General features: G+C 48.5%; 1 protein-coding gene across 7 annotated transcripts; it reads left to right on the forward strand.

Annotated features, from left to right (window-relative positions):
* Positions 1-27,621: 27,621 nt before the first annotated feature.
* On the forward strand, positions 27,622-89,839 carry LOC122363594 (GRB2-associated-binding protein 1-like). Of its 7 annotated transcripts, XM_043333056.1 has the most exons (10): positions 27,690-27,938; positions 29,951-30,131; positions 33,095-33,237; positions 58,208-58,336; positions 59,013-59,193; positions 62,841-63,589; positions 74,247-74,330; positions 76,734-76,872; positions 77,967-78,121; positions 88,941-89,839. In XM_043333056.1, exons 3-10 carry the CDS (start codon positions 33,106-33,108, stop codon positions 89,226-89,228), a joined length of 1,857 nt encoding a protein of 618 aa, XP_043188991.1. In that variant the 5' UTR covers positions 27,690-27,938; positions 29,951-30,131; positions 33,095-33,105; the 3' UTR covers positions 89,229-89,839. The 7 variants fall into 7 exon arrangements, with proteins under 7 accessions (XP_043188994.1, XP_043188997.1, XP_043188990.1 ...); XM_043333062.1 differs by lacking the exon at positions 74,247-74,330 and having other exon boundaries at positions 27,682-27,938; XM_043333055.1 differs by lacking the exon at positions 29,951-30,131 and having other exon boundaries at positions 27,685-27,938.
* Positions 89,840-144,179: the final 54,340 nt, after the last annotated feature.

Here is a 144,179-nt window from a genome sequence, read left to right on the forward strand (position 1 = left end):
GTGGAAACGATGTGGGCGCGGTTAGGACGCGGCGCAAACACATTTAAACTAAACATGTAATCAAATTTTAGCATACAAAAAAAGGTCAAGCTAAAAGAAGGTCGTAAAAAAGTCGTAAAAAAGTCGCACGGAGCCTGCGACAGCACATGGATAATATCGATATGTCGGAAAAAACACACCTGCGAACTATACCTAAGTTGTGGGCACAAAAATATTCACAGCAAAAGTTACAGGCAACAAGAAAGAGGCAAGGATGTTCGTGTTATCAAATTACGTTAGAAATTGTAAACGTCATTGATGGCTGGCAGATAAATGTGCGCCAGTGAAGACTGCTGGGTATGTTTACATCTATATCCACAAGTGATGTCTTCAACGAACAATATTACAGTGACGAATAAATGCACTTTTATTGAAAGCAAACTTAACATGTAATAGCAAACTTAACTCTAAAACACAAACATAAGTTATGCGCAAGGCAGCAGCTTCACGAACTCCCTCCCCCTCCCTCCCCCGCTTCAGTCCTGTCATCAGATGACAAAGTGGTTCGCAAAGCTGAACCAGAAAGCAGGCCCTTCAGTTCGATCATTGTTCAGCGCTCGAGCACCGCGACCCCCAGCTCCCGCAGACCCGACACAGAGTTGACTCGCTTACCCACGCCGTACTGTTTGTCCTTGTAGTAGACGTGACCGCCTCGCGAGTAGACAGTGTAGATTTTCTTGTCCCGCTTGGCGGCCAGGAGCGATCGGAAAATCAGGCTGCGAAGCTTAGTCAGCGACTCGCTGACGAAGAGCTCTTTGCCGCGCAGTTCCAGTCGTCGGGACATCACTCGGTCTCGCACGCTACCCTCACCAGAGCGCACAAACCGAACAATCACGCGATTGTTAGGACCTGGAAGGCGGTGGGCACGGTCTATGTCGCTCTCCGCTAGGTTAAGTCCGGGCATGTTCTTGTTCAGTGTGTTGACCACGAGAGCCGTGACGTCCTCGCGCTCCTCCCTGTCACGGTGGTCAGCTGGCGCCGCCGGTTCGGTCTGTCCTTGACCCGCGCCAGCTGGCGCAGCGGTCGCGGACGGCTGAGACTGGTCTATCGCCGCGGGCGCCGGCTGACCGCGCAGCGGCGGCGCCAGGCGGGGCGCATGGCGGGGCGCCATGGCCGAACCCGACAAAACCAAGCATGGAAGTCGGGAGTTCATCTCGGCGTCTTCAACGCGCGTCTGAAGGGCGGCGACTTCGGTCCTGGACTGGTGTAGCTCATCGGTCAGGTCCGAAATGACGCCGTCCCGCTCCTCGACGTGGCGCTCCAAGTCTCGGACTCGATCGTTCAGCCGGGCTATCTCAGCGGAAAGGGTCTCGCGGAACTCATGTAGATCTCGGGAAAGAGACGCCATGATGCGGTTCTCTAGTCCGTCGATGGCGGCGTCGAGGTGCTCTCGCAGGTTTTTGTTGCCGGTCGCTGACGGGCTGCGGCCGAGCCCGCCGCTGGGCTCGCCTCTGGCGCCACGCTTGCCGGCTGGGGCGAGATCGCCAGACTCGGATCGGCCGCGTTTCTGACTCTCGCCGAGTGGTTCACCGTACTTGGAAACCAAGTCACTGACGGAATGTCTTTCCTCGGATGTGGCCGTAAGCTGCTGGTTGTTTGTGGCCCCACCCTCACTGTCCTCGGCGCCCGGCGCGCACCGGCGCGCGGTCTCGTCACCCAGCATGGCCGCTATACACACAAATCGCACGAAGCGGTTTCGTTGCACGAAACGTACGGTAAGTTCCGCTGTCACAGGCTCCGCGCACGGAAAAGGCCTCACACGATCATCGCTGGCTGATCGGAGGTCCTAAAGTCACGTCGCCGATCAGACACTGTCCGGGTCACCGCTGCGCTCACTAAGCTGCGTGCGGAGCGGAGCGCGCACGACCGACCTCGCTCGCGGTCACCGGCCGACTGCCATACAATAACTCAGGAACTACTGGGCTGATCGCGACGAAAACACCACCAGTCGAATCGGCGTATGCGATTTCATCAGCCGTTTCGAATATGGTGACCTCAGGTGACCTCGGTGACCTCAAAAGGTCAACTTTACTGTGGTAAACACCGATGTTCGGCTCAGACCATGGGCGTAGGAACGGCTGGAACATTGTGGGTGCATGGGTGCAGAAATCCAGCCATGGCCGGTGAAGCGGGGGGGGGGGGGGCGACACCCGAGCGAAGGCTCGTTACGAGCTTTGAGGGTGTACCATGTCGAAAAGGTACCAACCGATAAGTGCATTTGGAAGCATTGACCCTCGCATGTGTACGGGGGTCGGATGAACACCCCCCCCCCCATGGTTGTTCGCAAATAACTCGCGCAAAAAGCGGCCGATCGCGACGGAACTTTTAGTACCCTCGAGTTGATCAGTTTTACACCTACTCTTAAAATTTCATGACCCTGACCCAAAAGACCTTTGACCTGTGACCTGATTCTCGAGACCATGTTCGGCCGGAATCGCGATTTGGCGTATGTCAGCTCCCATTATCCGCGCGTTTCCAGTCTTTTTGTGATTGTAGACGTCCAAACATGTGAAATGATGTTCTTCCCATGCATCACGGTGGGTGTGAAGATAACCTGAAGGTCAGGTCAGGTCATTGACCTTTGATGACCTCGGTTCACTTCTTCGAGTTTTACATACATGTTTCTAGGGTAGTTTATAGGGCTGATTTCGAATTTAGCATCCATTTGAACGTTTACGAAGTAGTTTTAGTGCTTTCGTGACATGCTACGACGCCGTCAGTGGTAGTTGACACCTACTATGGATAGCCGGTAGGACGCCTAATGGTTGACCTGACCTGACCTGACCCGATCTGGCTTAAATGCATGAAGAAATCATCTCTGATCAAAACTAACATCAGATATTTGTGGTCAGCACCCCGAAAAAAACCGATAACAGCTTCACTTTACGCAGTTCTAGCAGGTCCCGATTTTCCCGACTTTTGGAATATTGACCTGACCTGGAAGGTCAACCAATGAAGTAGGACCTTAAAATTGGGTATCATCGGCTTCCTCTCGTCACGGGCAACACCCTCGTTTTTTCCGCGAAGCTTTAGCTCGATCAGGGGCCGAACGGCAAGGGGTCCGACCGACCCCCCTCCCCCTCCCCCTTACACATTAGAAGCTGGAAAACGCTGCACACATTCGAGGGCTAATATTGTCAATATTGACTACCGCAAAAAGTAAAAGCGGCCAACTTAGCCATTTTCGAAGATATCGCGCTAAAATTTTAACCAGTGGGTCATCGGTTCGGTATGTGTTCAATCACATGCTCCATTTCCCTTTTTTCAGCACAAATGTAAGTTTTGAAGACCATCATTGATCACAGTAGCAAATGCTTCAAAAGATGGATAGTAGGCAACATATCCTGAATTTGCCGTGCTGCACGGGAAGTAGTGTTGATGAAAAAGGGGTTTTTGGTTCAGATTATTGTGGGTGCAGAATACATTGTCTGCACCCACTGGATAAATATTGTGGGTGCAGCTGCACCCTTGCACCCATGGTTCCTACGCTTATGGCTCAGACTGACTGTATTTGCTCGCACTGACCCGACCCGGCGAAGCCGCGTACCGCTCCGGGCGGTCACGCCACCATGACGTCACAGCACGAGGTGCAAACCAGTGAGAGATGCAAACCACTACACTCCTCCACCGCGGTTAACAACCAGCACCACTAGTGATTAAAGGTAGTGTGCCAGCTTTCCTGGACCGTTTGGAGTTAATGGCCCAGATAAGGAGAATCGGATTTTTAGAACTTATCCATACCTTCAAAACTCATGGAAACGTCTTAAATTCTTCAAATTTTGAGTACCCCAGTGCGAAATTCGCCCCGACGGGTTGTCGGTCGTACCCCAACCACATTTCACACCACTATGAACAATAAATGCACACACTGAAATCGCTATTACCGATATGCTCATCCAATCAAGTTTCGATAAACCCGTTCATCATCATCTCCTGCGGTTTCGAACGCGCCTGTTAGGTGGTGCGGTAGACCGCGCCCAAAGCCAGGGCCCCGGTAACGTGAGGTAGCCGAGTCGGGGCAGCGTGCGCTGACCCAAGCCCGGGCCGCGCGTCCTCCCGGTGTCATGTGATAGCCCGGGGCTGCCCGCGGGGATGCGGTAGACCGCGCCCAAAGCTGCGGCCCCGGCTTGGGTCAGCGCACGCTGCCCCGACTCGGCTACCTCACGTTACCGGGGCCCTGGCATTGGGCGCAGCTTCTGCTCATACTTTGTGGTGCGGTGGTGGTGCGTCGGGCCGCGCGCTCTGACTTCGGCCAAGAAAAATGCGTCAGCTGATCATTGTCATTTCTGACTTGCGTGTGGTGAAATGGGGTCATAACTTAAGAGACGGCTTTTTCATATCACTTATTTTACATAAAATCATATTTCAAACCATAAATAATGTTCGACAGCCAAATAAACGAAACAATACCAATACAGGCTTACAGTTTAACCCTCGCCCGCACATGCCATTTTCCCATCCTAGAACGCACATGGGGGGGGGGTGGTTATTATTATTATTATTATTATTATGTCAAACATCCACCAACCACAGAACAGTGGGCATTACGGTGGCATAGCACAAACAGACGCACACATGCATACAATTTCACACATATTCATATATGAACACATAATCGACTAACACAATATTCGGCGCAGTGTGAAGCAATCCATTATACGCGGAGATATAAATAACCATGTGTCCCATGTATGACAATTAAACTGTGTGCTCCTTTGTTTGAAGATATTTAATCAATTCCTTTTTAGATGCACTTCTTATCTGTGTCGGCAAACTGTTCCACAATTTTGAACCCTGGTATGATAAGGAGCGTTTTAAGAAGTCAGTTTTAGGAGCAATAAGATCAAGGTTACAAGCCTGTCTCGTATTACGTTCCGATTTCCTGGTCCTAAAGAGGGATGAAAGTAACGGCGACATGGTTTCTGGATAGAGTAGGCACTGGCGAACAACGGTGAGGACAGCAATGTTGCTTGCATTCCAACTCGAGGTCACCGCGCCATGCAATATTTTGATGTTCTCTACCTGCGATGCGCCGCGCAAATTTGACAATTTTTGATATTCTCTTCCTCTGAGCCAGACCACATGTGCCCCAAAGAGACACACAGAAGCGAAGATGAGGAAGAACTAGAGCATTTATCAATAATACGATGGTTTTGGGAGGTAACACATGACGAAGGTGACTTAGGCGGATTAACATGCCTATACATCGGCCTACGACGCTGCCAATATGACTGCTCCAGGTGAAACAACTGTCTATTGTCACGCCTAGACTCACCAATGTACTTTTGACGGGTATCACAGCATCAAAGATAGTAATGCTCCGCAAGTTGATTCGCCTCAAAATAGTTTTAGAGCCAAAAACAGCTACTTGTGATTTACTGACATTGATCGTCAGGCGATTTCGAGAGAACCATACACGAAGCCTGTTCAGCAATGTTTGAAGACGATTTATAATGTCATCAATGTCTTGAGGTTTACCTGAAACAATTATCTGAGTATCATCTGCGTATTGGACTAGGGAGCCCAAGTTATTGGCAACAGAAGTCATATCATTGACAAACAAATTGAACAACGTTGGGCCCAAGACACTGCCTTGCGGAACACCTGATGAGACCTTGCCTCTAAAATCATCACAGCCTCGAACATACTGACATCTCTCAGCAAGGTAGCTCTCAAACCAGGGGTGTTCAATTCCGTAATGAGAAAGTTTTTGAAGCAATATACTGTGATCAACAGAATCAAAGGCTCTGCTCAGATCTAATGACACCAAGATACATATTTTGCCGCTATCGATGGTGGACCGAATTGACTCTGTCAACGCAATGAGAGCATGGTTTACGGAATGACCAGGTCGGAATCCAAACTGCTCGTCCGATAACAGACAACAGTCTTCTAAATATGTCTTAAGCTGAAGTGAAACAACTCTTGCCACTCCCCCCGCGCCATTTCGTTCCTGTTGGAGATAGAGCTTAGCAGTAAGGACCAAAAAGATTCTTTGGGAAGAGACGAATCCAATGATACCCAGTTTTACCTTCTCAGGTCAGTCATTGACCTTCCAGGTCAGGTCAAACTAAAAAATGTTGCTGTTTTGAGTCACCGTTGGATATCAAGTGCGCTGCTTATCAAATACCGATGACGATGCTGTTTTCTGGTGCCAAGCCAAGCTAGAACCTCTTTGTCACACTATCCGACCAGAATTTTGCTGCTGAGGTCATTTCAGGTCAAGTTAGGTCAAGGTCAATTATATGTGTTTGTATGTCTGTGTGTGTCTGTGCGTACACTGATGTGTGCACCGATAGTTTTTGATTCCATATCACATGAAATCATGATCTGAGAAGCTTTTACCAAAAATGCAGTCAAAAAACTTCACAAAAAGTAAATTCAGCTTGCCTAAAACGCAATTATCTTAGATGACCTAGGTTGACCTTGACCCTGACCTTGACCCCTGTACATCGTCGAACAACATGTTCCATGATAGGTGGGAGGTAAGACTGGCAAAAAAGGCCGAAATCAGGGTGTCAAAAGCTCACAAGGCCCATGGCAAACGCAAGATGTTGAGAATTGGCCATTTGGGTCATGACATGACCTGAAAAACAAGGTCATATCTCCGAAACCAAAAATCACAGAAACTTGAAATTTGCAGTGGACATCAAGAAAGGATAGACAAGCAGCTATACGAAAAATCAGCCTTCTGGCTCTAAAAATGTTGAGTGCAGAGCAGAAAGACTGCCTAGGGGGGTGGCAACCACCCCCCCCCCCCCCATGTGCGGGCGAGGGTTAAGGCTCGACATTGTGTTGTCTACGATTAGACAGCTGATAACTCATTCCCGTTCGTCGTAACTCTATAATGACCTTTGCTTATTGTCACATGTGCGCCGCATTTGCGATTGTTGCCGACGCCTGTTTGCAGGTCAGCCCACTACAGTTGTTATACATATCGAAAAACCGATAAACTTTTAGGCGAAAAAGGCACTATTCCAGGCCCATTTTTGACTTTTTCTGCGATATTAGGTAAAAACAGAAGCTTCTTATCCTAGGAAAAATAAAATGGGAAATCTTTCAAAGGTGGCACACTACCTTTAACAAAAGCAGCTTGTACCATCAACATAAGCTATACCTCAGCTGATTGGGCTCATTAAACAAAATCACTACTGCTCATCGATACATCAGCCGATCAGGCCGCTTCAAACCACCCCTGTCACGTAAGCTATATCGGGGCGACACAGCTGCGTTCACCGGACCCTGGCTCGCCGCCTCACTCCGACCCCGACCGTTACTGGCATCACTGCCGACTGGCTGAGTGATCTGTCAGGAATCCTGCAGCGGAGACTTAACGTCAGACACGGGGACACGCACATCACGAGCAGCAAGCGCATCACAATATCTTCTACGGACTCGATCGGCATGCCTCACAATAATTCTACCGTCTGTCAGCTGAACACAGTGAACAGTGATTACCGTCAATACCCAGCACATGGCCCGGTGCCCACCTACTTTTCTCCCATCCCCGGAGATTAGCTACAGCCGACACAAACACTCTGTCACCCACTGACACCCTTCTCTCTTGGCTTCCCCGATCTTTGTACCTCTTTTGACGCTCTTGTTTCTCCCGCACTCTATCTATCCTCTCTACCTGGCAGTAGCGCGTCTAGATGCGTCCGAGGAACCCGACCTAAAAATAGCTCGGCCGGAGTACACTGGGTCGTGCTCTGAGGTATCGGAACAAGAACCGAGACACTCTGGTCTGAACCGGTTCGCTGCTTGAAAAGCCCCTCTTAAAGATATCTACTGCCTTCTCAGCCGCGCCATTGGACTTGGGTGACTTGACAAGCAGGGCGGATGCCGTTTACCTTGCAAAATGCTACAAAATCAGCTGACACAAAAGCCTGAGCGTTGTCCGAGACCAAAATCTCGGGCACTCCCCAGGCTGCGAATGAGATGCGCAGCTTCCCTATGGTGGTGCTAGTGTCAGCTGATGGAGCTGGAAAAACGTCCATCCATTTCGAGTGAGCACACACTAGCACCAGAAACTGGGTACCGTTGGCCGAACAATAGTCTACGTGAACGCGCTGCCGGGGACGCGTGGGCCACATCCAGGGATGTAGCGGGACCTCAGCGGTGCGGCTCTGAAACTCTTGACATTTCTCGCATGACCTAACTAACTCTAATGTCCTCATCTCGCGGCCACTACATATACATGCGAGCTAACATCTTACTTCTAGTCTCCCCCGGATGCCCTTCATGCAGCAGACGCAGCACACTCGCTCGACCTTGGGGCGGCACTACTAGGTGCACGTGCCCTCCACTGAACGCACCCGTCTTCAATGCTGAGCTCGCCAATCCTAAATTTATAGGGTTGGAAATCCGGACCGAGATTCTCCTCTGACGGTGGCCAACCATCACGCACAAACCGATACACACGAGACAAGACGAGATCGACACTGGTCCATCGCCGAATCTGAGCTACGTTGACCGGAGACGAGTCCAGAAACTCCATTAAATGAAGCGCTTCACCTAGCAGTGGCACAGTGTCAGGCGCGGCTGCCCCAACTGGGAGCCGGCTCAATGCGTCACAGTGTACCTGTTTGGACCCCGGTCGGTACTCTAATCGGTAATCATAGGCACCGAGCAGAAGAGCCCATCTAACCATTCTGGCGAAGCCATAGTAGGTAAAGCTTTTTGTTCTCCAATGATGCCGAGAAGCGGCTTGTAATCGGTTTGAATTGTAAAGGGGCGGCCCGCCAGGTAATAATGCCATTTTTTAACGGCCGTGACTACTGCTAACGCCTTACGGTCAGTCTGAGAGTAGCGAGCCTCTGTTTCGTTGAGGGTGCGCGAATAAAAAGCCACTGGCCGCTCTCTCTCTCGAGTCCTCTGGCTGAGAACACAGCCCACAGCTACGGGGCCGGCATCGCAAGCCACGACGACGGGCAGATCCGGGTCGAAATGGCTCAGCACTGGCGGGTTCACAATCAGCTCCCTAGCTTTTCGAAAAGCTGTGCTCTCCGCCTCCGTCCATCTCCACGGCTGATTCCCACGAAGCAGCTGATACAAGGGAGCCAGATCGGAAGCCAGGTTCCTCAGGAACCGGCCGTAGTAATTGATCAGTCCCAACCACATGCGTAGCTCTTTGACGTTCGTCGGCTCGGGTGCTTTTAGAATAGTGTCTACTTTCTCGGACGTGGTCTCTGAGCCGCGGCTACTGACCTTAAAACCAAGGTAAGTGATCTCGCCTACCGAAAACCTGCACTTTGCACGGTTCACTCTGAACCCCGCCACCTGCAGCTTGTGCAGCACCTGGCGAATTGTCGCGTCGTGCGCCTGTTGGTCTCGCCCCGCACACACGATATCATCTAAGAACACACCCACCCCGGGGATACCAGCCAACACAGACTCGAGGGTCCGCTGAAACACAGCCACCGCGCTGGCATAGCCGAAACTCAGACGACAGGGACATAGCAGACCCTTGGGGGTATTGACAGTGAGATATTCTCGGGCAGGGGGCGTCGAAGTCTAGTAGGAAAATCTGGCAATCCCCGGCGTGACGTAACGTCGGGGATGACCGACGGCACCTTGCACTGAAAGATACGGCAAAACGGCTATTTTTGAAAAATGATTAAAAATACTTATGTGCTGTTATGACACATAAAACGCTTATTAGCATGTTCCTCATCATGTGATAAAGCCATATCCGTGGTCGAAAATAGCTGAGCCCCTCTCAATTTCCAACCACCGACCTCATAAGCAAAGGATGTAAGCGTAATCCTTAAGGGCGACTTTCCAATACCATAGACCACTATATATCTGGACTGTGCACGGAAATTAGGGCCCTGCCATTAGGGCCCTAACTTTCGAAGGTCGTCACAGCCAACTTATTCGCCATATGATGATGTGCTTTGGGAAACATCACCACTAGTCAATTTGTAATCTGAGTTATATCTTACATTGAGCAAAAAATATATAATATTAGCGCAATCATCGAAAAAAGAAGGGCATTTTCTGCCCATTTCTTCCATGATTTAACATGGTGTGGATGATGGTTCCCAGCTAATTTTCACGAGAATTAGCAAATTTTCACAGACATGTAGCGAAGATTTTTGCAAGATTATTGTTGTTTGTTGTTTATCATTGACATGCGGGATAGTTCTCTTTTGTCTTTAAATAAAATGAAACCTTTTAATGCATACATGCCACTGAAATACAGTAAAATGTGCCGCTAGTGATAATCACTTCAGAATATCCTATGAACAGAACAGGGAGTGAGCATATTCAAAGAGCCAAGACAGTGCATGCAACAATGTCAGTTTTCCGGTTCCTGGCTAAGGCATCAATATGAAGTCAATTTCTATATGCCCTAAAGCTGAAAATGTCTTGGAATTCTGACCACTGGGCTCCCTGTGAGTTTTATTACATGCTGTGACGCTGGCCGAGACCGAAAAATTGAGCAGAAGACAACTGTAAGGAGAGGTGGCGGATCCGTTTCCAGACTGGCGGCTCCTATAATATCAGTCACAAGTGAAGCCCAAAACTAGCTAAAGTCTTGCAATTTGGTCAAGTGATGGTCACATATGTTATGGCTTGCGGAGAGCTGGCGTGCTCACATCAGCAATCTGTGTTCCGCTCCTGCATGCAAGCAATGGGTCCTGCTCTGGTAACAGCTGCCGAGTCGCTCTCTCTTCGGCACACGTATAGCTTCAAACGTGTGTTTCAAGACAGCGCGACTACCATTGTAAAGGAAAACGATAACTTTCTTCACATTGCTCGCTGAGGGAGTCACACTGTCGAGAAGCACCTCAAGTTACAACGCTACGACCTGCATTCCTTCAACACATTGATGTGTATAGTTGAGCGAAAAACAAACATTGCAATTCATGGAGTCAATATGGACAGTATACCGTCACTCAACACCAGCGATGCGCGAACAGAGCTTCATGAAATAAGAAAGCTTCATGAAAATGAGAAAGGTTGAGCCGCAGGACGTAAACACAATGCAACATTCCTGGGATCAGTTTGTCTATGCAATCAATAACTACGATCCTATTCGTCGATGTGTAAGATACCTACATGGCTGAGAATTTCAGATGTGGATTTACAATTCGAATAGTAACTAAAGGCAAATGTAGCACAATAACTATAAGAAAGTGCATTCCTAAGTGCGAAGCTCTGCTGCAGTGTCCAGTGAACCGAGATCTCGTGACTCCGTCTAAAGGCCGCCCCACACTGGAACTCGCATGCGGGTTGCGAGTTTTTTGGGTTCTCGGGTTTCTTCATGTTCAAATCATACAATCTAAGCTGAGTGACCCACACTACCATGTAACAAGCGAGTCTGCATGTTTTTAGCTTGCGAGCGACTTTGCATCGCATTCCAATAGTTGATTTTGAGTCAACTTTTGATTTTCCTCGCTGCGAGGTCTGCGAGTTCTGCGAGGTTTGCGGGTTTTTCGTTGGAGTCGAATTTTGGTTCGTTGCGCTGGTATTGCGACTTTGTGTAATTTTCTGAAGGTATACCGGCTTCATTGCATTCATGAAGTTACCATAAAGGAACGGTATAATCACTCTATGAATTAGTATTATGCCCGCAAACTCAAAACCCGCAAACTCGCAACCCGCATGCGAGATCCAGTGTGGGGCGGCCATAAATCTCGAATCTCGATCGCCAAACAGTTCGTCAATGTCTACTTATCCCTGAATGTATGCCGCCACTAATTGTGTCTCTCTTTAAAGAGAGACAGTCAGACCGACAAACAAGGCAATCAGGCAACCTTGACCTAGTTATACCTAGGACTGAAATGAAGAAAGCGTCCTTCTCTTACAGTGGTGCAAAACTATGGAATAGCTTGCCCATTCATGTCCGAAACTATTCGAAAGCTGATTTTGTGAAATATATTTGGGAAAATCATGCGGTAAAATGATGCATATGTATGTGGTGTTGTTCCGGTGATGTCACATTGTTCGTTGTAATGATTGCCGATTACTTATGAGGCTTCGCTGTCTCATCAAACTTTCTGTTATAGAAAATCGCTTTTGTTCTGCATTTTGATTTCGTTATACGTGCTTATGAATGACAGGGCCTGCGCTGCCTGTATTGTATGTATATGGTTTATGTGTGTCAATGTGTTTCCCTCTGTAATGCCCACCGAATGGTGGTTAGTGGGAATATGAAATAATAATAATAATAATAATCACCCGCTGCAAAATGCGGCCACCGTCACTGACAACGGTGTTCAAAAGTCCCCTTCTCTCGAGAGGGACAGATGACAGAACCCGTCTGTCCCTATGCTGAGCATGAAATCGGCCTCAGTGGAAGCAGGGAACAGTTGTGGCCCAGCAGGTCACCTCGGACGGTCTCGCTAAAAACGCAGCACCGGCAGCTTTGTTATTTACCCATAGGAATCTTCGTAATTCCGTGGCGCAGATCGTGTGGGCTTTCAAAGCATTGAACCGGGTGCGTGTCTGATTTAGACAGGCAAATTAATCTGCAGTGTGTCCAATATGTCATCAGACTGTCTCTTGTCAAAAACGACCGATCACGGATTGTTCCTGTCTATTGATGCTTTGAACTTAATACAGTGTGATATACCTGTCTATAAGTGCTTTTATTTATTTATCGTGTTAAAATCATGCTATAAATTATACATTTATTAAAATATACATCACATTTAAGAAGTTACTTTCATTTAAATGGGCTTACTAGAGCGTCAATACACAACTCCGCGTGCTACGTCGAATTTTCCCAGCAGGGCCCTAATAGCAGTCGACAAAATCCGTGCACAGTCCAGATATATAGTGGTCTATGCCAATACATATCCGTACATATGCGTCCTTATGGAAATCGGTAGTGTGGCGATTGGCGACGCGCGCGACATCTGTGTGGCGACCAAGTGGAGACTGTGGCGACACCTGGTGGCTGCCTTTCTGCTGTATGTAGGCATTGGGGTTTTGCCAGATATGGTTCCTACTGCTACACAACTATGTTGACCCAATACTAGAAAGTTATTTTGCCAGTAAAAGGCAAGCAAATTGAAAGTCAATTTATAAAATTGCTTATAAATGATAACGAGAAAATAATAAAGAAGTTTTGATTGAATAGTTATTAAGATACCCAACCGTGAAACTATATTCTGGTAGATTTAGTAGAAATTAGTCCGTGCAACCTTGTATTTAGGGCCTTGTTCTCGGGAACGTTCATCTAGCACCAGCTGATTATAGGCACTTTTCAAGTCTATTTTCGAAAACACTGTGCATCCCGCCATCTTAGAACATAACTCTTCCATGCAAGGCAGTGGGTACTGTTCGACCCGAGCTGCCTTGTTCACTGTCAGGCGATAGTCCCCACAGATCCTAACAGAGATCCCCCCATCCTTTGGTATCACCACCAGGGGTGCCGCCCACTTACTATGTCGTACTGGTTCCCACAGGCCGTCCTTGATCCCCTTCTCCAGCTGGGCGTCGACTTCCTCTCGGTAGGCCAGAGGAACGGTGCGGGGCTTGACAAATCAAGGCTGCACGTCGGTATCCACCTCGGTGCCGACCTCACCGCCCGTGTAACAGCCCAGCTCGTCCTTGAAGACGTCCGGAAACTCCTGCAGAAGGGCGTCCACCTCACGGCTCCGAGGCTGGTCACGAGTCTGCTGACTGACCGAGCAGATGGCAGGCCAGTCCAGACGAATGTGCTCCAACCAGTTCCTCCCGAACAGCCAAGGGCCGGATCCATCTACCACGACCAGTGGCAAACGGGCCGACTGGCCCGCGTAGTCGATGTGGACCTCCGTAGTCGATTAGTCGATTGGAGGGATCCGCCTTCTCGGGGTGGACGGTGTGGGCGGCGTCAGCTGCCCAGTCCGGCCGTGGAGAGCGGCCGGATTCACCAAACGGATCCCGCATGCCCCCTTCGGGCGGGACGCCGGATGGCCGACGTGCCACCCTCGGCGCCCCGCAGCCGCGACACCACCGAACACACCGAACCATCTGCTGCGGGCTGGGGAGCCGCGTCGCCGCGGCCACCGGTCCGCTGAGTAACTGAACACCGACGGCCCCGCCACGAGCGCCAGTGACGGGGCGCGCGGCCGCGGCCCATCGGGCCCCCGAGGAGGGTACAGCCGACGTGCCAAGAATCGCCGGTATCGCCACAACTGCCGCACCAGAAGCCAACTACTGCTCGTCAGTTGGAACGCGGAGGGACTGCGGAAGAAGGTTCCCGAGGTCTCCCGCTGGCTCTCTGACAGGAAGGTGGACGTGCTGGCGGTACAGGAGGCTCAGCTGCCGTCTGGCCGGAACATCGCCATCCCGGGGTACGGGGACCCGCAGTTGCTACCGTACACGAACCCCAAGTCTAACCGTCTGTCCTGTCCAGTAACAACCGATAACATTGATATCGACTGCTGGTCCCTGTACAAGAGCAGCTGAGGTTTCCTGTGAGTACCCTCTGACAGCTTATCGTTGTTCCCTGTGAGGGTGCTGGGACAATTTACTCAGGGTCGCTGTACAGTAGCAACTGCGGGTCCCTGTACCAGGCGGCTGCGGTCGCAAGACGGGCGCAGGGCAGGAGACGGGACGGACCGGTCAAGGGTGGGGACGTCGTCATCTACGTCCGGGACGGCCTGTCCTACTCAACCATCGAGGCGTCCCCGCTCCTGCCCCAAGACACTACGACGGAATGGTGCGCCATCAAGATCATCCCGCACCAAATGCGAGGCCAGCCCTCAAGAGAGTCATCATCACTCGACATATACAACCTGTACCGCCCCCCGTCCCTACTGTCAGCTGAGGACGAGCGGGAAGACCACTTCTCTCTGGACATGTTCCCATCGCTACCCAACGTCATAGCCGTGGGAGACATCAACGGCCACCACCCCGTCTGGGATGTTAATTGTTCCGAACCGGACGCGGTGGGGAACCGGGTGAACGACTGGCTTGAGCTCCATCACTGGGTGACTCTTAACTCCGGCGCGGCCACCTGTGTCGGCTACGGGAACCGCACTCGACAGACCGCCCCGGACGTCGCGATGTGCCACCGAGACATGGCGGGCCGCTGCACGTGGGCGGTCGGTGAGGACCTGGGGAGCGACCACCTTCCTCAGCTGATCCACACCTCGATTGGCGGCGCGCGACCGAAGAGGATCCGCAAGAGCCGATGGGCCTTTCACAAGGCGGACTGGACTGGGTTCGCGGCTGACTGTGACGCGGCCCTCGCTGACCTGCGCCCGGACTCGCTGTCGGTGGAGGGCCTCAGCGAGCGGCTGGTGGCCGCGATCCTGTCCGCCAGCACCGCCCACATCCCGCGGGGTGCGCGCGCCGACCCCAAGCCATGGGCGCTCGATCCGGACCTCGTGGCCGCGGTGGCGGAGCGCCGGGAGGCGAGGGACTCCCTCAAGGAGCACGACTCGGAGGAGGCGAGATCCAGATGGAAGACAGCCAAGAAGTCAGTTGCGACCATGGAGGCCAAAGGACAGAAAAGGAGCTTCCGCGAACTGGCGACCGGAGAACTGAACAAGCCGGCAGCCATAGGGAAGGTCACCAAGATCCTGCGAAAGATGGAGGGTGCTGCACCGGACGTCTGCCCCGGCCGGGCCATCAACGGGGACTGCGGGCAACTGCTCGCGGAGGACCGGGCCAAGGCCGAGGCGTTCGTCCGCACGTACGCCCACGTCAGTAGAAACGTGCGCCACCCCAAGCGCGACCGGATCGTCAAGACGGAGCTCCGTGGCCTCAAGGCTGCCCCGTGCTGCTGCAGGGGACAGCGCACCGATCAGTGTCAACCCTTCACCGAACAGGAAATGCACGACCAAATCCGACACCTCGGGACGAAGAAGGCGCCAGGACCGGACCGGGTATGCACCGAACACCTGCGGCACCTCGGACCGACGGCCTACCGGACCCTTCTGGCACTCAACAGATCGTGGTCCAACTTCGAGACGCCCGCCTCAAAGCGACGGGCGACCATCATTCCCATCTTGAAGGCCGGCAAAGACCCCAAACAAGTGGGCAGCTACCGCCCGATCGCGCTCACGAGTCACATCGCCAAGCTAGCGGAGCGGATGATCGCGGCCCGGACGACCTACCTCATCGAGCGAGACCGACTGGTGCCCCCCGAACAGGTCGGTTTCCGCCGCGGGAGGTCGGCGGAGGACAGTCTGGCCCGCTTGGTCCAAACGGTTCAAGATGGCTGGAATCGCCCCAAGCCGAGACGAGGCCCGGAGGATGGCGTGACGGCGGACCGCTTTGTCCTCTTGGCGTTCGACTTCTCCCGTGCCTATGACACGATCGATCACCCCGAATGTTGCACCTGAAGCTCCTCAAGCTCCTCCCCAGATGTCTCGCGACCTGGATATTCCGGTTCCTCCGCGACAGGCGGGCCCGCGTAGAGGTCAACGGCGCGCACAGCAGCGAGCGCGTGTTCCGCGCGGGCCTGCCGCAGGGCTCGGTCCTGGCACCGACTGTCTACACGCTCTGGGCGGCGGACCTTATCGAGACCCTGCGGAACGCCTCGGACCGCACGGACGTCCTGATGTATGCGGACGACACGGCCACACTGAGCGCTGGAGCCACCAAGTTCAAGTTCGGTGTATTGAGGACATTTCCACATAGTGGCTTAATATTTAGTCCGAGTCAGAGTACATAGAACCTCACACCTCCCCCCAGGTCGGTCCGTATGTCTTCAGCCTCGGATCGACCTGGAGTCTCTCTGGGGGCTGACGTCGTCGGCCGCTCCTCCGTCGTGGGGAGAGCTCAGACTCGCCCAGAGAAAACCGCACCGTCTTGCGGCTTACCGGAGCTGGAGTCCGTGGTGCCGTCTCGCCTCTTCTCTGGCTCGGATCTGCTCGGCTTGGATCTGGATCTGCTTGCTGGGTCGCGACGATCCCACGGAGTGGTCGAACGTGCCTGCGGTTACGCCATCGGGTACGGCCACTAGGCGTCTTGATCAAGTAGCTTCTGTGGCTTCCGATCCCCACTACCTCACCGGTCCTGTCCCATAGGCCTGTGTCCGGATCCTGCAACGATACGTACGCTCCTATACGTAGAGGTCTCAGCGGCTTGGCGCTGGCGTTGTACGATTCTCTGGCTGCTGCTTCCATCTCCTCCCCCTTTCGGTCGCAGTCTTCCGCTGACCTCTGCCATCTCTGATCGAAGGCACGATAGTGCATGGGAACTGCCGACCGAACTGGATGCCCATACAACACCTGGGCGGGAGAGCGTCCGTCTCCTCGGGGCGTGTTTCGGATTTCCAGGAGTCCCCTGGCGAATTCGTCACAGTCTGTGTTTCCTGCGACAGACGGCTTCTGGAGCAGTCGCTTTACGAGTTTGACGGCTGACTCGGCGTGGCCATTCGCCTGGGGATAGTGTGGACTGGACAATACATGTTTGACTCCCCAGCGTTTCAGAAACTCCTTCGTGTGGTGCGCTGAGAACTGTGGGCCTCCGTCACTCCTCAAGACGTTCGGTACGCCTGTGGAGGAGAAGATCTCACGCAGAGAGCAGACGAGTGTCCGAGCAGTCGCTTCTCTCTTACAGGACGCGACGATGGGCCAGCCAGATAGCCTGTCTGCGTACACGAGAAACGTCTTTCCAGCGTGATGAAAGAAGTCTACCGACACGGACTGGAAGACTCTCGTTGGACGGGGATCTGTCAAGAGGGGTTCCTTTGGCAGGCTGGGAAGTCTCGCATGGCAGGCTGCACACGCCGACACGACGTTACTGATGTCTTGGTCGATGTTGGGCCAGTACACTGACTGTCTGGCGCGTCGCTTAGTTCGGTCTACGCCCTGGTGACTGTCATGTAGACGTTCCAGTACTTCACGTCGTAGACTGTGTGGGATGACGAGACGTACTCCACAGACGAGCAGGCCGTCGTCGATCGATAGCCGCTCGCGAACGCACCAGTAGGGGCGGACCAGGCTAGGGAGGCCCGCCTTGTGTTCAGGGAATCCGTTCATAACTGTTTCTGCCACCTTCTGGTACGTCTCGTCTGTTCTGCTGGCTTCCCTCACTTTCTCCAGGATGATGTCTTGCATCGGGGAAGCTGTCGTCTCGTCACCGTCCTCTTCATTTCTTATTCGAGCCAAGAGCGTGCTTCTTGTCTGGTGCACGACCTCTCGCTCTGCTTCCTCGTCTTCAGGGCTCGGTTGCTCCACCGGCGCCCGAGATAGGGCATCTGGGAGGTAATGCTTCTGTAGTCGGTCCATTTATTTGCGTCGTTTAATTTCGTACCGGCTCCTCTTCTGTTTCTTATTGTTTCCTGCGTTGTCTCTTGTCCGATTTTATATCTTCACGTCACTTAAGTGAAAAAAAATTCCTTGGCAAAATGTCAACTGGTTAATGAGTTATCGCATTTTGGCCACTTCCGAACTCAAATAGCGGCTGTGTGCAATGGGGCAGTGTACGGACTAAGGGCGCCGTTCTAGCAACAATGATGACAAGGTATTGGCCAGAGGAGTGCTTCTCTTTCGCATGTAGCCGCCTTAGGGCTATCAGAGGCCTTACAGGCGCCCCTAATTCCCATTGAGGCACTCCTTTGGGATTCACAGGAGCTCCTCTTTTAATGGGCCCCAGAGGCGCCCCTTTTGGCATGCAGTCTCCCCTCTTTCGTATTGAGGCGCCATTATGGCCTTTATGGGCGCCCATTTTGCATGTGGGCGCCCCTGTACTTTAGGCCTCAGAGGCACCCCGAAGCAGGGCCTCGTCTAAGGAATTTTCACTGGGGGGGGGGGCAGAGCCTGCAGGAGCCAAACCTAGGGTACCTCCAAATCCTGTTTTCTCACCGGATTTAGACCACTTATTTTTCATCACAGCCCTGACACCATGATTTTTTTTTTGGGGGGGGGGGGGGAACTAAAGAAAAAATAATAGGCCATCCGACCCATGCTTTTATATTAGTTTGTAGCCTCCTCACATTGCCCCATCAGACAGTAATAATCACACTTATCGGTGTTGAGCGTTTTTGAGCGGCAGTGCCTTGTCTAAGGAATTTACATGCCGAGCCTTAGGTATGTCGGGGGCCCACACGCATAGACTGAGCGCTTGACTCTGAGCTCTGCCGAGTTCTGAGGGCCCACTAGGGCCCTCAGAACTAGGGCCCCTCAGACTAGTGTAATGCCTACGTATCAACTTGGAGACTGATAGCTTCTCAGGTGGATTCTCCGTAAGTCGTAATCGCCGTGGATCTCCGACTTGTCAGAGGCTATAAACTAAACAAAAAATGAAGATTTCCCGTGTAGTAGTGCAATTTGAGGCCCGTTAGGACCCTATGACAGGCTGGCATTTGGCTGGCATTTGCCCACCGTGACTCCACGCCGACTTCTTAAGATAATCCAGCTGTCAGTTCCCGTCCCCACAGACAGACCACCAATCTGCGCCTTACGTACGACCACCATGGAATCCTGCTTCATTACGATCAGGAGCTACTCTAGCCGCACACCGGTGACCGTCCAGCCAGAAGTTGGACGCCGCATAGTGAGGACGACGATAGGCAAAAACAAGAGATTGACGCCCCGAGGACAGAAACAACAGATTGATATGTATAGGAGATTTTTTTTTGTCGGTATAGAGCGTTGGACTCCGCGTGATGAGGGCACGCGTCCCGGTTATAACAATCCGGGTTCGAAGCGCGACAGAGTCGCTTGATGTTTATGAGCCTCCTGGCGAGTATGGTTGCGGTTGGTGGCAGGCCGTAACCAGTCGAAGTCAGTGAGGGGACCGGCCGTGCGCGGCTATGTGCATACGTAAAACTTTGGGCTCTAAATTCTGACATAGATCAGGAATTGCGCGATCGGAGCGTAGAGGGCAGGGCCAACGCAACAAGCTCTGCTTAGCGGGGGCTCTTTCCTTGTGAATCCTTCCATTCAAAAGGTTCGGACTAAATTTATAAAAAAAGAATATCAGAGACACGGAGTTGGGCGCCTGAAAAGACGACATGTAACGTATTGCTGAGCGACAAAAAAATGGTTAAGGTCAGGTAAACAAAATAAACACTTGATAACAGGTCTAAGTAATCGGGTAGGTATCAATGTGCTCACATTGCATCCATGTTTCGTTTACACATTTGCTTTTATGTGCACTGACGCCTCAAACTAAAAATTCGTTTGCCTTTTGGATATTGCCGGCCCCCCCCCCAGTAGTGAATTTTTGCCCTGACTGGGGGGGGGGGCAGGCCGATGACTGCGGGGGTTTGCCCCCCCCCCCCAGTTAACATGTTAGACGAGGCCTTGCCCCGAAGGGCCTCAGAGACCAATAGAGTGCCCCTCTTTCGCATGCAGGCGCCTATGGCCATCTCAGGCGCCCCTGTTTTGCATTGAGGCGCCCCTCTTTCGCATGCAGGCGCACCTGTGGCACGGCTGTGAGAAGCCGGTCACCACTTGAACCGCTAGCAGTGCGTACCGCTAGTAGTTCTCCTCTCGTTGTGAGAGGGAGTGTAAGAATTGTCAAGGCAGAGAATACCATCCGCCACCGTCGGCACCACACAACTCCAAGGGAGGAGGAGACTCCCGAAGTGGTCCCGTGTCGGTAACTCTGAGCTTGGTTAGGATGAAACGAGTAACCGATCGTGGATCGTACTCATTTATTAAACAAAAATTGGCACACTATATTTCTAGCAAGGCTAACTTGCATAGGTAGTTTCAGCGTCTAAATGGTAACATTAGAAATTACAGTGACAGTTGGACAAAGAAAAATTACTCCACACTTGCGCTCCTAGATTACCCTCTTAACCCGGCAGTTGCTGGGGTATTTCGCCACCCACCGTTTGCTGGGGGGGGGGGGGGGCGTTAAACGCCCCCAGCCGATAACTCGAGAACCAATAGGCGCAGCGAAACGCACGAGGCGGCAAACGAAAGAGCGCGACGAGACGCTTCAGATGAGTACTTTAATGTTGAATTTTGAGGTCACAGGTCGGGTCAAGGTCAGGTCAAACACCTGAAATCGGGCTTTCAGTAGCATGGACTTCAGGACTTCGCAATGGGCGCCTCTCGCCATAAACTCTGTCAAAACGGTGCACAATCCACCCTATTAGGCCTACAAGAGTGTCAGCTCCATATAGGGGTCAGTCAAGCATAGGTCAGGGTCAAGGTCAGGTCAACCGGGTAGGCACATATCCCTGAAAATCAAAACTGATATTCGCAGCCTGTGACACATGTTTTATAGGTAATTTGGGGCGTAGAACACGATGGTGACATTCATTTTATCATATGTGCACGTGTTTGGCTCAAAAACTTCAATTTAAGAAATTCATGTATCATGGTCGTGAAGTAGTCACGAAAAATTGCCAAGATTCAGTTCAAGATTTTGGAAAATGCGGAACGATAATCAATAATCGAAGATAGCCATTTGATTGATCATGGTATTGGCAGTCTAATGGCGATTACGGCATGTCTGTATGTCTATTCTGTGATTTTATATGATTTTTCGAACATATGCCGTTTTTGGTCGAAAACTCAGAAATCATGACGTCACTAAAACCTCGATATCTCAAAAATTTTCCGACCGATTTTTTTGAAACTTTGTCACAATAAACTTCAATCAATTCCCTACAGGTACCCAAAATTTGGCGCGCCTGCGGCGCGCCGTTTTTATGCTATGGCCCGGCGAAAAAAGTGGGGGCGTTTAACGCCCCCCCCAGCAACTCGCGGGTTAAGGCATACATACATACATACATACATAAAGGTTTATTTGACCACGTGACAGTCAACGACTGGTAAAAAGGCCGTACATGAGCTGTGCAATGGTGGCACCACATGAAGAAGTGAAAAGCATCACAACAATTAAAAACACAGTGCATTTCAAAAGAGCTCCGAACATATCTACGTGGGGATCACATCCTGTTCATTAGATCTATGAGTACAGGCACAGTGGACTTTTTATACCACTCAGTTTTGGCCCGCGGTACGACAAACTTTCGCTGCCGGCGCGGAGGGCGCCTCACATTTGCCAGCTGCTCGCCCGGGTACAGTGGGTGGGCGGGGTTGGCGAGGATGTCGGCCGCCAGCTTGCAGAGGACAGCATCGCGACGCTCGCTCAGAGTCTCGAGGTTGAGGAGCTGGCAGGCAGAGGCGTAGTCGGTGTAGTTTTCGTATCCTATCATGATTTTGCAAGCTCTTTTCTGAACTTGCTCGATTGCTTGTGCTTGTTGCTGTGTCAGTCCCGTGTGCCACAGTTGAGAGCAGTATTCCAGACATGGACGAATGAAGCTGATGTAGACGGCGCGGATATCGCTCAGATCTGCATGGAACTGACGGAGGACTGTGAGCATGAACAGCCTGCGAGAGGCGTTTTTTGTGATATGATTTGTATTTGCCGTCCACTTTAAGTCAGAAGTAATATGGACTCCGAGAAGTTTCATGGTAGAGACGACAGGTACTGGCTCGTTGTTAATGATTACTGCGCCGTCCATATCCGTGTTGTGAGAGAAGTTGCAGATGAGTATATGACACTTTTTTCCGTTGATCTTCATGAGATTGTTCTCTGACCATGTTTCCAGAGTGGATGCGGCCGTCTGGGCTTTCTGAAGGACAATGTTTGCATCTCTTGCAGGAGACAGTATGCCGATACTGAGGTCGTCCACATACTTCCATCGATGATCTTCGGTAACTGCGCAGTCATTTATATGAGCCAAAAATGCAATCGGGGCGATTTTTGTCCCTTGGGGCGTTCCACACGTGGTAGTGAGCTCTGATGAGACAGGATTCGAGCCACCAAGTCGAACGACCTGTTTCCGCTCGTTGAGGAAGCTGGCTACTGTAGGCACGATGGAGGGACGAACTTGCTGGTCCAGTAGTTTCCTGAGCACGACATCATGGCTAACCAGGTCGAAGGCCTTGGAAAAATCGATCGCCAGGATGGCCGCAGCGTTTGAAGAGCTGTCTGTGTTCTTAGCCAGGAAGTCATATAGCGAGATCAGGTAATGTACTGTAGAGTAGCCTGGCCTGTTTCCGAACTGGTGTGGGTCAAGTGATGGGGTAATGTCAGCCATGATCCAGGTTGTCAAAAATCCTTCAAAGATTTTGGAGAAGAGCGGGGTGAGTGAAATGGGTCTAAGATCGTTGAAAGAGGTTGGAGGGTTGACCTTGGGAATGGGGGTGATGAAGGATAGCTTCCAAGCAGACGGAAATTTTCCGGAGGATAGCGAGGAGTTGAAGATGTGAGTGAGTGGCTGCTATAATTCGAAGGCAAACTCCTTGACCAGCCGTGCTGGTAGCTCATTCGGTGTGGTGGAGATGTTGGAGCGGATGCTGCTCAGTTCCCTCTGGACGTCAGCTCGTCGGATGACCGGTGGGGGTGCGTCCGCCGGTAGGTAGGCAGGGAATTCCTCCAGGTTGAGTGCCGGCAGCTGGGATGAGATAGATGCGAAGTGCTGGTTGACCGCTTCCGCCAGCGCCCCACCAGTCTCATACTCAGCGAAGTTTAGCTGTTCGTTCTTTACTCGGCCGGTCAGACTCTTGATTTGACGGTACCAAGTAGCCGGCTTTGCTGTCCTCATTCCTCGTATTTTCCTGTCGTAGAATTCCGCCTTGGCTTTGCGGCACAGATGAGTGGCCTTATTTCGTAGATGTCGCCACCGGTCGGACATGCCCTCGAGTCGGAAAACTCTGTGCTTCTGGGCAATGGCGTGTCGGACGGTGGCGGTGATGTGAGGCTTCCCTCGATGTCGCACTGGCAATGTCTTGGTAGGCAGAAACCGGTCTAGAGCAGTGGAGAGCGTTGACTGCAGCACCGCCACCTGTTCATCGGGGGAAGACGCCTCATATACGGGGGTCCAGTCATGTGCTGTGATCCACCTGCCGAATGCTCTAACTCCCGAGTCCGGCAGCATTCGCACGGTCGTTCGTTCCCTCGGTGTCGGCTGGATGGTGCGCGGTCGAGCGTGCACGATGACGTGCTTGGAGCGCCCGAGGGGCGACAGCATCACAGGCTCGTGATAATAGTCACCCAGATCGGTCAGGATGAGGTCCAGAACTGAGTCCCCGTGCGTGGGGGCTGTTACAATTTGATGCAAACCATTGAGCCGGCAGAGGGACTCAACTGGAAAGCTGTTGAAATCACCGCAGATGATAAATCGAGGGCAATCATACAGGGTACGGAGCTCATCAATGGCGAACTGAAGGTGCTCCTCGTATTTCACTCGCAGCTCTGCACACGAGCCTGGTGGGAAGTAGACTGTGGCGATGCAGATATTAGATGAACCTGCCGGAAGGTGCTTAGGCCGTAATTGAAGCCATATCACTTCAACGTCTTCCTCAGAGGGTTGGAGGCTATTCAGTAGCTTCACTGGAATAGACTGTCTGACGTAGCAGCCGACGCCACATCCCCGACGATGCAGTCTGGGTCGCTGAAAGAAGCTGAAGCCGGGGAAATTTGCCTTGTCCTGATCGACCTGCCAGACTTCCGAGATGCAGACAACGTCAGGGGCATACTCCAGTATGTTCGCGTATAGCTCGTCCAATTTATTGTTGAGTGACGTGGGGTTGGTCAGGAAGATGGCAGGTGCTAGCTGTTTCCCTGATCCCAGTACCCTGCGAGTCTCCGCGATGCTGAGTCGGGCTGGGACCGTGATCGTTCGCTGTTGGTATCCTGCATCTCTAATGGCGATGGGACGGGGCCGCCGGTTAGATCCACAAATGGCACGGATTGGCTGATGTGAGCGGCGGACCAAATGTGTCAGGCGCGCTGGGAGACTGCTTCGGATGGTCTGGGCGATTTTGCTATTCGCACCACCCCTCACCCTCTCACGCACCGCTAGAAGGTAAGCCCGGTCGTACGTGTTGTCAGCTGGCTTTCCACTGATGTATGAATGACCGATGCTCAGAGTGTGCCGGGGCAGACATCGGTTGGTTTCACCACGTGAAGGGTGGCGCTCTACACGGCGGGACCCACTGGCCCCAACGCCTTCCTGCCGGCTGCTGTCCGCTGGCAGGCCCGGCCCATCCCGGGGTTCAGCCGTCCGGTCTCGTCCTGCATGGGCGGGTCCGGGGCTGCCTGTTAGGGGGATCAGGACACGGCCGCGGCTCGGGCGCCGCTCGTACTCTATGGCACGTCTGCGGCGCGCCTGGACGTGGCGGCCGGCCCGTCTCCCCCTGCAGTGCCGCCTTACTCCGCCGCTGGGCGGGAAATTAATGGGTCTGTCCATGAGGGTTTCGCCCCTGGTCCGAGTGTCCGACGACCGTCGGAGTCGACGACGGTGAAACGTGCGGCGCGTGAGGCGGTAGATGACGACCGAGCCGTGTGATTGGCTGGTGGAGCTCTTCTAAAACCGGTAGAATTTTGGTCGAACGAAACGCGGGCCATGGCATAGGCCTTCGGTGGCCTTGAAGAGTAAAAACAAACTTGAATATTATTCGCAAGCCCACTAGATGAGGGACGAACGAAAATCACCACGCATTGCCGAAGCTAGCACTGTTCGACACCGCTGATACGTGACAATACAACAGCTACAGTTACAAGAGATAACATATAAGGCAGCAAACGATCACAAGACATATGTGTCAATCAATCACTGACATCTGCGTGCATCAAAAGGATTTACTAGTTTACGACGCCGCCGCTGGGTTGCACACGCTACGGTGCCGCCGCTAGCAACGGAGCGCTGTTGCACACGCTACACACCCACGGCCTGCAGAGGTTCCCCTCTCACGCATCCCATTTTTATAGGCGATGGCGCCCCCTTGAAAGATGACGCTCCTATGACGCTGCTGGCCCGTGAGGGCGCCTTTCTAGCTTGCACTTGGGCTAAAGACACAAAGGGGCGCCCACCAAAGTTGAGGGGGCAAACGGGATGTTGGGGTGGCAGAATTTCCAGTTGGGGGGCACTTCCCCCCAAAAGTAGGCATACAAAGCTACGCCCCTGCGTCTGCAACAGATTTTAGGGGGTTTGGACCGAGTTGGACCACTTAGGGTAGACCAATCAAAAAATTACCTAATTGGCAACATTTCAGACTACGGCGCGTCTAATGGTGTGAACCAGTGACAACTGAACCAGTAGGGACAACTGAACCAGTGGACAACTGAACCAGTGACAACTGAACCAGTGACAACTGACTGAACCAGTGACAACTGAACCACTAACCAGTAGCCCAGCAAGCAATTTTACTCCGGGCCCAAGCAGGCTGAAGTGCGGCTTGCCCGAGATTTTTAGTCGGGCTAAAGTCGGCTAGCGCTTGGACTAAAGTCGGCTAGCGCTTGGGCTAAAGACTAAAGTCGGCGTATGACACAAAAACACCGTCTAAAGCCCATGCTCTGCCGGAGGTATGACCTCTGGGCCTCTCGGCGAGCTCAGGACAGCCGTTGTTTAGCCCTAGTTGTGCGACGTTTGGCGTAAGCCCGATGTAAGCCTGAGCAGTGAATCCATTTACATACCGGGGATTCCTCTGGGCCCAGGCGGGCTGAACTCTGCCAAGCCCACGTTGCGTGCCCTGTCTGTCCCGAGTTAGGCCATTTTTTGTTTTGTTGGGTTAGGCCCTTTCGGTCGATAAGACCATTGCAGAGCCGGAAGGATGATAGGAATTAGGGGGAGACATTGGTCTGGGCAGGCACCCTAGTGAGTCGCCGGGGCTGAGCCCGTCCTGAGGACAGGCCACCCAGCCCCAAGGCACTCACTGCACCCGGCTACGGGGTGCGCTCCCTCGGGAGCAGCGGTGCCGCTCCAAGGGAGCAGCCCGCATGAGATAAAGTTGCCTGTCCAGCCCGGAGGGGGTTGCGGCGTGGAGGAGAAGGATTTCAGTATCCTGAGGATAGAAGCACGGAACGGTGGAGTTAGGCCATCAAAGTGAATATTATTTATACGTTGCTAACTATTCGGGCGTCCCAGGTGGGCGGAACGGTTACCACACCAGTTCGCGACCACCAGGCTCTGTCAGCCTGTCAGCCGTCGACGTCGTACGGCTCTCGGCTCAACTTATGTCGGACGGTGCTCTCGGCTCAACTAACTAATGCTCTCGGACGGACACTCTAATAGATCGGACACAGATCAATTGGCAGACCGGCAGATTGGCACAGACCGTCCGTCCAGCCACGCGCTACCTTATACCTGTACAGCGCAGTACGACATTAGTTGTCCACTGTTTCAATTGTCCGCTGGTTCAGTTGTCCGCTGGTTCAGTTGTCCACTGGTTCAGTCGTCCACTGGTTCAGTTGCCATACTGGTTCAGTTGTCACTGGTTCAGTTGTCACTGGTTCAGTTGTCACTGGTTCAGTTGTCATACTGGTTCAGTTGTCACTGGTTCAGTTGTCATTGGTTCAGATGTCACTGGTTCAGTTGTCACTAGCTCAGTTGTCACTGGTTCAGTTGTCTACTGGTTCAGTTGTCTACTGGTTCAGTTGTCCACTGGTTCAGTTGTCCACTGGTTCAGTTGGCATTGGTTCAGTTGTCCCTGGTTCAGTTGTCGCTGGTTCAGTTGTCGCTGGTTCAGTTGTCACTGGCTCAGTTGTCACTGGTTCAGTTGTCCCTGGTTCAGTTTTACCGGTTCAGTTGTCCCTGGTTCAGTTGTCACTGGTTCAGTTGTCTGCCTACCGAGGGTTTCATCGGAATCAGTCCAGGGTCTAACCAAGGCGGTCTAACCAAGGGTCTAACGAATAGACCACTTGAATTCGACCAATGAGGAGCCAAGAAGTAGCAGCATGCTCGCAGCCTGCTGATAAATAAACGGGGGCGAACAGAGAATCCTTTGCGCATCCTTTGAGTGCTATGTGCGCAAATATTGTCATCAAAGATCTTGTTTAGGTATATTGTGTGGGTTTATTGATATACTGCATTGCTTGTGGCGCCCTAACTCTTCAACAACAACAACAACAGCATTGATTGTGTGAATCCCTGGCAGCTACGCGTCCAAGAGGCCCTATATACCCGCGCCCAGTTCAAGTTCGCCCGCGCCCTAATTCAACAAGAACTGGAACAAGCTATAGATGTAAAGATATAGGTAAGCGATGATGGATGCGTGTGTCTATATTTTAAACCAGATGGAGTCTTGAATGAATCTGTATAATTTTGCATTTACTGTCAAAATCTCTGTGCCAGTCCATCTATAGATGTCCTTGGTGCAGTCTGTACTTGAGCCACAATATTTCCAGCATATAGATAGATAAATATTTACTTTAGGTCCGCAATATTATTTTAACAAGAAAAAATGCACATTCTTACACTATTTGATGTCCTGAATTCAGATATGATGCTTAAATGCATCAAAAATGTAAAATAAGATACTTAAACCCCAGCACATTACACCACACTGCTGCACAATACACACTGAAGAAAGCACGCCTCCGCGACAAAAACGAAACATACAACGCTGCCCTATAAAAGAAAAAAATGATGCAGATATTCATTAGTTTTCGATGTTATGAAAATGACGTCATAATACCAAAGTACAGGAAAAACGGTGAATAAAAAGAGAAAAAATTTAGCAAAGGTAATAGAGCATAAGAAAATGATCAGAACATAACCAAACCTTACCTAACCTGACCTACTGATGTTTGCCTACTGGGGGGAAAACGAAAAAGTGACTTGCATGAATAGATTGCAAGCAATGGTAAGGCATTGCCTTCGGCACTGCACCGCTCCGCCACGATTATTTTGACGTCACTTTCCTTACAATTTATTATCATCCGTAATTTCGCTCAGCCTTGGCTGGACCATTTGTAGCGGGTGCGCCGCGCAGACGGTCTTTTGACACGTGCAGTTCCGGTCGGAGGTGGGGCCGTTGGTGGTGATACTGGTGATACTAGTGTACTGGTGCTTTTAAATTGGTTTCTAGAAGGAATAAGTATCAGAAATGAAATCAGGAGGTCTTAGAGTATCATGTTAACCTCTGGAACAGCCTCCCTGAATCTGTTGTTACTGCTCCGGACATCCAGTCCTTCAAGAGGGGTCTAGAGCAGCATATCCCAGACAAACTCGTAGAATATTTGTAAAATCACTCGTTATATTGGTATTCTCTGTATGTATTATCGCTAACATGAAATGTATCTATTGCCTGTCATACTGCAGACACACATTTCCAGTTCTCATTCTTGTGACCTACGTTGCCAAACTGGAACAACTGTATAGCATGTTTTGAACTGGCGTGTCTTGTGAGACAGGGTTCCTATCATTCCTTACCAGCCCTTTTTCCTAAGACTACCAAGCGAAGGGAACCCAACCAGGTAAGTAAACCAGGTAAGTGAATGACTTTTATTTACCACTCTGTTTTGCGGACCTAAAGTAAATAAATACCGATAGATAGATAGATAGATAGATAGATAAGCTGTATTTCAGACTCTGGGTCCATACTCTTAAATACTGATGATTTCAGACAGTGCAGTGGCAAGACAACCAAATATCACACAAACAATCATTCGGGCCTGATTCAGCACTCGCGCAGAGCTATGTGTAGCTATCTGCATCAACATTCAAGGGTGAATCGTGTAAAACGCCCAGGGTAGGTAAAATGCCCAGTATTAGTAGAGCAGAATTCACACGAAGGTTTTCCAACCAAGGAGAGGCGCTATGCCTGGAGGTACTTCTTTCTAACAAAACCTAACCAAACCTATCCTAACCTGGGCCCTGTTTCACCGGTGATAGCAGCATGCTGCTCTTACACGTGTCAAATTGGGTTTCAATGGAAACATCAACAGGCCCATTGCTCCAACACTACCACAAGTGTGACGTCAGCTCGCGCAATTTGATAGCAGCGTGGTAGCAGCGTCCCGTGAAACACCGCCCTGACCTAACCTAACCTACAACCTACAACCTACAAACCTACAACCTAAAAACCTACAACCTACAACCTACAAACCTACAAACCTACAAACCTACCCTACAACCTACAAACCAAAACCTACAGCGCCTCTCCTTGGTTGGAAAACCTTCATGTGATGTCTGCTCTATTAATGCCAAATGCCCCATGCCCTTATTTATGACACCATTGTTTCCTTCCTTATCTCGTAATTACAGGTGAAACAGGTGCTGTGGAAGCAAAATGCTGATGAAGTTTGGTGGGCGCCACTATCATTTGGCTGATTTTATAGCCCCAAAACATGATTTTATCATTTTATGAGATTTCTTTAAATTAATATCCATCATAACAACAAAATTAATTCTCTGTTCAGCTGTCACTTTGATCTGAGATGCTTCGGTAAGCAAGACTAGTTCATCGTCTACCAAAAGCAGTCTGAAATGACTGTTCCATGTTTGCTGATTTATCAGATATATCACCAAACAGAGGCTTGTAAAATTTGTGAACACCCTGGCACCTAATTTCATAAATGCCCATAGGTACCTACCATTTTTACATGTAAAGATGTCTTACATTCTAAAAGTGGTTTGATTGTGGTGCATTGTTGCTGTTGGGGAAAGAGATGACAAAAATATTGGAAACAGTGGTTTCGTTCACATTTGCCCTCTGATCCTCTGCCCGAACGGTCCCTCCTCTCAGTTGCTCCTTGATCCGACCTTACTGGTTGTGCGCCAGATTGTGTTAGCGGTCAAGGCCAAGGTCACGTTTGGATCAAATAGTGTGGAGGAAGGCCTCAGAGTGCCTTTGAGCGAAGAATCTCGCATTATCAAAAGTGGAACGGCAAAATGTCAATTTAAGAATGTGCTGAAAAAAACTGAACATTAGAAGAGGAGTAAAAAATGAAATGGGAACAACAAGAGTCACCTAAGAGCAGCAAAGACACTTCAAAAGATGTGGCGAGTTTGTCTCAGAAAGGTGAAAATGGTGGAAACAGTGATAAAAAACAAAAAGATGTAAAATCCCGTGTTGGATCAGTGAGTTGGGGGGGGGGGGCATACCTATGCTACCACCCACCTCTAACTAAAAAACTAAGAGGGCTGGAAAGACGAGGTAAAAAGCAGTCGATAGCTCTCAATGCGTACGTTTGAAAGTATTTCAATCATTTTTCATCTTAGAGCAATATTTGGGTCACTGGAGGTCATCAAAGGTCAAAATTTGCCAAAGGTCATTATATTTTTTCAGAAAACATGCATTTACCTATCCCAGGAACTATAGCTAGAAAAATGGATGAAAATTGAAAAAGCAATCGATAGCTTTTGAACTCTTCTTTTGTTAAGGTCATCATCAAAGTTGACCTCAGGTCAACGGTTTAGCCTCCAGAGGGCAAAAACTCCAAAGATAGCTGTTTTTACGAGGTGTTTTTCGATAATAACTTTTGACTTAAAAAAAGCCACGACATTTCTATTGCCAGAATCGTATTCCTCTCGCCGAGACACGTCGAATGAACTACCTATAATTTGACCTTGGAAGGTCAACTTGAAAATTTGACCTCAGGTCAAGGTCATGACCTGACCGGAAAAGGTCATGTTGCATATCATTCGATGCGTCTCAACAAGACAAACACAATGGGGCCATCCCCAGCGTCCTATCTCTTTCCGATCGAGAGTTATTGGCAAAAATCTGTTTGTAGCCTCAAATGACCTCGGATGGCCTTTCTAGAGGCTATCAGCAAAAAAGACACCTTGGCCGTTGGCCGTCCAAATCATTGTGATTCTGAAATATTTGGACTGTTCCTATGCGTACACACGGATCTATAGGCATTTTCTCCATTGACTTATAATGGTAAGGTCACGCCACTGGCCTGACCTTAGGTCACGGATATAAAAAATCCGAGATATACAAATTATAGGCGCCCATAACATCATGCAATCCACCAAGTTTAACCCTCGCCCGCACATGCCATTTTCCCATCCTAGACCGCACATGGGGGGGGGGGGTGGTTGTCACCCCCGCGCCATTTCGTTCCTGTTGGAGATAGAGCTTCGCAGTAAAACCAAAAAGATTCTTTGGGAAGAGACGAATCAAATGATACCCAGTTTTACCTTCTCAGGTCAGTCATTGACCTTCCAGGTCAGGTCAAACTAAAAAATGTTGCTGTTTTGGGTCACCATTGGATATCAAGTGCGCTGCTTATCATATACCGATAACGATGCCGTTTTCTGGTGCCAAGCCAGCTAGAACCTCTTTGTCACACTACCCGACCAGGTTTTTGCTGCTGAGGTCATTTCAGGTCAAGTTAGGTCAAGGTCAATGATATATGTTTGTATGTCTGTGTGTGTCTGTGTGTATACTGATGTGTGCACCGATTGTTTATGTGTCCATATTACATGAAATCATGGTCTGAGAAGCTTTTACGCAAAAATGCAGTCAAAAAACTCCACGAAAAGTAAATTCAGCTTGCCTAAAACGCAATTATTTTAGATGACCTAGGTTTACCTTGACCCTGACCTTGACATCTGTACATCGTCGAACAACATGTTCCATTATAGGTGGGATGTAAGACTGGCAAAAAAGGCCGAAATCAAGGTGTCAAAAGCTCACAAGGCCCTATAGCCAACGCAGAATTGGTAATTTGGGTCATGACATGACCTGAAAAACAAGGTCATATCTCCGAAACCAAAAACCACAGGTACTTGAAATTTTCAGTGGACATCAAAAAAGGATAGAGGAGCAGCCATACGAAACATCAGGCTTCTAGCTCTAAAAATGTCGAGTGCAGAGCAGAAAGACTACCTGGGGGGGCGGGGGGGGGGGTGGTGGCAACCCCCCATGTGCGGGTGAGGGTTAAAACCTTTCTGACAAACACGGCAGGCTGGACATGATTGCAAACTTTTTGGGGGGCTTGGTCAGTTAACTTGACCTGTTGACCTGACCTGACATGACCTGGGGTCAAAAATTTCACACAATGTCAAAAATTGATGTACAAAAATTCACTCCAAGCGGCGCGGCGCGGTTTTTTATTCACACGCAAAAAACGCGACAGGGTGGTAACATATGCCCCCCCCCCCCCACTGGGGCGAAGGTTAACGTACGTAACATGCCAGAACAGGAAGAAAAGATATCAGAGAGAATGGAAAAGGACCTTCACCTCTTCAAAGAGGTAATCAAAGAAGGCATGAGCCTTATCATGAGGCCCACAAAGGCATTGGTGATAGAACTACGGCGTCCAACAGCGCGGACTCCGTAGAGTGTCCAGTGTCCACGGCGAAATCCATGCTGCTGGTTACTGAGAATGCTGTGATTTAAAAGATATCCTGCATCAGCTGATTTTACAGCACTCTTTGGTGCCGTGTGCCCGCCAGAGCTGGCGGGGATGCACCTGGAGGCGTCGCCGCCGGACACGGGGCCGCCGCCACTGAGGCTCGCCAACGGCATGGACGACGGCGAGGTGGTCCACGAGGGCTGGCTCATCAAGTCGCCGCCGCAGAAGCGCTTCCCCAGAGCGGTCAGTGTCTGTCTGTCAGCGCCTCTCATTGATAGCCATTAGCATTGATAGAGCATTTGTGAATACTGAATAGTAAATTGAGAGGTTGATGTTCCTATATCTGTTGCCGAACATTTACTCCTATTTATCTATTCCGTGACTGTGTGTTACAATTAACCCGCGCATGACTGGGGGTGCTCTACAGAGCGGATCGTTTGACGTTTGACGGATCAACACGAAACTTTCTAAATCCCCACTCAGCGGCATTCATTTGACACTTTGTGTTAACATTTCAACTGTTTAGCTACCATAGTTTGGCCGGAAATGACGTCAGAGTGACGTCACGTCGGCTGATTTTGATGCAAAGTATTGAATTACGGCAAACGCTCTCAAGAGCTTAGTTTTAAAGCTAGATCCAATTTCTTTGCATCAGTGGACTACAAATACACGTAGCTATGAAACTGCAATCTCGAATTTGCGAAATTTTGAGAATTTTGAAAAATATGTTTTTACAATTACAAAAAAATGTATTTTTTTAAACAGTTTTTGATTTTTCGCAAAAACAGGAATAGATGTGATAAAACACACATTGATTACCTATTCTAGCAAGTTTTAGCCCAATATCTTAAAAAATAGCCAAGTTTTTAGCATTATGGTCAAAATTGTACAATTATATGCTTTGCAAAAAAAAAAAAACAGTATGTTTTTGACATCGTACAGCAATATGGCACCATCGTGTTCCTCAGCTCAAACTGCATCTGATAGGTAGGTACTAGGTACCCTTTATGTTGAAAAAATTCATTTTCAAAATTTGACCTTTTCTGACCTGAAGGTGACCTGACCTCCGGTAAATTCAGCTGAAATGACCTCAAATGACACAAACGACACTATTTTCGAAATCTACGAGTAAAATGGACCTTAAAACATGCGTCACGTGACCGATACATGATATACAATTTTCGTGACCTAGGATGACCTGACCTTGACCTGAAAAATTCGAAGTAACAGTTCGGTACCCTCAGGGTATCTAAGGCATATATCAAGGAGTGCGTAAACCGAAAATGAGCCTTTTTTTAAATTCAAATCGCTTTATTGTCTCACACACGATTAACCGAAAATGAGCCTGATCGAACTTGTCAGCCGGCGTCCAGAGCCTTAATTGTGAACAAGCAAAAATGCCGATAATTTTTACTTTGACATGACCTGTGACGTCATCGGTGACCTCGAGGTCAATGAAAATAGGTTTCGTTCGACAGTTTTTCCAGGGCTATCAGACGCCGTTTGAATTTTGACGATCGGCCCAGTACACGCTGGGCCGGCGGGCCGGAAAAGCGCTAGAAATACCCCCGAGAGTGACTTTCCACAATATGAACAAAATATGTATCATTCAATCCCAAATTGATCAAAGCATACGATTCTGATGCCATTTTTGCCCTAAGGTCGAAATTGAGGTGGTCAGTTGTCACCAAACACAAGACTATTTAGACTCGCTAGTGGCCACCACATTTACCGATTTTAATGCTAATCTTTAGTTGATATTTATTAGTTGACCAGTTGTCGTTTTGAACGCAATTTTCTGTCAGACTAGTTCAGGGCACTGTTGTTCACTGTACCAACAACATTCTTACATAGGTTGCATCGCTTTTCTGCAAGATAAGCTAGCTTTTTGCAAGCAGCTGCAAGACCTAAATAAAAATCGTATCTAAATTTTAAATAGACTTTTATAAAAACGTTATTTCGAGCGGCTAGAAATGAACATCTTATAGCCTCGGATTACTCATCTTTCGTTCCATATAGGTGCTTTGCTGCTTTTCCCTGCTACTTTTCGAGATATGCGCCAGTAAACCACATGATGTAGGGGCAATTGTCACCCTCGCCGCTCTACTGACGGCCCGGCGCTCTTTAAAGCGCTGAAATTTATGAAAACCAATGCTTATAATCTGAATAAAATATATGTCCCTGAGCTCAGAATTGATCAACGCACACAATGCTGTCAAAATTTTTGGGCCAAAGTCAATAATTAAGTCATTATGAACCCCAAACACAAGTAAGTGATAATCAACAACAACTTGCTCTTTAGTTAGACTTTTTGAGAAATGTTATTTCGAGCCGCTAAAGATGGCATGTCATGCAAACAACTAGTCAATTGCCTGCCATGCCCCATTGACGATTATTGCCTATTACTGCTACTTTTTGAGATATCGTCTGCTAAGTCACCTGATATAGCTGCTATGCCACCCTACCGCGGTAGGGTGACTTAGCAGATGACTTATCAGGTGACTTAGCAGACGATATCTCGAAAAGTAGCAGTAATAGGCAATAATCGTCAATAGCGCATGGCAGACAATTGACTAGTTGTTTGCATGACATGCTCATCTATAGCGTCTCGAAATAACATTTCTCAAAAAGTCTAACTAAAGAACAAGTTGTTGTTGATTATCACTGACTTGTGTTTGGGGGTTCATAATGACTTAATTATAGACTTTGGCCCAAAAAATTTGACAGCATTGTGTGCGTTGATCGATTCTGAGCTCAGGGACATATATTTTATTCACATTACACTTTTGATCATAAAATATATCGCACACGCACATGCAATAGTTCGAGTTCAGCTTCGAATTAGAAAACTGCCTAATGCAATTAAAAGTACAATGACGTACATAACGAAACAGCTACATAAAAGTACACAGTTAAGCAGTGATACGTAGTGGATACGCCGAGGACATGTCGTTGATTTGCGGCCTCAGACGATGAATATACAACGATTCCAGAATTCTTAAATCAGGGAATGTACTGCTTCTACTCAAAATTTGAAAGTCGTCTATCCCTAGTGATGATTGACATGACAAGGCATGGTCTCTGATGGATGATGCTGAGGGAGATGACAGTAGTTGACCTGTACGATGTGACTTGCCTAAGTGCTGAGCTACTCTGGTGTACAGGCGTTGGTAAGTGGAGCCAACGTATGACGCCTGGCATGAGGCGCAACTATATTTGTAAACCACACCAGAGATGCTCGACTTGGGCAGTCTATCCTTGTAGCGAAACATAGATCCTATGGTTAATCTGTTACGTAATACTATTTTTGGGTTCAAATATGGGTAAAACTTGCTGAGAACTTCTAGAACTTCTTTTTGCATTTTAATGGACTGTTCCCCAAAGTATGGGAGCACTAAGTATTTCTCGAGTTTGTTGACAGTGACAGAGCTTTTTATTTCCTCAAAGCGCTTCTTCAGGAAGTCGCCGACAGTTCGTTCTACAAGTTGTTTTGGAAAACCATTGTTGCAGAAAAAGGACGTTAAAAACTTTACTTCACTGTCGAAGAGTAGGTAGTTTGAACTTATTTTGAAGGCACGGTAAATCGCTGAATTCACTATGGCTCTCTTCACAATCATGGGGATGAAGCTAAAGAAATTGGTCCCGAGGCCAGTGAAAGACTGCTTTCTGTACACTGATGTCTTTCACTGGCCTCGGGACCAGTTTCTTTAGCTTCATCCCCATGATTGTGAAGAGAGCCATAGTGAATTCAGCGATTTACCGTGCCTTCAAAATAAGTTCAAACTACCTACTCTTCGACAGTGAAGTAAAGTTTTTAACGTCCTTTTTCTGCAACAATGGTTTTCCAAAACAACTTGTAGAACGAACTGTCGGCGACTTCCTGAAGAAGCGCTTTGAGGAAATAAAAAGCTCTGTCACTGTCAAACAAACTCGAGAAATACTTAGTGCTCCCATACTTTGGGGAACAGTCCATTAAAATGCAAAAAGAAGTTCTAGAAGTTCTCAGCAAGTTTTACCCACATTTGAACCCAAAAATAGTATTACGTAACAGATTAACCATAGGATCTATGTTTCGCTACAAGGATAGACTGCCCAAGTCGAGCATCTCTGGTGTGGTTTACAAATATAGTTGCGCCTCATGCCAGGCGTCATACGTTGGCTCCACTTACCAACGCCTGTACACCAGAGTAGCTCAGCACTTAGGCAAGTCACATCGTACAGGTCAACTACTGTCATCTCCCTCAGCATCATCCATCAGAGACCATGCCTTGTCATGTCAATCATCACTAGGGATAGACGACTTTCAAATTTTGAGTAGAAGCAGTACATTCCCTGATTTAAGAATTCTGGAATCGTTGTATATTCATCGTCTGAGGCCGCAAATCAACGACATGTCCTCGGCGTATCCACTACGTATCACTGCTTAACTGTGTACTTTTATGTAGCTGTTTCGTTATGTACGTCATTGTACTTTTAATTGCATTAGGCAGTTTTCTAATTCGAAGCTGAACTCGAACTATTGCATGTGCGTGTGCGATATATTTTATTCAGATTATAAGCATCCGTTTTTCATACATTTCAGCGCTTTAAAGAGCGCCGGGCCGTCAGTAGCGCGGCGAGGTGACAATTGGCCCTACATTATTTGGTTTACTGGCGCATATCTCGAAAAGTAGCAGGGAAAAGCAGCAAAGCACCTATATGGAACGAAAGATGAGTAATCAGAGGCTAGTATAAGATGTTCATTTTTAGCTGCTCGAAATAACGTTTTTATAAAAGTCTATTTAAAAATTTAGATATGATTTTTATTTAGGTCTTGCAGCTGCTTGCAAAAAGCTAGCTTATCTTGCAGCAAAGCGATGCAACCTATGTAAGAATGTTGTTGGTGCAGTGAACAACAGTGCCCTGAACTAGTCTGACAGAAAATTGCGTTCAAAACGACAACTGGTCAACTAAAAAATATCAACTAAAGATTAGCATTAAAATCGGCAAATGTGGTGGCCACTAGCGAGTCTAAATAGTCTTGTGTTTGGTGACAACTGACCACCTCAATTTCGACCTCAGGGCAAAAATGGCATCAGAATCGTATGCTTTGATCAATTTGGTATTGAATGATACATATTTTGTTCATATTGTGGAAAGTCACTCTCGGGGGTATTTCTAGCGCTTTTCCGGCCCGCCGGCCCAGCGTGCAGTAGTCTCGGAGATAGGAGGGAGGGGGGCTCTCCACCCCCCCAGTCACTCGCGCATGAAAAAAAAACAGTCATGCGCGGGTTAACCCGCGCCGTGCTGGTGGTCTGAGTTTTCTGTGTCGTGCTGAGGGGGGTGGGGGGCGTGAAGAACACGCCTCCCCCCGTCTAACACGGCTCCTGGGCCACGTTGCGACATGCGGTAAGCGGCATTCGAAAGAGCGTAAAATAGTGAAAAAAATATTTCTGTTATTTTTAGGTCAGGTCGCCAGAGGTCATCAAAGGTCATTTTTTGCCTCTTAAAACAATTTTCGAAATCGGGCGCATAACTCGGCTCTTACAGCGCCGCGGAAGAGCGCATTCGATAACCCTTTTACCGCTCATTCTGGATTGTGCCCTTAGATTTTACCTGAGGTCAATAGTTTTTTAGGCTTGCTGTCCGCCGTCGCGCTGCTGTCGTGGTCCAGGCCGTGGGCCGCCCACGGCGGTGCTCGTTGTCGGCCGCTGATTGGCTGCCCCGGGGCGGCCCCGACCCGGCGTTGGAAGGGGGGACCGGCGTAGAATCGTAGCAGCATTCAAGGACCCGTTTGACATTCGACGGGCCTGCTGCAATTGAACACGCCACCGCGTATAGCCGCTCCAGATGTAGCCCGGGACGGGCCTTTTGTCGGAGCGACCCCGCATGCGTGCAATGGGTGACCATCAGCACGGAACAACGAAGCATCATAAGGATTCAGATGGATAAGGATGCAGATGGAGTACGGATGAATTAACCGCCCGTGCTGTAGGCATTTTTTTTTTTTTTACATATGTTTCTGAACAGTATGATTGGGAGCGACTGGGACGACCAGCATCCAACAGTTTTTTCTTTATTTCTAAAAAAAACTGCTTAATCAACGATATTCAAATAAGCAGTGTCTAAATGAAATGACTTATGTCGATTTTAATTGTAAAATGACGAGATTGAAGGTCCCGTGTCTAAATCCATGTCTAACGTCGAAATACGTAAGGCCTTGTCGAAATTGAATGCCCCTTGCCGAAATGATGACTGATATCATTTTCTCATTTTTCATTTTATTCAGTATATCATCAACGGGCAACCGTGGCCCTATTACAGACGAAGTCAGTTGCATAAAATTAGGTAAAATTAGCAAATAAACACACAAACACCAAACATATTGACATACAAGTGACTTCTACACAGAAGTGACAACATAAAGCAAACAAACACACAAACACTAAACATATAGACATACAAACATACGTTTGGCCCGCGCTGCCTTCAGAGCGGACAAGCGGCGCCATATCGGACACCGCGTGTCTCAGCAGGGACGTGGGTCTGTCTGGCGCTGCGCGGCTGACATCTTGGGCAGTAAAAAGACAGCGTGCATGATACCACCTACCATCTCCGCCGAACAGATGAACGAATTTTTTGTCCATGTCGGCCCACGCGTTGCCGCCGAGCTCGCCGCGCAGGGTCCGCCCCCCTCACTTCCCCCGCGACTGCCCAGGGTGGGAGTCTGCGCCTTCCGGCTACTTCCGATCACGCTCAGCACCCTACATGCCATCATCAGCTCCATGAGCAACTCCCCGTCCCGCGGATCTGACGGACTTTGCATTCGGACCATCAAGCTATCCTTCAACACCATCAGTCACGTCCTCCTCCATATCGTCAACCTCTCCCTCATCTCCAATATCTTCCCGGAATCCTGGAAGCATTCCCTCGTCCATCCCATCCACAAGTCCGGTGATCCTGCTGATCCTTCCAATTGCCGTCCTATTTCTATCATCCCAGTCCTTGCCAAAATAGTGGAGCGGGCAGTTCAGCGCCAACTCTACTACTACCTTTCCTCCAACCATCTCCTCTCCCCAACCCAACACGGCTTCCGTCCGCAGCACTCTACCGAGACCGCCCTCACGTGCGTCACCGACAGCATCCTTGCTGCTACAGATTCTGGCCTTCTCTCCATTCTTTGTCTCATTGACCTTAGCAAGTGTTTCGATGTTATCAGTCATGCTAAATTGCTCGAAAAACTCCAGCTGCTGGAGTTTTTCGAAAACATAACATATATGTTGCAGGCACTTTAGAAAATCAGTCATTTTGTAAAATGCCTGGGCATTTTGCAAAATGCCTGATTTTCCAGGCTTTTTACAAAAAGCCTAGGCATTTTACAAAATGACTGACTCTCCAGTCATTTTGCAAAATGCCTAGGCATTTTACAAAATACCTAGCCATTTCACAAAATGACTGAGCAGCGTGTTGTAGATACGAGTACCTAATTATATACGTTTTGGTAGCGTGTAGGTGGACCGAGGAGTCCAGCATTATGACCAGAGGAGTCCAGCAGTGGGAAGTCCATACCTACCTCTATTTTGAGAAGTGCAGGCCCGCGACATTTCCAACCCCCACGTCAGCGACGCTGCTGGATTTAAGATGATCGATCTGGAGCGTCAACAAACGACTGGCCCTATGCCGGCCTGTATCTGTAAAACTATTAGAGGTCGCGAGGATTCGATCCCACACACTTAGGCGTTAGTGTCGTTTGAAACCAACGCTCTCGTCCTACGCCAAGCGACCTGATGATTCTTCCGATGTGGAGCTTGATATTTTTAACTGGGACCGTGCAAGTAGGTACTCAAAGCTGTTGCCACAGAACAAAATTAATCGTGTTTTGTTAATTATTGCTTTAATATTCATTGTGATCAGAGAGCTTTTTTATTCCAAAGAAAAGTTAGGAAGAAAACCTAAACAATAATACTGTAAACAATTGCGTGGACTAGGCCTAGGGTAGACTTTTTTTCACTTTATTTTCAATACAACATAACATTTTCATGTGCACACTTTGGTTTTACACTTAGCATACCTTACATTACACATTAGGTAATACATTGCATACTTCCATTACACACACATTTTTTCCTGCCCCGCCCCGCATCGCCCCGCGAAATTACACATATTCCCGTTCTCGCTGGGGCGATGCCCCAGGCCGCCGGCCGGGCCCGCGACCCGTCAACCCGATAGGTTGGCGAGCCGCGCGCCCGGCCGGCCGGCCGACCCTTGATAGTGTCGGCCTCCGGTTAGCCGGGTTGGGTTAGGGGCGGGCAGGACGCGTGAACTACTTTTTCCCGCGGCTCCATCGTCCTCAGCTATAGGGACAACACTACGGAAACAAACACCATCGTGCGTGCACAAACACCGGTCGTGGTGGCTGTTGCCACCCCGACCTCTGCCCCCGCCCGCGCCGCCCCGCACCTCGGTGCGTCTACTCACGCGAGGCGTAGGCCTAGGGTAGACTTGTTGAAGTTCCTTAGAGCCAATGAGCGCTGTCCAGTCAACTGAGGAGGGGAGGGGTGGTCCACACTGGGCTTCTTTGTTGATGCGTGGGCTGTGAGTGAGCGTCCGTGCGTCAACCTGGTCGTTACTCAGCATTGTCGTCATCACAGAGCTTCAAATCGATCAGCTACAGGCTGAACACGTACCTATAGGGTATAGGAAGACGTCCAAAAACTGTTGGCCATAGTATCTGTAGTGGGATCTACGTTCCATGCTGGTCAGGCATTTTGCAAAATGCCTAGTCATTTTGTAAAATGGCTAGCCATTTTGAAAAAAGCCTGGTTGCGTTCAGTCATTTTTCAAACAGCCGTCTTTTTGTAAAATGCCTAGGCATTTTACAAAATGACTGATTTTCTAAAGTGCCTGCAACATATACATTCCAAAAACATAACATATACAACAAAAAAGTATATTGAAGCACACATTGTGGTCTAACGAAGGTATTCTGTCATTTGAAGCGCCCGAAAAAGGCGTGTGTGAACGTCAGATGGCTACAACGCCCCAACAGCACCCGTCGAAAATCAAATTGTGAGACATTTTGAGCCACCGTGCACTCATTCGGCTTGATATGATGGCCCAAAGACAACCTTTAGCACGGAGTACTACTGCGTTAATATTCTACCAGTACAAAAACTGGATGTCGTGAACCAAATGGCCATGAACGGGTTTGTTTTGGAAACCAAATCTGTTGGAAGGCAAAGGTCGCGCCATGTTCAGATATGGAGCTTCTCCACTTTAGATGTAAACTAGAGGTACAGGTTTACGCGATAACTGTATGTTTTGATATGTATGATAAACGGATGCATTAGTTTGGGTGTAGAAACTTGCATTTTTATTGGTATTATTTGTGTAGAACTGGGTAACTGCTTTTAATTGAACTATAAAGTATGATGGTGATGCATGCGAGTTGTTCGAGCCATTAACCCGCGCCCCGTTGGGCTCTGCCGAGCAACGCGCCCGGTTGGGGGGGGGCCATTTTGGCCCCCCCCCTAAGATCTCGAGAACCACGCAACATAGCGACAAGCGGTAAACGGCGTTGGATAGCCCCAACGGGGAACTACCTTGTGACCCAATTTTATTGACCTAGGTCAAACCGATGACGTCACAGGTCAGGTCAAAGGTCCAATTTTCACCGTTTACAGGCACTTCAAGAAATGCGTTGTAAAATCGAGTAAAATGCATTTCATTGAAAATCATCGATGGGGAAATGTTCTTCAAACACATATTTTGCTATTTGAGGTCACTGATACCAGGTCAGGTCACAGAGGTCAGGTCACGGGGGGGTCACAATATGAAAGTGTCGTGTGATACATGTTTTATGGTCCATTTTACATGACAAATGCGATTATATGGGTCAGGCAGCCTTTGGGGCCAGCTTAGATCACGTTTTGGTCAAGGTCAGGTCAAGGTCAGGTCAAGGTCAGGTCAAATTAGGTCAAATTTCAAAGTTAATATTTTTGCATAAAATGGGTATCGAATCGATGCAGCTCGTCACGGGGAGTTCAATGGTGGTCTTTGTTTTGCCGTGCGAGGTCTAGAATTGCTAAAAATTGAGTTCAAAAATTTGACGTCATCATTTTTGAACAGTTTTTTCGCTATAACTTGGCCAAAAAACGAGATATCGATCTGAAATTTGGTATGTATATAGAAGAGCGCTGGAGCTATCACATATATTCCGGTTTTTTCGAAATTCGGAAAAATTTTGGATTTTTTCAAAGTTTTTCTAAAAAATCAATTTTTTGATTTTTTTTGGGTCAAAAACCAAAAATTTTGAAAATCCGAGATAGCAGTTTTGTAGCACCGCCTTTTGCCTACTAGACCATATAAAGAACTTTGAAATTGCTTGATAACTGTAGATTTGGTGAGCGTTTCAAGATTGCATGTTTTTTGCTCATTTTTGCTCGAACATGACCTCAGTTTGACCTCAATAACTCCTGACCTAAGGTGACCTAAGACTTGAAATTTGGTGTGAAGGTGTCAAATTGATGCCCGGGAAGGTACTGAAAATTTGGCGGCGCTGCGCGCCGCCGTTTTCTTGCTATTCAGGAAAAACCACAGGGGGGGGGCCAAAATGGCCCCCCCCCCAACGGGGCGAGGGTTAATAAGTTAGGATGTTACTCAATTCAACCCTACCCTACCCTACCCTACCCTACCCTACCCCTACCCCTAACCTACCCTACCCTACCCTACCCTACCCCTACCCTACCCTACCCTACCCCTACCCTACCCTGCCCCTACCTCTACCCCTACACTACCCTACCTTACCAAACCCTACCCTACCCTACCCTACCCCTACCCCTACCCTACTGTACCCTACCCTACCCTACCCTACCCCTACACTACCCTACCCTACCCTACCCTACCCTACCCTACCCTACCCTACCCTACCATACCCTACCCTACCCTACCCTACCCTACCCTACCCTACCATACCCTACCCTACCCCCTTACACTACCCTACCTTACCCTACTCTACCTACCCCTACCCTACCTACCCCTACTCATACCCTACCCTACCCTACTCCTAACTTACCCTACCCTACCCTACCCTACCCTACCATACCCTACCTTACCCTACCCTACCCTACCCTACCCTAACCTACCCTACCATACCCTACCCTACCCTTACCCTACCCTACCCTACCCTTACCCTACCCTACCCTACCCTACCCCTACCCTACACTACCCTAACCTACCCTACCCTACCCTACCCCACCCTACCTCTACACTACCCTACCCTACCCTACCCTACCCTACCCCTACCCTACAATTCCCTACCCTACCCTACCCTACCCTACCCTACAATCCCCTACCCAACCCTACCCTACCCTACTCCTAACTTACCCTACCCTACCCTACCCTACCTTACCGTACCTACCCTACCCTACCCTAACCTACCATACCCTACCCTACCCTACCCTTACCCTACCCTACCCTTACCCTACCCTACCCCTACCCTACACTACCCTAACCTACCCTACCCTACCCTACCCCACCCTACCTCTACACTACCCTACCCTACCCTACCCTACCCTACCCCTACCCTACAATTCCCTACCCTACCCTACCCTACCCTACAATCCCCTACCCAACCCTACCCTACCCTACCCTACCCTACCCTACCCTACACTACCCTACACTACCACCGACAGTCCAAGTTTCAGCTAAATCGGCCCAGAAACGGCTGAGATATTGCAAAAACAAATTAATTGTATTTACTGGCGAATCCTCTTGGCGAGCGGTGCCTTGTGTCGGCCTTCGTTGTCAAAGGTCAATGACCTGCCGGCCCACTCAGTTTTTTAAGCGAACAACTGAGCCTAAAGCACGTGCCCTCTGCTCGGCGCCGGTCGCGACCCCACCACGTGCACACCGCTAAACCAACCCCCTCGAAAATTTAATACGACAAATGAGTGCACGCGTCCGACTTGCAGTGAAAATTTCACCCCCGTAGCCCTTACCGTTCCCGAGCAATAGCGTGTTTTTGCCGATTCTAATGTTAACCCTAAGGGCACGCGAGCACGCGCCGCGGGCGCACCCCCGGCCGCATCATGTCCAAAATTTAATACGACCTACGTGTAAAGGTGGCCCACATCGCTGTAAAATTTCACGGCCGTAGGTCAACAGAGGCCGCCGCAATAAGCGCTACAAAGTGACTACGTCGCACACGGCGTGGGCGGCGGGGTACTTTTTAGGATTTATAATATAGACTAGAGGTACAGGTTTACGCGATAACTGTATGTTTTGATTTATGTTATGTTACGGGCGCATTAGTTTGGGTGATGGACTTGTATTTTTAGGTGTATTATTTGGGTAGATTTGGGTAGCTGTTTTTAATTGAACTGTAAGGGATGGTGATAGTTGCGACTTGCGGGGTGTTCAAGTGTTTTGTATGTTGGGCCCTTTTTGAACTCAACCCTACCCCCAGTGCCGGCGGATTGCATTTCTGAAAGGGTGGGCAAGATATCGTGGGGGCCTCCTGGCGAAAAGGGGCCTTTTGTGTATAGGGGCCTCCTAGATCTGGTGAGTGAACGAACGGAGGGGTAAACGTGTATCACCGAAGTAAACCAACTAGCATAATCTGCTCTACAAGCATATTTTTTCCGCCAGCCAATTCAACGAAAACAAAATTCAAAATTGTAGTCAGCGGCGTGATTAGAATATCGCGGGGAGCAAAGGTTAGGAGGGCGCCACCTCACCCAAGGAGGGCGCCGTATGTACGGTAGCGATATAAAAAAAAATCCTTAGCGATCGCTCAGGAGGGGGGGGGGGGGGGCGTTTTTACCACGCCACCAGCTTTTTTTTGCGTATGTAAGGAAAGCGGCGACGCGCAGTGCTGCGAAACTTGGTATCGGGTTAATATTACACGCGACAAAAAGGCTGCAAGCGATTGGCCTGTGGGTACCAAATTTCTTTCGACCATACGTTCTTTATTAACCCGGCGGCCGCTGGGCCTCCGCGCCACCCGCCGGCCGCTGGGGGGGGCATATAGTTGCCCCCCCTTTACTTCCGCGGCGATATCGTCGCAACGCGAAGAGATAGAGAAGCGAAACTTTGCACACATCTTCCTGAATACCTAGCCCAGATTTTGTCCAAATTTGGTGTCGATCCCATTTGAAATGACGTCACAGTGACGTCATAAGTCAAATTATAGATTTGCGACTCTCAGTTTCCTCACGATACATCAGGTATATGGGACCGAATATAAAGGGACGATTATTGGTTAGGAACTAGATGGAAGTGTATTTAAATGTTTTAGGATGACAGCAGGTGCTGTCTAGTTCATTTACAGTTGAGTTTCATGCTCAGCGTCATCAGAAACGGTCCATATCGGAAAACGACAAAACTTTATGACTGTGACGTCATCTTAGATGCTACAACCACCAAACTTTTTTCAAACATTGCCTAGGTATTCATTTGAAGCTATGCCAAGTTTCACGTTCGTAGCTCATCAGGTTTCGGAGATATTCCACAAAACGTAAAGGGGGGGGGGGCAACTTTATGCCCCCCCCAGCGGCTCGTGGGTTAAATGCCGCGCCGAAGTCCCGTAGAATTGTCAAAAAACAACCTTTTTCTGCTTTTTAGGCACACCTGTTATGCATTCACCATTCGAAGCTTTTCTTGTCCCTTTAGCAAAGTTAGTGGGACAAAAATAAAGGTTGGTGGAGACGTTCTGCCCATGGGTGACGGTGTAGAAAAAGTTTATTGGTGACGGCATCCACACCAAATCACCGTATCGATTCGACACCGGAGCAAGAGATGCGAAAGCATGCAAGCTCACAGCGAGAATGCAGCAGCATAGCAGCAACAATCTTCAGAAACACCAGTCATGGTTGTAAAATCAATCAGTTAAGACCAAGACGGGTTTCATCCATGTTAGAGCGTAAATAGCTTTGGTAGGTATATATAGGAGTCGGCATTAATTCAAAGTGTGTCAACCATAAGGGGCTTTTACACCTTAGGAGGGGTGATTTGCGGTCTGGGTGTGTACTTGTGATGAGTTGTGAACTTTTGTACCATTTTGATTTTGTATTAGGTATAGGAAGCTAGCACTGACGAAGATATATTCGAAACGCGTTTGCAAATGCTTTCTTTAATACAGTACCTTTATATTTAAAAAAGTTTCACTTATCTACTCATACATTTGGTAGGTATACTTCATTCATTGTGCTGAATACACGTTCCATTGTATCAGTTTTCCCAGGCAATGCATCACATTGTGCAAGAGAACGGCTATGCTGGGACACATACTTAAGCGCTTAAGCTTACGAGTAGATAAATGATAGGAGGGCAGCGATCAACGGAGGTCGCCAATAGGTAGATGGGCTGTGATCGGCAGGATAGTGCCAATGGTTGAGAGGGCGGAGATCATCAGGAGAGCGCTAAATAGGTAGTAGGGCCCCCGATCAACATTAAACAGGAGGTCGCCAAAAGGTAGGAGAGCCCCGATCAACATTCGACAGGAAGGCACCAATAGGTAGGCTTGGGTTGCGAACATCGGGAGGGCGCCAATGGGTAGAAGGGCGGCGAATGACAGGAAAACAGAAACACCAATAGTTAGAGGGCGTTTTTCCCAAGACGGTGATATTGAATAGGACGTCGTCTGTGAGGAGGAAGGACGCCGATCAACAGGAGGGCGCTTGTGCTCAGAAGGGCGGTGATCAACAAGACGGCGCCAATAGGTAGGAGGATGGCTATCAAGAAAAGGACGCCAATGTGTGGAAGGACGGCAATCAACATGAAGGCGCCAAAGGGTAGGAGAGCCCCGATCAACATTCGCTAGGATAGCACTAACCCGCGCCCTGATGGGGGGCCATTTTGCCCCCCCCCCCTGTGGTTTTTCTTAAATAGCGAGAAAACGGCGGCGCGCAGCGCCGCCAAATTTTGGGTACCTTACCGGGCATCAATTTGACACCTTCACACAAAATTTCAAGTCACAGGTCACCTCAGGTCAGGAGTTATTGAGGTCAAACTGAGGTCATGTTCGAGTAAAAATGAGCAAAAAACATGACATCTTGAAACGCTCACCAATTCTACAGTTAACAAGCAATTTTAAAGTTCTTTATGTGGTTGTATAGAGAAAAGACGGCGCTACAAAACTGCCATCTCGGATTTTCAAAATGTTGGGATTTTGACCCCCAAAAATAAAAAAATGATTTCTTTTAGAAAAATTCAAAAAATTTCCAATTTTTTTCGAATTTCGAAAAACCGGAATATATGTGATAGTCCCTGCGCTGTTCGATATACATACCAAATTTTAGATCGATACCTCTTTTTTTGGCCAAGTTATAGCGAAAAAACTGTTAAAATTGATGACGTCAAATTTTTGAACTTCATTTTTAGCAATTCTAGACCTCGTAGCGCAAAACCAAGACCACCATTGAACTCGCCGTGACGAGCTGCATCGAATCGATACCCATTTTATGCAAATATATCAACTTTGAAATTTGACCTCATTTGACCTGACCTTGACCTGACCTTGACCTGACCTTGACTAAAACGTGACCTAAGCTGGCCCTAAAGTCTGTCTGACCCACATAATCGCATTTGTCATGTAAAATGGACCATAAAACATGTATCACACGACACTTTCATATTGTGACCCCCCCCCCCCCCCCCCAGTGACCTGACCTCTGTGACCGGACCTGGTATCAGTGACCTCAAATAGCAAAATACGTGTTTGAAGAACATTTCCCCATCGATGATTTTCAATGAAATCCATTTTACTCGATTTTACAACGCATTTCTTGAAATGCCTGTAAACGGTAAAAATTCAACCTTTGACCTGACCTGTGACGTCATCGGTTTGACCGAGGTCAATGAAATTGGGTCACAAGGTAGTTCCCCGTTGGGGCTATCCAACACCGTTTACCGCTTGTCGCTATGTTGCGTGGTTCTCGAGATCTAAGGGGGGGCCAAAATGCCCCCCCCCCCCCATCAGACCGCGTTGCTCGGCAGACCCCCATCTGGGCGCGGGCTAATAGTAGTAGGTTGGCGAGCAGCAGGAGGGCGCCAATATATGTAGGAGGCCGTTTATTAAGAAGTGGGCGCCAATAGGTAGGATGACCACGTCATCAACATTCAACAGGGCGCCAGTATGAAGGAGGGCCCCGAAAAACGTGAGGGCGTCAATGATCAGAAGGGCGATGACCAGCAAGAGGACGCCAATAGATACGAGGATGGCAGAAGGTCGCGACACCGATACCAAACCAAATACCAACAATGATCATGTGAAAATACCGAAACCGAACCGATTTGGGAATGTGAGGAAAATACCAACTTTTTACCAAATTCACAACCTCTTTTTCATTAGTGAGGATTCATGGTACCAACAAAATACCAAATAAATTAGCCTTGAAATATCAAATACCAAGATGGTATCGGTTTGGTATCGGTATACCAAAAAGTTGGTATCCGATTGACATATCTAACATGGAGGGCCTCCCATGTGCACGGGGGCCTCCTGCATACGTTTAGTTCCTCATCCCGGTATACCAAAAAGTTGGTATCCGATTGACATATCTAACATGGAGGGCCTCCCATGTGCACGGGGGCCTCCTGCATACGTTTAGTTCCTCATCCTTTCAGGAGACCTCCTCTGTACTCGGAAGGGCCTCCTCTGTACACTACGCGCCTCCCGTGTACGTGGAGGGCCTCCTATGTGCAAGGGGCCTCCTTTGTATCCGTCACGCCTCCGCTTTAGATGGAGGGCCTCCCTGTGCACGTGGGCCTCCTGCGTACCTACGTTTCGTTTCTCCTCCGTTCAAGGGACCTCCTCTGTACTCGGAAGGGCCTCCTCTGTATACTACGCGTTTTCTATATGCATGGAGGGTCTCCCATGTGCACGGGGGCCTCCTGCGTATGTTTCGTTTCTCCTCCGTTCAGGGGCCTCCTCTGTACTCGGAAGCGCCTCCTCTATATACTACGCGCCTTGAAGCCTTCTCTGTGCGTGGAGGGCCTCCCATGTGGACTTTTTTGTCCTCCCAGCTAGCCGTGAGGCTATAGCCGAGGTCCCATGTGGACGTGAGCCTCTTCTGTATCCGACACGCTTCCGCTTTAGATAGAGGGCCTCCCATGTGCACGGGGCCTCCTGCGTACGTTTAGTTCCTCATCCGTTCAGGGGGCCTCCTCTGTACTCGGAAGGGCCTCCTCTGTATACTACGCGTCTCCTCTGTACAAGGAGGGCCTCCCATGTGCAAGGGGCCTCCTTTGTATCCGACACTCCTCCGCTTTAGATGGAGGGCCTCCCTGTGCACGTGGGCCTCCTGCGTACCTACGTTTCGTTTCTCCTCCGTTCAGACTTCAGGGGGTCTCCTTCGTACTCGGAAGGGCCTCCTCTGTATACTACGGTTTGTCTATGTGTATGGAGGGCCTCCCATGTGCACGGGGGCCTCCTGCGCACGATTAGTTCCTCATCTGTTCAGGGGGCCTCCTCTGTGCTAGGAAGGGCCTCCTCTGTACACGGAGGACCTCCCATTTGCGCAGGGGCCTCCTACGTACACATAGTTCCTCCTCCGTTTCTGGGAGGGCCTCTCTTTGCAGGGACTGGGAAGTGGGAGGGTCTTCTGTCACGACAGAGCCTCATCTTAACATTGCAAAGTGACCCTGAGGCAACCTTCTTTTGCATGAAAGTGCCATTTTTTTGCACGGAAGCCTTTAGCCTCTTTCAAGCATGGCTGGCCCTAAAAAAACGGAATAGAGGGCCTGCGGCCCTCTATTCCGAGCAAAGGGCCTCCACCCAGAACAGGGTGGGCAAAAAGATAGTTTTGCCCACCCTGAGATTTTTCAGGGTGGGCAGCTGCCCACCCTGCCCCCCGGAATCCGCCGCCCCTGCCTACCCCTACCCTACCCCTACCCTATCCTACCCTACTCCCTACCCTACCCTACCCTACCCTACCCTACTACCCTACCATACCCTACCCTACCCTACCCTACCCTACTACCCTACCCTACTCTACCCTGCCCTACCCTACCCTACCCTACCATACCATAGCCTACCCTACTACCCTAACCTACCCTACTATACCCTACCCTACCTAATTCTACCCTACCCTACGCTACCCTACCCTACCCTACGCTACCCTACCCTACCCTACCCTACCCTAGTCCCTACCCTACCCTACCCTACTACCCTACCCTACCCTACCCTACCCTACCCTACCCTACCCTACCCTACCCTACCCTACCCTACCCTACCCTACCCTACACTAACCTACCATACCCTACCCTACCCTACCCTACCCTACCCTACCCATACCCTACCCTACCCTAACCTACCATACCCTACCCTACCCCTATACCCTACCCTAACCTACCCCTACCCTACCCTACCCTACCCTACCCTACCCCTACCCCTACACTACCCTACACTACACTACCCTACACTACCACCGACAGTCCAAGTTTCAGCTAAATCGGCCCAGAAACGGCTGAGATATTGCAAAAACAAATTACCTAATTGTATTTACTGGCGAATCCCCTTGGCGAGCGGTGCCTTGTGTCGGCCTTCGTTGGCTCTGATGCTTTTCACTCAGTTTTTTAAGCGAACAACTGAGCCTAAAGCACGTGCCCTCTGCTCGGCGCCGGTCGCGGCCCCACCACGTGCACACCGCTGAACCCACCCCCTCGAAAATTTAATACGACAAATGAGTGCACGCGTCCGACTTGCAGTGAAAATTTCACCCCCGTAGCCCTTACCGTTCCCGAGCAATAACGTGTTTTTCCCAATTCTAATGTTAACCCTATGGGCACGCGAGCACGCGCCGCGGGCGCACCCCCGGCCGCATCATGTCCAAAATTTAATACGACCTACGTGTAAAGGTGGCCCACATTGCTGTAAAATTTCACGGCCATAGGTCAACAGACGCCGCCGCAATAAGCGCTACAAAGTGACTACGTCGCACACGGCGGCGGCGGCGGCGGATTATTTAGGATTTATAATATAGATAACTCGGCAAAAGTGGTGTAGGGAGATTTTTTTTGGGGGGGGGGGATAATGCCTTATGGCCTGGGAACACTTTGATGTTAAGTTTATCTTATATGATCGTATTATCCTCCGGCAAGAGGTCAAAGAAAACAGGCCTACACCCAGTTTCGGGAGACCCGTAAAACAACTGAGACCAGCAATGGCTGGCATTTTCCAGTATTGTCGGCTGATCTTGTAACAAGCGTATCTATTGCATGCGCTATTTCACAGCCACCCTAGTTGACTATATAAGACGATAAAAAGAAAAAAGCGCAATCATGTTTGCCTTATTTTGTACGCTAATTAGCAATGTTCGGGTAATTCTGGGACACCCTGTATAGGTACCATACTTAATTAATTTTACCGAGAATGCTGTTGATATTTAAGAAATGTATATTTCATAGGAATGATAGCAGTTTTTGAATGAACAACTGTCATTCACCGACATTGTCCGGTCTCCGGTTCCGGAGACCCTTTGTTTTCTTCTCGCGACACATGAAAATGTAACTGGCACGTGTCGTGGGGGTCGTGCCGTCAGCTGATTACGCCCCAGGGTACAGCAGGTCGCACACAGGTCGGCGACCTTCCATATAGGCCACCAACTCGTCACAACAGACGAGAGAATGAACGAGGAGTACTAGCATCTTTCCTTGACGCACGCCTGGACCCGTCCCATGGCTCAGCAGGAGCAGACGTGACTCGTTAAAAAAACTGTTCACCCCCAACACCGGCGCACTCAGGCGCAGATGAAATTTTTAGGGCTTGTAGACAACTTCTTGACCGACAGTGTGGTGGTAGTCCGAGACCGTACACTAGCGTACAATTTTTTGTAGCCCTATTAGAACATGGACATTTTTCGAAAAAGTGTGCCAATGCAAGGACTGACGGTAATCAATAAAAGTAACACCTATATGCATTATAATTATATAAATAATGACTCATTACAAAGCCAAAAGTTCGCGCTATCATTTGGTACCCAAATTATATAGTCTGGTCAATACAGAGCTCGAAGATATTGACGTGAAGCAGGGCGACTGGGGCATTCCACGTCAAATCAAACACCGAAATCCGTCATCCCCTTCGATTTTTCTGAAAATTTGTAGGCAGACTGGGCATGGTTCAAAACTGAGTTACGTATAATATTTTCGAAATTTGATAAAGTATCGCTGAGATATAGGTCATCGAATATAGCCAAAAATGCCACACATCAATTTTTTAAATGTCTATAACTCTGGTTCCTTTTCTGGTATCGAAATGATATTAACAGGGTCTTGTAGGCAATTGATAAGGCTTTGATTTTTAATTATAAAATTAAATTGAAGTGACCTTGAAATGCATTTGACCTTGAATTAAAACAGAAAAATTTAAATAGCAAAAAACACGTCACCTTCGATTCGGGTAATTTTTACATATTATGTCCGTCACAATGTTCCTAACCATCTGTGAAAAAAATTGGAGTGGGCCATTCATAACTCTCGCGGCAAAAGCCGTTTTCATGCATCAACATCACGCAACCGCGCGTGACCTTGAAAGACAGAGTCAAGACATGCTTGCTTGTGTACACTTTCTGAAATGAATGATTGCTGATTAGTGATATCCCAAACTCTGCGAGAATGGAAATACATAGTCATCGTAGTCAAGCATTCAAGTTCCATAGTAAAAGTGTCTCAGGCAAACGGTATTTTGCGGTGAATTTTGAGCCGTGTGGAAATGCACCATGAAGCCAAAAATTCAACGAAAACATTATCACGCAACGATATCTTCACGTCTTTTTATCTTCACTGTACGAAAGAATATACATTTTTGAGTATGTATAGGGAATTTCTAGTTAATCCAATAATAAATATGACAGTTAGAGACCTGCTAAGAGTAACATGTCGCCGGCTGAGGCGGGATCGGCCGACGCGGGAAACGCAGCAATCACAATTTTGTGTTTACACGTTCATATTTCAATTGTTAACAACCGATTTTCAAAATTCTTACACCATAAGATTGCCTGTACATTTCTTAGTCTTCTCACAAAATTTGACGCGAATCGAACGTAATCAGCGGTAAGGAGCGCGATGTAAAGACGGAACCGTTCCGTTCCGTCCCGGCACAGTCTATGTACAATTCAGGCGGCGGCTAGCGGTCGGCGCCGGCTGCCGAGTCGCCGCGTCGCCGCGGCGACAGGATGTTCACTTTACACCGCTATTACTAGAACAGTTGTGAACCGATTTTCTTCTTGCTTGCACGGTGAGATGTGCAATTCAATTTTGGACATGTAGCTATAATTAATTTCGCATTAATACTATGAGATATTGGCGAAAAACAGGAGGGGTGGGGCGAAATTCACTCTTCCCCCTCCACTGCGCGTGCTAACATACGTTTGCATATGTGCCATTTTCTTCAAAACTTATGAATGGCCCACGCTAATTGTTTCACAGGTTGTTAAGAATATGGTAGGCTATAAAATATATTAAAATTAGCCAAATCGAAGGTGACGTGTTTTTTGCTATTTCAATTTTTGTGCTTAAGAACAGAGTTAAGCAAATTTCAAGGTCATATATTTAAGTAGGTGCAATTATAAACAAATGCTTATAAAATTACCTAAACAGTAAGGTTTATTTCATTCAAATCAAACAAGTACAACCAAAGTTATGGTCGTTCAAAAATATAAAGATGCAACATTTTGTAAAAATTCGATGCCCTATATTTAGAAGACCTGTGGTCAGAATGTGCAAAAAACATCAATGTAATGTTCGGGGCGACACAGGAACTCGCTCACAAATTTATAATGAAATCGCTGATGGTAAGGTGCAAAACAGCCGATTTTTGTTCGATTTGACGTGGAATGCCCCGACTGTTTCTGCGTTTGATTGCCGAAGTTTAGCTTTTGAGAGTTGTCTGACTTTGTTGTACATTTTCAACATTTTCAAAAGTAAAGAGAAAAAAGTTTCCGTCGTTGAAGATGCTCTGATCTTTTTTGAACACGACAGTTGCCAAAGGAAAACGTTTAAAAATAGTCGATATTTCGCGTCCTGGCCAGTTTTTGGTCCGAGTTAAAACACGGTGCTACGGGGAGTGGGAGGGTGGGGGGTGGATATCCGCCCCCCTGAGGTTTTTCGAAATTTGTTACGACTATTCTCTCATCAATTTTACACATGGTGTGCAAGTTTGAACCTACTAACTTTAAAGGTCAGGTCACCAGGTCATTTTGAATGACCCACTGACCCAACCTCAAGTTACTTTTTTGCAACTTTGTCACCGTGCCAGAGCTACAGTAGATGTCGGAGGCCTTTGAAAATCGCAGGATGTTATAAGGTCATTAGTAGCTACAATTTGTATCTTTCGGGATTTTGATATCGATGACCGATAAGGTCAGGTCAATTTCTCGACCTCCCCATTATACCTAAGTCAATGAGGGAAAAATCAACTCCCTGTTTTTACCACTAAAACGAGTCGGAATGGCCCCATAAACCATACATGACTTCATATACGATCAACCTTCACTACCTTGAGGTCTGTTTTGCTGTTGGGCAGCTGTAAGGTCATGTGACGTCATCAAAGGTCACCAAATGTTTTTTGCCAATAACTCCGTACAGGAACAAGATACAGCCGCGCGGATGGTCTCATTGTGTTCAGCTCGTCAAGGCGCATCGAATGATAAACATGATGACCTCGAGGTCACGTGACCTGAGGTCTACCTTTGACCTTGACCTTTCGAGGTCAACATAATATGGTTCGATGCGGATTTACGAGAGGATCACGATGACGCCCTTAGTTTGCTCCTATCTTGACTAGTTCGAAAGTTATTCGAGAAAACCTCTTTCCATATCTAGCGCCGCCATTTTGACTTTTTACCCCTGTAACGTCATCTTTGACCTGACCTGAAAATGACCTTAGTAAAAATTGTAGACCTTGTCCGTGCGTATCCCATGCCGTTTACCGCTTGTCGCTATCTTGCTTCGTTATCGAGATGTCAGGCCCCCCCCCCCCGTCGGTTCTAAGTTGGCGCAGACCCCCTTCGCACCGTAGGGATTATCCCGATCTAGCCTGTCTTAAAGGGACTATCCCACCTTTAACATGGGGTTTGAGTTGAGATAGCCAAGTTTGCGGCGAGGTTCAGAAACCACTATCTATCTAGGTTGCAACCCCCGCGGCCTCTTGGTGTTGAAGAAATTCGTTCCCTTCATTTGAAAATGGGCCTTGTGCAAGGCCCTATCTTCAACATGGAGCGACCGTTAGTGTGACGTCACCTCGTTTAGTCATTCTGATTTAAATGGGTTTGTTCGTTGAAAAATCGCTTGAAACTTGGTCTGAACTTTGTTGTGGTGCCTACAGAGTAAAAAGAATCAGCTTTATGTCAGTAATGTGGCCTGGGGAAGGAGGTAATTTTGGGCTGTGACGTCACACATTTGAAAGTTTGTGTTTGGAATATGGGAAGCCTAAGATGTTTAATGAAAAATAAATGCCAGAACCGTGTTCCTGGTCATCCAATCTATAAAGTCGGGCACAATTTAACTGGTTTTAACAACATTTTAGAAGGTGGGATAGTCCCTTTAAGTCTGAGAACCGACTTCTCATTTTAATCAATATTTTGACCTCATTATGCGCAAAATTGTCTGAACTTTCATGTTGAATGTCTCATTTTGCCTATTATAATATGTTTGAGCACAAAAAAATGAGCCCAAAGTCAGGCATTACTCACTTGATACACCTTGCGCAAATGAATGCTGAAAACTTGCACTCGGTTGTGTGGCTTATAACTCGAATCCAACGATTTTCAGCATCACAAATCGCATATCGTCTAATAGCTTTATCCTTTTGGAGCATGACGGTGCATTGCAATAACATATTTGTCAAATTTTTGGACTCGCAGCGCCAAATTCAAAATATACTGTAAACGGTAGTTTAGTTAGCAGAGTGATTTGGAAAAACATAGAAAATCAACAACTTTCGACAAAAGTTGACACTTTGCTTTTCATACCATTCGATTCGTCGCATAATTCTAGTCTGGGGACTTGCTCAAACTTTTGCCACCTTTTGCCTCTCTCGGAATAAAACGGTCTGGCATCGAGAACGTCGACTAGCGGATAATGACATTATCGCGGTTTCCAGTCTTTTTGTGGTTTTATACGTTCAAATATGTGAAATGATGTTGGTGCCATGCATTATGGTGGGTGTCAAGGTCACGTGAAGGTCAAGTCAAGGTCATTGACCTTTGATGACCTTGGCTCACTTTTTCGATTTTTACTTGTTACTAGGGTAGTTTTTGGTGCTGATTTCGAATTTAGCAACCATTTGAATATTTACGAAGTAGTTCTGGTGCCTTCGTACCAAGTTACGAAGCTGTCAGTAGTAGGTGACACCTACTACTCGTATGGATGGCCGGCGGGACGCCTACTGGTTGATCTGACCTGACCTGACCCGACCTGGTCTAAATGCATAAAGACATCGTCTGTGATCAAAACTAACATGCAATTCGTGATCAGCACCCCAAAATACCCCGTAACACCCTAACTTTACGAAGTTTCAAGAGGTCTCGATTTCCCAACCTTAGTTGGGTCATTAAACTGACTTGGAAAGTCAACTAATGACCTTAGACTTTGAAATTTGATATATTCGGCCTCATCTTGTCATAGGCAGCACGCTTGATTTTTCCGCGAAGCTCTAGCTTCATCAGGGCCAAACGGCTGAGTCGGGGGTCCAATGGAACCCCCTATACTATGTTGATTATGGGCATTTACAAGTAACATTCTCACCAGAACACACCAGCCAACATCTGTGCACAATCTGGCTACAATGCTACCTATGGTTTGCCCTCTACGAATAAAGACGTGCTTGATCGGAAGAATCCCCACTGTGCGTCGGTGCGCGGGTTAAGGAAGTCTTATAAAAGTATGATTGTTGTATATCATTAGAATTGAGCTCAATCGTACTTTTAGCCAGAAAATAAATGTTGGGATAATTATTGAACTGAACATCCCGTATATCGGCGATGTGCAATTGAAATAGGAGAAGCTATTGTAAATTTCAGGTCAATCACGTAATTACATATTTATTGAGCTATCGTGAAAAGGCGACGGGGCGACGTACGTTAAATGCCCCCCTCAGTCACCGATGGGTTGAGAAGCCAGAGAACCACTTTCAGTGTATGAGAGCGGTGCTGGGATTAGATTCGCGCTAGACTGGTGTTGGGGCCTACCATGCGGCCGTGAGTCCGGTGACCGACACCTCTGACCGTTGCAGAAGTGGCGGAAGCGGTTCTTCCTGTTGCGCCGCTCCGGCTCCCTGCCGTCACAGTACGTGCTCGAGTACTTCAGCGACGAGTCCAAGCGGAAGCTCAAAGGCAAGATCGAGCTCGACCAGTGTGAGCAGGTGAGCTATGTACCCCGACCAGTGTGAGCAGGTGAGCTATGTACCTCGACCAGTGTGAGCAGGTGAGCTATGTACCTCGACCAGTGTGAGCAGGTGAGCTATGTACCTCGACCAGTGTGAGCAGGTGAGCTATGTACCTCGACCAGTGTGAGCAGGTGAGCTATGTACCCCGACCAGTGTGAGCAGGTGAGCTATGTACCTCGACCAGTGTGAGCAGGTGAGCTTTCCAAAGTGTGTTACCGTCTGCTGGGGCAATGTGGGGACCAATAAGTGACGTTGTCATTTGTCAATATGGTGACTCTTTGGCATGTAACTATTACCAACTCTGATCTGGCGGTCGATGAAAGAGTTTGGTCGTCTTATCCTACCCACATGGCCGTTTTACACCCATGGGGTAAGACGGTTTTTTGCAACGGCTTGCGGAGGTAGCTGCAATGCATTTGCTCATGATGCATCAGCTCCATGTCTCATCTTCTGGATTCCGGAAATCCGGAGCGGAAAAGGTTAAAAGAACATTTTCACTCGGTTTTACGTCTTAGTGTTATTTCTAAGCAGCCGGAAGGGGGTGCAACGATGGCCGTCTTACTCTACTTTGTCTTACTGCCGTCACAAGCCCCCCCCCCCCCCGACATCCATCGGGGCCGGTGTGGCTCTGACGAACCCACTGTGAACGCAGGTGGACGCTGGCCTGACGCTGGACTCGCGTAAGCATCAGTACGACTTCATGTTCGACATTCGCACGCCGAAGCGAACGTTCTACCTGGCGGCCGAGTCGCGGGCGCTAATGGAGCGGTGGGTGGACTGCATCTGCCGCGTCTGCGGCCTCAAGGTGTACCCGCGCGACGGCGACGAGCACGGTGAGCGCCCCACCGCCAGACCGGAAAACCAGCTGCTGCAGCATCATCAACTGCCCCACTTTCAGGGTGCCCCATACTGAACCTCACATGCGGGTTGCGAGCTCGCGGTTTTGCGAGTTTCTTCAAACTTAAAGAATACACTACGTTGAGTGACCCACACTGCCAACTAGCGAGCTAGTCTGCGAGTTTTTGACCTGCGAGTCACCTCGCATCACATCCCAAAAGTTGACTGAGTCAACTTTCGGTTTTCCTCGCCTGCCCTCGCTGCGAGTTTTGATGTGTTTTGTTGAAGTCGATTGTTGGTTCGGTGTGCTGTTGTTGAGTTACTTTGTAATTTTCTGAAGGTGTATCGGCTTCACAGGATTCATGGAGTGAGTGAGTTATAAGAGAATGATGGTCTCACTCTATGAATGAGTATAACCGCAGACTCGCGCAACCCGCATGCGAGGTCCAGTGTGTGGCGGCCTTTACTCCCCAACGATCACCCTAGCCATATATCGATTTTAGTTGTGTGTTTTTTTTTTTAATCAATTTTGTCCGAACCTTTTGAATGGAAGGATTCGCAGGGACAGCGCCCCCGCTAAGCGAAGCTTGTTGCGTTGATCCTGCCCTCTACCCTCCGATCGCGCTACTACATTCCGGTTCTATGGCAGAATTTGGAGTCCAAAGTTTAACGTGCGCACTGCGCACATAGCCGCACACGGCTGGTCCCCTCACTAGCCGCGTTTACATAAGGATTGCTGCAAGCATATAGTTCCGCCTGTTTGGTTGCAAAAGATGCTAATAGTGCTTTACAATTTACAAAATGATCCCCTCTAAATATACAAAGATTACTGGATCGAAATCACCGCAAAGTATATGAGCTAGGGCCTCGTCAAAAATGCTATGTAAACGCGACTAATGACTTCGCCTGGCTGCGGCCTGCCACCAACCACAACGGTACAGTCACCGCCACCAGCACTTGCTACCCATCACCCCCGGACGGCGAGGGAGCAAGCTACCACCGCCCCTGCGAGACTAGCGCCGCCATGCGCCAAAAAGTGGAAACACCACGTGACTGAGGCCACGTGATGGAGGGGCGGAGCATAGTAGCTTTTGCGCCCGACACAAACTGAAATGCGGCGCTGTGATTGGGCGTTAGCATGAATGAAACCCCGGCGCCAAAATCAGCTATTCGCGTTATATGGAAAGTGAGCCTGTGCGTCTCACTGTTCTCTGTTGGTTTGAGAGCCACGGCACCATACGAGTTGTGAGCCCCTTTGAACGGGTCACCGCCCGAGGCACTGAGGCGACGGCTGTGCCGGGCAAAGTCTAGTCTGGACAAGGAAAAGTGCGATCGAGCAGCCACTGGGACGTGGATTGGTATTATCTAACCGCGACAAACGATGTCAGCAGCCTCTTATCGTGTCATAGACAGACAACGTGGGCAGTGCCCAATCAAAAGCTACTAAAAGAATCAGTTAAGAAGTTGGTGAGGCTACCAGACCTCATTAAAAGTTTTTTAATTCACGTTTTAATGGCAAATGACATGCAAGCCCTTTGTGATGGACCAAAAATGGGCTGAACAGGTCATACAACTTCTAAAAAGTTCAGCGTTTTAAAAAATATAAAACTTAAATGTTAAAATTCAGCCTGAATGTTTAAACTCTGGTCCAGCGTTGGCAGAATGCATATGTTACCACCCAGTTAGTGCCCTTACTTCTGTGACCTGACTTGGCATCGGTGACCTCTTGAAGCAACATTTGTATTAGGCAACTATCGCTCTGTCGATGATTTTCGATAACATGCCTTTTATTTGATGTTATAACGCATTCCCGTCGCTCAGTTGGTAGAGCACCGGACTCCCGGTAGTGAGAGCCCGGGTTCGAGTCGCTCCGGCGCTCGATATTTGAGACTCCTGACGGGCATGGTCTGCGGTTGGTGGGAGCAGTCGCAGCCAGTCGGAGTCAGTTGAGTCGGACAGGACGTGTCCGGCTTTGAAGGGCATGTCAAACTTTCGCATTTAAATTCTCCCGTTACCAGGAATTGCGCGATCGGACGATAGGGGTCGGGGGTCTACGCAACAAGCTCTGCTTAACGTGGGCTCCGGTTCTGTCAATCCGTCCATTCAAACATTCGAGCTAAATTTATTTTTCAAAAATCCTTAGAAAAGGCCCTTTATCGGTGAAAAAAAAATCGGCATTTGACCTGGGCTGTGACGTCATCGGTTGCACCTAGGTCAAGGAAACTCGGTTACAAGGCAGTTCGCTGGTGAGGCTATCTAACGCTCTTACCGTGTAAAAGTCAGTTTGAACCCCCGTTTGCACGTGCGCACGTGCAGAATACCGCTTCCAGATCTCAGGAACGGCTGGGCCGATTGCGTTCAAATTTGGCACACCGCTAGCGACCGGTTAGAAGGGTGCTTTGCACAAGCCCCGTTGGAAGTACCCTCTCGCCCTTCAGCACGTGCAGGGCTCACTATCTCGCTCGCTCGTTCTTCGCCCAAAAGGCGTTTTACTGGTTGTATACATATATGTTTTCCTAGTTTGGGGGAAAGTGGGGGGAGGCGGGCTAAATTTGAACTTGAAATGTGGAACGTGAGAGATAGGACCAGGGCTGCGGAGTCGGAGTCGGAGTCGGAGTCGGAGTCGGAGTCGGTCGGAGTCGACAGTTGTGACCGGAGTCGGAGTCGGAGTCGGAGTCGATTTTAGAAACCCGAGCCGGAGTCGGAGTCGGAGTCACCGAAAATCTGTCGACTCCGCAGCCCTGCTAGGTCTGCGGAGTCGGAGTCGGGAGTTGGAGTCGGTCGGAGTCGACAATTCTGCCCGGAGTCGGAGTCGGAGTCGGAGCTGGTTTTTGAAAGCTTGAGTCGGAGTCGGAGTCGGAGTCACCGAAAATCCATCGACTCCGCAGCCCTGGATAGGACGACGGAAGGAATGCCAACGATCAATAATGAGCTGGACGGGTGGCATAGAGGAATCCAGGCAATACTACTGGAACTGGGACCTCTCGTGGAATACTCACTTCGAGTATTGCCCCCACGCAGTGAGAGGAGGGGTGTTCGGCCGTCCAGCAAAAGAGTGGTTGGTTAGCCTATGTGCTTTTGGTGAAATAACTTTGAATGACAGAGACACTCCTGTAAAATGACTCAATAGAAATGAGAAGATGGTTCGTGCACACATTTCGGCAGTGGTTTTCAACAGCCATTAGACGTATTCATTAATGCAGATCAATTATTGTGATATTAGCAACCAACCACTTATTACTGTATGCCTGGTCTATTCAAATACATTAGCCAGAGGGGTGTGGTAATAACTGGTGTAAGCAAATTGACCACGGTCAAAAATGCATTACCAGAATGCACTTAAGCCAACATTTTGGGATGTTCTCGTTCCTAAGTCGGCTAAGAGCTTCGGTCCAGAAAATAAATTTATCGTTGGCATCGTTGGCATACAGTAAAATACATACCAAACTCGGCCGGTGATAAATTTTCAAGACCTCAGTCCTTACTGATTTTTGAACTCGGCCTTCGGCCTCGTTCAAAAATCCAGTAAGGACCTCGGTCTTGAAAATTTATTTACACCGGCCTCGTTCAGTATTATATAATACCTGTACACCAGTTGGTGTGGTGTCTGTGAGCGCTTCTAACGCCGCCCGGCGCTCTGCAGGCCCGGCGCTGGTGGCGTCGGCGACTCCGGACGCCAGTCCGCGGCCGGCCAGTGAGCCGCTCAGCGACGCCGACGACTCGGACTCGCCGCCCGGCTCGCCGAGCAGCGTGTCAGCGTCGGGCCCCTACATCCCCATCAGTGAGTGCATCAGCGGCGTGCCGCGGCTGGCCGGCTCGCCGCCGTCGCCGGCCGCGCCCACGCCCGCCAAGGCGGCCGTCTCGGCGCGGCCGTTCTCCAGCCGGCGCCGACCCGTGGTGCGGCGCGGCACGGACGTGGCTGATCTGGAGACGCTGCGCGCCGGCGACGGGCCAGCGCCGGCCGGCGCCACCGCGTCGCCGCCGCCCCAGGTCAACTGGGAGACGTTCCCGGGGCCGACGCTGCACTCGCGCAGCAACAGCATGCCAGAGACGGTCAAAGGTGGCGTCAACAAGGCCGAGCAGCTGAAGCAGGGCCCGCCGCGGCCGCCCAAGCCGCGCCACCTGCAAGGCCACGAGCCGGCCGGCGGACCCAACTACCAGAACTGTGAGGAGCTCCGCTCGCCGCGCCTCTCGGACACCGAGTCGGCCACGCCTCGCACGCCCACCACCGTGCCGGCAGACGACATGTTCGACTTTCGGCGCGCGCAGCAGGAGCGGGCCAGCGGCCGTCAGCGTGGCGCCCACCCTAGCGCCGCACCGGGGCAGATCTTCAACTACGACTTTCCCGTGCGCTCGGCGCCCGTCGTCAACCGCACGCTGAAACCGCGCAAGGTGAGTCGGACAGGCCGCCGGCCGCACCGCGGAGCTGGTGAGACTACCGGTCACAATCTGTCTGTCTGTCTGTGTCTGTGTCTGTCAATATGTCTGTCTGTGTCTGTCTACAATGTCTGTCTGTGTCTGTCTATATATCTGTCTGTGTCTGTCTATATGTCTGTCTGTGTCTGTCTACAATGTCTGTCTGTGTCTGTCTATATGTCTGTCTGTATCTGTCTATATGTCTGTCTGTGTCTGTCAATATGTCTGTCGGTGTCTGTCCATATGTCTGTCTGTGTCTGTCTATATGTCTGTCTGTGTCTGTCTATATGTCTGTCTGTGTCTGTCTATATGTCTGTCTGTGTCTGTCTATATGTCTGTCTGTGTCTGTCTATATGTCTGTCTGTGTCTGTCTATATGTCTGTCTGTGCCTGTCTATATGTCTGTCTGTGTCTGTCTATATATCTGTATGTGTCTGTCTATATGTCTGTCTGTGTCTGTCTACAATGTCTGTCTGTGTCTGTCTACAATGTCTGTCTGTGTCTGTCTATATGTCTGTCTGTGTCTGTCTATATGTCTGTCTGTATCTGTCTATATGTCTGTCTGTGTCTGTCCATATGTCTGTCTGTGTCTGTCCATATGTCTGTCTGTGTCTGTCTATATGTCTGTCTGTGTCTGTCTATATGTCTGTCTGTGTCTGTCTATATGTCTGTCTGTGTCTGTCTATATGTCTGTCTGTGTCTGTCTATATGTCTGTCTGTGCCTGTCTATATGTCTGTCTGTGCCTGTCTATATGTCTGTCTGTGTCTGTCTATATGTCTGTCTGTGTCTGTCTATATGTCTGTCTGTGTCTGTCTATATGTCTGTCTGTGTCTGTCTATATGTCTGTCTGTGTCTGTCTATATGTCTGTCTGTGTCTGTCTATATGTCTGTCTGTGTCTGTCTATATGTCTGTCTGTGTCTGTCTATATGTCTGTCTGTGTCTGTCTGTGTCTGTCTAGGTATATGTCTGTCTGTGCCTGTCTATACGCCCGTAAACCCCAATGAACGAACGAACGAATGTCTATATGTCTGTCTGTCTCTAACCCGTCGGCGGCTGTGTGTTACTGTTTGTTGACTCGTCTGGTGGCTCCGGTCCTGTCCACTAGGGTGTATCATATCAACACTTTCTCTCAGATTAAGCGATCCCACCCATTTTCCTTGCCCCTATGCAAGTCCTATAATGCCTTTGTTTGTTTTTCTCTCTGCACGAAAAATTCGAGCGCGCCGGCCGAATGAAATTCTAGTTTTTCAGCGGCGTCCGGCGTTGCAGTTTCCACGCTTAATACAATGCGCGCGGTGACACTAACACCAGCCGTGGGACGAATCGTCGGCTGTTAGGACCAACCCTGTTCGGCGGCTGAAATTCGGCCGTGGTACATTGTTTCTACGCATCCTGAACTCTACCGACGGTAATTTGTATGAGTGGCTTGTATGTATGATTTTTATGATCACATACGGTGAACTGAATCAGTGACCGCTGCCAATAGAGATCAGCTTGGTTGCATATGACCTGAAATATAACAACACCAGTAAAACGCCTTTTGGGGCGACCAACGGAGCGAGCGAGAGGGTGGGCCTTGCACGTGCGAAATTGCGAGTGGGTAGCTCCAACTAACTTGTGCACTGCACCCTACTAAACGGTCCCTAGCGATGTGCCAAATTTGAGTGCAATCAGCCTAGCCGTTCTCGAGATCTGGAAGCGTCTCCCTCCACGTGCGCACGTGCAAAATGGGTCTCAATTTACTTTTGCACGGCACCCTACTATCCGGTCCCTAACCATATACCAAATTTCAGCGCAATCGGTTCAGCCGTTCTTGAGATCTGGAATCGACCCCTGCACTACGGTTCGTCGGAAAGTTATTTCATCCACAAAAGAAACGAAATATAACAGTATAACGCCTTTTGGGGCGACCAACGGAGCGAGCGAGAGGGTGGGCCTTGCACGTGCGAAATTGCGAGGGGGTACTTCCAACTAACTTGTGCAGTGCACCCTACTAACCGGTCCTTAGCGATGTGCCAAATTTGTGCACAATCGGCCCAGCCGTTCTCGAGATCTGGAGGCGGCACCCTGCACGTGCGCACGTGCAAAATGGGTCCCAAATCCCAACTGACTTGCACGGCACCGTACTAACCGGTCCCTAACCGCGTACCAAATTTGAACGCAATTGGTCCAGCCGTTCTCGAGATCTGGAATTGACCCCTGCACATGCGCACGTGCAGCAGCACCCCACACTGGCGGATCCAGACTTGCGTTTTGGGGGGGGCCAACTCGTGCAAGGAGCCAAACCTAGGGTACCCCCAAATCCTGTTTTCTCATCGGATTTAGGCCACTTATTTTTCGTCACAGCCCTGAAACGATAATTTTTTTTTTAACTAAAAAAAAATAGAGAGAGAAATGGTAGCCCACTCAACCCGTGCCTTAATATTACTTTGAAAACACTTCAAATTGCTTTTGTCGACCACCGCTCCGGGTCGGTGCTTGGCGCAGCCTTCGCGGGCTGGGAGGTGTCGGTTGAACCTCTCTGCCGTTCGGCCCCTGATCAAGCTAGAGCTCGCGGAAAAAACGAGTGTGTTGCTTGTGAGTGACGAGAGGAAGCCGATGATACCCGATTTTAAGGTCCTTGGTCATTGGTTGACCTTCCAGGGCGGTGTTTCACGGTCGCGCTGCCAGCCGCTGCCAGCGCATTCCGCGAGCTAAGGTCAACCTTCGGTAGTGTTGTAGGTATAGGCTAGTTGATGTCTCCATGGAAACCAAAAGTGCCAACAGCGCTGGCAGCGTGCCGTGAAACACCGCCCAGGTCAGGTCACAGACCCAAAAGACGGGAAAATCAGGGCCTGTCAGAACCTCCTAAAGTAAGGCTGTAATAGATTTTTTTTGTGCTGATCACGAATTTCATGTTAGTTTGGATCATAGATGATGTCTTCATGCCTTTAGGCCATGTCGGGGCAGGCCAGGTCAGGTCAACCAGTACTTATGGGCGTCCGTGTAGCAGGTGTCCGACTACCACTGGCAGCTACGTAACATGATACGAAGGCATCAAAACTACTTCGTAAATGTTCAAATGGTTGCTAAACGCTAAATTCAAAATCAGCTAAACGAAACTATCCTAGAAACATGTTAAACTCGGAAAAGTGGGCCGAGGTCATCAAAGGTCAATGACCTGACTTGACCCTAAGGTGACATTGACACCTACCACAATGGTTGGGACCAACATCATTTCACATGTTTGAGCGTTTTAAACCACGAAAGCCGACATACGCGGAATCGCGATTCCGGCCAAACATGGCCTCAAACATGGCCAAACATATGGTGCGTTCGGAGAGGCACATTCCACGTGGAATCCGTGGAATACTCCATGCGCGCGGAACATTCCCGGAGATTGGCCGTTCAGAGAGATACGCCTCCGAACGCGGCACGGGGAATATTCCATGCAGGGGACGGTGAATATTCCATGCTCTCCGAACGCACGGATAGTCTCGAGAAATAGGCCACAGGTCAAAGGTCACTTGGGTCAGGGTCATGAAATTTTCAGACTTTGTCAACATGAGGGTGCTAAAGTTTCGTCGCGATCGGATTCATGATAACTTACACGATAACTTCACGCGTCGATCAAAAGGTAAAGTATGCAATAAGAACTTCTTGGGTGAAGACGAGACCAACACTCAAGCTCACATATTTTTAATGATACGGTAGTTTCTACCTACTACGCTACTTTCTCACATTCATATTTCTTAAGTGTTTTTGGGGGCCAAAATACATGTTGCCCCCTTTCAGGCTTGGGGGCATGACCCCGTGGCCCCCCCTGGATCCGCTAGGCCGAAACTAACTAGGCCGTTTTCAAACGGTCTGATATTTCAGGTCATGGTTTGCAAACGGCCGGTGTTTTCAGGCTGTTTCATATGCCCTGACTGGGCCAGGCCGTTTGCAAACGGACAATTTTCATACGGCCTGTAACATATATTCATATTTCACCATCTGTCGCAGCATCAAATGCTGATGTGGTGCACTCAAAAGCCGGAATTGGTCCTTGGATGCCGTAAGGACCCTTTTAAGAAATAAGTGACCCGACTGACCCCTTAGAGATTGGCCTGAGCTCTGACCGAAATAAGTCTTTTACCGTTTCACGGGAAGGGACAAAAAGGTCCCTGATATGCTTCTTGTACAATTACCAAACAAAACAAGCTTTTCAACGCCAACTCAGTGAGTGTTCCTAAAAAATTTATTACGCATATTCCGTGAATGAAAAATTGCCGGGTCATGTCAGGTCAGGCTGCCAGAGCAAGTTTGTTAACTTGACAGTTCAATCGATATGTATGCAATAAGACCTTCTCGGGTGACGACAAGACATGACGACACTTTATGAAGAAAGATAGTAAACCCGGTAGTTTCTCCATAGGCGTGGGAACCGGGGCAGTGGGGACAGCTTGCCCACCCCCCAACTATGGGGCCGTGGGGGCGGTGCCCCCACAACTTTCAGACGGAATACCCCATTTTTTGCAAATGTTTTCTTTTTTTGTTGAAAAAAGCCAAGGGATGAAAAATAAGTGGCCCAAAACCGGTGAGAAAGCTAGATTCGGGGGGACCCTAGGTTGATCTCTGTTATGGTGTGCCCCCCCCCCCCCCAGTCTGAAAGTAGTTCCCGCACCCCTGAGTTTCTCTACGCTATTGAATCACGCCGGTGATTCTAACTTTTAGGTATCTACTACGCAACTTTCTCACATTAATTTTTCTTCAAGCGTTTTGGGAGGGGGGCCAAAAGATATGTTGGCCCCCCTTTCAGGCTTTTGGGGGGGCATGGCCCCGGTGGCCCCCTCCCTGAATCCACCAGTGGGGGGCGGTGCCACCACAACTTTCAGACGGAATACCGCCCTTTTTGCAAATGTTTTCTTTTTTTTTGTTGAAAAAGCCAAGAGATGAAAAATAAGTGGCCTAAAACCGGTGAGAAACTAGATTTGGGGGGACCCTAGGTTGATCTCTATTATGGTGTGCCCCCCCCCCCCCCCAGTCTGAAAGTAGTTACCGCACCCCTGACTTTCTCATGTCCGTCAAGACAGCCCATATTCAGCCCAGATTCAGCCCGGATTCAGCCCAGATTCGGGACACCTCCGATCAAGCTGAAACTCGCACACAATGTAGGCCATGACATGCCCAATCCACAGTTAAAGTCATTCGGTGGCACTCCCAGCCGTTTGACCTACAGAGGTCAGCAAAGGTCACGTGGCCCAAATTTGCACAGCAGATTGTGGCCTACCCAGTAGAGCTAGAGCGCTAAAAATGGCACCAATCGACTCGCCAGTATCTAATCTTACTTTCCCAACACTCATTTGACCTATCAAGGTCATGCGATGACCTAAGGTCATTTGTGGGCTATGTCGAAAATACACTTGCACAGCAGTTTTCGAGTAGATGGATTGACCGAATTCCAAATCAAAGCACATCATCGGGTAGCCCATAGGCCGTAGTAACTTTCCTTAAAAACCACTTTTCGCTATGTGACCCCGTTTGACCTCGGCAGGTCAAAATGTGCAAATAAACGACACTCAATACGTCGCAGCCCGGATTCAGCCCAGATTCGGGACACCTCCGATCAAGCTGAAACTCGCACACAATGTAGGCCATGACATGCCCAATCCACAGTCCAAGCCATTCGGTGGCACTCCCAGCCGTTTGACCTACAGAGGTCAGCAAAGGTCACGTGGCCCAAATTTGCACAGCAGATTGTGGCCCACCCAGTAGAGATAAAGCGCTAAAAATGGCCCCAATCGACTCGCCAGCATCTAATCTTACTTTCCCAACACTCATTTGACCTCTCAAGGTCATGCGATGACATAAGGTCATTTGTGGGCTATGTCGAAAATACACTTGCACAACAGTTTTCGAGTAGATGGATTGACCGAATTCCAAATCAAAGCATATTATCGGGTAGCCCATAGGCCGTAGTAGCTTTCCTTTAAAACCGCTTTTCGATATGTGACCCCGTTTGACCTCGGCAGGTCCAAATGTGCAAATAAACGACACTCAATACGTAGCAGCCCGGATTCAGCCCAGATTCGGGACACCTCCGATCAAGCTGAAACTCGCACACAATGTAGGCCATGACATTCCTAATCCACAGTCCAAGCCATTTGGTGGCACTCCCAGTCGTTTGACCTACAGAGGTCAGCAAAGGTCACGTGGCCCAAAATTGCACAGCAGATTGTGGCCCACCCAGTAGAGCTAGAGCGCTAAAAATGGCCCCAATCGACTCGCCAGCATCTAATCTTCCTTCCCAATACTCATTTGACCTCTCAGAGTCATGCGATGACCTAAGGTCATTTGTGGGCTATGTCGAAAATACACTTGCACAGCAGTTTTCGAGTAGATGGATTGACCGAATTCCAAATCAAAGCACATCATCGGGTAGCCCATAGGCGGTAGTAGCTTTCCTTAAAAACCGCTTTTCGATATGTGACCCCGTTTGACCTCGGCCGGTCAAAATGTGCAAATAAACGACACTCAATATGTCGCAGCCCGGATTCAGCTCAGATTCGGGACACCTCCGATCAAGCTGAAACTTGCACACAATGTAGGCCATGACATGCCCAATCCACAGTTTAAGTCATTCGGTGGCACTCCCAGCCGTTTGACCTACAGAGGTCAGCAAAGGTCACGTGGCCCAAATTTGCACAGCAGATTGTGGCCCACCCAGTAGAGCTAGAGCGCTAAAAATGGCCCCAATCGACTCGCCAGCATCTAATCTTACTTTCCCAACACTCATTTGACCTCTCAAGGTCATGCGATGACCAAAGGTCATTTGTGGGCTATGTCGAAAATACACTTGCACAGCAGTTTTCGAGTAGTAGATGGATTGACCGAATTCCAAATCAAAGCACATCATCGGGTAGCCCATAGGCCGTAGTAACTTTCCTTAAAAACCGCTTTTCGCTATGTGACCCCGTTTGACCTCGGCAGGTCAAAATGTGCAAATAAACGACACTCAATACGTCGCAGCCCGGATTCAGCCCAGATTCGGGACACCTCCGATCAAGCTGAAACTCGCACACAATGTAGGCCATGACATGCCCAATCCACAGTCCAAGCCATTCGGTGGCACTCCCAGCCGTTTGACCTACAGAGGTCAGCAAAGGTCACGTGGCCCAAATTTGCACAGCAGATTGTGGCCCACCCAGTGGAGATAAAGCGCTAAAAATGGCCCCAATCGACTCGCCAACATCTAATCTTACTTTCCCATACTCACTTGCGATGACATAAGGTCATTTGTGGGCTATGTCGAAAATACACTTGCACAGCAGTTTTCGAGTAGATGGATTGACCGAATTCCAAATCAAAGCACATTATCGGGTAGCCCATAGGCCGTAGTAGCTTTCCTTTAAAACCGCTTTTCGATATGTGCCCCCTTTGACCTCGGCAGGTCAAAATGTGCAAATAAACGACACTCAATACGTAGCAGCCCGGATTCAGCCCAGATTCGGGACACCTCCGATCAAGCTGAAACTCGCACACAATGTAGGCCATGACATGCCCAATTAACAGTCCAAGCCATTCGGTGGCACTCCTAGTCGTTTGACCTACAGAGGTCAGCAAAGGTCACGTGGCCCAAAATTGCACAGCAGATTGTGGCCCACCCAGTAGAGCTAGAGCGCTAAAAATGGCACCAATCGACTAGCCAGCATCTAATCTTACTTTCCCAACACTCATTTGACCTCTCAGAGTCATGCGATGACCTAAGGTCATTTGTGGGCTATGTCGAAAATACACTTGCACAGCAGTTTTCGAGTAGATGGATTGATCGAATTCCAAATCAAAGCACATCATCGGGTAGCCCATAGGCCGTAGTAGCTTTCCTAAAAAACAGCTTTTCGATATGTGACCCCGTTTGACCTTGGCCGGTCAAAATGTGCAAATAAACGACACTCAATATGTCGCAGCCCGGATTCAGCTCAGATTCGGGACACCTCCGATCAAGCTGAAACTCGCACACAATGTAGGCCATGACATGCCCAAACCACAGTTAAAGTCATTCGGTGGCACTCCCAGCCGTTTGACCTACAGAGGTCAGCAAAGGTCACGTGGCCCAAATTTGCACAGCAGATTGTGGCCCACCCAGTAGAGCTAGAGCGCTAAAAATGGCACCAATCGACTCGCCAGCATCTAATCTTACTTCCCCATCACTCATTCGACCTCTCAAGGTCATGCGATGACCTAAGGTCATTTGTGGGCTATGTCGAAAATACACTTGCACAGCAGTTTTCGAGTAGATGGATTGACCGAATTCCAAATCAAAGCACATCATCGGGCAGCCCATAGGCCGTAGTAACTTTTCTTAAAAACCGCTTTTCGATATGTGACCCGAATCTGGGCTGAATCCGGGCTGCGACGTATTGAGTGTCGTTTATTTGCACATTTTGACCTGCCGAGGTCAAACGGGGTCACATAGCGTAAAGCGGTTTTTAAGGAAAGTTACTAAGGCCTATGGGCTACCCGATGATGTGCTTTGATTTGGAATTCGGTCAATCCATCTACTCGAAAACTGCTGTGCAAGTGTATTTTCGACATAGCCCACAAATGACCTTAGGTCATCGCATGACCTTGAGAGGTCAACTGATTGTTGGGAAAGTAAGATTAGATGCTGGCAAGTCGATTGGGGCCATTTTTAGCGCTATAGCTCTACTGGGTGGGCCACAATCTGCTGTGCAAATTTGGGCCACGTGACCTTTGCTGACCTCTGTAGGTCAAACGGCTGGGAGAGCCACTGAATGACTTTAACTGTGGATTGGGCATGTCATGGCCTACATTGTGTGTGAGTTTCAGCTTGATCGGAGGTGTCCCGAATCTGGGCTGAATCCGGGCTGCGACGTATTGAGTGTCGTTTATTTGCACATTTTGACCTGCCGAGGTCAAACGGGGTCACATATCGAAAAGCGGTTTTTAAGGAAAGTTACTACGGCTTATGGGCTACCAGATGATGTGCTTTGATTTGGAATTCGGTCAATCCATCTACTCGAAAACTGCTGTGCAAGTGTATTTTCGACATAGCCCACAAATGACCTTAGGTCATCGCATGACCTTGAGAGGTCAAATGAGTGTTGGGAAAGTAAGATTAGATGCTGGCGAGTCGATTGGTGCCATTTTTAGCGCTCTAGCTCTACTGTGTGGGCCACAATCTGCTGTGCAAATTTGGGCCACGTGACCTTTGCTGACCTCTGTAGGTCAAACGGCTGGGAGTGCCACCGAAAGACTTTAACTGTGGATTAAGCATGTCATGGCCTACATTGTGTGCGAGTTTCAGCTTGACCGGAGGTGTCCCGAATCTGGGCTGAATCCGGGCTGGGACGTATTGAGTGTCGTTTATTTGCACATTTTGACCGGCCGAGGTCAAACGGGGTGACATATCGAAAAGCGGTTTTTAAGGAAAGTTACTACGGCCTATGGGCTACCCGATGATGTGCTTTGATTTGGAATTCGGTCAATCCATCTACTCGAAAACTGCTGTGCAAGTGTATTTTCGACATAGCCCACAAATGACCTTAGGTCATCGCATGACCTTGAGAGGTCAAATGAGTGTTGGGAAAGTAAGATTAGATGCTGGCGAGTCGATTGGGGCCATTTTTAGCGCTCTAGCTCTACTGGGTGGGCCACAATCTGCTGTGCAAATTTGGACCACGTGACCTTTGCTGACCTCTGTAGGTCAAACGGCTGGGAGTGCCACCGAATGACTTTAACTGTTAATTGGGCATGTCATGGCCTACATTGTGTGCGAGTTTCAGCTTGATCGGAGGTGTCCCGAATCTGGGCTGAATCCGGGCTGCGACGTATTGAGTGTCGTTTATTTGCACATTTTGACCTGCCGAGGTCAAACGGGGTCACATATCGAAAAGCGGTTTTTAAGGAAAGTTACTACAGCCTATGGGCTACCCGATGATGTGCTTTGATTTGGAATTCGGTCAATCCATCTACTCGAAAACTGCTGTGCAAATGTATTTTCGACATAGCCCACAAATGACCTTAGGTCATCGCATGACCTTGAGAGGTCAAATGAGTGTTGGGAAAGTAAGATTAGATGCTGGCGAGTCGATTGGTGCCATTTTTAGCGCCCTAGCTCTACTGGGTGGGCCACAATCTGCTGTGCAAATTTGGGCCACGTGACCTTTGCTGACCTCTGTAGGTCAAACGGCTGGGAGTGCCACCGAATGACTTTAACTGTGGATTGGGCATGTCATGGCCTACATTGTGTGCGAGTTTCAGCTTGATCAGAGGTGTCCCGAATCTGGGCTGAATCCGGGCTGAATCTGGGCTGAATATGGGCTGTCTTGATCAACATGACTTTCTCTACGCTATTGAATCACGCTGCTGATTCTAGTAGGTATCTACTACGCAACCATCTCTCATTAATTTTTCTTCAAGCGTTTTGGGGGGGGCCAAAAGATATGTTGGCCCCCCCTTTCAGGCTTTTGGGGGGGGCCATGGCCCCGGTGGCCCCCCCTGGATCCGCCAGTGGCACCCCAACAGTGGCACGTGCAAATGCATTGCCTAGTGGGTGCCTACCTACAAGTTTCAGCGCAATCGGCTTAGTAGTTACCGAGATATTGCAATTGTTACAAAACTGACACCTTTTCGTTTTGCACGTTGCAGGTGCATAAGGGGACACCCACATGTATCGGGAATAGTCCAGTACTTGGCAGAAGAAATGAGGCTACCCTACAAAAATTACCGCAAGTAAATCGGTCAAGTGGGTGCCTCGCAAAAGCGTCCGCACGGCCGGCCGGCCGCTCATACTAAAAAAATTTCCGTTAATTTACGAAAGACTTCGTTCGCTTCGCTCGCTCCGTAACCATTCGAAAGCTGACGGTGAGCTTATTCCAAAAATGTAATTTTTATTAAAATCGTTCGATGACCTTTTTCAGAATTGGCGTTTTTTTTTTTGTAAAAACGTAATAATTTTTTATTCAACGAGCTGTCCAGGACATTCTTGAAATCATAGGCATATTTTTTCGTTTTCCAGTGAAAGCCGAATACCAAACGAACAATATGTAGCGAAAAAAAATACTCTCAAATATTAATATGCGTCTCTCACAGCCGGCAAAAGACGCAATCACACAATTCAGTGTCACGATGGATCAAACTAAGCCACTAACAAGCGTAAAATAAGCCTTATCGACACGCAGACCCGGCGCTCTCGGCTGTCTGACAGACCACGGCAGGGACGTTCGGCTGTCGCCCTACTAAACGGACGTCATATTTGTTAGCTTAACGATTCGAAGCGGTACCTAAGCTGTTCAGGATACCTCAGAGGAAGTTTTATTGCTCTGTCATTTTCACATCATGTATGGATTTGCATTTGTTTATGTCTACTTTGCTCAACTCAGGAAAGTTGGCCGCGCTGAGCTGTCCGGCCTCAGCTGGGCTGGAGTGGGGGTAGCGCCCGGCGGGGCGGGGCAAGCTTTTGACCGGTCGCAGGGCTGAACAGCTGTCACTGGTACAGCCTCTGACAGTGAAACCCCACTAACTTCCCCTGTGTGGGCATTGAGCGCAGCAGGACGGAGTAAAACCTGTATAAGAAAATATAAGTTAAAGCATGTTGTAAATATGGCAGAACAATGAACTTTCTTCGCTGGTATCCCAGGGGCTCCGCCACATGTGGGTACGCGGGGTCCGGACCCCCTCCCCCCCAATAATTTACCGGGGGGTACAGTACCCCCAATATTCCGAATACCTTTAAGCTTGTTTTCGCGTAAGAATGACTAAATCATTCACAGAATGTGTTGAATAGTTTAGAATGTGTTGACAGTCGCAAAGCTAAGACATTTAACCCTCGCCCGTATTGGTGTTTTTTCCAGCCGCGAACGTATAAGGGGGGGGGGGGGTCCGTTGGAAGTTGGAACCCCCCCCCCCTTGCCGTTTCGCCCCTGATCGAGCTAGAGCTTCGCGGAAAAAACGAGCGTGTTGCCCGTCACGAGAGGAAGCCGATGATAACCAATTTTAAGGTCCTAGGTCATCGGTTGACCTTCCAGGTCAGGTCAATGACCCAAAAGTCAGGAAAATCGGGACCTGTTAGAAAGCCGTAAAGCGTGGCTGCTCTGGGGTTTTTCGGGGTGCTGATCACGAATATCATGTTAGTTTTGATCACAGATGATGTCTTCATGCATTTAGGCCAGGTCGGGTCAGGTCAGGTCAACCAGTAAGGGTATTCGTAGTAGGTGGCAACCGCCTCTGACAGCTTCGTAACATGTTACGAAGGCACCAAAACTACTTCGTAAATGTTCATATGGTTGCTAAATTCGAATCCAGCTCCAAAAACTGGCCTAGAAACATGTAAAACTCGAAAAAAGTGAACCGAGGTCATCAAAGGTCAATGACCTGACCTGACCTTACGGTGACCTTGACACCCACCCTAATGCATGGGAGCAACATCATATCCCATGTTTGAACGCTTGAAACCACGAAAAGACTGCAAACGCGCGGCTAATGCGAGCCGACATACGCCGAATCGCGATTCCGGCTAAACATGGTCTCGAAAAGTAGGTCACAGGTCAAAGGTCATTAAGGTCAGGGTCATCAAAATTTCAGGGTAGGTGTAAAATTGATTGACGCGAGGGTACTGAAAGTTTCGTCGCGATCCAGGTACAAAATTCTTTCAAGCATTAATCAAGGTTTATTAAATCGTCAGCAGGGATGGAAAAAGCTCAGCTGACAACCCACTAGACGGCCCCAACCTTATCTTGAAGAATCTTGATGCTCCCTCTGCAACCAAGCTGGTCTCTATTAGCAGTGGTCAGTGATTCAATAGAGTCTATGAACCACTCCACTCATAGAAATCACCGTCGGTAGGATTCAGGATGCGTAGAAACAAGATACCTTGATCGAGATCGATATTCAGTCGCCGAACACGACGATTCGTCCCGCGGCTGGTGAATGTCACCGAGCATTGTATTAAGCGTGAAGACTGCAACGCCGGGCGCCGCTGAAAATCCGCAATTAGCTTCGGCCGGCGCCGCTCGAGTTTGTCGTACAGAAAATGTATCACCGGGGTTCACTAGGCACAGGGAGTCGAGCAGCGGTAGTGCTGGAGCCGTACCGTATCCAGTGAGCTGACCGGTCCACCCTTCTGCGCGCCGCCAGTCGAGTGAGTCGGCGGCCGGCGGAGAGCCGGCGCCGGCGGCCGGCACCCCGTGCAGCACGCCCGGATCGGCGCCGCCGGCCGTCTATCGCGCCCTCAAGCCGTCCAGACAGCCGCCGGCCGCCCTCAACAAGGAACACGGTGAGCGCCGCCAGCCGGGCTTGTGGCTCCATTTCGGTGGTAGCCAGTCTACTTTCACGCTGTTTCACTGTCCCACCCTTGGTCGGAGAGCCCGGCCCTGGTCAGCGCTGAATCGCAGTGTGCTGACGGCTGCCGGCTGGTGTCGCAGTGTGCTGACGGCTGCCGGCTGGTGTCACAGTGTGCTGACGGCTGCCGGCTGGTGTCACAGTGTGCTGACTGGTTGCCGGCTGGTGTCACAGTGTGCTGACGGCTGCCGGCTGGTGTCACAGTGTGCTGACGGCTGCCGGCTGGTGTCACAGTGTGCTGCCGGCTGGTGTCACAGTGTGCTGACTCTGGCTGCCGGCTGGTGTCGCAGTGTGCTGACGGCTGCCGGCTGGTGTCGCAGTGTGCTGACGGCTGCCGGCTGGTGTCACAGTGTGCTGCCGGCTGGTGTCACAGTGTGCTGACGGCTGCCGGCTGGTGTCACAGTGTGCTGACTGGTTGCCGGCTGGTGTCACAGTGTGCTGACTGGTTGCCGGCTGGTGTCACAGTGTGCTGACGGCTGCCGGCTGGTGTCACAGTGTGCTGACGGCTGCCGGCTGGTGTCACAGTGTGCTGCCGGCTGGTGTCACAGTGTGCTGACGGCTGCCGGCTGGTGTCACAGTGTGCTGACGGCTGCCGGCTGGTGTCACAGTGTGCTGACTGGTTGCCGGCTGGTGTCACAGTGTGCTGACGGCTGCCGGCTGGTGTCACAGTGTGCTGACGGCTGCCGGCTGGTGTCACAGTGTCACAGTGTGCTGACTCCGGTTGCCGGCTGGTGTCACAGTGTCACAGTGTGCTGACGGCTGACGGCTGGTGTCACAGTGTGCTGCCGGCTGGTGTCGCAGTGTGCTGACTCCGGTTGCCGGCTGGTGTCACAGTGTGCTGACTCCGGTTGCCGGCTGGTGTCACAGTGTGCTGCCGGCTGGTGTCACAGTGTGCTGACGGCTGCCGGCTGGTGTCACAGTGTGCTGACTCTGGTTGCCGGCTGGTGTCACAGTGTGCTGACTCCAGTTGCCGGCTGGTGTCACAGTGTGCTGCCGGCTGGTGTCACAGTGTGCTGACTCTGGTTACAGTGCTGACTCTGGCGCCGCCGCCGCTGCGACACGGCGCCGCCGCGCGCCACCAGAGGGCGGCGCCGTCGCCGACCCCGCTGCGGGCCGGCGCTGAGCCCGTGTCGGCGGCTCCGTCGCCGCCGCACACGGCCGTGACCGCCGTTTCGGCCGAACAGGTGGGACGCCACGCGCCGCGGCCGCTCAGTCGCTACCTCTCCAACGGCGGAGCGGGGAGCATTCATTTGCATGGACTAGGCTTCGCCTTTGTGAGGAGCGGGCGTTTCTGGCCACACTTTAGTTTTCTGCGTGTGAACTTGACAGAACTTCATGCACAATTTTGCATGTCGCCTAACCCGCGCCCCGCTGGAGGGGGGGTAGAGAGGGGGGCAGATTCTGCCCCCCTCCCGTTTTTCGCCAATAACTTCTAAACGCGTTACGCCAGCGACGTCAAACTTTCAGTACCTTATAATACATCAATTTGACACGTTCCCTGAAAATTTGAGCGAATTCCGTCGGATTTTTTTTTTTTAGAAAATGACGTTTTAGTGACGTCATTTTCGCCTCGAAAACGGCAAAATTTAAAACGCTGCTAACATCTTCGTTTTTAAAGGAAGCAAGACGTAACAAAAAAGGGTATACGTGATTTAACCTTTGTCTATCAAATGGCTATCTCGGTTTTTTGAAAACTTTGGATTTTGGCCCAATTTTTTTCTCAAAAAACTGATTTTTTTGGGAAAATAATTATAAAATCCAAAATTTTGAGTGTATCGAAAAAACCGGAATGTATGTCAGACAAGTGGTCTATGTGCATCTACATACCAATTTTTAGAAGAATCGATTCAAAAATGTGGGAGTTATTCAAAATTGTATGGCGTCACGACACACAAAATTTTTGAAAAATGAATTTTTCGGAAGTTCTAGACCTCGTACGGAAACAAAAATAGCTCTATTCGATTCGCCGTGACAAACTGCATCAGATAGACGCCTTTTTAGGCCTTGACAACCAACTTCAAAATTTGACCTCACTTGACCTGACCTTGACCTGACCTCGACCTAAAATTCATCCAGATGTGGTCCATATCACTTATTGAGTGTGCTTATTGAATTCTATGAATAAAATGACCCATAAAAATCTGTCGCACATGCCCTTTTCTATATTTTGTTTTTGGTCACCTGACCTTCACCTGACCTTGACCTTGACCTTGACCTTCGGATGATATTGTATGCAACGAATATTGTCTTGGTAGCCTAAGAACACGTTTTGGGCCATCAGTCTCACTCCATTCTTCGGCAACTACGGTGCAAGGCTGATAATGTAGAAACTTGTGACCTGACCTTGTACTGATTTTGTACCCGTGACCTGACCTTGACTTGACCTCTGACCTACTAAAGCAAAAAAAAATTGGGCTCTTAACCCTAGCCCGCACATGTCATTTTCCCATCCTAGAACGCACATGGGGGGTGCTACCCCCCCCCCCCGCGCCATTTCGTTCCTGTTGGAGATAGAGGGGGCATTCCACGATAGATCGTACCACTTTTTTCCAATTTGACACCCTCATCTCTCGGAATTTGACGAGAATTGGTCTCAGGGGTAATCAGGGGCTCTGAATCCACCTGTAACAATTTCAGGCTTATCAGATAAGTATTTTTTGAGTTATGGTGTATAACATTTTTTGGATCTTGCTTTGCAGCGCTAAGTTTGGCGGGCTGTAACTCTAAGACGGTTTATTCAAATGCCAAATGTTATATAACATTGAACTTGCAATGAAACAGAGATTAATATGTATTTTTGAAATTTCGAAAAATACGCTATTTTTTATATATGACATATCGAGTTTTCTTTCATTTGTATTTTTTGGACTTTGGGACCAAATTTTTTTGAATTTTTATTTCTTTAAAAAAAATATTTGGCTCATTGTTAAGAAGTATGCAAAAAATTAGGAAGGTGTTCTTTCTATAAATGTATTTATTTTACGTCACGATAACGGTTTCGAATAGTGATTTCGGGAGGGGAGCTTAAAAATGGCGTGGTAAAGCTGCCTAGTGACATCACGGGTTACTGAAATTTCAATTCAATTTCAATTCAAGTCTGAGTCATCTGAAAAAAAAAGTGAAAAGAGGGTTCATTCAACCCCCTTTCCTACAAGCGCGACGGTGAAAAAGGCTGTTTGGTTCTGACATTGTTTTGGACGCCAATGACCATAGCTGTCCGAGATGAAAGTTACAGGACGCATACATGGTGTCCTCCAGAGGTCTCACAACTTGTATATCTGGGAATTTTTCAAGGTTACATGAGGTCAGGTCGGTCACGTGGCATCACTGTTATAAATCAATGGGGAAATATAAAAACTGTTATTTTGGCGCCGAGAATGATCTAAAACTATCCCACGTACATGGTATCGTGATTTCATGCACTCCTTGCAAAGTCCAATGCTTTACTTTTGCATTGTTAACCTTGCGTGACGTCATTTATGACGTCACTAGGGTCGTACGAGTTTTTCGTCATTAACTCCCGATCAAATCGAGCTAGAGAGTCGGGAAAGCCACCAATGGACTCGGGAAGACCTTCCGAATCAAATGATATGCCATATGATACCCTTTGCCCAGCTTCGTGACCTGAGGGGCTCTGACCTGACCTTGACCCGAGGTCAACTACTTAAGTTGACCTCACCCTAGCAAAAAGTATACCATTCGATGCACCTGAGCTAGGCGAACACAATGATGCCAAAATCGCGGCTCTGCGGCCATTTTTTTGTGAAGTTATTTATCAAAAATAACTTCAGCCATTTTGACTGTATATCTATCTAACCGTAACGCCGTATATCTATCTAACCGTAAATAGCCTTTGCTCATGATTAACTATGAGCAAAGGCTATTTCATCATCACTAAAACTATAATACTAACAATGCTCATCACAGCCATCAACCATATATGTTCTAAAAACCGAACCCGTAACTTCAGTCACGTGACCTGACCTCAGACGCTACCGGTTAACCTGAGACCTTAAAATCGGGTACCAATCGCTGCGACTTGTAACGGCATACACGCTCGTTTTTTCCGCGAGGCTCTAGCTCTATTAAAAGCGAAACGGCGTGCTGGGGTCGTATCAACCCCTCCGAAACCCATTTTGTTTGCGGGAAAATGAGGAACTTATAGAAAGAACACCTTTCTAATTTTTTGCATGTCGATTTGCAATGACATGAAGATTATTTTGAAAAAATAAAAATGTGAAAAATTTTGGTCCCAAAAGTCATTAGAGGCAAATGAAAAAAGATTAAGGTTTTTGCTCAACAATGAAATTTTTCCTTTGGAATTTTTGAATAGTGATATCAATTTTTGATTCATCGCAAGCTTAGTGTTGTTTACTTTTTGTTGGTTGCTTAACCCGTTCTTGAGTTATAGGCCATCAAACTCACCGTTACATACCGAAGTTAAAAAAATGTAATGCAATATAACTCAAAAAGTTTTGATCTGAGAAGTCTGATATTTTGCCAGGCGTCTTTGGGGCCTATGATTACCCCTAGGACCGATTTTCATTAAAATCTGAGAGATGAGGGTGACGGGCCTGGTACGATCTATCGTGGAATGCCCCAGAGCTTAGCCCGGTAAAGACCAAAAAGATTCTTTGGGAAGAGACGAATCCAATGATACCCCGTTTTACCTTCTCAGGTCAGTCATTGACCTTCCAGGTCAGGTCAAACTAAAAATGATGCTGTTTTGGGTCACCGTTGGATATCAAGTGCGCTGCTTATCATATACCGATGACGATGCCGTTTTCTGGTGCCAAGCCAGCTAGATTTCATTTCAGGTCAAGTTAGGTCAAGGTCAATGATATGTGTTTGTATGTCTGTGTGTGTCTGTGTGTATACTGAAGTGTGCACCGATTGTTTATGCGGCCATATTACATGAAATCATGATCTGAGAAGCTTTTACGAAAAATGCAGTCAAAAAACATCACAAAAAGTAAATTCAGCTTGCCTAAAACGCAATTATTTTAGATGACCTAGGTTGACCTTGACTCTGACCTTGACATCTGTACATCGTCGAACAACATGTTCCATGATAGGTGGGAGGTAAGACTGGCAAAAAAGGCCGAAATCAAGGTGTCAAAAGCTCAAAAGGCCCATAGCCAACGCAAGATGTTGAGAATTGGCCATTTGGGTCATGACATGACCTGAAAAACAAGGTCATATCTCCGTAACCAAAAATCACAGAAACTTGAAATTTTCAGTGGACGTCAAGAAAGGATAGAGGAACAGCTATACGAAAAATCAGCCTTCTAGCTCTAAAAAAGTTGAGTGCAGAGCAGAAAGACTACCTGCGGGGGTGGCAACCCCCCCCCCCCATGTGCGGGCGAGGGTTAAGATCTGCCTTGTTGAGAGCTTTCGATAACCGTTTTCCCCGTCTTTCTACGACCATCGGTTCGGAAGTTAAGGGGGGCAGAATCTGCCCCCCCCCCCCCCCCAGCAGGGCGCGTATGGGTGAATGGCCCAGCGGGGCGCGGGCGAACGTCAGGTCACCAGATAAAGTGAAGTGACCATGCCTTTATAAAGCCGAGAAAGAGAGAGAGAGAGAGAGAGAGAGAGAGAGAGAGAGAGAGAGAGAGAGAGAGAGAGAGAGAGAGAGAGAGAGAGAGGAGAGAGGAGAGAGAGAGAGAGAGTGTGTGGGGGGGGGTGCGTGCGTGCGTGCGTGCGTGCGTGCGTGCGTGTGTGTGTGTTCCCACAGTTTATCCTTCAGGACTGCGGAAGTCGGTTAATTGGATGGGGTTTTCAACGCCAGCAATGGGAATATTTCGATTTTTTTTTTTTTTTTTGACTGGAGTCAGGTCCAGGTTTGTGACCTCTCCGTTAAAAGCCAATTGGGGGAAATTACAAATAGTTACCTCCTGCTTTGAGCAAACACCCAAAACCAAAAGATATTTTCCGCTTCCCCTTTGAGCTGCCAGCAAACATTAACCCGCGCCCTGCTGGGACCCCTGTTTATGCCCTGAGGTCATCTTAGGTCACGAATAGTATATAACAGTTTTTCGCAAATAACTTTTGTTAGAGGCATGCTAGAGCGATGAAAATGCCTTACATGTGTTCAGCTCGACGATACGGATCGACTGATATGCAACATGACCCTTTCCGGTCAGGTCATGACCTTGACCTGAGGTCAAATTTCAAGTTGACCTTTCAAGGTCAAGTTATAGTTCATTCGATGCGTCTTGACGAGAGGAACACGATGCCGGTAAAAGTAAGCTCGTACAAGGCTTGTGTCAAAAGTTATTGCGGATAAACTTTTCGAAAAAAAATCGGCTATTTTTGCAGTTTTTGCCCCCTGCAGGCAAAACCGTTGACGTTAGGTCAAATCTGAGAGAATTACTCAGAAAGGGCGTTAATAGGGCTATTGAATGCGCTTTTCCGCGGCGCTGTAGCTCTATTGGTTCCCGAGTTATGCGTTGGCTTCTTGGAATTTGTCGACATTCGACCTGGAAATCGGCGAAATTTTGCCTTCAATGACCTCTGGTGACCTGACCTTTGACCTGATCAAAAATTGACCGAAATGATTTCCTTATTATTTTTGACGCTCTTTCGAACGCCGCCTTCTGCGTATCGCTACGTGGCCCAGGAGCCGAGTTAGAAGGGGGGTGTTCAAACCCCCCCCCCCCCAGCAGGGCGTGGAAATCCAGGACCCCCAGCCGGGCGCGGGTTAACCCTCGCCCCGTTGGGGGGGCCATTTTGCCCCCCTCTGAGGTTTTTCCTGAATAGCAAGAAAACGGCGGCGCGCAGCGCCGTCAAATTTTCAGTACCTTCCCGGGCATCAATTTGACACCTTCACACACAATTTCAAGTCTTAGGTCACCTTAGGTCAGGAGTTATTGAGGTCAAACTGAGGTCATGTTCGAGCAAAAATGCGCAAAAAACATGCAATCTTTAAACGCTGACCAAATCTACAGTTATCAAGCAATTTCAAAGTTCTTTATATGGTCTAGTAGCCAAAAAGCGGCGCTACAAAACTGCTATCTCGGATTTTCAAAATTTTGGGTTTTTGACCCCAAAAAAATTGATTTTTTAGGAAAACTTTAAAAAAAAAATCCAAAAATTTTCCGAATTTCGAAAAAAACGGAATATATGTGATAGTCCCTGCGCTCTTCTATCTACATACCAAATTTCAGATCGATATCTCGTTTTTTGGCCAAGTTATAGCGACTGTTCAAAACTGTTCAACTGTCCAAAAATGATGACGTCAAATTTTTGAACTCAATTTTTAGCGATTCTAGACCACGTACGGCAAAACAAAGACCACCATTGAACTCCCTGTGACGAGCTGCATCGTTTCGATACCCATTTTATGCAAAAATATCAACTTTGAAATTTGACCTGACCTTGACCTGACCTTGACCTGACCTTGACCTGACCTTGACCTGACCTTGACCTGACCTTGACCTGACCTTGACCAAAACGTGACCTAAGCTGGCCCCAAAGGCTGCCTGACCCACATAATCGCATTTGTCATGTAAAATGGACCATAAAACATGTATCACACGACACTTTCATATTGTGACCCCCCAATGACCTGACCTCTGTGACCTGACCTGGTATCAGTGACCTCAAATAGCAAAATATGTGTTTGAAGAACATTTCCCCATCGATGATTTTCAATGGAATGCATTTAACTCGAGTTTACAACGCATTTCTTGAAATGCCTGTAAACGGTGAAAATTGGACCGTTGACCTGACCTGTGACGTCATCGGTTTGACCTAGGTCAATAAATTGGGTCACAAGGTAGTTCCCTGATAGGGCTATCCAACACCGTTTGCCGCTTGTCGTTAGGTTGCGTGGTTCTCGAGATCTTAGGGGGGGGGGGCAAAATGCCCCCCCCCCCCCAACGGGGCGCGTTGCTCGGTAGAGCCCAACGGGGCGCGGGTTAAGAGACAAATTAGACATGTTATACGTAGCCAATCTCTGTACAAGCTCCACCTACAAGCCCCTCACAGGAAAACACCGTTGCTGTACAAATGTTAGTCCTTGGTGACATTTGATGACGTCACATGACCTTACAGCTGCCCTAGAGCAAAAAGGCATCAAGGTAGTCAAGGTTAATCGAATATGAAGTCATTGGTATATTAGGTCATTCCGACGCGTTTTAGTCAAAGAAATCAGGCAGTTGATTTTTCCACCATTGACTTATAATGGGGAGGTCAAGAAATAGACCTGACCTTAGGTCATCGATATCAAAATTCTGAGATAAACAAAGTATAGCTACTAATGACTATCATATCCTGCAACTTTTAAAGGACTCCGTCATCTACTGTAGCTCTGACACGGTGACGAAGCTGCAAAAAAGTGATTTGAGGTCGGGTCATTCGAAGTGGCCTGGGGACTTGACCTTGAAAGGTAGCAGTATCATACTTGCAGACAATGTGTAAAATTGATGGGTAATAATCATGCAAAATTTCGCGGCGCTTCCCCCTATTTGCGAAAAAGCTCGGGGGGGGGTTGCGGATATCCACCCCGTCGGTGCTCGAGTTAGGGAAAATGTGAGGTGCATGTTAGCGTCTGTTTGAAGTCCATGACCTGCTAGCGCCACACATGGACCCGGATGTGCCGTGCAATTTCAACAGGAGGGTGTCTCATAGCACGTGGGCTGTAGACCGACTGGGAGTAGAGAGCGCCTTATTGTTTTGACAGCTATTCAGTATTGTTGCAATTGATGTGTGCCAAATTTCATCTTAATATAAGCACTAACGTTATAGCAGCACAAACTTTTTTTCCAGAAAGTAAGTGCACTCCCGTCCTGTTTGTACTGTCTGTGTGTGGTCTGTGTACTCGGTACTGTCTGTGTATGGTCTGTGTACTCGGTACTGTCTGTGTTCTGTCTGTGTGTGGTCTGTGTACTCTGTATAGTCGAATACAGAATGATGTTCCACTCCTCAGAAGCTATCAGTTGACCGGAACGCTAAGTTGTACCGTTTATCACGCAATTAAGCGTGTCGATTGTGAGCATTGGGACAAAGCTATAATTTGTGAGCTCAGCCCGTGTGATGCGGCACAGCCTACCACTCCAGACAAATAATTGCCTGTGAAAAGTGGAACATCATTCTGTAGTCGACTATACTGTCTGTGTACGGTCTGTGACCGTGTTGGGTCTGTGTACACACGCCCCTGGTCTGTGTGTGGTCTATGTACAGTCTATGTACTGTCTGTGTACGGTTTATGTACTGTCTGTGTACTGTCTGTGTGTGGTCTGTGTACTCGGTACTGTCTGTGTACGGTCTGTGACCGTGTTGGGTCTGTGTACTCGGTGCTGTCAGTGTACGGTCTGTGACCGTGTTGGGTCTGTGTACTCGGTACTGTCAGTGTACGGTCTGTGGCCGTGTTGGGTCTGTGTACTCGGTACTGTCTGTGTACGGTCTGTGACCGTGTTGGGTCTGTGTACTCGGTACTGTCTGTGTACGGTCTGTGACCGTGTTGGGTCTGTGTACTCGGTACTGTCTGTGTACGGTCTGTGACCGTGTTGGGTCTGTGTACTCGGTACTGTCTGTGTACGGTCTGTGACCGTGTTGGGTCTGTGTACTCGGTACTGTCTGTGTACGGTCTGTGACCGTGTTGGGTCTGTGTACTCGGTACTGTCAGTGTACGGTCTGTGGCCGTGTTGGGTCTGTGTACTCGGTACTGTCTGTGTACGGTCTGTGACCGTGTTGGGTCTGTGTACTCGGTACTGTCAGTGTACGGTCTGTGGCCGTGTTGGGTCTGTGTACTCGGTACTGTCTGTGTACGGTCTGTGACCGTGTTGGGTCTGTGTACTCGGTACTGTCTGTGTACGGTCTGTGACCGTGTTGGGTCTGTGTACTCGGTACTGTCAGTGTACGGTCTGTGACCGTGTTGGGTCTGTGTACTCGGTACTGTCAGTGTACGGTCTGTGACCGTGTTGGGTCTGTGTACTCGGTACTGTCTGTGTACGGTCTGTGACCGTGTTGGGTCTGTGTACTCGGTACTGTCTGTGTACGGTCTGTGTACTGTCTGTGTACGGTCTGTGTACGGTCTGTGACCGTGTTGGGTCTGTGTACTCGGTACTGTCAGTGTACGGTCTGTGACCATGTTGGGTCTGTGTACTCGGTACTGTCTGTGTACGGTCTGTGACCGTGTTGGGTCTGTGTACTCGGTACGGTCAGTGTACGGTCTGTGACCGTGTTGGGTCTGTGTACTCGGTACTGTCTGTGTACGGTCTGTGACCGTGTTGGGTCTGTGTACTCGGTACTGTCTGTGTACGGTCTGTGTACTGTCTGTGTACGGTCTGTGTACGGTCTGTGACCGTGTTGGGTCTGTGTACTCGGTACTGTCAGTGTACGGTCTGTGACCATGTTGGGTCTGTGTACTCGGTACTGTCAGTGTACGGTCTGTGACCGTGTTGGGTCTGTGTACTCGGTACTGTCTGTGTACGGTCTGTGACCGTGTTGGGTCTGTGTACTCGGTACTGTCTGTGTACGGTCTGTGACCGTGTTGGGTCTGTGTACTCGGTACTGTCAGTGTACGGTCTGTGACCATGTTGGGTCTGTGTACTCGGTACTGTCAGTGTACGGTCTGTGACCGTGTTGGGTCTGTGTACTCGGTACTGTCTGTGTACGGTCTGTGACCGTGTTGGGTCTGTGTACTCGGTACTGTCAGTGTACGGTCTGTGACCATGTTGGGTCTGTGTACTCGGTACTGTCAGTGTACGGTCTGTGACCGTGTTGGGTCTGTGTACTCGGTACTGTCTGTGTACGGTCTGTGACCGTGTTGGGGGTACTGTCTGTGTACGGTCTGTGACCGTGTTGGGTCTGTGTACTCGGTGCTGTCTGTGTACGGTCTGTGACCGTGTTGGGTCTGTGTACTCGGTACTGTCTGTGTACGGTCTGTGACCGTGTTGGGTCTGTGTACTCGGTACTGTCTGTGTACGGTCTGTGACCGTGTTGGGTCTGTGTACTCGGTACTGTCAGTGTACAGTCTGTGACCGTGTTGGGTCTGTGTACTCGGTACTGTCTGTGTACTGTCTGTGACCGTGTTGGGTCTGTGTACTCGGTACTGTCAGTGTACGGTCTGTGACCGTGTTGGGTCTGTGTACTCGGTACGGTCAGTGTACGGTCTGTGACCGTGTTGGGTCTGTGTACTCGGTACTGTCTGTGTACGGTCTGTGACCGTGTTGGGTCTGTGTACTCGGTACTGTCTGTGTACGGTCTGTGACCGTGTTGGGTCTGTGTACTCGGTACTGTCAGTGTACGGTCTGTGACCATGTTGGGTCTGTGTACTCGGTGCTGTCTGTGTACGGTCTGTGACCGTGTTGGGTCTGTGTACTCGGTACTGTCAGTGTACGGTCTGTGACCGTGTTGGGTCTGTGTACTCGGTACTGTCTGTGTACGGTCTGTGACCATGTTGGGTCGTGTACTCGGTACTGTCTGTGTACGGTCTGTGACCGTGTTGGGTCTGTGTACTCGGTACTGTCTGTGTACGGTCTGTGACCGTGTTGGGTCTGTGTACGGTCTGTGACCGTGTTGGGTCTGTGTACTCGGTACTGTCTGTGTACTGTCTGTGACCGTGTTGGGTCTGTGTACTCGGTACTGTCAGTGTACGGTCTGTGACCGTGTTGGGTCTGTGTACTCGGTACTGTCTGTGTACGGTCTGTGACCGTGTTGGGTCTGTGTACTCGGTACTGTCTGTGTACTGTCTGTGACCGTGTTGGGTCTGTGTACTCGGTACTGTCTGTGTACGGTCTGTGACCGTGTTGGGTCTGTGTACTCGGTACTGTCAGTGTACGGTCTGTGACCGTGTTGGGTCTGTGTACTCGGTACTGTCAGTGTACGGTCTGTGACCATGTTGGGTCTGTGTACTCGGTACTGTCAGTGTACGGTCTGTGACCGTGTTGGGTCTGTGTACTCGGTACTGTCTGTGTACTGTCTGTGACCGTGTTGGGTCTGTGTACTCGGTACTGTCTGTGTACGGTCTGTGACCGTGTTGGGTCTGTGTACCGCCAGGTATACTGCGACTCGGAGCCGGACGGCCGGCCGCTGCACGAGGTACAGTACCTGGACCTGGACTTGGCCGATGCCGCCGCCGCCGCACCTGCTCCGCCACGCTCGCCGGCCAAGACGCCGCTGGGGCGCGAGGCCTCCACCGGCACCGTCTACAAAACGGTGGACTTTGTGAAGACGGAGGCCTTCAACAAGACGCGCCAGAGCGTCGAGCTGGAGCGTACTACCAAGGACGGCAGCGGACCGCTGTCCCGCAGCTCGGCCGACGTCAGCCGGCGCAGCGACGCCTGAGACAGACAGAGAGAGAGAGAGAGCCGCCGACACGGTACATATCGGACTGCCTTAGTGGCCGGCACACTGGAGGCGCCGGCCGACCGCCTCTCGGCGCGAGCTGCAGTGTGGAACGCGTGGCCGCGCTTCTGATCGACAGATGGCCGGTCAGTCGCGAAATCGCGTCCACGCCCAGGTATTACGTTTAATTGTTGTTCGTGTGTGTGCCCTGATTTTTTGTAATGGTGCTTATGTTTTGCAAAGTGCTGATCTGGCCATAGATTTGCTCAATGACCTGTCAAAAATTGGTAGTGGCGGCGGCTATGTGAGCCGACTGGCGCGGAGCGGCCGCGGGCCACTGGCCGGACCGCGGCATGGAGGTGAGAGAGAGGGAGAGAGAGAGAGAGAGAGAGAGAGAGAGAGAGAGAGAGAGAGAGAGAGAGAGAGAGAGAGAGAGAGAGAGAGAGAGAGAGAGAGAGAGAGAGAGAGCGTACGAGCGAGCGAGAGAGTAATATCGGCCCAGCGGCGCCATGTCTTTCTGGGCGGCGGCCGGACCTTGGCTGCCGTCACTAGGAAATCCAGCGCCCACGTGTACGGCTGGCTCTGCTTCAATATACTGATCGTGATCTGTCGATGCTTCGTCGAGTTATGAGCTTACGGCTAGAGACTTATGACCAGAGGCGACACCACGAATGTTCGACAGGGGGAGGACGGATCGACCGACTAAAAACCCAAAGGGTACTTTTACTTTTACTTTACGTACTTTTTTATTTCGTCATCCTTCCAACAGGCTGATGCGCCCACTTACAGGAAGGTTCCTGCTCGTCCTCTTCCTTACCTCTCCCCGTAGCCTACGGCCAACGTGGGAGGCCAGTGCCACCCCACTCCTGGTGACACAGCTGGGCACTGTAACTAGCTACTTAATTAGTAAACACATATTTATTGAAGGCCAGAGACATTGCTGTATGTACAGCTGTAACATCACCTTCAAAAATGTCATTTTCGTTTTACTATTTTAAGTTCGCTAAAATTTAAAAAGAGAAGTAGCGCGTGCGACCATGCAGAGTCTACTTCTGATGTAATTTTAGATTAGCTCATTACATCCATTACATCCACTGAACTCTAATATATACTGGAAGGAGCATTGGTGACTTGTTTTTGTCTATCGATTTCCGCCATGTTGTGTATACCAGAAATATAAATTGCATGTACGGTAGCAGAGGTGCAGTTAAGTAAGAGGTACACTACTCAAAAGTGCTGCTGCTTTCTGCTTGCAGTTTGATTGCAGTGATCAACTTTTCAAGACTTTGGTATACACAACATGGCGGAAATCGTTAGACATTCTGGCCCATATACGGCCAAGGCGAGTGCCTCCCCCTGATTACATCTACCTTCCTCCTTTTTTTACCAGGCAAGTAAATACTTTTTAACAACAAGTAAACCTACCACTGTCGATCTATAGCATCATCTACCCTGACACACTGAATGACAATCGAGTCTGAATGTTGCACCGTTCTTCGACACTAACAATCGGTGATGATTGGCTGTAACGATGCATTTTCAGCATGGGCTGAACCTGTTCGGCTTTCTCCGTTCTCTTAGCGATCTTCTTGGTGCTTCGCGTTAGCGTTTGCATGTGTTATCGGACTGATCCTTACTTCCTGGGGCTAGAGTCCAGAATCCACTCATCGCTTTTGTCAGAAAGTTCTGTGCTGGTTCGCTCCCGGCTCCGGTGAGTCCGGCTGGGCGTTGACAGGACCCACGTTCAGGAGGTAGGTATCTTGAACTTCTCACAGTTTCGCGATACTGTGCTTTTCTCCTCGCCGTGCAATGACTCGGGTGTTGCTTGTGGCTACTACTGTGTGTGGACTGGGGCCCACGGGGGAGAGGAGGTAAATGACGTCTGCTTAAAGGGACTATCCCACCTTCTAAAATGTTGTTAAAACCAGTTAAATTGTGCCCGACTTTATACATAAGATGACCAGGAACACGGTTCTGGCATTTATTTTTCATTAAACATCTTAGGCTTCCCATATTCCAAACACAAACTTTCAAATATGTGACGTCACAGCCCAAAATTACCTCCTTCCCCAGGCCACATTACTGTCATAAAGCTGATTCTTTTTACTCTGTAGGCACCACAACAAAGTTCAGACCAAGTTTTAAGCGATTTTTCAACGAACAAACCCATTTAAATCAGAATGACTAAACGAGGTGACGTCACACTAACGGTCGCTCCATGTTGAAGATAGGGCCTTGTACAAGGCCCATTTTCAAATGAAGGGAACGAATTTCTTCAACACCAAGAGGCCGCGGGGGTTGCAACCTAGATAGATAGTGGTTTCTGAACTTCGCCGCAAACTTGGCTATCTCAACTCAAACCCCATGTTAAAGGTGGGATAGTCCCTTTAAGGAGCACTTTGTCACCGACCCTGATCGGCTTTTCTTGTGCGCGTCTTCTCTTGTCAGCGTATGCGTTCTGTCTTGCCTTCTTCTCTTCCTCGCGCATCTTCACTTCATCATGCAGCTTCCCCTGTGCGTCCGGAATAAGGCAGGGAAGCTTTACACGCACCTTTCTTCCCATCAAGAGCTCGGCGGGGGCAGCGCCTGGTGGTAGAATGCGGTGTAGCTCGGTAAGCCATCAGCCAAGCGTTTATTTCTCTTTTTTCGCTGGTTTTCTCGGCTTGAGCCACATGAATTATCTTCGTCAGAGAAGACATCATTTTCTCAGCCAGTCCGTTTGCCTGCGGATGGCCAGGTGTGATCATTTCTTATTTGAAGCAGCTTGTCTCTGCATATCGCTTCCATTCATACCAGTTGAACGGCGGGCCCCCGTCGTGAATAACGACTTCCGGTACCCCATGCCGCGCCCAGATTCCGTCCAGTTGCGGTGTACCCGCGTCCAACTTTGTTGACTTTACACGGGTCACCTCAGGGAACCGACTGTACAGATCTACAATGACTAAACAGTAGTGTCCTCGCGGGCCACCAATAGGACCCTTGAAGTCGGCTACTACGGCGTGCCAGGGTCTCGGAGGCAGCGGCCTCGCCATCATCGGAGCCGGACTGTTTCCTGGGGCTGCGGATACACACCCGATGCAGGATCGTATGTACAGTCTGTCTTAAAAGTACCGCGCAAAGTGACGGTGGATCCATCGAGCCTGACTGAGCAAGGGTCTGCTAAATTTGGGTCACTGAAGCAACTGACATCCTTATCCATTCCCTAGGTCAATTGGTCGGTGACTTTTAAATTAAAACAGGCCCTTTCTCGGTCAGGCTTGATGGATCCACCGCCACTTTGCGCGGTACTTTTAAGACAGACTGTACTCCTTTACGAGTGGTCCCATTCTTGGGAACCAAACTCGCTCTCTTAGTGTTCTGATGGTGCTGGCTTCGCCAAGATGTCCATCACGCGCAAGCGCAATGATGTCCTGCTGTAGTTGTTGTGGTATCACCAACTGCTCGCATCTAAGCAGTAAACAAACCACCTGTCGCCGTGAGCTCATCAAACACCGCCTTGTATGGAGAGCACACCGTTGGGACTGCGAGCCACCGTCCAAAAGCAACGTAACTTGTCAACAGCAACGAAAAGAAGTCTGTTATTGCTCAGAGTTTGCTTTTTGAAGAATTAACAAGTGATACAGTACGTTAAGAAGGCAGCTGTATTCTTGAAACTGATTGTTTCGAGGCAGCTACCCAGAATCATTCAGTCTTTTCTCAGCTCTGTTTGATTTATTTTCTGTACCATAGATGGTACAGAAAATCCTGATCCGTCCCTGATCTATTACAGATCTGTAATAGATCAGAGACGGGCTCTGGGCACGAACTGTTTATTGGCGGCCTTGACCAACGGAGCGGGCACAGATATGGCAGCGGTACAACGGCTGCCATACGAAGGGAGCTTCCCCTATAACACTTCCTCCTCCGTTCCGGACTAGGGGTACCACCGGAACGAAGCAAACCAAACAAGCATTTGCATAACAAAAACAGAGCGCACTGAAACATCCTTCTCACAGCCGCTGCGGTCCCTGAGTAGGCCGTGGCCTCAAGTTGTAAGAATGACGCGGCCCGCCGGCTGGCCGCTCGGACTCCACCGGAGCCGCCGCCGCGGCCGGAGCGACCACCGGCAGAGGATCAGCCAGCGACACCTCATCCGCACCCGGCCGCCGGCGCACACCCGAACAATCACGGCGAACATGGTCGAGATGCCGCTGCACCACTCTACCGCAGTCTAACAAAACCGTCACCTTCACACTTGTCACCTCTAACACAACACCCGGCAACCAGGAAGCGCCGCCCGTCCCCTGTAACCTGGTTACTGCTGTCACCCACACTGCGTCCCCAACATTCACATGCCGGGATCGGGAACCTCTATCTCGATATAGTTTTTGGGACCGTTGTCGACTTTGCATCTCGAAAGAGAGATCCGGCCGTAGTCCATCAAAATGGGTACGAAGCGGCCGGTTCAAAAACAATTCCGCCGGCGACTTCTGAGTGGTCGTGTGCGGCGTAGTACGGTACTGAAACAGAAAACGAGCCACTCTGGTTGACACGGAACCCTTGTACATTGCAAAGCCCCGTTTGAAGGTCTGCACACATCGTTCAGCCAGACCATTCGATTTGGGGGCATACGGCGGTGACGTGACGTGTCGGATACCATTCATAACGCAGAACTGTTCAAACACAGGAGAAGTAAAACATGCCGCGTTGTCAGAACAGAGTACACGTGGCAGACCCCAAGACGCAAACGACATTCGCAGTTTATCCAATGTCACAGCGGTGGTCGCTACTTTAGTTGGATAAACATCAAGCCACTTGGAATGCACATCAATAATGACTAAAAACATCATCCCTTCCAGAGGACCACAGAAATCTATATGCACACGATCCCACGGACGAACAGGCCATTCCCAAGGGTGAATGGGGACGTTGGCGGGCTGGTTTCGTCGCTCATTGCACGCTCGACAACCGCTCACTACGCGCACGATATCGTCGTCCATTCGTGGCCACCACATAACGCTCGAGCCAGAGATTTTGTTCGACTCTCCCCCACATGTCCATCATGCAACAATTTGAGCAGCTTCTCCCGGGCCTGCGGCGGGATGACCATGCGTCCGCCCCACATCACACAGCCATCCTGACAACTCAACTCCCCAATACGCTGCTGGTACGGCCGAAACTCGGCAGGTAGTGCCGCGTCACGCGGCCAACCGTGCTGCGTATAACGCAAAACCGCTGATAGTAGGGGAGAGTGGGGTAAGATGCCCAGGGTGGGAAAGACGCCCCACCCCCTCTAGCGGCGAAACGAAGAATCGAACCTGGAAATTAATGTTCTTAGCGTAAAGCGGAAGCCTGCCTTGTTAACTGCACAAAAATTTGCGAAGCTCAGTTGGGCAACGGCTGGCTGGTGATTGCATGTTTTTTATTTGCTTCTTTCAAAAAATATTTTGGTGTCAAAACATTGTGAATATCAAAGAAGGTTAATAATTTTTATGTCCCTTGCTATGATCGTGATACATGAACATGCGTGTAGTGTGTCCCAAACAGTTTGTTTCAGAGTGTAGTTTTATGGCTAACTGTAAATGCCGAACAGTCATTTGCAAGTGGTTAGTGCGAAAGAAGGCTCGTCACGTGAGACATCCATATAAATTTGAATTTGGGTTACCAATATTATCTACGTCTTTTTACTGTTTTTCGAATTTTAAGTTTAGTTAGACTTATTTTTGTTTAAGTTGAATAAGAAACGATAAGAAACGGACGAACGAACTGAACTGAACATAACGAAGGAAACGAAACGAAAAATCAAGATCGTACGAAACTACGAACTGTCAAGTTATGTCAAGTGCGCTTTTGGACGTGGCTTAATTTATCGTGACCTCGTTGGGTTTCATAAGGTATTACCTACTTAAATTTCAGCCTTGTCTGTCCGAAACCTTTGTTACCAGCAATACAGTATTTTCAGATTGTTTTTGATTGCGGTGTTGACAATTAGGACAAGAGCTGAAACAGTAACAAAGTTCGTTTCGACGTTCGAAGTAAGGGTAACGTAAAGTAGTTGTAACCGGTAACTGTAAACTCGAACCTACCAGGTCCTAAAGTAAGTAAATTATGTCTGGAAGATCACGAAGTGTTAGTAGCTGTGGCAGTGAAGGGGAGGTGGACCATTTATCTGTCTCCTCCCAATCGTACGCAAATTCTGAACGCATTCGTGAAGCTGCCATAAGGGCGGGCTTGGCGGCCAAGCTGGCAGTTATGGAAGAACTGCATGCTCTCGAAGACGCCGAAACCAAAATTAGACAGCGAAAAGAGGAAATGGAACTTAAATGGCAGTTGGAACAAGCCAGGGCGAAGGAAGGGGTTTTTGAAATATTCAGTCGAAAGAAGTACGACGAAAATCTAATGACGAACGAACGAAACGATTACGATGATCGAGGCGGACTTTCGACGAAACCGACTGAAATAAAAACCGAATTCCAACCAGCCGAACCGAATCTACACGAAAACCCCACTGCGAGACAAGGTCCATCCATAGAGAGGTCAAGTATCGAGCTGGTCAGAAAGATGCAACTGCCTACATTACAGCTCCAGCCGTTTAACGGGGACCCTACTCTATACACCAACTTTATACGGGGATTTGATGCCAAAATTGCTTGTAGAGTTGAAGATGAAGAAGAAAAATTGTATTATTTAGATCAGTACACAATTGGGAAGCCAAAGGACATTGTTTCGTCCTGTTTGTATAGGCCGCCCGGGGAAGGCTATGCTGAAGCGCGACGACTCCTTCAAGAGCGCTACGGAAATGTTGTTCAAACGGTGGCTTATATGATCGAAAAAATTGTTTTGTGGCCATCTATCAGATCCGAAACCGATGATTTAGACAAGTTTGTGATATTTCTGAGAGGCACTTGGAATGCGTTGAAGGCTATGCCACAAGGGATTAACGAAATCGATTCGAAAACGATACGAACGATTTTAGATAAACTGAACCCGTCGATAAAGGATCGTTGGCGGCGTCTGGTCGACCGAATCGAATACGAAGAAACCCGCATCGCGACCTTTGCCGACCTGGTAAAATTATTAGAACGAGAAGTACGAATCAATATGAATCCATCTTACGGTCAACAATTTGATAGTCAGATGTATGCTTCGTTGGCAGCATCCTCTTCGTCGGCTTTACCCTCTCACTCCGGAACAAGACCTCTTGATAGCCTTAAATCCACAGTTTCAGCCGGTGGATGCGAGGTATGTGCGCAAGGACATCCGATTCATGAGTGTCCGGAGTTTTTGCGCTGGGAGCCAGATGAACGGAAGAACTTTATATTGAAACAAGGGCTTTGCTTTGGGTATCTAGGCAAAGGGCATATTAGTAAAAATTGTCGCAATCGCCAAACATGTCGCATTTGTCAGGGAAAGCATCCTACGGTTCTACACATCCAAAAGGATTCCCGAGAAGTAAAGCCAAGCGCTATTACATCATGTCATTTGTCGGCAGATCAGTTATGTCACATGGGAGCTAAATTGCCGATCGTTTCTGTATAATGGTGAAATTTGGAAATAAGGAATTACGAACAAGCGCCTTTCTCGACTCGGGAAGTACACATTCATTCTGTTCGGGGAAACTTTTCGAACAATTGGGTGTTGTGAGGAGGAATCGCATCGCTTTAAATCTTACCACCGTGGATCGTGAACGCCAACTTGAAGGATACGTAGTTCAAGGATTACGCATGACCAATGAAGACCGCAGTTATCCTGTAGACCTCCCCCCATTGTTTACATTGGACCATATTCCAGTGTCGGAAGATGACGTCGTTCAAGTTAATGATTTAAGTTCGTGGGACTATTTGGCGCAGAGTGACATCACACTGTACGATGGCAAAACTGAAGTTGGTTTACTACTCGGCAATGATTGTGGGTATGCCATGGAGCCTCTGGAAGTTATACCGAGTAAAAATGGAGGGCCCTACGCCATTCGTACTAGGTATGGATGGATCGTTGGTGGAGCACGGAAGCAGAGAGCATCGATGAGGGTCAGTAATATACTGGTGAGGAACGTAATGAATGGACAAGAGATAGGAGATAATTTAGCAGACTCTCGGACGGCATCATCTGTGGAGGACGGGCTTTGGCTAAAAAAGGTGGCTACAACATGCCGGCGGCGTGAAGGTAGATACGAGATCGGCCTCCCATTCAGTAGCGACAAGCCGATGCTTTCAAATAATTACGGGGTAGCACGGAAGAGGCTCGAGACTCTGAAGACTAAATTTAAGAAGTGTGCATCTTTTGCGGAAGACTACAAGAGACAAATGAGAGAACTCATAAGTAAAGGCTATGCGGAGAGAGTTCATAAGAACCCTGATTATCGAATGGGACAAGGTCCTCGCTGGTATCTACCACATCATGGGGTTTATCACTCGCAGAAACCAGATAAAGTAAGAATCGTTTTCGACTGCGCCGCAAGGTACACCAATATATGTCTGAATGACGTTCTGGCACAGGGTCCAGAATTAACCAACTCTTTGATGGACGTGTTGCTCCGATTCAGACAGGAAGAGATAGCCTTCACAGCGGACGTATCTGAAATGTTTTTGCAAGTTAATGTCCCAGAAGCCGATAGAGATTATTTGAGATTTTTGTGGTGGCCCAATGGTGATGAAAACACGCCCCCAAGAGTATATAGAATGACGGTGCACATTTTTGGCGCAACGTCTTCCCCCAGCTGCGCCAACTACGCTTTACGCAGAACGGCTGACGATTTTGGCAACATATTCCAAACGGAAGCAGCGCAAACTATTTTTGACAACTTTTACGTTGATGACTGTTTAAAATCTGTAAAATCGGAAAAAGAAGCAATTGATCTAATACGAGATCTTCGGCAGCTTTGTGACTTGGGCGGATTTACTTTAACCAAGTTCGTGAGCAATCGTTCGTCGGTGTTGGAGACGATTCCCCTAGATCATCGCTCAAAAAAGGTGAATCGATCAACTCCCGGCCGAGCGCGCTCTTGGCGTACATTGGGATGTTGAAGCCGACACACTGGGCTTCAAGGTCGACGTTAGCGCGTTTCAAGACAGGCCATTGACAAGGAGGGGACTATTATCTGTGATCTCAGGGGTATATGACCCGCTCGGGCTGGCGTCGCCATTCGTTATGCGAGGGCGATTGCTTCTTCAGGAGTTATCACGCTTGAAGATAGATTGGGATAGCGATATTCCATACGACTTTCAGAAGGCTTGGAAGTTATGGTTGTGTGAGCTAGAAATACTAACGAAATTCCGAGTACCCCGATGTTTCAAAGCAACTAAGGAAGACACTGCATTGGAATTACATTATTTTGCGGATGCTAGCGAGAAGAGTTATGGTGTGGCAGCTTATATGTAAGGCAAGTGGACAGGCATGGCGATGTCATGTCTTGCTCCTTGCTCATGAGCAAGTCCCACGTGGCACCCCTGAAGAGTATCAGTATTCCTCGCTTAGAGCTCTGTGCGGCCGCGCTAGCTGTCAAAACGAACTTTACGTTGGAACGCGCACTGAGTGTCCCGATTATGGCTGTACATTTTTGGACGGACAGCACTACTGTTCTTAAATACATCCGAAATGTAACAGCAAGGTTTCAGGTATTCGTGGCAAATCGACTGTCTATCATACACGATGGATCTTCAGTTCAGCAGTGGAAGTACGTGCCGTCGGCTCACAATCCAGCGGACGTCATAACTCGTGGACAGAAGGGAGAAGCGTTCCTAGACAATGAGATGTGGAGGCGCGGTCCATGTTTCCTATGGTCGAACTCATTGCCTGCTCAGCCTAAAGAGGACAGCTTACCGCCCACGGATCTGGAATTCAAGAAGGTGTCAGTCGCCTTAACGACTCAAAGGCAGCCAGATATAGATCCAGTAAGTCGGCTGTCGGAACATTATTCGTCATGGACGGGACTGGTGCGAGGTGTCGCTTGGATTCTGAAAGTTAAAGCGGCACTGAAGGTAAATGAGCCCAGATCGAGCGGACGGTCAGAGTCAATGAGACTGACTCTGCAAGACATCCAAAACGCAGAGAGTGCGATATATAAAGCTGTCCAGCTCATTGCGTTCCCACACGACGTACGATGTCTCTCACTCGGTGAACACGTATACAAGATAAGTAAGTTATCTCGATTGAGCCCATATCTGGAAAATGGGCTTATTCGTGTAGGAGGCAGACTCACTCGCTCCAATTATATTGACCGTGAAAGCAAGCATCCAATTATCCTTCCCAGCAAGACCAGAACTACTGAGTTAATTATACGGCATACACATGAAATCGCTGGTCACGAAGGACGTCACCACGTTCTATCCGATTTGAGGAGGAAATTTTGGGTATTGAGAGCCAATGCTGAAGTGAGGAGGGTTTTAAACGATTGCATTGCATGTCGACGACGACTCCGCCCACCAGAGTCACAGAAAATGGCCGATCTTCCGGACGAGAGGCTACAATTTCGTCAGGCTCCTTTTTCGGTAACGGGAGTCGATTGTTTCGGTCCGTTTTACGTAAAACGGGGAAGAGGTCAGCTAAAGAAGTACGGTGTAATTTTCACGTGCATGTCCATTCGAGCTGTTCATTTGGAAATTATAGAGAGCTTATCAACAGACTCGTTCATCTGCGCTCTTCGGCGTTTCATGTCACGCAGGGGGCAAATTCGAACAATCATATCTGATCAAGGTAGAAACTTTGTTGGTGCCAAGGAAGAACTGAGGAAGGAACTAAAGGCATTGCTGAACGATCGAAATCGCTTGGAGGATGATATGTCAAAAAAGGGCATTCAATGGAAGCTGAATCCGCCAGGGGCATCTAGGTTTGGGGGAGCGTGGGAACGGCTCATCAGAAGCGTCAGAAAGATACTGGACGCACTCATCGACCTCCAACCACTGACAGACGAAACACTGCAAACGCTTATGTGTGAAATTGAAGCCATCATGAATAATCGACCTCTCACCCCGGTATCAGCTGACCACCGTGATCTAGAGCCGCTGACACCAAATCATATCCTTCTTCTTCAGGGAAAATCAGCAGACCCGATTTGTTTATGCTCTGGCGACGAATTGATCGGTCGAAAAATGTGGAAGCAAGCTCAGTACCTATCGAATCAGTTCTGGCTTAGATGGCGAAGGGAATATATACCACTGCTTCAAACAAGACCCGGGCCATTGACGCGTTCGAGACCTAACCTGACTCCTGGAGACATCGTGCTATTGATCGATAACTCCGTACCCCGGGGACAATGGCCACTTGGAAGAGTAGAACAGGTACGAAAGAGTCGTGATGGTCTGGTGCGCTCGGTACGTGTCAAGACGAATAGTTCTGTCCTGGACCGACCCATCACAAAGCTGGTAAAGATTGTTGACGTAGAATGGCGCTCAACTCAAGACTCCTGATTGCGACCTCTCGGTCTTGCAATGAGGGAGAATGTAAATGCCGAACAGTCATTTGCAAGTGGTTAGTGCGAAAGAAGGCTCGTCACGTGAGACATCCATATAAATTTGAATTTGGGTTACCAATATTATCTACGTCTTTTTACTGTTTTTCGAATTTTAAGTTTAGTTAGACTTATTTTTGTTTAAGTTGAATAAGAAACGATAAGAAACGGACGAACGAACTGAACTGAACATAACGAAGGAAACGAAACGAAAAATCAAGATCGTACGAAACTACGAACTGTCAAGTTATGTCAAGTGCGCTTTTGGACGTGGCTTAATTTATCGTGACCTCGTTGGGTTTCATAAGGTATTACCTACTTAAATTTCAGCCTTGTCTGTCCGAAACCTTTGTTACCAGCAATACAGTATTTTCAGATTGTTTTTGATTGCGGTGTTGACAATTAGGACAAGAGCTGAAACACTAACAAATTGTACTGATTTAATATTAATTCGGTACCTTGGGGTAAGATGCCCCCTGTCCTGATGGGGAAAGACGCCCCCCTAAATCCGTACGCTGGCCTTCAAGGAGCCCGTCAAATCATTTATTACATACTTGTGATGAGAGACAAAAGCCTATCTGGGACTATTGAGAGTCCAGTACGGTCGGGTGCTCCCCATGCCGATCTCTCGGCCCACACAGCGACTTTTTGGGCGGCATCTGACTCTGAGAGCCCTCACGACGGCCTCTGTGGGCCCCATTATTGGCTCCAACGCCCCTCACGACATCCTTTGAGGGCTCCCACGTTGGCTCCACGGGCCGCGCTGGCATCTGAGGTCCCCACGATGGGCTCGAGGGCCCTCAAGCATCATGAAGACCTATAAGGGCCCCACAGCGGTCTCCGAACGCCACCACGAGGGCTTGTTTGGCCGCGCTGAACTATGATGGCCCTGACGATGACCTCTGAAGCCCCTTACGACTACTTTTGAGGGCCCTTACGGTGACGTTTGGTGTCTACTGCAGGCTCAAGGGACTACTGATTCGTTCAGGCGATTCACGTGCCCATTTATGTCACTTTTAGTGCAGGGGGGCATCTTCCCCAACGCCAGGGGGCGTCTTTCCCACCCTGTGGGGTAAGATGCCCCCTTTCACTTCTTCAGGAAAATGCTTAATAGCAAAAAAAGTTATCATAATTCAGGCACGAAAGTGTGATATTTTTGGAGAAAAATGATGTCGGCTTCCGTTGAAACTCCAAGTTTTTGCTTTCCGACCGTCATTTTCGAATAATATATGACAAAGTAAAACCCTGGGCATCTTTCCCCACTCTCCCCTACTGGGTCTCGGCTCGTCCACAAACGAATCTGAGCTGCCGTGACAGGCGTTGCGTCTAGAAACTGCAACATGTTTACCACCTCTGCAGGAGTCGGTGACGAGCCGTCCGTCACCGATGGTAGCGGCAGCCGGCTTAAACCGTCACAATGACCCTGCTTCGAACCTGGCATGAACTCTAAACGATAATCGTAAGCAGCGAGAAGCAACGCCCAGCGCAGCATACGCGCCGAGATCATCTCCGGTAACGGCTTACGCTCTCCCAATAAACCTAATAGCGGCTTGTGATCGGTGCGAGTCACAAAGGCACGGCCCGCTAAATAATAATTAAACTTCTTCACAACACTGATCACTGACAAAGCCTCACGATCCGTCTGAGAATAGTTACGTTCAGTTTTATTCAACGACCGCGAATAAAACGCTATCGGGCGCTCTCCTACCGCCGTTTTCTGACTCAGAACTACCCCGATTCCTACCGGGCTAGCGTCACACGCCAGAATCACTGGCAAAGAGGGATCGAAATGCGCCAGTACTGGCGGAAACAAAAGCAACGCCTTGGCGCGACTGAATGCATCCCTTTCTGCAGAGCCCCAGACTAGAGGTCTGCACCGGCCGGCTGCAGCCGCGGCTGGCTGCAGCCCCACGGCTGTGGGCCGGGGCGGCTGCAAATATCTCCAAGAACACGGCTACGGCTATGGCCACGGCTGTGAGATTTCAAGCTCAATCTTAAGTACTCAAATATAAAATTTTAAATCCTTAATCTTACATTCTGATAAGCAGTCTAGCCTGTAAAAATCATGCAAAGGATGCCCAGCAGCATTGAAAGTGGTGAAGCCTTTGAAAACCTGTAATGTTTTTACCATTTGCTGTAAGGGAGTTTGCACTCTGGTATAGAATACTAATTATAGGTACCAATTGTTCCTTCATCATCAAGAGCTTGACAGTTTCAGAAAATGCAACATATTACATTGTCACATCCCTCTGAAATCAATCTCACCTCATCACCTGGTCATTAGGAGAGCACCTTACAGCTATTGAAGACTTGCGTTCAATAATTCTTTCAGGTGATAGAAAAAGAAATCAGGCCTAGGTAAAACAGGTAAAGGCTTAATAAAATATTATCTAAAATAACTCTTAGATGTATTTCTGGATTTTCGGCAAGTCCAATTACATAATATAAAACTGGCGCTTTATGTTCTAACTGGTGTGTGAGTGACCGCTAACAGAAAATGCTGATCAACGAAGCCAATGGAATTAGATTATAAGTGAGCATGAACCTTACTTACGGTTAATTCACATGATGGTGAAAACCCTGAACACGTAATTCACATAACGGTGAAACCCCTGAACACAATATTTCTTACGCAAGCTGTTGACTTTACTAATAAAATGACGTCTTCTTCTGAAAATGTAAAAGTTTGATACTTAATCTTTGTTTTAGAGCAAGTTCATAACTGTATAGTATTATTATTTATTAATTATAATTTTTATGGCTGTTTACAATTTGGTCGCGGACTTTTGGCGGGAGCGGACGTCCCTCGAGAGCTCTGGCGATCTTGGATTATTGCATCGATCTTTTGTTTCTCAAGAATGTGTTCTATGAGTTTTTTATAGATACTCATCTCACATTCTGCACATAGCTAGTTGAACTAGAAGAGAATAATTTTGATCTTCACTCGAGAAGCAACCAGCCGTTAGGGGCGCTAGTATTCTCTGCGTTGGTATGCCGACACTCCGCTCCCCGGAGCGCCCGGGGCTACGGCGGAATAACAGGAACGAATCGGCGTCCCCGATGCGAAATGTGTCGACGAGAGGCGTTCGAGTGGCTGGAGGGACAGTTGGGGATGCAAATGAATCCGTGAAAACTGCAACTAAAGGCAGAGGCGATCAGAAAGCTGCAAAGAAGGTAAGAGAACGGGGCTCGGCCAATTCTGATGTTGGAAAGGAGCAAGTATCGGGGGAAAGGCCTACTGGGCAGGATCAGGATGGGGACTGCGATCGCGGCCGAGACTCAGGATCAGTGGATCTTGATGGCGTTTCCCTTCGCGGTGCATGTTCTAATGTGATAGCTGATGTAAATGTGTCCCGCAAGGAGAAGCCCCAGGGGGCCAGGTCAAAGTTGAAGGGAAGAGAAGTCGGAAAACTAGAAAATGAGGTATTCAAACCATTCGGACCCCCATCTCGTACCTCCAGTGTAAGCGATGCAGTTGAGGCTGTGATTTGCTCGGGTGGCCCATCAAAATCCTGCGGCAGGCCAGTATCTGATGATGATGAGGGAATTCTCTGTGATGCATGCTGCCTATGGTTCCATGCCGACTGCCAGGGTGTTACCGAGATAGAGATGAAAGCTCTGAAGAGGCATAAGTCCCTGGCGTGGCTTTGCTCAGCATGTAAGGATGGTTTCTCAAAAACAGCCCACCGCTGTGGCTGCTGCACTCGTGTTGAGACCAGACTGTGCCACCTAGAGGAAGCTCTCTCTGAGCAAGCCAAAATACTCATGAAGGTGGGTGATGGACAAGAACACCTTGCAGATGTTGTCAAGGCCAGCAACCAGAAACTGGAATCCACAGTTCTCGATCACAACGTCACAGTGGTCCAGAAGGTCAGGGATGATGACGATAAGAGGCAGCAGTCCTACGCTGATATCGTCAGGGGATCCTGTGTTGAGGTGATTGAGTCTATCACATCCAAGATTGAAAAGTTACCAAAGGAGCAGCAAAAGACATCTGTTGGTCCCACACCCTCCCTGCAGATTGTGGGTATAGTGGACAGTGTCCTAGACAAGGAGAAACGCAAGAACAATGTGGTTGTCCATAACCTGCCTGAATCACCAGCTGAAACCCATGCTGATAGAGTAGCTCAGGACAGATCCAGGTTTGTCCAGCTTGTTAAAGATGAGTTCCATCTAAGTGTCAGTGTGACCAAGTTATTCAGAGTTGGGAAGCCCATGACAGGCAAGCACCGCTTGCTGATTGTGACCCTCGACAGTGAGGAAACTAAATGGGAAATTCTCCGCCAGGCACCCCAGCTCCGCCACAGTGAGTTGTGGCCAAGGATCTACCTTTCCCCTGACTTAACGAGAGAGGAAAGAGAAGAAGGACGCAAGTTGAGAGAGGAACTGAAGAGACGCAAGGACAATGGGGAGCTAAATTTGGTGATTAAAAATCGCAAGATTGTAGAAGGAAGCAGAGTAATGAGACCTGGCTCTGGGTCCAGAAGAAGGGAGGCAGCAGCCCCTGAAGTCCAAGACCCACCTGCCGCGATGAACGGTGACCACCCCACACCTTTGCAGACAACCTTGGCTAATCATGGTGACAGGACCTCCCGACAGAACCAGGGAGTGGGAGGCAGTGAGGCCACAGCCCCATCAAACCGACCAACGCAAACTGCTCGGACGGCCTCGGTGGTCATCCCAGAAACTGTAGATGTTCCTGCAGTTGTTCCTTCTAGCTCTGAATCTGAATCTGAGGAAGCTGCATGACTGTCTCAAGACAGGAGAAGAGATGAGAAGGCTGGCCTCAGCTTTCTCTATACTAATGCTGACCAATTTCTCAACAAAAGGGATGAGCTGTGTATGCAAATTACGGGCAGTCAGCCTGATGTTATATGTATCACCGAGGTCATCCCCAAGGCACAGACACTTCCCATAGCTCCAGCTCAGTTGGCCATTCCTGGATACATCCAGTACACCAACTTTGATCCCTCAACTCCAAATCTCGGGTCTAGTGGTATTCGTGGTGTATGTTTGTTCATTGCCAAAGGTATTCAGGCCTCAGAAATCTCTTTCTCTGGCAATGTTTTCACTGAGCAGCTTTGGCTCAAGATCAGGCTCCTTGGAAGTGATGCATTGATCTTAGGCGGCATATACCGAAGCCCATCAGCTGATGCTGCATTGACAGGCCACCTCTGCAACCTACTAGTTGAAGTCAGCAACGCCAAGCCATCGCACTTATTAATCATGGGTGATTTCAATTTTGGCACCATCGACTGGAACTGCAACATGTCTACAGCACCCCCCTCTCATCCCTCGCATACATTTCTTGAGGCTGTGCGGGATGCCTACCTATTCCAGCATGTGAGGCAGCCTACTCGCTTCAGACATGGATTTATTCCTCACACCCTTGACCTGATATTTTCAAATGAGGAGGGCATGGTCACAAATCTAGCCCACTTCCCTGCTCTAGGCAACAGCGACCACGAGATACTGCGGTTCAACCTGCACTGCTATACGTCCAGGAGAGACACCCTAGACAGCAGGCTCAACCTTCACAGAGGAGAGTATGAGAGCATGGCCAGAGACCTCCAGAGTGTTGCATGGAGGAGCATGGATCTAGCTCCCCTGGAGGATCACTACAAGTTCTTCTCGGACACCCTGAAGCTGACGATGACCAAGCACATCCCGAGGCTGAAACAGCACCGAAAGAAGAAAAGTATCTACATGACAAGAGAGGCATTGACACTCAGGAATAGAAAAACAAAACTGTGGAGGCGCTACATCAGGACACATGCCGAGGCCGATCACACCCGCTTCACTCGAGTTCGCAACGACTTGCGCAGTCTGACAAGAAGACTCAGGCGGGACTTCGAAAGGCAGCTTGTCAGCAACCTCAAAGAAGGGGTTAAGCCCTTCTGGCGATATGTCAACTCCCGGACCAAGACAAAGGCGGGGATCGAAGACCTCAAGAAGCCTGATGGCTCCTTGGCCTGCTCTGATGAGGAGAAAGCGGCTGTGCTCTCCGAGGCTTTTGCCAGTGTGTTCGTGAGTGAAGACTGCTCGAGCGTTCCTGGCCTGACATCTCAATGGGAAGGTCCCCTCCTCGAGAGAGTCGAGGTAACTCCTCACATGGTCGAGAGGAAGCTTCGCAACCTCAAAACGTCAACTTCCCCGGGTCCCGACGAGATCCCCTCGAGAGTCCTTCGTGAGCTGGCCATCCCACTATGTGCTCCCATCAGCTCGCTGTTTGGGAAATCGCTGGAGAGCGGCGAGCTCCCATCCGAGTGGAAGAAGGGCTCTGTAGTCCCTATCTACAAGAGTGGCAGCAGACAGGAGTCCACAAACTACCGGCCAATCAGCCTGACATCAGTCTTGTCAAAGATACTTGAAGGATTTGTCCGGGACAGGCTTATTCAGCACCTGACCGAAACGGGACAGCTGAATGATGCCCAGCATGGTTTTCTCCCGAAAAGATCATGTGCTACTCAACTCCTGTCATCCCTGGAGGACTGGACGCGGCTGATTGAGAATAAGGAGCCAGTTGACGTCGCCTACCTCGATTTCCGAAAGGCGTTCGACTCCGTCCCCCACCAGCGCCTACTTCGGAAGCTGCACGGCCTTGGGGTTCGAGGGAATCTGCTGAAGTGGATCGAGGCCTTCCTCACCGGACGCAGTCAGCAAGTAGTCGTGAACGGTGCCAGGTCTGCTCCTGTTTCAGTAAGGAGCGGCATCCCTCAAGGTTCGGTCCTGGGCCCGACTCTCTTCGTTGTCTTCGTCAACGACCTCCCCGATTGTGTCAAATGCCATATCAAGCTCTTCGCGGACGACGCAAAACTGTATGCGAGTCCTTGGCTGGAAGGAACCCAGGGCCGCACCCAGTTGCAATTGGACCTGGAAAGACTCGAACACTGGTCCACGACTTGGCTGCTGCCTTTTAATCAGAGGAAATGTAAGGTCCTGCATCTGGGGTCCGGCAATCCCAGACACGAGTACTCCTTGCTTGGAGCCCCTGTTGCACAAGTTGGGGAGGAGAAGGATCTGGGAGTCATCGTCGACGAGCAGCTGAAGTTTCGGAAGCAGGCTGCCACGGCCATCAAGAAGGCAAACCAGATCCTGGGGATCATCAGGCGTTCCTTCGAGCTGCTGGACACTCAGACGTTACCCCTTCTCTTCAAGACGCTGGTGCGCCCCCACCTGGAGTATGGGAACATTGTCTGGGGACCCTTTAACAAGGAAGACCAGCTTCTTGTGGAGCGAGTACAGCGCCGAGCTACCCGGCTTGTCGCGGAGATCCGTCATCTTCCGTATCAGGAGCGCCTCAGCAAACTCAAGCTTCCATCCCTGCTCTACAGACGACGCAGAGGTGACGTCATCATGGTGTACATGCTGATGAACGACCACCTCAACCTGGCAAAGGACGACTTCTTCCAGCCGGCTCCTTCTACAAGCACCAGAGGTCACTCCATGAAGCTAGCGAAACCGACAGCGCTGACAAGAGCTCGGAGAAACCACTGGAGCGTCCGGGCGCTAAACGACTGGAACTCCCTGCCTCCCCACGTCGTGACGGCGACCTCTGCTAACGAGTTCAAGAACCGGCTTGATAGTCACTGGTCTGATCATATTTATGACATACCTACTTAAGCTAGAGCAATAACCGAGATTCAAAGAGCTCGATGAGAACGGGTCCAAAAGGCCTCTGGCCTCCCAAAGTCCCGCCAACAGTAAGGTAAGGTAAGGTAAGGTTATAGTGACACAAAACAATTTATTGCCACTTCTTTGCTATTGACGTCATTAAAAACTCAAGTAAAATTTTTGATTGAAAGAGGCAATTGTGGCTCGCACGGCCTTGGGGATTTGAGCGAAGATCATTATTTGGAAAAATCAAAATAGATGAATGTTTTTCTTTCTTGAATTCTCAATAGTGTTTTGATGCCTTGCATATCAAATTAGTTTGAGACCAAGGCCGTATATAAGTTTGAGACTTGCTCAGAAGGCTGCTTCGAGTTCGAGCCTGGCATATCACACCCCAGAAAATATGCAAGGTAAGAAAGAAGCAGGAGTTTTGACTAGACAATCACTGTTTGACAGTCTATCAACTTCAGTTTCATTTTCCATACCTAACATTGATAATGAAAAGCATCAGGGTCTGTTGCTCTGTCCCACAACCATGCTTCAGGATTTGGCATTAGATGTCTACATTGCTAATGCTTCTATTCTGGTTCGTTGTTTATGTTTTCTGTTGATGTAGGTACTAACCTACCCATCTTTTTTAACCCCTTGCAAGGGCTTGTGTAGGCATGTGTTGCGCATCAGGCTTCAGGACTTCGGCCTAAAGCCAGATACACAACCACTTAACCTATGATGCTTCATGAGCTTGAGAATCTATAGCCCATTGCAATGTGCTTTTGGCTATATGTTTCAACTAAAAACAACTTATATACTATTTGGTTGCATTTCATTGACAGTATCCACGGCCGGCTGACGGCTGGCTGCCCACAGTTTGCCACGGCTGTGGGCGGCTGTGGCTGTGGAGCCACGGCTGTGGGGCGGCTAGGCTGTGGAAAATTGCAGCCGTGCAGAACTCTACCCCAGACCCAGGGCTCACCCTGACGCAACAGTTTGTACAGCGGGTACAGCACGGTTGACAAATTCCTCAGGAATTTGCTATAATAATTTATCAGCCCCAACCAGGCCTGCAGTTCTGTGATGTTCCGCGGCTCGGGCGCCCCCCGTATAGCGGACACTTTGTCGCCGGTGGTTTGCACGTCCGCCCCACTAACCGTGTATCCCAAGTATGTAACGGAGTGCACCCCAAAGCAACACTTCGCGCGATTGGCTCGCAACCCCGCCTCAGAGAGCCGACGCAGCACTTCCCGTAGTGCCGCGTTGTGCGTCGGGAAAGACGTTCCGGCGATGATAACATCATCCAAAAATACCGCTACACCTTTTATATCCCCGAGCAGCTTGTCTAACGTCCGCTGAAATAACGATGGAGCAGAGGCATACCCAAAACTCAGACGAGTGGGTCTCAGTAATCCCCTCGGAGTGTTCAAAGTCAATAACTCTCTTGCGTGCTCATCCAACACCAACTGATTGTACGCACTTTTGAGGTCTACTTTAGAAAAGACAGAGCACCCAGCTATTTTCACCAACAGCTCCTCTACCCTGGGTAATGGGTACTGATCGAGATTCGCTACTCTATTCACGGTCAGTCTGTAATCACCGCACAGGCGCAGGGTACCATCTGACTTCGGCACCACCACAAGCGGCGCCGCCCACTTACTGTCGCGGACTTCCTCCAACGGCCCAGGCGTATTTGGCGCTCCAGTTCCTCGTCGACTCGCTGGCGGTACGCCAGCGGCACCGGGCGGGCCTTGAAGAACCGCGGCGTGGCGTCGGGATCCACCACGATCGACACCGGCTCGCCCGTGAAGCAGCCCAGCTGATCGTCAAACACCTTGGGGAACTCCTTCAGTAGAGGGTGCAACTGAGGATCGGCAGTCACACCCGACACCCGACAAATGGCCGCCCAGTCCAGGCGAAAATGCGACAGCCAGTCACGGCCGAATAGGCAAGGTCCGTTACCCTTCACGATCACCAGCGGCAGGTTTACGGAGACAGAGCCATACTGCACACACACCAACACCTCACCCAACACAGACAGGGCATCACCACCATACGTCTGCAGTTTGAGCGCACTGGGTTTCAGCACTGGACCCCCTTTGGCCAGGGCTTTAAAAACTCGGCCTCGGAACACACAGATACTGCCGCCCCAGTGTCCAGTTTAGTTCTGATCGGGCGGCCGTTGAGTTTTACGTCTACGTACAAAGGGGGCCGACGACTATCACGCCCTGTACCAGCTGATTCGTAGAACAGCTGATACACCTCACCGTCCTCGTGAGCGAGCAGGTCCGATGGCTCGTCGAACTCGTCCTCAGCCACCAGATCCAGTCGTCCGCTGCTGCAGGCATCCCGAACATGCCCCATCGCTCCGCACAGGAAACATCTCCGCGATCTGGCCCAGCACCGCGATGGGCTGTGTCGACGACTACGGCAGCGGTGGCAGGGGTGGCGTCGCTCCTCCGCTGCATCTGGTCGCCGGCTCCGTCGACCCGCTCCGCCCCTGTGAGCGGCCGGTGGGCCCGTTCCCCGGGCGCGCGGCGCAAAATCCCCCCGCTCTTCACGGGTGCGGCTCTGCCTCTCTACCCGTCCGACTGCAGCTGGTGGGATGACGTCACAAGCCACGTGACCGTTCTGCCGTCACAAGCCACGTGACCGGCCGCGGCCAAGGCCGCGGCCGCGCCGGCCGGAGCTGAGCCTCGGGCGATCTCCCTCGCTTGCGATTCAGCTGACTCGAAGGCCCGCGCCGCGGACACTGCGGACGCCAGAGTCAGATCCGGGTAGCTGAGAAGACGCGTCTGGAGACGACCGTCACCGATGCCACAAACAAATCTGTCCCGCAGGTTGTCATCCAGCGCCTCCGGTGTAAACGAGCACCGCTTCGCCAGACATCGCAGCCGGGCGAGAAACTCAGCCACCGACTCGCCGTCAGGGACGACGGTGAAAACAGGGCGCCTGGGGCGATTTGATCAAGGTTCGTGAAATTTACACGTGACGTTTGGAATGTAGAAGGCCCAATGAGGGGGAGCAGTTCCAAATATCACGTGACTAATATGCCCTGCGGCGCCCTGTTTTCACCGGCGTCCGCCGTCAGCCCTGCAGCACGAGTGAAACCGAAACCGTTCCACTATCACCGACTCGGTGGGCTCAAAATGATTGGACAGTACCTCCACTAACTCTGCATACTTGCAATCACTCGGCTTCCTTGGCGAAACCAAATCCTCGAGCAGCCCATAACACTGAGGTCGCAAAACACTCAGCAGTATCGCACGTCGCTTCACCGCGTCCGTGTCTGCCACATCACAGGCGATGAAATACTGCTCCAATCGACGCACAAAACACTTAAAACCCTCCACTGTCTGGTCAAATTCTGGGGCACGGCCCCACAGCGCTGCCATGACCCCGGAAGGCCCGCGGCAGTTCCCTCGTCGCCACTGTAATAGATCAGAGACGGGCTCTGGGCACGAACTGTTTATTGGCGGCCTTGACCAACGGAGCGGGCACAGATATGGCAGCAGTACAACGGCTGCCATACGAAGGGAGCTTCCCCTATAACACCATCGACACAGACCACCGCGGCAGACGCGCCGATGCTGCACTGAAAGTTCCCGCCCCGAAAACATGGGATAGCGCACCCCGATCGTGTACAATAAGACCACGCACTTAAAGGTAGTGTGCCACCTTCGAATGATTTCCCATCTTATTTTTCCTAGGATAAGAAGCTTCTGTTTTTACCTAATATCGCAAAAAAAATCAAAAATGGGCCTAAAATAGTGCTTTTTTCGCCTAAAAGTTTATCGGTTTTTCGATATGTATAACAATTATAGTGGGCTGACTGCAAACAGGCGTCGGCAACAATCACGAATGCGGCGCACATGTGACAATAAGCAAAGGTCATTATAGAGTTACGACGTACGGGAATGAGTTATCAGCTGTGTAATCGTAGACAACACAATGTCGAATTTAAACTGTAAGCCTGTATTGGTATTGTTTCTTTAATTTGGCTGTCGAACATTAATTTACGGTTTGAAATATTATTTTATGTAAAATAATTGATATGAAACAGCCGTCTCTAAAGTTATGACCCCATCTCACCACATGAAAGTGGCAGAAATGACAATGATCAGCTGACGCATTTTTCTTGGCCGAAGTCAGAGCGCGCGGCCCGACGCACCACCACCGCACCACAAAGTATGAGCAGAAGCCGCGCCCAAAGCCAGGGCCCCGGTAACGTGAGGTAGCCGAGTCGGGGCAGCGTGCGCTGACCCAAGCCGGGGCCGCGGCTTTGGGCGCGGTCTACCGCATCCCCGCGGGCAGCCCCGGGCTATCACATGACACCGGGAGGACGCGCGGCCCCGGCTTGGGTCAGCGCACGCTGCCCCGACTCGGCTACCTCACGTTACCGGGGCCCTGGCTTTGGGCGCGGTCTACCGCACCACCTAACAGGCGTGTTCGAAACCGCAGGAGATGATGATGAACGGATTTATCGAAACTTGATTGGATGAGCCTATCGGTAATAGCGATTTCAGTGTGTGCATTTATTGTTCATAGTGGTGTGAAATGTGGTTGGGGTACGACCGACAACCCGTCGGGGCGAATTTCGCACTGGGGTACTCAAAATTTGAAGAATTTAAGACGTTTCCATGAGTTTTGAAGGTATGGATAAGTTCTAAAAATCCGGTTCTCCTTATCTGGGCCATTAACTCCATACGGTCCAGGAAAGCTGGCACACTACCTTTAAAACTTCCCACCGCCCAGCCGGCCGCCCGGCAGGTGTCGTGGCGCGCGGTGCCGATAAGGCGCTGCCACCGCCGCGCGGCGTTGAATTCTCGCCCTTATTGACACCGGCCGGTCGGCGGGCGTAACATGGTTCTCTTTAAGCCGTTTGAGCAGAGCCTAGCAGTAATACTTTTCGGAAAAAAGGGCACCATTGGACTCAAAAAAGAATACCGCACCACATGAGCCATGAGCCCATATACTTTTCCAAAATTCGTTTTTTTTAACAACCCTAACGTAGGGGAAGTTGGGGCAATGCCGGAGTTGGGGCAAAGCCAAAATTCGAGATATTTCGAAAACCGTACGACATGGATGCCACCTGTCAGTGATGCTCTGAATCTTAAGTGACTACAATTATCGCATGTTTGTTACGAGTCGTCATTCGGAATACTTCGGCTGTGAGGGCGCCAAGAGCGTTTTCAACGTACGTTTCCCTTGTACCACATGCGCCTTTGAATCTGCATTTCTTACTCATTATGCTACTGTTTGTCTGGCCAATTCGGTCAAGTAATCTTCAGCATGTCTTTGCATAAGTGTGCTGCCTATTTGAAATTTATACAGCACGTTTCCCTTGTACCACATGCGCCTTTGAATCTGCATTTCTTACTCATTATGCTACTGTTTGTCTGGCCAATTCGGTCAAGTAATCTTCAGCATGTCTTTGAATAAGTGTGCTGCCTATTTGAAATTTATACAGCACGTTGAAAAGTAATGGGCCTGCAAATGAAAGTGTGGCTAGCTGGGGTAATGCCGAAAACGTGCAATTACGCACGTTAAAGCACGCTACGTGGACTTTTCTGCTGTAGAATAGCAACGCGTATTTTTAGTCACACAAATGACACTTGCAACCGACACAACGGCCTGTTACCTATAAGGAATGATTTACCTGGCGTTTTCTTATTATATCACACAATTATAACTTCCAGTGTGCACCAAGCGTCCTCAAGATCTTAAACGCGTGTCAGCTTTGATGAATTCTGGATAAAGTTTGAGATAAAATGGCAAAACATCAATGTCGACATTCCCCGTAGATCATATCTCCCATTTTCGGCTTTCCCGCGGTCCGCGGCAACGCCGAAAAAGTCTCTTCTTTCATATTTTTAGTTTGTGCGCTTAAAGGGACTATCCCACCTTTAACATGTGGTTTGAGTTGAGATAGCCAAGTTTGCGGCGAGGTTCAGAAACCACTATCTATCTAGGTTGCAGCCCCCGCGGCCTCTTGGTGTTGAAGAAATTCGTTCCCTTCATTTGAAAATGGGCCTTGATACAAGGCCCTATCTTCAACATGGAGCGACCGTTAGTGTGACGTCACCTCGTTTAGTCATTCTGATTTAAATGGGTTTGTTCGTTGAAAAATCGCTTAAAGCTTGGTCTGAACTTTGTTGTGGTGCCTACAGAGTAAAAAGAATCAGCTTTATGACAGTAATGTGGCCTAGGGAAGGAGGTAATTTTGGGCTGTGACGTCACATATTTGAAAGTTTGTGTTTGGAATATGGGAAGCCTAAGATGTTTAATGAAAAATAAATGCCAGAACCGTGTTCCTGGTCATCTTATGTATAAAGTCGGGCACAATTTAACTGGTTTTAACAACATTTTAGAAGGTGGGATAGTCCCTTTAACGGTATGCGAATTCATCGAATGCGCCTGGTATGTTTGAAAGGCAAAAGACTGGCCGCTCGAATGACGCCAACAAGAATAGCTTATGTTGTCTACCTTGCGTGCTACGGGCGTCAGAAAAAAGTATTCGGCGTTCCCCCAACTTCCCCTACAGCAGGGGTCGGCAAATGGTGGGGCATGCCCCCTTTGGGGGTAATGGAGCCCTTTCGGTGGGGGTAATGAGGGATTCTGAGAAAGCCTATCTTTTTAGAGTTTGTAGCTCCAGTGATGGAGCCATCGTGACTGTTGCATCCCAGGGTTCAAAGATTAGCCCAGGCCAAAGGCACAGCACACTATTGATTAGATGCCAATTTTCACGTACCTGCTCGCCTCACCATCTCACCCCTCCGTACAGTCGTTCAAAAGCAGCTGCAACTTTTAACCGTCGCCCGTCTGTTGGCGTTTCAACAGCCGCTAACGTAAGGGGGAGGAGTCGATCAGACCCCCGCGGCCTCTCGGACTCTGATATGGAGCTGTGCATAAAAAAGACGAGCGTGCTACCCGTGACCATAGGAAGCCGCTGCTGCCCCTTTTTAAGGTCCTTGGTCATTCCGTCTCATTCAAGAGGGCAATGATAAGTGTCGAGAAAATCGGGACCCGCTATAACTTCTTGAAGTGAGATTTTATGGCTCAAGATGATCTCCAGAAAAAGCTCATAAGCCAACGGTCATTATGGATCCAGAGGCCAGTTTTACCAACAGAAAAATAGCCGCCTGCCGTAATTTTTGCCTAAAGATCGTTTCACATATGGAGCGTAAACGGTAAAGCCCTATCCGCTTACGAGCCCATCGCGTTTACGCTCCGTATGTGAAGCGGTCTTGAGGCAAAAATTCCGGCAGGTGGTTATTTTTCTGTTGGTAAAACTGGTCTCAGGTCATGATATTTTCCGGGCTGGTAAAAAAAAAAAATGATGGGCTCGAGGGTACAATTTGGTCGTGATCCAATGCCTTTTACGTGAGCTTTTAACGAAAAACCACCCGCCGCCCCTATACGTACAAGGGTTAAATGGGATATAGCATAGGCGGCGGAACGGGGAGGGCACCGGGGCACCGTGCACCCTTTGATTTTTGCATTTTAACATTAGCCCTATGGGCGTTGCATGGAAAGAATGGGACCAAAAGTCGGCAGTGCTCCCCCCTCCCCCTTAATTGAAGGTGTTCCGCCGCTACTGGGATATAGGCATTAAATGTTTTGTGGAGGAAGTGTCATGTTTTAAATTTGATGCATTGGAAATGCACAAATACCCAAAGAGTTCCAGGACGGTATGGAATTTCAGTAAACTTAGTTGTGTCAGCAATGGGGTCTGGTAGCCGGTAGGTGGGGGTAATGGCCCTGCCTGGCGCCCAAAAAGGGGGCACGACCCCGAATGACCTGCCGACCACTGCCCTACAGTCTTGTAGCTTCTTTGTATCGTACTGCATGAGAACCGTGTCGCTGTTGAGCAAATCTTTCAACATCTTGAAACTTCTCTCGCACTGGGTAGTCCACTGGAAGCGCACGTTCTGCTTTGTCAGCTCCCTTAGAGGTGCGGTGACATCCGCATACGACTGGCCATTGTCAGGTCGCATAAATGCGCTGGAGAACTGGACAGTCTGAAGGAATGACTTGACTGCTGCTTTGTCTTCTGGCCGGGACCAGTTCTTGACGATCTCGACCTTCGCTGGATCTGGGCTCATTCCTTGCTGGTTTAAACAGTTTCCAAACCAGAGCACTTGTGACTGTCCCAGCTTACACTTTTCCTCACGGAGAGTGATGATAAGGCTGGACATTCTGTGGAAGAACGCCCTAAGTCTTTCGTCGTGCTCGTCTCCTTTTCCATGAATGAGGATGTCGTCTTTGATCTGCACTACCCCATGTAGTCCTGCCAGAGCCGCAGCGAACTTTGTGTGGCACTCACTTGAAGCAGGGGCGTTCCCATTACTAGCCTCTTAAAGCGGTACAGTCCAAACGGGGTAGTGAATACGAATAGTTTTCGACTCTCTTCGTCTATTTCCAGCTGGTGGAAAGAGTGGGTCATATCTATACGACGGAGAAACGATCACTTCCCTGCAGCTGATGGCGCAGCTGCTCCACAGCTGGTACTGGGAAATGCACCATCTTCACTGCGTCTTGCATGCACCGGGTATCCAGCGTCATCCGGATTCCGCTTTGTTTATCACCCGGTGTGTACTTCTTTGCCGTGGTCACGACATTTGAGACCCAGCCAGTTGCATGTTCTGATCCGAGTGGTCCTTCGATGACATCACCATCGAGAAGTTCGTTTAGGTGCTGTTTCAGTGGCTCCATGAAGTGATGGGCTACCGGTCGTTGCTTCTGTGCGACTGGTTTTACGTCATCCTTGACGTAAATGTGAATGGGATCCAGTTTGGCCCGCCCACGACCGTGGAAGAAAAACTGGTAGAGGTAGCGGAAAAGTTACTTTGCACAAAAAAGCAGAAGAATCAAGGAAGGGGATGGTATGGAAATAATGAGTTTATCACGGATAGTTACGAGGTTATGGGTCTCTCGGAGTAAAAACTGATACAACCCACCCCACTCTCCCCTAGGGTAAGGTGCCTAATTAGCGACCCACTTAATTTGAACCGTCATTGCTCACGCTCTGTGGTGCCACTGTGTTACTGACTTGATTTTCGGAGAGATCGTTCATTTTTCTATTAAAATATAGTCATTTTCTGCCCCAATATTCACTAACATATTTGTAGTGAGCATTTTGGCAAACCATTGCAAAAAACGCTAATAGGGAACTCTTCCCGATTAGCGACCGGGGAGGGTCGCTAATAAGTCTATGGGTTTCCCCATACTAAAAATGGCAAAAAATGCGACGCCTGAAAAGATGAAATATGATCTCAAAAAGGTAACATATACGCAAAGCACTCAATCACTCGGACAGGAACGTTTATCCAACACATTTACGTAAGTAAAAACTGATCACGTGATGCACCGAAGGCGAAAAGAAGGCGGAAACCCAAATTTTTGCGGGCTATCTTGTATGATATTCGAGGTCCGCGCTGAATTCGGCACCCCTGCAGTCGGTGACGACATTTGGCATTCCCTGCCACACATTGCAAGCTTCAGCAACAACTCATTTTCATTTCTCTCTTTTCCCCTTTCTTTCCCTTCTTGAGCTATTTGCGACCATGTCAGGCGCAAATAGGAAATATGAGTTGCGACACATTTTTAACCGCCATGCTGTGCACAGTTGAGCGATTCACTATGGGAAAACGGCAATCAATTAAAAAGGAATGTCGATTCAGAATAAAAAAGGTGCATCATCCTAATGTGCATCGCTTTTCATCAGAGAGGGCCCAAACACACACGTTTTGGATAAGAAACTCGTCATTTTTATTTAAACTCACCTGAAACGTCCCACCAGAAACATCGACAACCGGAAAATAATTTAATTTGATAACCAAAGTATGGCTGACCTTTTGACGATGTTTTTACCCCGTTTTCTCCTGCCAGTTTTTCTGTAGGGAGGTAGGTCGCAAATCGGAAAGGGTCGCTAATTAGGCACCTTACCCTACTCATTTTTCCCGATTTTGGAAATTTGAGGGTGGGGGTGGTTTTTCCCATTATTTCGGGGCTCCTGGTTTCAATGATGCGAAAAATTTTGAAATCAAAGGTGGTTTAGGGGTCGCGAATTGAGATTGAAATTTGCGTATTTACCTAGAAATATGCCTATTTTACGCTGATAGTAAATCGCACCAAAGGCAAACTTTTTGTTTCGAAAGTCGGGTAGAGGGGTCATTGAGCGCTCCTTTTCCATCCAGATCGATGTGCTCCATCACGTGGTTCCGGTTAAATGCCTTACTATACTCTGTTCCGTTTCAAGTTTGCAGCCGAAGTGCCCTGCTGAAAGCAGTGCGTGATTTCTGTATATACAGCTCTTACATTTTAAGCGCAAATCCTTGAGAGGAGGAGCGATCTGCCGAAGAAACTCCAACTGCAAGCTTGATATGGAACAGACTATAGCGATCAATACAAGTCGATATTGCAACATTTGGTGAAAAGCGCCGTGACAGGGGCGTCGTTTTGTATAGGCCTGGGAGTGCCCGAGCACTACCAATGTTCAGCTGAGCACTACCAATGTGTTGTTGAGCACTACCAACATTTTTCTTCACTTATTGAGAAAATTGCATTCAAACATGTCATACAAATAAAATGAATGAGGTTCTTATGTATAAAATCAACATGATAGCAAGTAACTTCAATGGTAAGTGGTAACTATTGATGAAAATCTATAGACTTACTCCACAAGTAGATTGAATTTGAATTGGTTGACCAATTCAATCTTCTTGTAGCGTACCTAAGTCCATAAATTGCCATCAATACCTAGGTATCATTTTCACTTTCCACATCATGTCATTACGTCAAGTAATTTCAAGTTATGTGGTACCTACCTACCTACCTACATACCTACCAACACCAAGTTTCACAAAACCGTGATGTTTTGCTCCTGTTGTTGGTATCATTCTGGTCGGCGTGTAATCATTTTTGATATCTTCTGCCTTCATGTGACGTTTGGTGACCTTTGGTATTGGTGACCTTTGATGACCTGTGAGGTCAAACTTAAATATGACGTTTCAGTTGCCACATCTCAGTTCATGACAGGCTTTTTGTGTCCATACAATTAAAGTTTCCGCAAATTAGCTCAGGATACATCTCACAGGTTATGGCTCCGAATGGACTTCAAACCATGTAATTCAAAAACGATCAAACCATTTTGATCGTATACTTCCACAAGACACGCCGTCCTGATCGCTGACCACAGGCGGCGGAACGGGGAGGGCACCGGGGCACTGTGCCCCCCTTTGATTTTGGCATTTTAACATTAGCCCTAAGGGCGTTGCATGGAAAGAATGGGACCAAAAGTCGGCAGTGCCCCCTTAATTGAAGGTGTTCCACCGCTACTGTCGCTGACGGCTACGATGTAATACACGTATGAGACAAGGTAGAATAAATCTGGGTGTTCTACCCAAAAATATCAACTTCTAATCCAAAAACATAAACTCCAAAGCGTCGATTCTTTCCATGCCTACCAACCATGTATCTACTATTCCATTTCTTCAGTGGGGACAGATACGAGTACACGTCTTAAGTGTAAGAGTTTCCGATACAATGTAAATGCACATTGCACATCATTTACGACTTTGCATTTTCGACCACGGGCGACTAGCCATGCGCTGATACGTGCATAGCTGATAAGTGACGAAGACCTTTCACAGCTCCTTGCACAGATCACTTGTGATCTGAGGTACCTAATTGGCGTCTGAATCTGAAGAACCTAATGAAGCAGAAGATTTTCATAAATCCTGCATGGGCCGTATATGGTGGTAACCAGGACGCGGCGTCATATAAAAGAGTGTGCGTGCAGAGGCTGAAGACGAAGAGAACTAGGTCCGCCACCTAAGGTCCATGGCCCACCCAATGTGTCGGCCCCCAGGCAATGCCAGGAGTCAGTAAACGGATCTGCCTCGGAGTTGGCTGAGTCGTTTAGACTTGGCACCTTCCTAATTTCCAGCTTTAGGCAATGCCATTTGACTTCAGTTCAGCACCATCTGAGGGTATGGACTGGGCCTGTAGAGTGCAGCGTAAGGTCCGTTATCTTGCAAGGATGCTGCTGGCAGCAGCCATCACCAGGCACTAGTTCCATGACATGATATCTGCACCTGTCTCAAGTCAACAATATGTCAACAGTCTCAACAGAAGTCTGTATGTGGTTGTGGGTGTTTGTCGGAGAGGGGCAAAGCTACACTCATACAGCAGTCACCCAACGGTGCGGCGGTGTAAAGCTTGCGCCCCTCCCTCAGCCGTGTCTGCAACTCCGGGACTAGGGGAGGTCGGCTAGCGAATTGGCAAAGGTCATGCATACCGGCATAGCTTCAGTGCTGTTTTCATCTCGGTAAAGATATAAATAGGCCATTAACAACTTATTTATCTAGTTACTTCATGCCATATTTCCGTTACAATACGACACACGAGTTATATCGTCACATCCGTAACGGCTTTTAATGCCCCTCCCACCCAGATTGTGTCAATATTCATTGTTTACGTCCTGGGGTTCAGTCATTTCTTTTGCTGAATAAGACGACTCATTGAAAACTTAATGGTCCTAATGAGAAAGCTTCGATCACTGATTTGAGCCCTCTGACTACATAGCCAGTCGTTCTAAGAGTTACGGTCTTGTGTATATGTAGGTAAGTACCTACTAATGACGGTCTAAGCCACGGTGAGTGTAAATGAGCATATGCTGTTCATTGACCAAAATGATATTTTTGGTGCTCTCTTTTACCGCTGCACGTCGAATATACCTACAACTAAAGCAATGTTGCACGGTGTCCAACAGTCATTAAAGGGACCCTCCCACCTTAACATTAGATTTGAGTTGAGGTAGCCAAAATGGGATCCCTGGCTCACAATTACCGGTTTCGGCACTCACAACATCGAGAAATGCCCTAAATCGGAAATATTGAATTTCAAAATTGCAGCATTTTGATTCAGAGGGGCTAATGCATAGGAATACCCCTTTGAATGTGTGACGTCAGCGCAGATATCTAACGATTTTTAAATGTTTGACTAAAACGTTTTGTAGCACGCGGTGGTATATGCTGCTTTGCGCGCAACAAGTGCCGCACTTTCAGCTGCCAAACTATTGCTTCCAAATAAAGTCGCTAGGAACAGCGGAGATCCCAAAAAGTAAACAAAAGTAAAAGTCTAATATCTTGAAAACCGGTGAATATTTTTTGGTGAAATTTGGTAGATATTCGTTTTCGCTCTTTCTGAACCGAGCGACGTCACTTTCATGCCAATTCATAAACTTTTTGAAGGTGGGAGGGTCCCTTTAATACCACTGCAACACATTCAGGCTTTGCGCATTTATATCCATTCATATGAAGTCATTTTTCCAAGTAAAATTAAAACTTCCAATGCAAGCTCGCGATCCCTAAAAGTGGTCTTGTATCGTTATTTCTGTCACTGCTAGATCCAGAACGAAGCAAATAATGATAAAATCGACCCCAAACCGAATCATGGTAACTTTGTCCCAACACAAAATAATGTTAATTTGGTCGATTTTCCGCTAAAATTGACCTATTCATTTTGAATACGTGACCTCTAGAAATAGTTTGGTTTCGTTATTTTTGGCACAGATGGAATCAGAATGGACCAAATAATGGGAAAATTGACTCCCACCTGTTAGCATGGTAGGGGAAGTTGGGGGAACGCCGAATACTTTTTTCTGACGCCCGTAGCACGCAAGGTAGACAACATAAGCTATTCTTGTTGGCGTCATTCGAGAGGCCAGTACTGGCCTTTCAAACATACCAGACGCATTTGATGAATTCGCATACCGTTAAGCGCACAAACTAAAAATATCAAAGAAGTGACTTTTTCGGCGTTGCCCCGGACTGCGGGGAAAGCCGAAAATGGGAGAAATGATCTACGGGAATGCCGACATTGATGTTTTGCCACTTTATCTCAAACTTTATCCATAATTTATCAAAGCTGACACGCGTTTTAAGAGCTTGAGGACGCTTGGTGCACACTGGAAGTTATAATTGTGTGATATAATAAGAAAATGCCAGGTAAATAATTCCTTATAGGTAAAAGGCCGTTGTGTCGGTTGAAAGTGTAATTTGTGTGACTAAAAATTCGCGTTGCTATTCTACAGCAGTAAAGTCCACGTAGCGTGCTTTAACGTGCGTAATTGCACGTTTTCGGCATTACCCCAGCCAGCCATACTTTCATTTGCAGGCCCATAACTTTTCAACGTGCCGTATAAATTTCAAATAGGCAGCATACTTATGCAAAGACATGCTGAAGATTACTTGACCGAATTGGCCAGACAAACGGTAGCATAATGAGTAAGAAATGCAGCTTCAAAGGCGCATGTAGTACGAGGAACGCGTACCTTGAAAACGCTCTTGGCGCCCTCACAGCCGAAGTATTCCGAATGACGACTCGTAACAAACATGCGATAATTGTAGTCACTTAAGCTTCAGAGCATCACTGACAGGTGGCATCCATGTCTTACGGTTTTCGAAATATCTCGAATTTCGGCTTTGCCCCAACTCCGGCATTGCCCCAACTTCCCCTAACCTTGTTCCAAAATAAAATAGCATTAATTTGGTCGATTTTTCGCTAAAACTGGCATTTTCATTTTGAATTCGCGACCCCTAGAAATCGTTTGATTTCGCTATTTTTGGCACAGATAATTGACCCAAAAATGGGTACCCCTAGTGTCCAAGCTTTCGGACGTCACTGGCTTTGAGACGGGATGCCGTGCTTTAACGCTGGCCTCGGCAGTATCGGATATCGCGTATGGCCACCGGGTCGGCGGGCTTCCTGATCCCACGACTGACTTCTAGATAAGATAGTTGCTGGCTGGCGCCCGCCGCCTCCGGACAGGATCGGAGAATCGCATGGCACTCTCTCTGCAGCACGTTAGCGCTGTGCCGCGCCTTACGGTCGCTGCTAGTCTCGCATGTAAACGGCGCAGCACTCGTCGCCCTGGTGCTACCGTTGGCGTTTTTTTGCTAAGCAGCCCTGGTGAGCTGGGATCCGGTGAAGGTAGCACATTCGCACGCTATGCGATACAGCCATGTCCAGGTGAATCATAACAGCTCATACTGACCATTCCAGATTCCAGCGTTCAAAAATGTCTCCTATGTTCAAAGTGCAGCTCTCCGCTCGGCCCGACCTTGAGCCGGTGTCTGCAATACGGGGCACTATACGCTCTGCGGGCCGGGGAGCCACAGTGGCATGTTTCATGTTGGCAGGCGGCGCCGCCCTATCACGAGTCGGGATCTGACGACCATACTCCGACAGTAATGTCGCTTGATGGGTCTGGATGAGTCTCGGCTGTCTGGCCACTGCCCGCGAATCGCTGGTGCATTACACGGGGCCGGACTGGGACTGTCGGAGTTGCAGCTGGGACGGGTAGGTCGGTGGTCGTCTCTGCTTCTGAGACAGTACCTGGGTAAGCCTGTATGTACATATATCTGCTTATCATGTCTCTTATACTGCAACTGTGAAACATACGAGAAGTCAATGCTGATTGGTTTCCGAGACATGCAGGAAAATATTATTTATATATTTATAGTGGAAAATATGTTTTCCTGCACCTTTCGACATTTTCCTGCACCCCTCGACGTTTTCCTGCACCTCTCAAATGTATGACGTCATTATGAATGACGTCACATCATTAAGTTGAAGGGCATCATTTTGCTCCATATAACTTGATTTTATCTATCGTCCATTTTCTTTGATTGGCTTATGATCATGGGTGTCGATTTGTATACCTTTGGGGGTGCTGCAGCACCCCCAATGCTCAAATGAGCACCCCCAATGGTTTTCCGGGCACCCCCAATGATTTTGTCCCTCAATAACTCCCACTAACTCTGCTTGAGGAAAATAATTGTTCTGCAGTCTTTCACTAATAAAAATAAAACAATTACGCAATTTACAAAGCATGAAATAAAGATGTAAGCCAGAAAAGTTAGTTTTAAGAAGAAGAGCGAAAAAAGACGTTAAGTTGTAAAGACACTGGTGTGGGTCCGTCGTACACGGGTGTCGGACCCTTAGAGCTGCTGGCGCGTACCCTTTACAAGCCAGCAGGGGGCTCCAGAGACCGGCGACGGGCCCTCAGAGGCCGGCTAAGGGCCATCAGAGGCCGGTGGTACCTTCAGAAACCCTGTGGGGTCGTCTTTAGAGACCGGAACGGACTTAGACGCCGATGGAGCCCTCAGTCGCCGGTGTGGGGCCTTCAAATGTCACCGGTGGCAGGGTGGCCGTCACATGCGCACTTGTGGGGCCTTCAGAAGCTACGATGTTGGGCCCTCAGAGCCACCGATATAGGGCCTTAAGAGGCACTAGTGTGGGACCCTCAGATATGGCAATGTGGGGCCCTCGGACTGGAGGCGCCGGTGTGGGGGCTTCACAGTCGCCGGTGACGGCCCTCACAGGCGCCGTTGTGGGGGCTCTCAGAGACACTGGTTTAGGGCCATCACAGGCGCGCGTGGGGCCCTCAGAACTGCTGTTACGGAACGGACCCTTCATAGGCCGACAAGAAGATATCAAGAGGTCACCGGTGCCTTCAGGAGCCTTGTGTGGTTCTCAGAGACTGGCATGGTGCGCTCAGACGCCGCTGGGATCCTCCGAGTCACCTGTGTAGGGCCGTCAGGGTCGCTGGTAACTGACAAGGGCCCTCAGAACCGCCCATGTAGGGTTTTTAAAGGCATTGGTGTAGGGCCTCAGAGTTAGGGGTGTGGGGCCCTCAGAGACGCCGGTGTGGCGCTCAGGGGTGCCGGTGAGGGCCCTCACAGTCGCCGTTATAGGGGCCCTCAGAGAAATGGGTGTGGGGCCATTACAGGCGGGTGTGCAGCTCCTAGAGCTGGCCCCCTATAGGCCGGTTAAGACCCCCAGAGGCCGGCAAGTGGCCCTCAGAGGCTGGCTTGGGCCCTTATGGAGATCTTAATGTTGGTACTTGTGGGCCCATGAGGTGTTCTTACGAGCCCTGTGGGGCCCTTCTGAGTCCAAATATAGCCAACCTGGACCCTCAGCGGCCAATTGGCGCCGCAGTGCCCCTCAGGCCCGAATAACCCGATGGGCCCCTGAACCTAATGGGGGGGGGGGGCATGTGCCTCACGGGCCCACCTGGCTACGCCACTGAGGAAAATCGTAAACCCATAAATATCGAAATGCGATCACCTGTCATTTTTTTCAACGATTATTGCGATCGTCTGATTAACGCCAGAGCCTCGTAGCTATACCGTTGCCTCCCGCGCAATGTCCGCCCCTGTGGACCGCAGGGGCTGCTGCACCGGTGCTAATCGCGATCACCGGTTTGTCACCTTATTACAGAGGTGCCGGGGCTGCTGCCGAGCTGCCGGCAAATGTACGCGTTTTTTTTTTCGGAAAGATGTTTATGTAATGAGGTAGCCAAGTACTAGGACGAGCAGAATGATTTTGAAGAACGTTCAACCTTTGGGAAATATTAGTGGAAATCCCGGGATTATCAGTACCTTATGGGGATACCCAACCATGCCTTGTACGGTTGTGCCCATGGCAAAGCTGCAATCTTTCACCCGGTGCAGGGGTTGAGCACCCCCAACCATTTTGAGAAATCGACACCCCTGCTTATGATATACCTACCTACATTGTGTTTGATGCAAGGATTTTATTATTTGTCATGAATAAAGTGAAACATCACCATATAAAACTTAAACTTTGACGCTATTTCGCAACAAACCATAGCCACGAGACTCAACAAGGTCGAAATTGGGGCGTTTTGGTTCCTCCAAAACATTTGCAACGCTCCCATGGTACGCATGTATGGGAAATAGCTTCCTGCCCTGAGCTGGGAGAATTTAATGGTGTCACCTCGTATTTCAATCGAAAGTACCTCGGGCCTACCGGCCCTCGGTACTTTCAATTAAAAAACTCGGTGACACCATTAAATTTTCCCAGCCCCGGGCAGGAATGTATTTTCCGGGCCTAGACGCCAGGAATGAAAATGAGGCAGGTAATTGCTGTTCTATCGTATATTATGATGTCGATGAACCGTGCGTTTCATATCAGTTATTTCGCTGCTCCTTTGCGGATTCGGTGGGGTTAGTGGGCGTTACACATCACCCAAAGCCGGTTGGAGGGAAATACAACACCCTTTTACACTACACCGTCTTTGCAAGCGCAAAAGAGCAGCATGGAAATGCAGCGTTTTAGCGCAGCTTAACGACCTTTCCATGCGGCGAATGAGCGCTCGCCACGTAGTGTGATCTGTGCGTGCGCGCACCAGCTGACCCGCCCTGACGCGGGGTCATTCTTCGCTCTGTGTCGGCACGCGACGGAAGCGCTTCCCGTCCGCCACCCCGCCGCTTCCATGTCTTATGTATTGTTTACATGAATGTGTTTTTCTTTTTTTTAGCGGTGCACGTTGCAATGTCGGCGTTGTACCTCACCCAAAGCCGGTTGGAGGGAAATACAACACCCTTTCACACTACACCGTCTTTGCAAGCGCAAAAGAGTAGCATGGAAAATATAAATGCTTCAAACCTCTGCAAAACCATTTTCAGCGGAAATTATCTACGCCTTTCATTTGTCATAAAACTACGCGCCTAAATTATAAAAGACATTTGACAGGTTCACTGAACTCTATTGACAGGTTCTAAAGTAGAAAGCATGCTACTTTTAGAACCATCAAACACGGGCACCTCGATGCGATGGACATTCTTTCCAAACCAAATCATTCAGCCATCAAAAAGCAATCGACCGAAATAGATAGATAACACAAGCGACACAAGAAAACCAAACACCCGCCGATCGTAAATACCCCTTTTCGCGTTGCGGAGCACGCGGGCCACCCTAGTGTCTCACTACTCATGGGTTTAATTGTAGGCATCCTTCAGAAAGCATTAGTATGTGTCATGGGTGCCTACTGCCTAAGCCTTTTTATGGGTGTCGGAGGTATGTCTATGGGTACTCGCCAGCCTTTATGGGTGCTTGGGCACCCATACTTGAATACAATTCTCCGCCTATGCCTGGAATGGCACAGACCTGAAATTTTCAGGGAAGGTGCCAAAAGGCTGCCCCAGAGGGCTCCAAATTTGGCGGCACTATGCACCGCCGTTTTTACGTTATTGGCGAACAACCTTAGGGGGTGGGGGGGGGGGGGGGGGGTGCATGTGTCTTATCCCCCTGGCCCGGCGAGGGATAAGACACATGTCATACCACGACAAAAACTCAAATCATCATCCCAAGTTAGCTTACGTGGATCCACGTATGATTTTTGAAATATCCAAAGAGGTGAAATAGGTATGAAGACCCAGTTCATGAAGAAGGGTACCCTAAAGATTCATCAAAATCGGTAAAAAAGAAAAGTTAAAGCATTTATTTTTTAGTGATGAGGTGCAAAACGCGATTTTTTCTTTTTTTTTTGCTTCCAGGACCCCCAATTTTGAACTTTTCTTAAACTTTTATAGTCAATCTGAAACTTCACGATGAGGGCAATCGAAAGGCGTTTTCCCATTAAGATCGTACTTTTGTTTTCGAGATATCAAGGGGGGCCGATTCGGCCACCCACCAGTTAACGTAGTCCAGAAGGCCCACCAGTAATAATAGGGTTAAGGTCAATGACATTAGGTTTCGTTCGAGTTTTTTTTTTCAGGGCTATCAGACGCCATCTGAATTTCGGCAATCGGCCCAGAAGCTTCGGAGTTACAAGAGGGATATAAATCCCCCCGCGCCGTGGGGCGCGTTACAGAACAAACCCCAGTGGGGCACGGGTTAAAAAAGAAAAGAAAAAACAAGAAACGCCTTGCCTTGGAAAATGTATTTGGCCAGCGTACAGACAGCTAGTATTCTGTGCTTCTTCCAGGAGGTATACAACTTCACGCTTTAAACAATGACGCATTCTAGTGGTCTTGACTTACGTGGTGCACTCCAGAAGTTTTGAGACTTTTTCAGTAGAGACAGCTAGCTGTTTCAGAAAAGCATGAAATTTCAGTGACACTCGAAATGAAACCTCTCGAGTTCAATACACTTGTTGTAGCGCTCCGGTCACTTCCTGAAGACCCGCTGCTAGTCCCTCAAAGTGAAGGTGCCCAGGGCCTCTGTCACAGCCTCGTTCACCTCCTCCACGTCCTCCAACCGGCATCCCCTGGACTTCTCGCTCAGTCTGGGGAACATCCAGAAGCCACAGATGGCCATATCTGGACTGTGGGGAGGATGAGGGACAGTTTTGATGCCCATCTGTGTTAGTTAGCTCGTCAAAATGATGGACTTGTGGGTGGGTGCGTTGTCCTGGTGCAGTGCCTCTGGCCAAATTTGAAGAGATCCGGCCTCTTGCGGCGAATTCTCTTTCTCAGCTCCCTCAGAACTTTCAGGAATCATTCCTTGTTAATCATCTGGCCGTGCACGGGACCGCTCTAATGAATATAATGCCCTTTTGTCACAGTACGGGATTATTATGAGCTTCACAGTGGACCTGCTCTGTTTGGCTTTCTTGGTTCTGGGGGAGTCAGTGTGCTTCCATTGAACACTTTGTCTCTTTCTGTCTGGATCGTTAAAAATACATCCAGCTTTCGTCTCAAGTCACTGAAGAGTTAATTTTCAATGTTTCTGGGGTATTTCTATCAAGCTTATCACAAAATTTTATCGTCTAGCGACCCTTAAAGTTGTCCTCACATTAACAGCCTGACCATGCTGTGCACTGGCCGCTGTGACAAGCCGCGTGCGACTTGCTGTGTTCAGGGCGATGTCCTAGCCGTCTAGTGCAACGTAGAAAAACAAAATTACGCAAGTACGTTTATGACAAGTGTGGTAAGGACATATGAAAACGACAAGAATCTAGCACTGTTAATGGGGCTTTTACGAGGGCAGTCTCAAAACTTCTGGAGTGGACGACGTAACTTTTCAGCTCAAGGCCTTGCATCGGGGTTGTAGCCAAATCTCGCAACATGAAAGTTACACTACCGGCGGAGTACTACAGATATCTGCTAAAGCCATACGTCAACTCTTACCCTTACGATCAACGAGTGTACCTTTTAAGACGTTATTGTATTGATAAGACATTTACCGTTGATAAGAGTTGCTGCCGACGACTCGGGGGGGGGGGGGGGGTCAAGCCGCGAACAATCTGGGCTGAACCAAAGCGCTGGGATACCAGGCAGCTGACCAGCATACGCATACGACACATGACAGCATAGCAGCGCCGTGCCAATCTGGCAGCGCAACAAAGTACCATCCCGTGACGCTATCGCTGCGCTGTTCTATGCGCCACCTCGTTATAAGCACACCTTTTTCTACAGGGCCGCAAGGGACGGTGGGCCAGTGCCGGGCGGCGGCGGCGGCTCAGTGCCGGGCGGCGGCGGCGGCCAGTCGGCGCGAGTGACGCCGGCCGGCCGCCGGCAGCGGCGACTCGAAGCTCATCAGGTCCCCGTCGGGAGGCGTGGCCGGCGGACTGGCCGGCTCGGCCAGCAGGCTGGGCTGGCGGCGCGTAACGCACCGCCCACCGGACGACGGCGTGTTCCCCGACAGCTCCTTCAGCGCCGAGCGACGGAGCACGCCTGTCGGGAGGGGGGGGGGGGAGGGCGGTCAGCGAGGGGGCGCGCCTGTCGGGAGGAAGGGGGAGGGAGGGCTCGGTCAGAGACGGAGCGCGCCTGTCGGGAGGAAGGGGAGGGCTCGGTCAGCGAGGGGGCCCGCCTGTCGGGGGGGGGGGGGCGGTCAGCGACGGAGCGCGCCTGTCGGGAGGGGGGGAGGGGCTCGGTCAGAGACGGAGCGCGCCTCCCGCATCGCCGTTCTGAAAAATTGTCTTAAAGTCGTCACGGTTATACGGAAATACACGTAGATGAAATTACTCTTGAAACCAATAAACATACCCGAGAATGGCGCCACCATGTCGAAACTCGTTAACAGCCCAAAAACTACATGCTATACAATTTTTCAAACGCATGTAAAAACCTATTTTTTTTCTTAGAGGCTCTCTCATTTAAAGGCACGCAGAATTTAGTTCGTAGCCGAGCTAATCGGGCTGCCATGGCAACTGGCAATATGCTCCAGGATATATTGAATTAGGGGGTATGACCATAAGGGGGTATGGCCAAGGCATGATCTCAGCAATTATCTTGTTCTGTAAGTTGGTTTTTATAATCACAGTATTATTTTTGATATCATTAAGTTTGTATATCTGTTTTTCGAGAAATAGTAAGGAAACGAATATCAATTTCGCAAAAAGTTCAACTTAGTTGGAAGCATCCATTCACGGTTATACGGTTGAAACCAGAATTCAGTATGAAGCCCAGTATGGTGACAATCTACTATGGACGTCATACCCCTTGATACCCCACTTTTTACGATAATTTTTAAATGCAAGAACTCCCGTTGACAATATTCTGGAAAGGCGTGTTTCAGAACCTGCCGAAACTTTTATTTCTAAGGTATTTTGACACCAAACAATTATGAAAGGTACTTCTCATTCACTCGTAATGCTAAGGTCAATTCAGGCCCGGGCAGAGGCTTGCGTTCGGCCATACTCCAGCCCCGCCACCAGCGCCATCTGCTCTTTATGTCATCCATCAGCGCCCGCTTCCGCTACCAGCTACCGCCCACCATCAAGCCTGGATGGAGCGCGAGACGCGAGTGACCGGTCGCCGGGCCAGGAGCGCCGGAGGGGTAGGGCGGAGCATAGCGCTGACGTCATTACGTGGCTCCGCCCCATGAGCGCGTAGCCTTTACCCAAACAGCAGATTCGTTTCGTGAAATTTAACATTACGAGTGAATGAGAAGTACCTTTCATAATCGTTTGGCGTCAAAATACCTTAGTAATAAAAGTATCGGCAGGTTCTGAAACACACACTGCCAGAATATCGTGAACGAGAGTTAACGCATTTGAAAATTATCGCAAAAGGTGGGGTCTCAAGGGGTTTGACGTCAATAGTAGTATCCTCCAAAGGTTGAGTACCTGATATCAACAAGAGCTGTTTACTGTTTTGTCTCACGTTACTATTATAGGTGGTTGCTAGGAAGCTAAGGATACTCTCTTGCCGCTATCATTTCTTCTTACTTTTCCTCACTATATCGACATGTTTGCTGTTTGTGAGACCTAATTCACGCTAACAAAAAACATTTTTTCTTGAAAAGTGTCGGTGGGGCGTTCCATGACATATCGACATAACACCCTACCTCTCAGATTTTGATGAAATTGCGTCTAGGGGGTTATCTGTACCGTAGATTCTTAATCTCTTATTTTCAGCGTTGTAATGTCATGCGTTATAATGTCTTATACTACAAACGGTTTACGAGTTATAGCCAGCGGCAGTTTTCAAAATGCTCAGAGTACTTTTGACTCATATTAATATTATATAAAAATATGGCCAGTAGCTTACATTAATATGTAGGTATATCACTGGAATCCTCATTGACTGTAGAAAATTCATCAATCAAAATATTTCGAAAATTTTCAAAACCTCAACATTTTTTTTTTAAATTAATACATTTTTTATTTTTGATTTTCGTGGCCATTAAATTTTTGACAAAAAGATGATGCCAGAAGACGCCTCTGGATATGAAAATTTAATGTAAAGAAACTTGGAGAGGTGTTTTGCTTAAAGTTTTCATGTGATTTTTATTTACGGCAATGTTTAGGGTAAAAGGGAGTATTTGGTGACACGTTCCGAAACCAATCATTCTCTAATACCCTCAAAATAGTTCATGAAAATTGGAAATAAAAGCCTGGCACTCGCACTCACACAACCGGCATGCGATTATTCAATGATTTTTGCTTCACTTTCGTTTCACTTTCGCTTCACTTTCGGGCATTGTTCAATGTCGGTCAAGAAAGTTAATTTAGAGCCGAACACTGATGTGTGCTGCCTTGCATGTAATTCTGACACGCTTCTATGCAGCTTGCACTGATAAAAGGCTAGGAATTATCAAAAATGCAAATCGGACGTTGTGGCCGGACATGCAAAAAATCGGTTCATAACAGCCGAGGCTGTGTTAGGGTGAAATGAGGAGAAGGCTCAACCTAGTAATCGCATGAAGTTCGCTCTGTCCAATGTCCATGTAATAATGGGCTTTCAGTGATTTTGCTTATTGAATATGCTACACACAAAATATATGCAGACAAAAGTGCGGCATTTGGAAGTAATTGATTGCAATTGCCAGGGGCGTGACCAGGTCAGAGAGGGTGGAGGTAACAAAATTACAAGTACCTACGTGAAAACTGGCCGATATTGTATTCTGTTTTCCTGGAACTGGAAGCATCTCTAACGTTTTGAAATTTGGAGTAATGTATTCCAAGGTATTAAGTGGCTTGGGATGCTCCATGTTTCACTAACATTCACTTTCATAGTATTTTTATTCCCACCTGGCCGAAGGAGGGGTTTGATGTGCAGCCCCAACGGTTTTCTCGAGATCGTTTGCAACGCTGTAAGGCTGGAGAGCTGAAATTTGACATACCTACCTGAAGATTGACTTAAAGGGACTATCCCACCTTTAACATGGGGTTTGAGTTGAGATAGCCAAGTTTGCGGCGAGGTTCAGAAACCACTATCTATCTAGGTTGCAACCCCCGCGGCCTCTTGGTGTTGAAGAAATTCGTTCCCTTCATTTGAAAATGGGCCTTGTACAAGGCCCTATCTTCAACATGGAGCGACCGTCAGTGTGACGTCACCTCGTTTAGTCATTCTGATTTAAATGGGTTTGTTCGTTGAAAAATCGCTTAAAACTTGGTCTGAACTTTGTTGTGGTGCCTACAGAGTAAAAAGAATCAGCTTTATGACAGTAATGTGGCCTGGGGAAGGAGGTAATTTTGGGCTGTGACGTCACATATTTGAAAGTTTGTGTTTGGAATATGGGAAGCCTAAGATGTTTAATGAAAAATAAATGCCAGAACCGTGTTCCTGGTCATCCAATCTATAAAGTCGGGCACAATTTAACTGGTTTTAACAACATTTTAGAAGGTGGGATAGTCCCTTTAAGCCGGATTTTTTTTTTACGCCAACAGACTTTTGAGGCTGAGATCAGCTTACTGACCTATGACGTCACAAATAAATATCGAAACGATGCAAAAAGTTGCAGCTTTACAACGCCCTCAGTGAACCTTTTGCAGGGGATGAAAAGTAACGGCATATAGTAACGGCTCTTGAGATTTCACATCAATTCCTCCAACTTTCCTAACTTTCACCCGAGGTCAAGCTGGTCACGTGACTTCACTATTAGGGGAAGGTGGGGTAAGACGGACCAGCTAAGGTTTGAGGCCGCATATCTTGCTACACTGCTCTCGTAATTCATATTATTTATAGTCTTCGGAATGCTCAATCCTTCCTCTGTTGATATGTGTAAAGACTAAATTTCAAATTAAAGACATCTAGGTGGTGGATGCTCTTAAAGAGGGACATGTCAAAAACTCAGACAAGAAAAAACGTGGGGTAAGACGGACCACCCAGCAGTGCCTGCTATCCGTTCATGTGTGTTACACTTCTGCTCTGTACTCTTGTAAGAAAAAGTAACCAGAATGGTAAAATAACAAAATGAGCCTTTATTCTTTACTCATGTGTGATGGAAGTGCAGCTAAAAGCTGGGAACATGTGTGTTGATTGTCGTTTGGCATGAATGCATGCTAACTGAGCACTTGCATGCATGGCTCACATGCAACAAAGACTCCTTCCTGAAAAATTAGCTTACTTAAACTTGTGTCAATGTTTTGGAAAATAACTTTCCATATGCAGGTTACAATGGACCACCACAGGGTAAGATGGACCACAGTGGTCCGTCTTGCCCCAAATCTAAATTCTGTCATTATCATGACGTATATGTCAAATAGCCCAACATTGCAAAACCTTGCCTTTCCTAAAGTGTGACTACAACGAAGTTTATAACTTTGTTCTTCACAGTTGAGTGCAAAATAGAAACTAATCATGCAAGAAAGGCGCCGTAATTGAATCACCCGTAGACCTCTTATATTAGATCGGTTTGACGAAAAACAACATTTTTCTCAATAACTCAAAAGCTATGCATCCTAGCAGCATGAGCTCAAGGTGGCCATTGTTACGAAGGAAAACAAACATAGTGAGTGCATAAAGCAGTAGATACCAGCAGCGGTTCAGCCGGGAGGGCTGGTGGTCCGTCTTGCCCCGCTGGGCCGTCTTACCCCACCTTCCCCTACAAGTCAATGGGAAATATTGAAACATTGAAACTGTTATTTTGATGCCGGAAACGATCGAAGCCTGTAATCAATTATCAAACACCTGTAATCGTGATTTCATACACTTTGCAAAGAGCGATTCTTAGGTTTTGCATTGGGGTCCTTCCATGACGTCGTATATGCTGGTACAGGCCCATGTCGTCCCCTATCTCCCTGTGTGTCCAAGTGCACAGATGACGTCACACGAAGGGGCGGAGTCGGGGGCGGAGCCTGGCGCAACGGCTGACACATTTGAATTTGTTTTATTAGAATGTATTCTATATTTTGGGTTTGTCAATTGTTATCGATAGTTTTATGAACGGTTAGCTGTAATATAAGTGATTTATCAAGAAAAATACACATATTCTGCTTGCAATTTCGATTTAAGTACGACCCGCGCCTAGATTCGAACGCACGATCTTTGGATTACGGCGCAAGCATAATAACCACTACACTACCGCGGCGGCGTGGCGGCCGGCGGAAGGGAGGCTGCGGAGGCATGGTTTTTTTTACGCATTTTTGGAAAAACTAATGGGTTTAGTGAAAAACACTTCTTAGATAATTCGAAGAAAAATGTCTCGGCTTTCCGATGATGCACTTAGTTTTGTGCTAGCTTTAGAAGAGTTTGTTCTACAGCGCTTCAAAAATCATCCATTTGCAAAGGACTTAAACGGGACTTCAAGACTTGCCCCCAGATTGTATGGTCGTTTGAGGTCATCGTTTTTTTTGCCAATAGCTTTGAATGGTATTAATCTCGCGATTCGAATAAGCCACCAGTGCGTGAACTCACGGAACCCTGCTGAACCTAATCATATACCTACAATAGCCGCTTTCACAAGTATCTAACACACATTCACTGATATCTGATGCAATTTGGTCAAATTTGGTTCAAAGTTGATTCTTAATCGCTTTAACTTGGGTTGCACTACTGTTAACGCCAGACCCCTTGAGACCCTAATTTTTCGCGATCATTTTTAAATGCGTGGAATAATTTCAACCATATTTAGGAAGTAGCTGTTTCAAGACCTGCCGAAACTTTTTCTTCAAATACATTTTGTTGTCACTTAAATATTTGTGGCACTTGTCATTGACTCGTAATGTTACCCGTTTTTCCATCCTGGATAGAGGCTTTCTACGTCATATGACATTAGGCTCCGCCCACGACTGCCGCATTGACCCGTGCCCATCAGCGACCTCTGTACAAACGACACCCCTGCCATCTGTAAAGGACTATGAATTTCGCTGACGCTTCACGTGCATGAATCAATTGCAGCAGACGGTCAAGTAAATGTGAGGCTCTTGTTGACTCTTGTATATAGGACCAAGAGGACCATCACTCCTCGACCTACGACTCACACGTGCTTTCGAACAAACGTTAACGATTCCTAGCAAATACGATTTTCGATGTAGGATATTTGTTTGAAATACGAGCGAGCCTTATAATGTGAAGCGAAGGCAATTAACTTTTTATTGCGTTGTTCGATGGTTGTATAGCGATGTACAAATCGGCAGCTACTTGGTGACATCCGACATCCCATAATCGCATTATCTGCAACGTCATAGGCTTTAAATACAGGTGAATATTTCCTAACCTTATGTCAGTTATATATGCCATCTGCCCGTCATTTGCAGGGGCGCGGGAACTACTTTCCGACTGGGGGGCACACCATAATGGAGATTAACCTAGGGTACCCCCAAATCTAGTTTTCTCACCGGTTTTAGGCCACTTATTTTTCACCCCTCGGCTTTTTCAACAAAAAAAGAAAACATTTGCAAAAAAGTGTGGTATTCCGCCTCAAAGCTGTGGGGGCACCGCCCCCACGGCCCCAGAGTTGGGGGGGGGGGCAAGCTGCCCCCACTGCCCCCCCGGCTCCCGCGCCTATGGTCATTTGCAGCTTATAAAAATAAAACAAATATCAGCGAACATATCAGCATTGTACAAGCAATGCGCATTGAGCATTTATGGCTCCTCAGTCATCATGTCGCTCCCTGGGCACTGTCAGTCAAGACGTTACGCACAACTGCGCCGGCATTCGGCACCGCCCGACCGCCCCCGCTCCCCGCCACAGCAAGAGTGACCGCGCGCCGGCCCGAAACCGCCGCAGGCGAAGACCACAGAGGCGGGGCTTAGCTGTGACGTCATAACGTATCACAGACTGACTGGTGATAGCCTCTACACACCGGGTGAAAATCTTGCTCGAAATTTAACATTACGAGTCAATGAGAAGTGCCTGAAATATTGAAATAGCGATAAAATATCTAAATTGTAAAAGTTTCGGCAGGTCTTGAAACGGCCATGTCCTGAGCTTGGTTGAAATTCTTCCACGCATTTAAAAATAATCGCGAAAAATTAGGGTCTCAAGGGGTCTGGCGTTAACAGTAGTTGCCTATTGCCTTATTTATCATATTATCAGACGTTCCTTTTTTAAATCAAACATTGGAAGCTACAGTAAAAAAGATTTGGCTAGATTCGTCTGGCATCCGCCATGGAAACGGCTGATACATGGCCTCATTTGACCAGCTTATTTTGACCTCAGCGGTTTTGATGTGACTTCGACATGAGGAAAACACCTTAACCTTCCAGGCGGTGGGGGGGGGGGGGGCATTTTTTTGCCCCCCCTTTAGTTTTTTTCGATATATCTCGAGAACCGCTGCGCCGATCGTCACCAAACATTCAGTACCCTCCCGGGAGTAGCTAGCGCACATGGTGACCAAATTTTTTTCCAAAGGCTATGATAGGTTGGCCGCTAATGACGTCAGAGTGACGTCATTTCTGCCATTTTCGACCCAAAAAAGGTTTCGCGAGAGAGCTGTCAGGCCTACAGCTTTAGAGATACAGAAAAATGTTTAACCCGCGCCCTGATGGGGGCATCAACGACTTCATCAACGACGGGGGGGCATTTTGCCCCCCCCCCCTGTGGTTTTTCTTAAATAGCGAGAAAACGGCGGCGCGCAGCGCCGCCAAATTTTGGGTAGGGGAGAGTGGGGTAAGATGCCCAGGGTGGGAAAGACGCCCCACCCCCTCTAGCGGCGAAACAAAGAATCGGACCTGGAAATTAATGTTCTTAGCGTAAAGCGGAAGCCTGCCTTGTTAACTGCACAAAAAATTGCGAAGATCAGTTAGGCAACGGCTGGCTGATGATAGCATGTTTTTTATTTGCTGCTCTCAAAAAATATTTTGGCGTCAGAACATTGTAAATATCAAAGAAGGTAAATAATTTTTGCGTCCCTTGCTATAGTCGTGATACATTAGCATGCGTGTACTGTGTCCCAAACAGTTTGTTTCAGGGTGTAGTTTCATGGCTAACAAATTGTACTGATTTAATGTTACTTCGGTACCTTGGGGTAAGATGCCCCCTGTCCTGATGGGGAAAGACGCCCCCCGAAATCCGTAGGCTGGCCTTCAAGGAACCCGTCAAATAATTTATTACATACTTGTGATGAGAGCCAAAGCCGATCTGGAACTATTGAGAGTCCAGTACGGTCGGGTGCTCCCCATGCCGGTCTCTCGGCCCACATATCGACTTTTTGGGCGGCATCTGACTCTGAGAGCCCTCACGACGGCCTCTGTGGGCCCCATTATTGGCTCCAGGGCCCCTCACGACATTCTTTGAGGGGTCCCACGCTGGCCCCACGGGCCGCGCTGGCATCGGAGGTCCCCACGATGGGCTCGAGGGCCCTCAAGCATCATGAAGACCTATAAGAGCCCCACAGTGGTCTCCGAACGCCACCACGGAGGCTTGTTTGGCCGCGCTGGACTATGATGGCCCTAACGATGACCTCTGAAGCCCCTTACGACTACTTTTGAGGGCCCTTATGATGACATTTGGTGTCTACTGCAGGCTCGAAGGGACTACTGATTCGTTCAGGCGATTCACGTGCCCATTTATGTCACTTATAGTGCAGGGGGCATCTTTCCCAACGTCAGGGGGCGTCTTTCCCACCCTGTGGGGTAAGATGCCCCCTTTCACTTCTTCAGGAAAATGCTTAATAGCAAAAAAAGTTATAATATTTCAGGCACGAAAGTGTGATATTTTTGGAGAAAAATGATGTCGGCTTCCGTTGAGACTCCAAGTTTTTGCTTTCCCATCGTCATTTTCGAATAATATATGACATAGCAAAACCCTGGGCATCTTTCCCCACTCTCCCCTACCTTACCGGACATCAATTTGACACCTTCACACAAAATTTCAAGTCACAGGTCACCTCAGGTCAGGAGTTATTGAGGTCAAACTGAGGTCATGTTCGAGTAAAAATGAGCAAAAAACATGACCTCTTGAAACGCTCACCAATTCTACAGTTAACAAGCAATTTTAAAGTTCTTTATGTGGTTGTGTAGAGAAAAGATGGCGCTACAAAACTGCTATCTCGGATTTTCGAAATTTTTGGATTTTGACCCCAAAAAACAAAAAACATGATTTTTTTAGAAAAACTCAAAAAATTTCCAAATTTTTTTCGAATTTCGAAAAAACCGGAATATATGTGATAGTCCCTGCGCTCTTCGATATACATACCAAATTTTAGATCGATACCTCTTTTTTTGGCCAAGTTATAGCGAAAAAACTGTTAAAAATTGATGACGTCAAATTCTTGAACTCAATTTTTAGCAATTTTAGACCTCGTAGCGCAAAACGGAGACCACGATTGAACTCCCCGTGACGAGCTGCATCGAATCGATACCCATTTTATGCAAAAATATCAACTTTGAAATTTGACCTAATTTGACCTGACCTTGACCAAAACGTGACCTAAGCTGGCCCTAAAGTCTGTCTGACCCACATAATCGCATTTGTCATGTAAAATGGACCATAAAACATGTATCACACGACACTTTCATATTGTGACCCCCCAGTGACCTGACCTCTGTGACCTGACCTGGTATCAGTGACCTCAAATAGCAAAATATGTGTTTGAAGAACATTTCCCCATCGATGATTTTCAATGAAATGCATTTTACACGATTTTACAACGCATTTCTTGAAATGCCTGTAAACGGTGAAAATTCGACCTTTGACCTGACCTGTGACGTCATCGGTTTGACCGAGGTCAATGAAATTGGGTCACAAGGTAGTTCCCCGTTGGGGCTATCCAACACCGTTTACCGCTTGTCGCTATCTTGCGTGGTTCTCGACAGGCATCGGTAAAATCCTTTTTGAAAAGATTGCATTCCCAATCCACATTCCTAGTGCCGAAGTGGATTGCATTCCTACCCGCAATCCCCTTTTTTCACTTGGATTGTGATCAAATCCGCAATCCTTTTTTTCAATCCTGTTGTATTATTAGGTATGTGCCTAGTGGATCTGGGGGAGGGAGGGGGTCATAGGGCCGTGCCTCCATCCCCAAATCACCCATTTCTAGTACCTAGTCTTGCGAGTAATTCCTATCTAAGGCACAGGTATTTTATAGGAAATATTTTTTTGCCTCAAACACCCCCACAGTTAAACCTCTACCCAACCAGTGTTTTATTTTTTTAACACTCGCCCTCAATTACGTAATTTTGCCCTTCCTATGTAGTTCATCAGCGTATATTGCGTTTAAATTAAAAGCGTTTAAAATATTTCAAGTTTCGATGTAAAGCCCTTGATAGCAAAGTACATTAAGCCGATGAAGCCGATCTCATAATTTTCGATCGCAACAAACCATTTCAAAGCACTAATCAAACACAGTCTGGATTGGATTGCAAAAATTGGAAGTATGATGCAATCCAATCCGCAATCAAATCCTGTTTTTTGGAATGGATTTCAAATCCAGGTGCAATCCACCAAAAAGGAATGCAATCAGGATTTTGCAATCCTGCAATCACAATCCTACCGATGCCTGGTTCTCGAGATCTGAGGGGGGGGGGCCAAAATGGCCCCCCCCATCAGACCGCGTTGCTCGGCAGACCCCATCTGGGCGCGGGTTAAGACATTAAAGGTGTAGAATTTGGAGGGCTACAAAACTGCTATCTCGGATTTTTGAAATTTTTGGATTTTGACCCCCAAAAATAAAAAAATGATTTTTTGAATATAACAGCCGAAAAATCCAAAAAGTTTTTTGAATTTCGAGAAAAACCCGGAATATATGTGATAGTCCCTACCGCCTTCTATCTACATACCAAATTTGAGATCGATACCTCTTTTTTTGGTCAAGTTATAGCGAAAAAACTGTTCAAAATTGATGACGTCAAATTTTCAAACTCAATTTTTAGCAATTCTAGACCTCGTAGCGCAAAACAAAGACCACCATTAGACTCCCCGTGACGAGCTGCATCGAATCAATACCTATTTTATGCAAAATATCAACTTTGAAATTTGACCTTTTTTGACCTGACCTCCACCAGAAAGTGACCTAAACCGTACCTGATGGTCTTATAACCAACATCATTGAGTTGGAAATGAAAAACTGGCCATAAAACATGCATCGCACAACCTTAGTAAAGTTGGGTTCATGTGGTGACCCTTGGTGACCTCTGGTGACCTGACCTGTGACCTGACCGGTATGACTAGTGGATTCCCATACGAATGAGCTAGCCACAAAAGAGCTAGTGATATTTGAGCTAGCTCATTTGGGCTAGTGCCACAAAACAGCTAGTGCGATTGTAACTAGTCCTACAAAACAGCTAGGAGTAAAATGACTAGTGTTGTAAAGGGCTAGTAGATCGCCTCACGCCGTACCTCTTCGGGATTTTATAAGAAAAGTTCAGTTCAGATCAGATCAGTCACTAAAAAGGTCGTAATATTAAAAAAGACAGAAATACACGACTCATATTTTATTCTCACAAACGTTCATCGAAATGTTGTATCCAACTCCGCGAAGAAGCTCCTGCCTTTCTATGATGTCTTCTGTGAGACGGCGAATGAGGGCCTTAATTCGTTTATTTATATCGGCATACTTTTTCTCTTGTTTTTTTTTTAACTTCGTTTCCGGCTTTGAATTTTTAAATTTCGGCAGCTTGCAGCGCTTCTTCTTTTTGAATCGCGGCCAGAAAACGCCTAAGGGACGGGTGTGGCGAGTCCACCATTCCTTGGATTGCCACCCTTCAATTTTGTTGTTGGTCCTCGGCCTCGGACCTCGGCTCTTCGGTGCGACCCCCGGCATTCCACATGTCTTTTCCGAAATTTGGTGCTCTCCTCTGCCCCCTCTGTCCCTGCCTCCCACTAGCTCTCCTTGGGACTAGCTCTTATAAGTTGCTAGCTATTTTAACATTAGGTTTTACATCACTAGCTCTTTCATAGCACTAGCTCAAACGTACTAGCTCAAATGACACTAGCTGTTTTGTAGCTAGCTATTCGGACACGAGGCCGACCAGTGACCTCTAATAGCAACATATGTACTAGACAACTGACGCCTTATCGCTGATTTTCGACAAAATGCGTTTTACTCGGTGTTATAGCGCTTTCCCTAGAAGCCCCGTGAACGGTGAAACATTTTATCTTTGACCTGACCTGTGACGTCATCGGTGACCCCGAGGTCAATGAAATTTGGTTTCCCTCGACAAATTTGACAGGGCTATCGAACGCCGTTTGAATTTTACATAGACTCCCCGTGACGAGCTGCATCGAATCGATACCCATTTTATGGAAAAATATCAAGTTTGAAATTTGACCTAATTTGACCTGACCTTGACCCAAACGTGACCTTAGCTGGCCCCAAAGGCTGCCTGACCCACATAATCGCATTTGTCACGTAAAATGGACCATAAAACATGTATCACACGACACTTCCATATTGTGACCCCCCCCCCCCCCCCCCCAGTGACCTGACCTCTGTGACCTGACCTGGCATCAGTGACCTCAGATAGCAAAGTATGTGTTTGACGAACGGGGACCCATCGATGGGTTTCAATAATTAACCAATTAACTCGCTTTCACAACGCATTTCTTGAAATGCCTGTGAACGGTGAAAATCCGACCTTTGACCTGACCTGTGACATCATAAGTTTGACCTATGTAAATGAAATTTGGTCACAAGTTAGTTCCCCGACGGGGCTATCAAACGCCGTTTGAATTTTGAAAATCGGCCGGTAAATCTCCAAGATCTTAGGGGGGCGAAACGGCCCCCCCTACGGGTGGTAGGGTCCGCCGATAGCCCTACGGGGCGCGGGTTAAAAGCGGTGCAAGGAAACTGTGAAAGAAGTTTGTGGCAAGATCACATGCCAGGCAACTCATCGGATCTAAATTTCATAAACAACTGTTGGAAATACTGAAATTGAGACTCGTCGAAGCGAAGCCTCGAACAGCTCACGGCGCATGTCAAGTCAGTCTGGGCTAACTTCAAGCCTGCCATGCAGCTAAACATGCCGGGTGGCATGCCGCAACATGTACCGGGTGGCCCAGAAAAAACGTTCCGAACTTTGGAGGCCTATATATCAAATTCGAGTGCAAATAACGAGACAAAATTTTCAGCAAGTTTGCGTCATTTCTTTGCGCATTGGTATGCTAAATTATAACACTATACCATCATTTTCAAGCTGGCAATCTTGAGTTGAATTAAGCAAGACGTTTTTGCTTTTTTTGCCGATGTCAAACGATAGTGATGATTGGGTTAGACGCCCCATGTTATAAAAAAGAATAGAAAAATAGAGCATGTGAATGAAACCAACACGTATGTTCTTATTTTAAATATTTGTGTCTCACTTATGTGCCAAATATTCAAATACTGAGCCAAAATGGTGCTCATGGATGCCATTCGTTTTAACACCAAATCATGATTCGTGGCACGGTGCATGGATTACTGCTGATTACCCTCCTTTCAGTAGATCAAACAGTAAATCGACCGGATAAGGAAAACAAACTAAAACAGACTAGTTCCTGTGCCAGAAGACCACATAACATTTTATGAAAAACAACATTGCCAGCAGATGACAAAAAAGAAAACTGGTTGAAAAGCTACATTTTCCCAGGAATGTCAGCCAGGAAAGTATTTGAGCCACAAGATGGTTAGAAAACTGGAAACTTCTTCCGATGCCACTGGCACAGAGCCATCGTGGTTGCCTGATGGAATGTGTCATCCTGAGACCCGAACCATCAATGAGACTAGCTGCCAGTAGCAGCCATGGCTCTAGGCCGTGGTGCCGAGGGGTGAAAGTGACCTGTTCACTCACATTTTTGAGTAAACATCGGAGCAAAAAGGTAATTTTTACATGGCATGCTTGAAACACGAACCGTTTAAAAAGTAATCTACCGAACACCATGAAAATCACACCATTTACTGAAAATGCGTGCCGCATTGACTATTCGAAGTTTCAATGTTGTATCTTTATCACTTTCTGAGAAATATTGATTTAAAGTTGGGAACGTTTTTTCTGGGCCACCCGGTATATTCATGTGTTTGCCTATTAAATGGGGAGAACATTGAGGGGTCATAATATATCAAAGGCCTGTTTCACTAAAAACTTGCGATTACAAGTGTTTGAACTTTACAATTCATAAGTATTTTTGCAAACTATGTAAAATCGGGTTTCACTAAACTTCATCACCAGCGGCACCTCCGATAAAAAGAGTTGGTAAATAAACTTGTAAACAATAACACGTAAAACATTTGACAGCAGAAGACTGTTGAATGCAATTATGGCGCGCGAATGACAAAACATGACGATATTTATTTATTGCTCGTAGCTGGTTCGTAGGGAACAAGTAGGGAATGTGCTGAGTGAAAAAGAGCATATAATGACTCAGCATATCATATTTGTTTTAAATAATTGATTGCTTTGCATCATTGCACAAAAAGTATCAAAATTCCGAACGTCAGGACCACTGGAATTTCAGGTTTGTAATTACGATGTTTTCTTTCAAGTTTCTGGTCTTCGTGAAACAGAAAGTTTGCGATT

The sequence above is a fragment of the Amphibalanus amphitrite genome, unplaced genomic scaffold (assembly GCF_019059575.1).
Source record: "Amphibalanus amphitrite isolate SeventyFive unplaced genomic scaffold, NRLGWU_Aamphi_draft 000629F_arrow, whole genome shotgun sequence".
NCBI lineage: Eukaryota > Metazoa > Arthropoda > Thecostraca > Balanomorpha > Balanidae > Amphibalanus > Amphibalanus amphitrite.

Excerpts from the sequence above, each read along its gene's own strand:
- LOC122363594 (XM_043333055.1), top strand. The coding sequence starts at position 33,106 with ATGCACCTGGAGGCGTCGCCGCCGGACACGGGGCCGCCGCCACTGAGG. Across the intron at positions 58,337-59,012 it reads AGCTCGACCAGTGTGAGCAG|GTGGACGCTGGCCTGACGCT; the intron begins GTGAGCTATGTA and ends CTGTGAACGCAG. Across the intron at positions 76,873-77,966 it reads CGCCCTCAACAAGGAACACG|TGCTGACTCTGGCGCCGCCG; the intron begins GTGAGCGCCGCC and ends CTCTGGTTACAG.